Source organism: Emydura macquarii, unplaced genomic scaffold, assembly GCF_026122565.2.
Source record: "Emydura macquarii macquarii isolate MOO-44397 ecotype Brisbane River unplaced genomic scaffold, CSIRO-AGI_Emac_v2 contig_561, whole genome shotgun sequence".
NCBI lineage: Eukaryota > Metazoa > Chordata > Testudines > Chelidae > Emydura > Emydura macquarii.
This window is the reverse complement of record NW_027130698.1, coordinates 505563-649741: the sequence shown is the minus strand read 5'-3', so window position 1 is coordinate 649741 and position 144179 is coordinate 505563. Positions and strand designations below refer to the sequence as shown.

The window sequence follows — 144179 nt, the reverse complement described above, 5'->3', positions numbered from 1 at the left end:
TTTGTATTTAATCTTGGAATGGAAGCCAGAATTATGGATATAGCGACGAATTGAACATGTTGACCAAAGAGACAAATTCTGGTGGTTTTCTGAGGATGCTCAGGTAGGCATCCTGCACATTTGTTTACTAGAAGCAGATATATATCTTGACAGTGTGGATGAAGAAATTGCAGTATGACCCCCTTAAAAAACAACAACAAACTATTACTGACTTTCTTTAATTCCCAAATTAAATGGAATCTCTTTGATCATTTTGGGACCATGAGACCGTTTCTATAATCCCTTTTTTGTTTGTTTCATTTAGTTTCTGGAAGATTACTGTTACAGCACTCACTAGTAGGAACACCAAACTTTATCACACTGCAGTATTCAAGCGCTCAACAAGGTATCTGCAGTATTTTGTATTCTAAGATGGGCTAAGATGCTGAACTGTGTCCCATGGGACTTAGGCTCCAAAGTCACTTACACACTTTTGAAAATTTTACCCCTTGTGATTAAAGCACAAAATAGTGTTTGAAGACTTGGGTTCTACTCCAGGTTCTGCAACACACTTCTTGACACACCTCAGAGAAGTCTCTTTGTGCTTTAGTTTCTTCACCTGTAAAATGAGGATAATATTCACCTACTTCACAGGGCTGTTGTATGTAAATTCATTAACATTTACAAAGCACAGTGAGAGCTTTGGAAGAGAAGCAGTATAATGACAACTTACTGTTAATTGAAGAGAGATCTTAAGCCCCATTTTTTGTCCCCAAAGATATTCCTATTTTTATGGAAAATGGGCAGTGATGCAGTCATACCAAATTTTTATCCCCCAAACAAATGGGGACAATCTGTTTCAGCTTATTATCATGAGAAGAAACCCTTGGGAGAGGTATGGGGGATGGAGGTGAAGGAAAAACAAATCAATTCATTCTTCTAAATAGGTTTTTCAAACAGGAATCCTTAAGACACATGGTTAAAGATCTACCATCTTTTTCTTCTGAGGAAAGAAAATAGTTTTTGTATGGAGTGTACAATTTTATTGTGATTATCCCACCTGTCGTCTCTAAGGGATCTCTCCCTTAGATTATCCTGCTTGACTAATATGCTGAGTAGAAAACTGGAAATGATGTAAAAATAAAAAAGAATTTTCTGGCAGCTTTGGTCCCGTGAATTAGAGCCAGAAGATTTTATTTTTAATTTTACTTTAAAAAAAAAAAAAAAAAAGGAAAAATCTAGTTAGGAACCTGGAAATGAAGGCTCAATAAAGATCTTTAACGTTGCACTCTTTCCATCTTCTTGTTAAAGGGACTCTACAGTTGCCAGTGACATCTCTGTTGGAGTTTGAAAGCTTGGTATGTTTATTTTGATGCCATCTTATTTATTTTGATATCCGATTAAATATTTGAAAACTTTTTAACCAGGGATGACCAGCTGGGTATGTGGCCAGAGGTCAAAACTTGCCGTTGAAGGACCTGCGAAAAGGGTGACAAACCTGAAGACTGAAAGCTAACATGCAACAGAAGAACTTTCAAGTGTTAATGTGTTGTTTAGGAAAAAACACCAAGATATATGCTATTCAGAAACCTATCCTCACAAATCTCACCGTGCCTGTGATCTGAAAACAACTCACATTCTAAAGTAAGAAAACCTTCATTAAAGATGCACAGAAACAAAAGCAACCAAAACCCTTCTGCTATATTTGAAATACAAAGAGGAGAATCCCCAGAAAAACAAAAGGGCCCTCTACTAAATAACCAGATGAGAGTCCTGCAGGAACTGCTCTGCATCAAAGGCGGAAGGATTCTACTGCACTGCACATTTTATGTATTAGTGACCCTTAGAAGCTGATTTCTGATGTGGTTGCCTACCACTAAGTAGGAGAAAGTTCAATGGAAAGAGTATTGATGATTAAAGAATGATTAAAAGATGTATCTTTGTTTTTCAGTGGAACTTCTTGATCATATCTCTACTCTGGAAGTCTCTGAAAATGCAGCAATGTTCTAAATAGGGATTACAGAACCAAGAAAATAAAAATAAATCAATTTATTTATTGACCAGGAATAGTCTTACTTATGTGAGGAAGTTATCCTCTCTCCCCCATCTAATGGCACATGATTATGTGAACTCACGTGATTATGTGAACTATGGCTGCATAGACAACTAAGAAATTAAAATCAACAGTGTTATACTTTCAGGGAGAACAAATATTTAGCACTGAGATTCAATTTATGAAGTGCCTCTATAAATGGAAATATTTTGCCTTAGCCCATACTTGACTCATTTTTTGCAGTTATTTATGTGTCTCAAAGTATACTTTTGAAGTAAATTAAATACATTAAAAAGAAGAAAAATAAATTTTAAGGAAAATTTATTAAAGTGGAGTACTTTAAAATTGTATTGTTATTCATCCAGTTCTATTTAATATCCTTCTGTGTCACTGGCTACTTAAAGCTTCTCATAAAATGATATTATTCAGCTGAAAGACATAGGCACTCTTGCAAATCAGGCCCCAAATAAGAGCATTAAAAGCGTTAATATATCTTCATTGAACAAAAATTGTGTACATGCTCAGTAAACTGATTTTCTACATAAAATACATCAGCCAATTTCAAATCCTTCTCTCCCACTCACTATGAAAAACATCCAAAAATTAGTTATGAATTTAAGGGTTTGTTTTAAAGAAACCAAACCATGCCCTCCCCCCAGAAAAACACAAAAAAAACCCAACAAAAACAAAAAATAAAAACAAAAACAAAAACAATTCCAGCCATGCTTGAAGCAAAACAAAATAACTGAAACTTTATGAACTTTTCGTTTTGTAAAACACGTTGTAAAGATTTAAAAAATGATGCTTTCTTCCAACGTTTGTGGGGGAAAAAAACTCCCAGAATGAGCATTTGTATTCCAGATTACATCCTGGACTAAACTTGTATGGATAAATTATAAACTCCTGAAAAGTGTATTATGGAAATGCTGACAGATTTAACTACAATAGCAACAGTGGCACATACTATAATATTTCCCTTATTGAAAATTAATGCAGTCTCTGATTTTAAATGTAAGTGAAACATATTACTTTTAGATTATATTCTGCAAGCCAACAGTCAGAATTTAATATGATGTGTATAGATTGCCCTTATTTTTTTTTTAAACTCTTATCCACTGCTTGCAGCCTATGTGCAATCAAACTAAGAACATTTGATACATACTAACTATAAATTATTTGCTTGGAGATCTCTCAGGCATGAAGAAAAAGCCTCTTAAAATAAATGTAAAATATTATATGCTTGATGGTGTACAACCAAAGGTTTAATCTCACCACTATAGGGGCAGTTGCTGTGATTTTGCAATAACCCTGCAGACAATAATCAAGACAGCTCCTGTTGTTCTTTCAGTAAAATCATGGTAAACACAGCATGGATATATTGTAATTTGATATCTGTACGATCAACTGTTGTATCTCACTGTAACTCATAATGTAAGATTTCATTCACCATTAAATGTACATGTTTCTCAGATGCCATATGAAACTGCTATTCACTAGGTATGGTTTCTGCTAACTATAGATTACCATATTAAAACAGGAGCAAAGAAAAAAATGCCCAGAGATAAATGTTTTAAAGGACAATACTTTTTTCCTAAACATTATGTATTAAGTCTTATCAAATAGTTCACTATGAAAATATTGAAGTGTTATATTTTCATAAAATTTTCATAAAATTACTTAAAATATGCACTTTCCTGTAGTAGTAGTGACAACAACAAACAAACAAACAAACAAAAAACACCCAGGAATAACTTCCAGATTGATGACACCTTTTAATCTAGTGAGGCAGATTCAGTATTCTTTACACATGATTATTTGGGCAAAAAATGGCGAGGGGAAAGAGGGTTTAAAAAGAAGTATACACATGAAGGTTCAAACATATTTGTGAGTTAGAGCAGTGATAACACAGAAAAGAAAATATGTATTTTAAGGAGGGCACACTGCAATAAGTCAGAGCTATCTCAATCTATTCACCCAAAATATACTAATAGAATTTGACTAAAATTGTTATAAATACTTGTAATTCCATTATACTTTACTAAAACATAAGTAGGTTACTTCATCAGTATTTTAAGCATGTAATCAAACATTTTTCACTTACCAGTGCTGGATTTTTTCTTGGCAGCTAGTGACCACCTGTCATTAAAACAGATAACTGCTCATGAAAAAACAAGGCTAAGCACACAGCTGCAATGTCAATGCATCAGAAACTAGAACAGTAGCTTTACAGATTTGGTAGCGTCTCTATACACATTTTTATTTGTCAATGCAAACGCATGTGAATGTTAGTTCTTAAGCAGCACACTTTATCACAACACTAATGCAGACTGATAACCGGAGAACAAATTACAGCTTTCCAATTCATATTTTGGTACAATACCTGCTCCATAACTATTAGGTGACACATGACACAAGATTACTAGTATTTTGTACAATCTACAGATCTATTTTCAATGTTACATGTTTTGTAGGATAAGAAACCAATATAAATTATAACAAGATGCCAATGTAACATCCATGGTTGTTCAGTTAAAAGAAAAACCATTCCTGAAAATGTTTTACTTTATCAGTACATCTATAAATGTTTTCACCTACAGTTTTATTCTGAAACAGTACAAATTAATTTTTCAGTGCTTAAATGCAAAAAATTTACCTCCTTTATATCTTTTTTAAAAAGAAAATAGTTATGATCTGAATAGCCCACTTAATTTCTTCAAAATATAGGCTTTCCAAAGAGACTGAAGATTAACCAATTCATAATATTTTTAAGACAGTGTGCTTTAAAATATTAAGTTTGGGAGGGGGACTATTTAATATACACTATAAATAAGACACTATTAAATATAGTACACACAATCAGGAAGATGTTGGTCTACTGTTCCACAACTGCATGGACATTTTGTTTAAATACATACAGAATTCTCAATAATAGATACTAAAAAGTGTAACAAAGACAATTTCACTCAATTACTTGAAATGTAAAGAAGCTATAAGGCAAATACATCTAGACATCTCAATATAACATTTTTCAGATATTTTTGAAAATATCTGTTTCTCACATGGCCACAAGAATGCCAAGGAACAGGAGGACTCTTTTGAGAGCTAAAAACTATTCAAATGAGTAAGGACTGATCCTTCAGTCCTACATTTGTGGCCTCACTACCATCATAATAATTCTACACGTTCAGACAAATTCACCCATCCAGTTGGTGCTTTCGCCAAAGTTAAATGTCCTTTGCCATAGAAGATGTGTAATTTTAAATCCCATATTTAATTCCTATAAAATAAGTTTACAATGTATTTGCTAATTTTTTTAAAATGCTAGGCACAAAGAGAAAGATTTCTAAAAGATGTACATTCAGAAATACAGATACACATACTATTAATGCATCATACACAAATCTATTTTAGAATAAAGGCTTCCCTTGTATCAGTCACATACAGTAGCAACATTTCATCACAGTAGTAATACCCAATACATTACTGCTTTTACAAGTAGAAGAGTCAAAGAATATTATATCAACATATTTCACTGTTTCAGATTTGATAGATTGCAAAGTACACAAAATAATTAAGTGCACAAAAATGTTTACAAAATCCTTTAAGAAAGTTCCAGCATAATTGCCCCATTAAAGATGAAGCTACCAAAAAAAAAAAAAAAAAAAAAAAAAAAAAAAGGACAGGAAGCTTTCCATTCCCAATACATGACTTTCCATGCATGAAGTGAGCTAAAAGCACAAAAAGAAAAGCCCTGCAAATCATAAGAGCAGCATGTTCATTAACCTCTACATGATAATCCTTTCATAGCTGCATATTAACTAGTTACATATTCATAATCATTTTACATTATTTAGAGGACCTTCTATGAAAATTTCCAGGCTATATCCATTAGCTACAATGTTAAAGGTTACAGAAGATAGTCTACTTAATGTTTCCAGGAAGCTTTTTTAATTAGTAAATATGTAAATTGGGCACATATGCTTTTTATATTTAAAAAATGGGCGATCAGTAAAACAGCACATGGACAAATGCTGTTTCCATCACCCTTTAAACCCTTAAAAAAATCAATGACACCAATCAATTTTAATTTCTTTCTTCTTTAATATAATCTCTCATGAAGGCATACTGAAGAATGGAACCAATAACAAACCTTTCAGTGGCCAGGATGAAGTGAGGGATCTCACAGAAGCACTACAATGCACCATCTTAAATATGTTTTTATTTTTCTTAGGGCTGAAGCACCTACTATACTGAGAGAGTATTTTAAAAAAATACAGTGAGAGATCAATTACACATTACCTACATGTCCTTTGCTGGGACACCCAAATTGTTTTGATAACAGTTAGTAATACATCAACAAAGAAACAAGTAGATAAAAATTAGGTCTTTTAATTCCATGATGTGCTCTATGGTGCTATGCAGTGACTGCCAGCTTAAATAAAAATAAGCAACATATGGGCAGGTGAGTTAAAGTTCATTTTGTTTGGACAACTAACACTACCAATACTGCTTTACTTTTAAGAAACTGTAGCATAAGTGACGCCAATAAATCCTGACTTATTTCCCCTCCAGGCATAACAATAATATGCATTTGCAAATTTATGAGGTTATCAATGGTTTATTTGCATACTAAAATATTTAAAGTGTAGAGGGTTATTAAGCTACACTTGCAGCAAACTTAACATTACCTAATCAAGTGTTCAGTTATTAAAACAGGATCTACTTGTGGAAAATACATTTTAGTTTAAATGAAAAGAGAACAGACAAGTATCTTGTTTCCTCCCTCACCCCCAACAATAATTTGTTGAAATTTAATATTTCTCCAGATCCTGATTCAATAACTGCATATTTGATTTCAGAAGTGCTTGATGCTTTTCAGTTGGATCACAAAGTGTGCCTCCTGCTTGAAGAGCTTCTGCACTTTCATTTATTTCACTTAGTGCTATTTATTTTCTGGGTAGCCACAAGGGGGCATCATAGTGCGGGTCTCCACCATAAACAGCAGACAATAAAACAGAGCACAGCTTTTAAGTGATTCTGATTTTGCGTATCTTCAAGCTGTCCTCCCCTAAATTTCAATTCCTTCTTGATTAAGAACCAAACTTTAAAAATGGGAAAATAAGTGTTGGATCTGATTTTTATTATTTAAAGCTATTTAAATGGAAAGTTTACATTATTGCTTTTCACGCATCTATTTTAAAGTTAAACCTTTTCCTAAATTTGACAGCCGTTACGCCTGAGTTCTACATCACAGTTAAAAGATGAACTAAGTGGTGGATATTGTACAAAAGAGCGACAGTGGCTATTGTAATTAAAGTAGCATATTTTCTTTTGTCTCCTAAATGTAGCTAATCTTACCAATATATATTTATACAATACTCTTTATTTTTAATATGTATTAAGTGCTAACACAAGAGTGGCTAAAAAATAATGGGTTAGATTTTTAGACTCATGATTCACTTTCTAAGCATCCTGCAGTTCTAATGTTAGCACAATGCAGCTTGCAGGCTGCTGAAACAAGACAATACAAAGGCTGCCTATGCTCCACAGCAGAAGATGGCTGTTGCTGTCATAAGGTGAAAATTCCCTTCTGCAGCAGCCACATTGAGCCCATTTCCCACACTGTCCAGCCGGCCAATCATTACACACAACTTCTCTCTTCTCAAGCATCTTCTATTTGAGGAGATCAAAGTCCTTTGGGTACTTTAAGACTCACAACACCCTTTTTGAAGAGATATTGTCCTTATTTTAATGGGCTGTTGAGTGACTTAACTGAAATTACACGTCAGTCAGTGGCAGAGCCAAGAGTAGATCTCATGAATCAGAGTCATGAGATATAATCACTAAACACAACACTCCCTCACAATCTGTTTCTTGGGAATTCAGATGGGGTGGAATGGTGGATAGGACAGGACAGCAAATCGCAAAAAATTCTGTTCCTGTAACACGGGAGCAGGTTATTACTTGTGCACGTATGTCTGTGTCGCACCAGTGCCCCATTCCTGTATGTGCTTCCCTTGTTCACCTCATCCTCAATTCCTTATGTGCAAGTGTCTTTCTCTCTTCCACTTCATCAGTATGTGTCCTTTACCTGTTACTTCTACACACACGTCTCCTAAACACTTCCCCAACACCCAAGAGCTCTTAAAGATAAAATACAACTCATAGGAACTATTAAAATAGAGTCCTGAGTACTATTTTATTAAGATGGGATGGGGCAACTCTGCTATTTCACCCCACTCAGGATTTTTTGTTATTGTTTTCTGCAGTGGTCCTTCTCTCTAATATATAGTTCTAGTGCTTACCCTAGTGTTCCCTCACAGCAGCAGAATGAAGTTAGTATGCTGATTCTTCTCTATTTTCTACAGGTTCTGAACAGCAGCAGGGCACACTGACAAGCCTCTGATTGGTTTTCCTTACGCTGAAGCTTGGGAAATGCAATGAGCAGGCACTAGAGATGGGAATGGAGTCATCTGCTTGCAGACTTAAGGTGACATCACTGCACCTGATACACTCAATTCACACTTTTATGGCTATTCTCTAAATTATAAATGCTGGAAATTAATTTTTTTAGATAAAAGTTTCATTTCTGCAAAAGGTGATATCTAGGAAAAAATCCTATTTATTACAGACAAGTGGATGAGTGGATTTTTCAAGCCCTGTACATGTACATTTGAATGTGCGAATACTCAACCATGTACACACAATTCATGTACTGTGCAAGCACATTGCTACCTAAGGGTCTAACTGGCAAAGCATCTAACCAAATATTTGATATGTGCCTATACATTGTGTATTTGCATGCAAAAGGCAGATACATCAGAATTAGACTGGCACTACAGAGTAGATATATGTTTTAAATTTGGCCCTCTGAGATTAAGCATGACACATGACTAGGAGCCAAGAAATCTAATCCTGTCTCTGACATTGCATACTTCTATTTGGCTTTGGGTAAATCATCTCTCGGTCTAAATTTCTTCATCTGTAAAATGGGGATAAGTACTACTAACTCACCTACCTCACAGGAGTGTTATGCTAATTAATTAGTTAATGCCTGAGAAGCACTTTGAAGATGTAAAGCACTGTATAAGTGCTAAGTAGCGTTATTTACCACTTGAAAAGTAATCTGAATATGATCAGATATGTAAGTAATTTGTGCACATGCTGTAATAAAATAATTTGTGACAGTTTAATCTTGAATTATTCTCACTTTAAACATTTTCCTTCAATTACATTATTTAAGGAAAATTGAGAGTACAGAACACTCTTTATGAAGGTGAAGGGAAGTAATGAAGTGTTAGCTAAAGTAATAGTCTAATAAACCTAAAACCAATGGTTTACCTTTAGGAAACTGGCCTTGTCTTTGGAATTTTGCAAAGAACTCAGTCTTGACCTTGGTTCTGTGGTTCAGCCCCTCCCATAAACAGATTACTATAAACAAACTGTATAATGTTCTTCACAATGCAGCTCAATGTTTACTAAGCTCTAGCAAAAAATCAAACTCATTTTTACTACTGACCTAATTAGAATGACTCCAAATTTTCAGTTTAATTGTTAATTTTAATTTTAATTAATTTTAATTAATTTTGTGTATGTGAATATTCACTTCAATGGGACTACACATTGAGTGAGTTAAATTATCCATATGCATGACTGTTTCTCGGATGGAGACCCATTGTGCCAGGTAGCCTGTATGTGATATTCTTTGCCACAACACATAGCAAAAAGACAGATGGTGAAACTGAATTTACTGAAGAAGTTGTAACTAATTCATAATATTACTTTACATTATAATGAAATTACTAGATGGTCAAATATTTAAGCTTTTTCTTGGTAAAATCAGCATGCAACAAACCACATGCAATATAAACATGTAAATTTCTATTTCAATTTTTCCTTAAGGAAAAAACAATTTTCTAGTCTAAAACATAGCAAGCACTGATGGAGACAGATATAATTAAGAATTGCAAAATGATTTCCCCTTAAGTCCCCTGTTTTTAATCATGTTTATCTTTTCAAAAATAATTCCATTTTTGACATTTCCAAAAAAATAAATGGCACAAAATGAAAATTATTAAAGCTCCTCAGTCAGTTGGTACATTTTTTGATCTAATGGAAAGCCAAAAAGCATTGTTGAAATTTAATGATCATTTCTTAAATCAAGTTATTGATAAATATTATCTTTCAACAAATATAGTCTCAGTCCAAATATGATTTTTCTTGGCTGAGTGGTGAGATGGGATGTGGTTTAGGAGGGGAGGGATAATTGGACGAAATTATTTTGACAAGCATAAAAAAATAATCTAATAATTCTTAGTTATGTCCACAGCAAAACCAGTGAAAAATTAAAGCTTTACATGTTAACTGTCCTGAAACGGTACAGGTTTTGTTACGTCTGAGAAAATGAATTAAAAATTATTAATTAATGGGGGATGAATCATTTCAGTACCTTCTAAATAAATCTGTAGCAGAACCCAAAGAAGTCTTCCTCCTTCATGACTCTATCTAGAGAGGAGAAATCACACACTTTCTGCTTAGTCTGAAAGGTACGAGAGGCTTCCATTGTTAGGCTTGTGCTGGGCCAAATAATGAGAGTGAAAATGTAAGTTGATTTCTAAAAACTTCAAAACAAGAGTAAAAAGGGAAAAATCTTGAATCTCACAATTCTATTCTCACTCTGTGAGGGTGTACAGGTTTCTGCTAGCACATCCATTTTCAAGATTGGAGCTTTAAATTAAGACAAATGAATGGATGATGACATGAAGGACAATGAAGGATGATGATACATGGTAGAGGGGTTATGGAAGGCAAGAGGAACAAGAGAAGAAGGACTACAGAATTAAGATTATGCAGTTGCTGAGGAAGATGACATCCATGCTTCTCATGAGGGGTAAAGGTTTTATTTGTTTCACTTTTATGCTGAAGGGAAGTTTAGGATTTACATTCCTCATAAAAGAAATAAATGTGTAAACAGATGTGCTGTTGCAGTTCATCCAGCCTTGCAGAAACTGCAGGAGGACCAACTAGATCAAAAGCCAAGCTACCATGCACTCAGCACAAACTGCACCTAATCCCCATAATCTTGTATTTTTCCTTCTTTTCTCACATCTAAGACATCCTGCACAAACTCTGTTGTATTGGGAGATCTATTGGGAGAGGTGGAGCACTCCTTATTGGCTATCTAAGATAGTCTTTAAAGGGAGTACAACTAGTGCTTTATGGAAACCTGTTGAGCTGGCTAGACACTGCTGTTTGATGGCAACCTACTCCTGCTCAGCTGCCTGGAAGAGGGGTTGCTGGTTTCCTATGAGAGCAGAAACCAGCTACGCTACCAACAGAATGGGAAAGTGCTCCTTGGGGGAGGCCTAGTGGTGCTCCAGGGAGGAAAGGGGCCCAAAAGGTTGTCTAGGTGAGTGGCTGGTGTTCTGTGAGGAAAGGAGGGGCTGCGTGCACTGGTATGTGGGTTGGATAGCTTTTAAGAAACGAACAAATGCTAGAGACTACCCTAACTACTAACAGAGAAAGGGGTGGTATAATCTCTTTCCACATGTGGCATAACATTCAGGAAGTACTGAGTGTACACATACCAAATCTGGTGAGCCTGAGTCACTCTATGCTATGAGTAGTCATCCAGATTTTCAGGGAGAGGGATGACACTATAGATACTGAGTCAATGAGGTCTTCAAAATCACACAAGAAATTCCACATAACCTGAACAAATGTAACCTCTTCTACACATTAAAATAACACTTGCTCTATTAGTAAAAAGGTGTGAAAGATACTGTAACAGCAGGGAAAAAAACACTGAAATTACTCAAAGATCAGAAGTTACTGTAGTGGGCTGTGAAATTGGTAAAATTTTGATGCAGGTCTCTGGTTACTGCATCTGTTGACATAATCTGAATGACTACAATATAGTGACATTTTTAGTTTTGTGAAAGCAATCACTTGTTACTTTGCCTATATATTACAATGCACCATTTCACTATTATAGACTGAATACTTAAAGACCCCATCCACTCAAAAGTTAAATTGTTCACAAAACAGTTTAATTAGCACAATTATACAATTTAACATGTGTTGAATTCAGCTGTTGTCACAAGTCTCTTATAGCATCCATGCTAGCCCTCTGCAAACCCATTCAGATTTAAAATGATGGGACAAGTAGCATTCCCTTCTAAAAGACAACTGTGGCTGAAATATGTGAGATTCCTTGCCCCATAATATTTTTTTTTAACAAAATATAGTAAATGTTCACTTTCTGTAATAAGAGTGATTATAATTTAACCTTTTTAAGATTTTCTAGAAACAGGGCTAATATTGGATGCTATAAAATCAGCAGACATTTAATTCATATTAACAATGGGAAAAAGTTCCTTTGGGATGTTGGCAAATCTCAGGACACGATCACTGACCAAAACAAGGTAAGACAGGTGCCAGTTAATACTGGAATATTAAAAAGACTTTACACCTGACAGTTTCAGCCTTTCAGGCAACTACTGAATGTGCCCTTTTCTTTATGAACACCACTGGAGAAAGCACGGGTAGAATCATTAAATACAGAAAAGCATTTGACAGGGTGGACTAAACAGAGATTCTGAAGTGATATCTGGGCAGATATTTTTTAAAAAGGAACTCAATCACATGATGCTTCGGAAGCTAAGCTAACTATAAGAGGCATTACCCAGAAAGATATCCTGCGAAGCAGATGCTAACATCATTGGCTTCTCCCTACTGAGCTTTTTCCTGATATAAGCACCGCTGGACACAGGGCTGAAAGAGGCCAACATACTTCAAGGTTCTGCACTCGAATCCACACTGAATCAATTAAATCACTATGAAGATAATGAGCATCTATATTTTAAGAGAATCAGTCACCCATCAGAAATCATCAATATTATAAATATTCCAATTATGTACCATTGTAATGGGGCAACAAGGAGACCGACTTCCCCTCCCCCCTTCAATGAAGCAAAATGATGTATTTTTCATGTATTTTACAGTGGTAGAAACTACTATTATTTTTGCATACGGCTATATTTTCTTTGTCACATATATTTGTTATAATAAATATATATTTATTTGTGTGATTACTTCTTAGTATGAAAGTAGATAAACTGCAGACATTTGCCATCAAGACATATAAAATCTACATGTCCCAAACAAGAAGGAAGCTTGCCCTCAAGAGCAGGAGGAAATTGTTGATGGAAGTCTTCATTTTAAAAAAAATATTTCTAGAACTCATGGCTGTAAAGAAACTTCCAAACATGAAATATGTATTAAAAATGCAGTGTCATTTTTTTGAGTCTGCAGGCAGCTAGTGCTTCTGCTGTTGCAGTATCAGAGTGAAATGCATCAGATTCTGATCAATTACACTGCTATTCTTCAGAATTGAGGGAACTGCTCTGAAACCATCAAAAAATCTTATTAATTTCATACTGCGGATGCTACTTGAAAAAGACTTGAACAACAGAAGAGAGTTATTTATAGAGGTAGAGAAGAAAACAAAAGCAGAGTCTGCCGCTAAGAAGCATGGGACACAAGCTATGTACACCACTTTCAATTGTTTTCTTCAACTATTGAAAAACTGTACATTCAAACAGGACCTTAAGCATAACACTTGGAGTTAAAGATAACATCACCCTACATCAAATAAATTCATAAAATGGTAATCTGTAGGGACATGTAACCATCCACTGATCAGTGAGTTACAATAACAGGTGTGCTAAAACCTCATGATACTTAGATGCCATGGTGAGTTGCAAGAGAGTCACTTTCCCTTCCTACTCTTCCTAACCCAGAAAGAAAAAACAAACGTGAATAAATGAAACATGAAAATATTAAAAACATATTCCCTATTAAAACCACTACACAGACAGACCTCAATGGTTTCTTAGTCTACCCAAGATTGTGTTTGCACTCAACAAGTCCCTCATGGGTTTAATTGGCTCTGTAAATATCTCCCATTTTTGTAACAAATATCTTGTTCATTTCTTTAATACTTGGCATGGAGAATATACAACAAAACAGTCCACTGAAAATTAACTGTCTGCAGAACTGTGACAAACAGTACAGAATACTCATCTACCTCTTATCTGTTAGTAACCCAAGATTCATTAGTCACAGGGAATCACATTTTATATATAAACTATTAAATTTAAATCCAGGCTCTAGAACATGAAGTTCTGCCTCTTTAAATATCTGTATTGTACTTCCTACACTTACAAGCAGTGGGTTTAATATAATAATTCCACCTACAGGTACTGTACTTTCAAACAATCAGTGATACATATGCTATATTATTTTACAAAAGCGTTCAAAACTTTAAGCAGACACGGTGCTTTCAGTGATAGTCTTTATCATGAAAATTACTAGATATTCTTCTATAATTTATCCCCAAGATACACATTCTAAGACATGTTTTTCCACAAAGTGCCTTTAGTAGAAGTCCTGAAAATTGCTTTTAATGGTTGGCCTGATTATCACTACCATCTAACGATGAAAATCGTCCAACAGGCAAATGGCTATTCTAACCAAGAATTAAAATCATTCTACAACAGAGTTCCTAAACTGGAAGGTTGCAGCCGCAAACAAGTGTCAGCTGCTCATGAAGATCCTGCTCTTTCTACACTGATAAATAGAATGAAGGGCCTGGGTAAATGAAAGAGGAGGACTCCTGTTACTGAGAAGATTGAGAACTATTCACTACACTTTAAAAACCCAAACTCATGCCTAAATCAGTAAAAGCATGCAACATATATCCACTTTAGCAGAACAGCATGCATGCTAAAAATCAATCATGATTCAAACAAAAATATTTCTAGGTCTGCAGGTAATTAACAGTATATCTCATTATTTCCAAGCCTAGAGGGGAAAAAAAACCACAATATGGTTTAAATTTCAGTTTAGTGGGACTAAAGTTAAATTATTTCTTTTTATTCAACCAAGGTTCAGTCCTACAAGGGGCATATTATAACCTGGATAAACAGTGGTGTGTATGTATGTGTGCACATTTGTGTGTAAATCCAAGCATATCAGAATGTGAGTCAGAGCTGGGTGAAAAATGAAAATATATCAATTAAATAATTGTTTAAAATGTGAAATTTTCAAGTTATTTGACAAATATTATTTCATCACTTCTAATGAGAATAAATACATAAAATGTCTAAGGGAATTAGAACACAAATTATGAAAGATATTTATATGATGAATATGATTACTAGATTAGCAAAAGCACTGTGCAAAATTTTATAGCCGTAATATCTAATTTCAAGCTTGCTTTCAAGTGAAGTTTGCTCAGAACTATGAATATCTGCAAAGGAGGCCATTGGTATAAATGAAATGGTCTCCTCAACATTAAAATGTAGTATTTTCATAACCAAAAACAATGTTGTAACGCAATTATATGCAGCTTTCAACACTCTGTTCCATAGAGGAAAAGTCCATTATATCTTTATCCTGACACTCCATTGTAACTAAGGAATTTTGCTCCTCCAGATAATTTCATTTTGAAGCTAAAGCATTCAAAATTTTTTTTGCCAATCTGCAGAAATTATGTAAAGTTTCCTTATGATAAATACAATTCTGGTACAGCAGCCTAACTGAGGCTTAATTAATGGCCTCTTGGGTCTCTTTTCTACTGGAGCAGATCCGTTTGAGAACAATCCAACTTGCTTACTGAAGGGCCTTGCCATGAACTGGGAATAATTCTACATATTCCTGATAGACATGTACTTACACTCTATGACCAATTGACACTAAAGCAACACAGAAGCATAATTCTCCATCACATTCAACCACCCAGGAAAGTAACTGGAGTGTGGAGAAGGGGATCAGTTTACTTTGATCTGCTCCATGTATAAGAAAATTGATAGGTTGGTAAGTAATTATGTAGGCCTTTTTCTCCAAAGCCAGACATCTTGTTTATACACAATATTCCAGAAGATGCTCGTGATCTGTATCATATATGCATTACTTAGGCTCCTTATGCTCAGTTAAAGTGATGTTGGTAGAAGCACCGTACTATACAGGAATTGCTAAGAGTTCTTTTATAGCTAGGGAGCTACTTTTAGGTTGCATTCAAAAATTAACCTTATGAGACCAAGTAGACAACTGAAGAAGTATACAGATTATTGGCATGACATACTCATGCTGATGGTGCACTAAATATGGCCCTGATCATGCAATGAGCTCCCTGAAGGAAGACACCTGTACCTACACAGAGCTAACTGCAGGACAGAGGCCTATCAGCTCAAAATCGCATCAACCACCTAGTAAATTGATATGACTAACCTATCTTCAGAAGGAGAGATCTCTAGTTTTGCACTAAGCCCATATACAGCATGGAATAAGAGCAGATGTTCAATATTCTAAGGCAGGAAACTTTTTAAAAAAGATATTTGATGGTTTGGCTGTTTTATACACAACTGAAAAGTAATCAATCTTTAAAAGAAGGTTCATGACTGATTAGTCACTAAAGCCCTACCTATGCTAGTTGGTTCACATGGACAGACCCTATGACCCACATGAAGCTCCACTGACTCCAACAGGGCTCTGTGTGGACCAACTTGCAGACCTAAGAGCGTAATCACCTTTCCTCTTAAAAAAAGATAAAGCATCTGAGATCGGAGAGAATAAGAATTTGAAAAATTGGTACTATATGTACAATTATACCCTGACATAAAACCTTAAAGATGTTTGTTACATATTAAGACAAGTATTTGCACACAGATTGCAATGACCCCTATGGTGCATCAGTAAACATATGGCTATCTTCCAACCTTTCTTTAAAGGTATTCTTTTGATTTAAAAGGAAGGAAATCCGAAAATGCCATTCGAGTCACATGACTGCAACACAGAGCCAGCCACAGGCCGGGACACTAAGCCTTCCGGCTGACAGTTCATCCTGAACTTTCTCTACTGGGTTTCAATCCTTTCAGCAGAGATAGGCCAGTGACGTTGGTTGACTCCGACTCCGCTCCACCAGCTGCTCCATGGTCCATTTTTAAGCAGGCCCGCCTTAAAGCCTCTACCCTCGGGGTACAAGCGCTGTGGGGGTCACCCTCCTTACCCCAAACCCTGGCGTGGCTGGGGGCTCGAGGACGTCAGTGGCACTACTGGGAGAGCGCGGGGCGCGCACATGCTCCAGCCTGGGGCTGGGCTCTGGCCTGAGGGGCGAGTCCAGGCGGGCGGCTCAGCCCGGCCAGGCGGGCTCCGCGCGGTGCCAGGCCCGAGCAGGCAGAGGCGCTCCCCGCCCACTTTCTCTTTCGGGCGGGGGAAGCGAAAACAACCGTTAGCACGGCTGCCTGCCCCGCCCGCGGCCTGGGCCTCCGCCGGGCCGCGCACAGCGGGGCCCCTGCCCCGCGTCCCCCCCAGCCGAGCCCGGCGCTCCGGGCACCCCTCGCTGCGGAGCGGCCCCGACCCCGGCCCCCGGCACTGCTGCTCGGCCTTTACCTTTCCCTGCTCCTCCCGGAGGCGGCCGACCTGCGCGGCGCTGAGCGGCGGGGCTGTGCCGGGGGCCTGCATGGCCCGGGCGGGGGATGGCGCTTGAGCTGCTCTCCTCAGCAGGGCGAATGAGTCCTATAGAAATGTTTGTGCAGCGTGAAGCGCCGGCTCCGGAGCCGCATCCACGCGGGGGCCGCCGCCGCCTGGGCCCGGGGAGCCGCTGCCGGGGGAAGCATCTCACACTCGCATTCTGGGCCGCGCCGCCGCCGCCTGCGCCCGGGACCAGCTGCGCCCAGGGGCCGAGGAACAAGCACGAGCAGCCAGAAGAACCCAGCTACCGCGCTCCCTCCCGGTCCCGTCCCGCCTCGCCTCGCCTCTGCCCGCTGCACTCTGGGTAGCCTAGTCAGCCACAGCGCCCGCGGGCGGCGGGAGGCACAGCGGCGAGCGAAGAGGCGGAGGCGGTGCTCTCCACCCTCCTCCTGCGCATCGCCGGGGGCACCAAACACGAATCCCAGCTGCCAAAGCACACAGCCCTTGGGTCCCATCGCCATGTGATCACACAACATCCAGTCCGGCAGTCCTAGCTGCCAAAGTACACAGCCACTGGATCCCATCTCCATGCCATCACACAGCCCCTGGATCCCAGCTGCCAAAGCACACAACCTCTGGGTCCCATAGCTATGGGATCACACAGCTGCTGGATCCCAATACCCAAAATACACAGCCACTGGAATCCATAGCCATCAGATCACAAAGCATAGAGCCACCTGAATCAAACTTACAAAGCCATTCCATACACTCCCAAAGTGCAGAGCCACTGGATCCAAACTCCCATAACTCTCAGATCACAAATTCCACATCCACTTGCTCCCATAGCCATCAGATCCCACGGCACAGACCAACAGGATTCAATACTCATCAGATTCAAAATGCCTCACTGGATTCCAGGCCTCCTACTTTAGAACCATCAGACCCTTCATCCTCCAACAGGCATCAGATCCAAAGTCTCAGACCCCAAAGCACAGAGTCACTATATCCTACACCGGCTGCATCCCAAATTAAAGGTCCATCAGATACCAGAACACAGACTCAATAGAGCTCATTACAGACTTATGAAATTCTAAATCACAAACCCACTTGATCCCAAGAACTCCAAAATCACAAGAGACCAAATAATGAGGATATTGGATTCCAGGCCTACTGGATTCTACATCAGAAACTTGCTGTGTGGAGGTAGACAAATGGGGGCTTGCATTAATAAAGGAAACACCAAGTTGGGAACAGCAGTTAGTTTATCTCACTTTGTTAAAAATGAACAATTTTAGTCACAGTACAAAACTACTCACTGAAGAGAGATTCAACAGTTATTACTTTATTATTTTTTAGCCTACCTGCCACCCCCACCTAAAAAAAAAAAAGTTGTCTACAGCATTATACTGGAGTCATAATAGATGATCTAGATAATGGATAAACTAGAATCTAGTTTTATTAGGTTTCAGATCCACAATATTCCATATTACAGGTTGGGAAAACCCCTCATACTACATCATAGATTAATTAGATCCCAGATCATAGACTCACTAGATAAGAGTTAATAAGAACATAAGAATGGCCATACTGGGTCAGACCAATGGTCCAAATAGCCCAGTATCCTGTCTTCCAAGAGTGGGCAATGCCAGATGCTTCAGATGGAATGAATAGAACTGGTAATTATCAAGTGATCCATCCCATTGGTCATTCTCAGCCTCTGGCAAACACCAATCCCTGCCTATGCTGGCTAGTAGCCATTGATGGACCGATCCTCCATGAACTTATCTAGTTCTTTTTTGAACTGTGTTATAATCTTGGTCTTCATAACATCCTCTGACAAGGAGTTCCACAGGTTGACTATGTTGTATGAAGAAATACTTTCTTTTTTTCATTATAAACCTGTTGCCTATTAATTTCATTTGGTGACCTGTAGTTTTTGTGTTATGAGGAGTAAATAGCACTTCCTTATTTACTTTCTCCATACCAATCATGATTTTATAGACCTCTTTCATATATCCCCTTAGTCGTCTCTTTTCCAAGCTGAAAAGCCCCAATCTTATTACTCTCTCCTCATATAGAAGCTTTTCTATATCCCTAATCATTTCTATTGGCCTTTTCTGTATCTTTTCCAATTCCAAAATATCTTTTTTGAGATGGGCTGACCTCCTAAATTGCAAATGAAATCAGATATTTAGACTTCTAAAAGGGTTGAGTTCAAAATATTGAAGGCCACTGGAAATTTAGGCTGGAACCTACATATATTTTGACAGCTATAGATGTGGAGAGATTTGAATGACCATGAGGCTTACATACACATTCTTCAGAAAGCAGCTTACTAGCTAGTCCTTTCTAATTTTAAATACTTTATGTAAATCTTGTATCATTTCTAAATGCTCATACTAAATAGCTTCCTTTTAACCTGCTTAGTATCTCTTTTGAACATTATTAGAAATACTCCAATTAAGTAATCAACTTTCTCATCAGGGGCTCACTGATACACAAAAACTATGGATCTGGACAATTTATAAAAATCTTAGATAGATTCCTTTTTATTTCACAACTTAATCTTAAAGCAAACCAGAGCGTTAAAACATTTTTAATATTTAACATTCTAATATTTCATCAGCCATAATAGAGAATAAAAGCAGCATGAAGTTAGCAGAGGAGCCACAGAATGGGAAATGTATGTCACCAAACACCATTTTACATCTGTTAAATACAGGGAAAAAGCATGCAAACAGCTCCATGTGTGCCAATTATGCAGACTTTATACTAGTAGGTGTGCCATTAATCCATTGTTTAGAGTCCTCAAAAAGCATTGCATTGAATAGTTTTGGCAACTTGGCCAATTAAAAGGGCTTGTCATTTATCAGAGTTGTAACTACATAGATTCTACTGTACTAACTGAAATGTGGGATAGTTTGCTGGACCCTTTTGCATTTTGCACTTCATATGCCAAGGAAAAATGTTTTAATAGTGACAAACAGATGGTATACATCATTTGCCAAAGAGGAACAAGAAACATGTCTCTGGGCCAAACTCTGTGTGGATTTATAAGCTGTGCAAAACTACTGTCATCAGTGAGACTGTATAGGGTATAATATAGACACTATAATTGCAGAATCTCTGTTAGTTATGACTCCGGTCAAGTCTTTTGGGGGTTGCCTTCACTGCATTGTTAGCTTAAACTATAACTCAAGTGTTGCTCCTAACCCAACTCCCATCCACACCAAAATTTCTAGCTCGGGTTAAGTGGTGCTTTAGACTCGAACTAGAGCTGGTCCATTTGTGGGGTAGGTTGAAGTTTGAGTGCTGCTGATGCTCAAGCTACTAATGCAATGGGAATGTAGCAAGTTACATAAATTCATCAACTGCTAAGCCAATCACTTTGTGCTACTAATCCATTCATTGTGTAACTGGTGCTGTTCCACATCAAATTAAAATTAATATCTCCGAACATCGTGCTGCAAGATCCCAAACATGACAGCTCATGTGCTCACATTGGCTTCTATCAAATTAAGCAAGAGATTTCTACATGCCTCTCTTCATACAGTTAGGCCCCAATCTCATAAAGATTTATGTATATGATCTATTTTACATGCTATGAGTAGTCCCGGTAGTACTCATTGGATAAAGTTACTATAGAATATAGAAGTCAGAATAATTCTGTTCCTTAGGTACAGCTCTGAATTCTGCAAAAGTGCCTTCTGTTTCATCTTTCTATAAACGTTATCGCTGCCACATATTCCTTTCATATCCAGGTAGACGATATTGTCGATGTTGCTGACTGCAGTATGTAGATTCTAACACTGCACTGATTTCAAGTGGAATGAAGAACCAGCACCTAAAGGGTTATAGCTGCTTCACGATTGAGACTGGTCATCAGACTCCAACCCAGCATCTTAATTGTATTCTGGTGTTAGCTCTCCTAATGAGGCCTCTTTTTGACCCCTTAAGGAGATTCTCTTGGTGATTTACTGCTTTAAAAAATTCCTTCTAGTTGCTGTTATGTGTTAGAAGGGTCAATGAACTGGTAAACTTTGTAAAAATAACTCTGCATTCTCTTTGCTAACAAATACAGGATTTCTTCCCAACCCTCTAAGTTTCATTTTGAAAAATTATTATTCTTTCTTCTTTCTGCCCTTCTTCTGAGAATCTTATGGGGCCGGACTGGCACAACTTGGATGTGAGGATCTTAAAGGGTGACCAACAAGTTTGTTAATTCTAAAAAAATGATCTACTTTGAGAGTGGCCATATAGTGAATGTTCATACTCTTAGGATTCCAGGTATGTGCTTTCTCTATTCTAGTTCCACCAGGACTACTTATATGCATGAAGTTACCCATGCTTGAGTTTTTGCAGGATTGGGGCCCAGGTTTGTATCTTCTTCAACCTTTTCTTATTGCAACTGTCAATATTTTTGCCTTGTTTGTGGGATGACATAGAACAGTGGGACTGTTGGGCAAGCTTCCATTATCCAAGAGTCTCTAGACTATAAATGATCAAGTCAAGTGGTCATCATATAGAAGAGGAAAAGGGGACTGAAGCATCAGCACATAATACTGTCACTGGCATGTTCAGTGCTGCCCTTTAAAGCCCCTTATGCTTCTTCTGTCCAGTTTTCTCTCACTAGAGGAAGATATGAGGCTTCAGAGGCAACACCAACATGCTGATACTTCTTCAACTTTAGTTAAACACTGTAATTACTATTAAAGTGCTCAGTTATAGACAGTGACGAAATATTTGCTCAGTGTCACCTTATCTATCTGTCCCGTGTTTATCCCCATGATATCGGAACACCATCAAAATGATCAATCCTCAGATTCAGTGCTTCAGTATGAACAATTACTAAAGTAAATCAGGTTTTATTTGTTTCTATCCAGGAGATGGGCCTGATTCTAACTTACATTACAGCTCCTTTTCATAGCTCTGGCAATGTAAAGGGGCCTTAAAGTGGATGTAAGTGTAATTTGAGGCTCATTTTGACCACGAGAGTGGTGAAAAGAAGCTTGAATGTGACTGAGAATCAGGCTCTCAGTCAGGCTATGGAAGAAAACACAGAAATTAAACACACTTTTTTGACCAGCTATTTAAACAAAATTGGATAGACTATATGCTTTTCTAGGTAAAGGAACCCCTAAGATTTCTATTTTCTTTTCCAACAAGCATCTATAGAGGAATATTTGAAAGTTAAGCTAGCCCATTTAATGTGTATTTCATTTTAATCTTATTATATGTTTGCTAATAATATTAATAAATTAATATAATTTATTTTTGTGGCACCTGTATGTGATAATGCTCTAGGCACCTCGCAAAAAACATAGTTGCCTGTATCTTAGCTCTTACACTATGTATGCTGTCCTAGTTGGTTTAGTACATGAGATTTGGATGGTTTATTTGTATTCTTTATAGGTTCTTCTGCCACTTTTGATTTGTGTCACCTGGAAATTCCAGATTTTCTGCATGTAGTCACACCCAAGAGGAAAGCCTGATTCAAAAAAGATTAGTTTCACTTTGCTCTTTTCCTTATCTTTTCTCTGTAAAGGAGGAGAGCTTTCTGATCATGTCAGTAGATTAGCAAAGATAACCCAGATAGTGGAATACCTTAAGGGCCTGAATTTCCTCTCACTTTTAACAGCTTTAATGCTGGTATAACTTCTTTGACTTCAGTGATGATTTATGCCTCTATAAGTGAGAGGAGAATCAGATCACAAGACTTTTACTAGGGATAATACTATGTTTGTACTGCTTTTTAGCACCTGACATATATGGTGCCAAATTCATCACTATAGTATGTTTCCATTAAAGTCAAGGAAGTTACATCAGGGAAGAATTTGGCCCACATTGTTACAGTATTCATTTCCTGACGTAATTATAAGGATGCCTGTTAATGGTGAAATTATACAGACACATGGCACTAGATTTTTAAGAGTCCTCTAAAACTTCTCTTGCAATTTTGCAAATGAACTTTTTAACATTAGCACACACAAACTACTTGCGTGCATGCAGCCTGCATAGACATCTAACCATCTAATTTAATCTAAACACAAAGGCAGTTTCCATGTACAGATCAAAGTACTGGTGTGTGTAAAACTTGTGTGAAAAACCGCATTTTGAATTTAACAAGCCAAGCTGAGGCCCCTTAGGAGTTTGAGCCAGTAGGTATATGGGATCATGTAGTTAGGGTGTCACGTTTAGTAATCTCTGTTGCTTCAATGAAGCTAAAATGTTTAGCTCTCTGATGATAGACTTATAACCAGAAGGGCTCTGAGTTGACAGTGGAATTGTTGGATTCTCTGTTACTTGACAAATGTTTATGCTAATTATTGACTAAATGTAGGTTGTGCATTGTGTTATTTTTGCTGTATATTTGCAGTATTTTATATTGGAGACAGGCTAAAATTGTTAGGCTTGTACAAAGTTCTCCCCTTTGTTTTCCATTTTAAATGCTCCTTCACTTAATGGCCTTTAAGGAAGTGTGCCCGCTAATTTGTATTTCACGTGCTCGTGTTTCAAAATTATAAAAGTGACATTTGTTTTGTATAAGGAGTACCATTCTCTTCATATGTTACAATGATCCAGTCCTCTGAATCTCCTTCATTTACCATAGCCTTAAAACGTACAATGCCTCTCACTCGAGAGGAGCTGACATTTCCCTCGGTGTTTAATTCACCAAGGTTGGTGGGGTTTTTTAGCACTTTCATATTAATTTAAAAAACTCTGCCTATCCTTTTACTTCAAAATTTTCACTCACTTCAGACAACTAAGTGAACCTATTGTATACACATTTGTCTATTCACTTTACTAATACATTCATCTGAAAACTGCATGTTTTTCCTGCTAAAATTATACATATTTCCCTTCCATCTACCACTTCTTTTAGTTCATTCACCTTTTTTGTTTCTTGCCATCTATTCCGCTCTAGCTTACTGTACTCTTTTGCCCAAGGCATTGTCTATTTACCGACTCCCTACCAGTTTTGTTTAATTCCTCTCAGTCAAATTCCAAACACATTAATCTTTATTAAAAGCAAAAACTGTGGTAAGGCAGTGAAACAAACTGAGGGAGGCCAGAAACTGTGTCCTTAATTTGTGCTACTGCGAAAACAAAGACAACATTAGGGTTCAATCCTGCAAACCCTTACTCAGACAAATAATCCCGTTTATGTGAAGAGTCCTATTGATTGACATCAATGGAATGATTAAGGACTTCATGCAAGTACATATTGCAAGATTGGGCTCTAGGTAAAAAGAACATTTCTTGGAGAACATCTCTGATACAGGAGCATTGGCGCAAGATGCCCCTTAAATCACCTGTTCAAATCTGCTCAGGAAAAATAATGACAAATCATCTGAGTTCTAATCAGTGGCCTATGTGAACGAGTGGTCTCAGTATAATTCTTGGTGATGAAGACTCCCTCTCACATAAACCAGCATCACAGTTGGCACTTAGAATGAATGTCTCCAGTCCTAGTAATGTAAATCCTGAAACTTTCACTAATAGTAAATTCACCTAACCTTTCTAAAAAGAAAAATCAAATCCACAAACAGAATATCATAACTTTATGTTTCGTGGCTGTGGTGGATTTGTGTTAAACCTTATCATTATTTAAATATAAAATTGAATTTTATAAAAGCAAACATTTATAATTCAGCAAAGAGAACTGAGATGACTCAAGGCATTTTGCTAGGCTTTCATCAGACCCAAGAGATTAGAATGGCTCCAAAGATGCCATTTTGATTCTATGGGCAAACATTAAAAAAAAATAGATTTTTATATAATAAACCAGGTCTGCTTAGACTATCTCCATTCAGAAGGTATAAGAAGATATTTTTACATATTTTAACCTGTTAAGTATTATTGATCTAGTTGACTATTAGTTTTGGAGATATTCTAATCATTCTTATCAATCTGCTTTGGGGACTGAATCAATTTACAGAATAGATCTTTAAAATGTAAACACAGACCTATTTATTGGCTTAGACTGCAAAAAATGTACTGCCTGCATGTGCTGTTAAGTAGGCCACTTTTATTTTTACAGTAGTATGAAGGCCTAGTCCATATTGCCACAGCTATGATCAGCAAAGGTGCTTGAACAGGAGTCCACGCGGCATAAAACCTGCCTGCAGATCCTTAACCATGAGGAATCCTAAACTTTGGAACTGACATACCTATCCCTTGATCCAAAATAGCCTGAAATTGTTGACTATCAGGACACGCCCATCTATTGAACCAAGTTTGGAGTAAGGGAAAGACACAAATAAGAGACCATTTTTTGTGTTTAAGGAGATACTGATTAATATTGTTTAGTGCTTATTTATTAGTTAATAATGCTATTATTGTGGTTGGTTTTTTTCTGCATTCAGGGTGAGAAGCAGATGCTGCTTTTTTTAAAAAAATTTGATTATATTTTGAATTTTTGGTAAAAACAAGTTGAGGCGATATATATATATATACACATATGAATCAAAATAAATAAATATGGTAGAGTGAGGACTTGGACTTGACCGTCTTCAGTATTAAATATCTGACCATTTTAAGTCATAGGAGAACACACAAGAAAATATAAGGCCTCAGTCCAGCTATGCTTAACTTTAAAACCCACTGAAATCATGCTTTGCTGATGAGGGCATAATAAAGGTAAGCTTCTACGGCCAAAACCTGGACTGAATTCAGCAAATGCAGATTTCTTAAAAAGGAACAATGTGTGTATGTAGAAAGCACATTTCCTGACACATATCCCTGATAACTTGCATTCATGTTCTGAAACTCAGTCAAAAGCATGAATGTTTGTTCCCGTGGGATTTTAAAACTTATTTATTTATTTATTAAAGTTCCGAGAGTGTACTTTACTTTACAAAACAGAAATATGGTCTCTGCCTGAAAGAGTTTACAGTCTAATTTTAGACAAGACATGATGATTAGGGGGCAAACACATGGGGAGGTGATCAGGTGAGGAAGGCGAGAGCTGCAGTAATAAGCTCACACCATTAGTGTAAATCTGTGCACTTTGTGGTTAAAAGTTAACTTTTAACTCAGTTAAAAGTTTTAAATATAGAAGTTTACTTTTATATAGCTATAATAATAATTATGAACAGAACAAGAATCCTAATAGGCAATGCTCTACAAATCACAGTGAAATCTACAGTGAAATCCTGGCCCCACGGAAGCCAATGAAAGTTTTGCTGTTGACATCAGTGAGGCCAAGATTTCATAGTAAGCCTCTCCATTCCACCTGTGTGCCTCAGAAAGACAGTAGACAGGATTATTCATTCCTTGGACCCTGTATTAAGGTGACCAGATGTCCCGATTTTATAGGGACAGTCCCGATATCTGGGACTTTGTCTTATATAGACACCTATTACTCCCCACTCCTGTCCCAATTTTTCACTTGTTATCTGGTCACCCTACCCTGTATTGACATTTACAGCTTTGCAACATAAGTGTAAACATCTAACAACCAGAATTGTCCACTAACCCTGGCCAGGTGTAAATGACTACTCAGCATGCAAGGCAGTCAGACCCCTGTTTTACCAAGGGTCTGTGTGCCCTCTCCAATGTTTTTCCCCTACTTAGTATCTAAGGAGCTCATTTACCCATGCTGAAATCTGAAAGCAGAGCAAGGGATGGTGCTACAAAGAATATCTCATCCCCTTCTTCACTGTCCCCAGAATCTGTGGCACTCTCTCCAGGCAGAACCCAAACAGAAGGGCATCATGTGGAAATGTTGCCACGGAGGTGGCACTATCCTTCCATGCAGAAAATAGAGAACTGTCCGTTTGCAGAGAGAGCTGTCTGCCAACAGACCAGTGGGTGTCAATGTAGACTATTGTGCTTAGAACTCTCACTGACTCTCTTCCTCTCCAGAAAGAATTAATTCTGTGTACTCCTGCCTCACAATAATGCAAAGAAAGGTGTTTGAAAACTGTAGGGCAGTGGCTCTTAGTATTGATTTTCAGATTTGAAACAGCAAAGAGCAGGTTTTGAGGAAGTCAGGGTCTGATTATTATTTCTGGATAAACTACCAGTGAAATAAATCATGGAACGATGGATGATATTCAGCAGTCTTTTATAGGAGCACTGACTTTCTTTTGCAACCTGCTATGGTGACTCAGCACTGTGCTGAGTATTGTATAGCATTGTGTGAGCACTTTAATTCCTTCTTTCATAACAAAATTCAGAAAATTTGAACTTGTTTGTTCCTCTGTTACTTTTGAGTTGCTTCCAGGAAAACTGGAATAATGCAATAGTGAACAGGGCCCCTGTTTATTGATGCACTAGATATTGATAGAGAAATAGATAAGATTACACTGAGTTAATGTTTCTGAAATATGGTGGATCTTGTACTCTCTCTAAATGTGCAGAATTCCCACAGACATCAATTTGCATATATAGCAAAATGTCTGAAAGCAGGATAATGGAGTCAAGATCCATCATGCAAATCTGAGCACAGGGTGTTTCTCTAAACCGCAGAAATTGAACAACTTACTGCAAAGTGATAGTATCTAAGGATAAACACCCCTCTCCCACTCTTCTCACCCCACCCCGGTACAATCTCCATCCCTAATGACCATCTGAAGCTGTAGTTGAAGATGGAGTAAGGCATTAGTGAATAAACCGTCCAGTATTCGGGTATTATGTACTCTGTCAAAAAAAATTTACAGAAAGATTATTCCAGCAGAGTTAAATATTGGTAGTGCTGGGCAGATCATCATTTTCAAATACATGGCTGAGTCAGACTCCATAGTCCATCCAACATCGCAGTCCCCAAAGATTATATTAGAAACCCACTGCCTACCAAGAAGGAAGATATTAAATCTCAGAAAGGTGCCTAATGGAGCCTGTTTTAACTAAGGCCCTGATCCATTGAGCTCTGAGTGGGGGCAAACCCCTGTGCCCCACACACACAGAGCAGCCCCACTGACTTCCCGTATTGAGCTAAGTGCAGGATCTTGACTTAAATTACCTTGTTTTCATTACCACCTCCACATTATTTTGATATACAGAGATTTTATGTAAACGTATTTGTTGTGTTAATATTCTGCTGAAATCCTGTGATCAACTCAAATCCAGTATATGTATGTTTGCCACTGTAACTGAGCCTGCTCTGAAGAATATAACCAGAATGTGAGAGTGTAGCTCACCCACATCAGAACTGTGTGGATTTTATAGAGTAGTACAGGAGCTCTTAATTTTCAATAGAGTTACAATGGACCTAGCCTCTGCTAATAAACTTGAATTAGTTGGCAGTGACCCACATTATTTCTAGTAGAACCCTATAGCAAACTTGGATTAAATTTGTTTTTCTCAAAGGATTACTATGTATGTAGGGTCTGATTTGTTCACTGTTAGTAAAGGTCAGATTTAAAAAAATATTAGGCATACAACTGTACCTGCAAAACCTGAATGCAGTTGTGTGCTTAATTTGCCATATTCTGAATTTTATGAATTTTAAAATGCAGCCAGAAGTATTAAGTTCCTCTTGGAATGAGCAGTATGCCATATGAAAAAGAAGTATGGGTCAGTTTTCAAAGGGCACTCAACCTCTTCAGTCTCTGTTTGTGGGCACAAATAATAGAATTTATTATTAATTGCCTGATTATATTGTACACCTGCAGATCAAGCAAACGTCTAAATCTGATCATTTGTTTCCTCAACTAACTGTAGGTGCATAATAACGTCAAACACAAAATTTGATGCTGTATTTATATGCTTAGTATGCTTCAGGTACATTGAAATTCGGGCTAGTTTTTAATAAGGTAGCTCTTCTTTCAAAAGTATTTTCCTTTCCAAGAGTAAGATCATGACTGGTCCTCATGCAGGGCAGGAAAGAGCATTTGGAAAGGCTCTTGCCACTTGCACATTGTACATTCGAGCCTGTCATAGTCCCTGTGCTCATGGGATCACAGGGACTGCATCCTCTACTGCCCCCTAGAGTGCATGGACAATGACCTTGGATAGGTTATCTGTGGGGACTGAACCTGGAGATCTCTGGATCAAAAAAGTTCAGACCATCATCTGAGCTAGAAGACCAGGTCAATTTGCTTGTAGGAAGAAGAAGACTCATAAAGCTGAGGTCCATCTGTCCCCTTCTAGCAGCGAGTCTCACTGTGTTAGCATGCACTCACACTTCTCCTGGCTGGGGAAGCTTGTCCCAAGTGTCAACAGTCCACAGCAGTTCAAACCCCGTACAGGCCACCAGCTGCAGTGACATCTGTGACATGTCATCTGTAGGAACTGAATCTGAGACCTCTGGGTCTAAAAGCATAAGCCTCTACTGTTTGAGCTAAAGAACCAGTGCAATTAGGCTGGCGGTAGTAGTGCACTCATGGTCTCACCACTAGAGAGGGACAGATAACCACACTGTGGTAAGATGCATTACACACACATCACCCCAAAAGGGTAAGGGGATGAAGCAGTGCCATGGATCTACTTCCTCTTTGACTGACTCATTGAGGAGGCCCTGTATACAGGTGGCCATTGAAGTGGCCCTGTACACTCCCTTGAAGGGGAGGAGGAGTAGTGGGTGCACTCACCCTGTATCCCAGAAAGCATTCCACCAGTAATTCCTCCACCTCGAGAAGTGTAGTTTCACACACCCCCTACACAAGTCTGTGCACAAGTGGCACGACTGAGCCAAGAATGAAAAAAATGCTATAGGTTCTTTGACACACAAAACAATCTTTGCTGTCAATGGAATTGCAAACACTGCAAAAGGTTCTTTGGCATTAAAATTATACTTATGATTTATGGAAAACAAATTTATAAATTAGATAATTATCACTGAAAATATACTTATATATGAAAGTGCAAATAGAGGTTATAAATACTCTGTCATTACGTATATGAATTAAATTATAGAAACTCTTATGACTGCAATTTAAATCATCTTTCAAAACAGACAAAGGACACACCATTAGCATCTATGACCCCTTCAATGTGTGTTTGGTTTTTTTGTTTGTTTTTTATAGAGCAGATAAACTTAAAGTAAAATGGCTGTTGCCATCCCATAATTATCAAAGTAGAAGGCTATAGTGGCCTATTTAGTCAATGGAAAGCCACCCACAATATCAATACATAATGAAAACCAAAACAGATTCAATCAAATTCAGTTTAAAGTTAAGCATATGCTTAAGTCTTTAGAGGATCAGGGCCAATCTAAATTTGTACATGCAAATACCCAGTTTGTGCATATGATTCTGATAATCACTTGCACAGTTTAGACATGCAATTCTATGTTCATTTTTGCATTCCCATATTTGAAAGTCAGGGCCTATCTACCTTTCTATCCTATTATATGCCCATCACCATTATATCTATGCATTGCTTTTATGTTCAGATATCAGGAATGCCAATTCTAATACTATGGGACAAGATCCTTTGTCTTTTAGCATAGCTCATTTTCTTTGAAATGACTTGTCCTAGATTTTCAGATTAAAAATAACAAGTATATAATTCATAAATACCACATAAATTTTATATTAAAATTTTAAAAACCATACCTACAGTATTTTAGTACCTGACTTGTATATTTATGTGACTATTGTTAGAAGTGACTAATTGGGTTTGATTAGCTTCATCATTAATATTCTGTCCATAATTTAACATGCTTCAATAAAATACCCTAAAGCAGTATAATGATTAGATTTCAGGAATATGTGTTTTGCAATTAAGTTGCTCTTGATTTTGATATGCAGATTAAGAAATGGTGGTCTCATTTAAAAAAAAACTGCCCTTATTAACTCAGCAGTATACTCTGAAGATTAGGTAAGAAATCCAAGATTTTTTCTTTGTATATGCTAGTTAAAATGTATTTCAATCAAGCATATGTGGGCAAATCAGATTTGATTAGTTTAAGTTCACAGTCATTCTATCTAAATGAATAATATGTCACCTAACATTGCAAAAATTTGATTAATAGTTTATCAGTTAATTAAAAATGGGGTTTAATTTTTCTTTTTTTAGGAAAATGCAAGGTAGATATTCCTTGTGTTCATCATAAATGCAAATTATTTCAGCTTGTATCCATTGTTCCTTGTTCACTTCTTAGCCAACTGGCAAGAAAATAAAGCTTTTAGAATGATCTCTTTTAGAAAGAAGTAGTAAAACTTTGTTTGCTTACACATATGGCTGCCAGTTGTCTAACTTTATGTGGGAGTGCTGAGGATTTTTATTTTCTTCATGCATCCCACAAAGCCTCCATTCCTCCCACACCTTCTGTATGTGGACTTCTTTGAAAAGGCCCCTAACCATTAGATTATTCCATTTCACACCTCTACACAGAAAACAACCTTGTGTTAACCAGAACACACTATAGCAGTAAAATCTAGAAAGTAATCTATGGATTGCCCGCTAGGGAATTAATGAGATATATAGAAGACTTGTTGCCATTTGAATAGATTAAACAAAACACAGGACAGGAGAGGATCTGCAGTCATGGCCAATCCTCTTTCTGCTGAGCACAATAGCCTTGTATGGTATTTGTAACCCCCATTCTTTTAACTCAGGATTTAGCTAAGGTCTGAAGCATTCCACTGGAAAGATTTAACTCCCTTTCTCTCTCTCATATTTGATAGGCAATGCAGGTTGCAAAACCTATAGTTAAGACTGCCAGACACTTTCCATTATGAGATTTCCTATTTTCAATTTCTTATAACTTTGCCAACTTTAACCATTTAGTCTGAAATTTTCCATGGTGGGAGTCTGCTCAGGTTGATTTCTTTTTTTTAATTTCAGTAAAACCAGTTCAGTTGTTTCTCAGGGGGAAAGAGGTTGTTTTACCCATGTTACTTTTTTAAAAACTTTTTGTTGAGAAGCTCTAGAAGCTGCATGCTTTGGAGCAGGAACTTGAAATTTGGCAGAGGGGGTCAGCCTGGTGTTAAGGATGTGTCTTTGTTGTCCGCAGGAAAAATCTGCCCAAATTTCACGAAGATACAAGTCTCTGAAAATCTCAATTTGTACATGTTCAATAGAGACTTGTTAGACTTTAGTAGATAAATACTTTGAAAATTCCATTTGTACTGAACACACAGAGGTTGAGATGGACTTTCCCTGTAATTGCTCCTCCTGGCAGCCACTGGCCATTGTGGCAGGTACCAGAACGGACAGCAGGGAGACTGTCTCTCCTGTGCTCTCAATGCTTCTCACTGCTGATGCCTAGGTATCAAGGAGAAGGAGGAGGACACAGCCTGACTAGCATGTAGAGGGGTGAGGAACTGAGCCTGGGGGCCGGTGAGTGGAGAGACTGACTCACCTCTAGGTATGGTCCATTCAATAGAAGTCTGAAGCTCATTAGCAAGGTGATAGGGTGGAGATTTCTACTGCCACAGCTCATGCTGTTCTATAGCTATTCAGAGGACTTCAATTTCCTTTGTCCAGATAATATCACTGAGCTCTTGTTCATTATAATGGTTTTTAAAAAATAATAAAAAATGCACAATGATCTATTCCTAATGTAACACATAGAGTCTGCTATTAGTATATGCTCATGATAGTTCCTCCTCTCCACTTCTCCCATTCTCTGTTGCCGCAGACATCATCACCATTCACCCTGGTGCTCAAGCCTGTAATGTGGGCTCCTTATTCTCAAATGCATATCCAGGTTGTGTCCATATTTCTGAGAACTGTCATAGAACTGTCTACACTGCAGTGAGACACCCGTGGCTGACTCGGGCTTGCGGGGCTCAGGCTAAGGGGCTGTTTAATTGCTGTGTAGACATTCAGCCACCCCCCACTTCGCAGGGTCCAACCGTGGGTCCCAGACCCCGCCTGAATATCTACTCCACAATTAAACAGCCCCTTTTCCCCTGTCCCAGGAGCCTGAGGCAGCTGACTTAGGCCAACTGCGGATTTTTAATGGCAGTATAGACATATGTATTTTTTCTCTGTCCACAAATTCAAAACTCTCATCCAGTCCCTCCTCATTTACCATTTTGTCAGTTCTCACGCAAATTTCTTCATACTTTCTTCTATGTTGTCTCTTGTGCGTGGATCACCCTCCCTGAACTGATCCAGAAGGCCACTACCCTATCTGTACCTTCAAAACTTTCCTCAAAAAGATCCACTGTTGCCACGATGTCTGCAAGAAATCAGTTGGTTAATGATGGCTTGTGGGGCAGAGAGGGATAGCTGGCACTTTAACCTATTTATCATAATCATTTAAAAATTGCAAATGCATATATGTCTGTAAATATATGTATTTAGTTGTACCCCTTTTTCCTCACCCTTTAAATGTCACTTTTTTTATGGCCTTATTTTTCAGAAGTGCTAAGCACGCATGACTCCAGCCAAAGTAATTGGGAGCTGGGCGGGAACTCAGTCTCTCTGAAAATCAGGCTGTTAGATTGTAAATTCTTTGCATGTGATTGTACAACACCTAGCACCAGCTCAATTTTGACATCAGCCTCTGGGCATTACAACAATATAGATATTAACAGTAATAATAGCAAAGCTATAAATATATTTTGCCAAATTACATTCTTGGTTGATTTCAATGGGGTTGTGGGCATATAACCAAGAGCAGAATTTGTCCCATAAAATTTTATTTCTGTGCTAGTCTACCATATTTTAACTAAGAATCTAGGGGTGGGGTTGGGAGCGGAGGAAAGAGGGAAATAGACCCTATTTGAATATGAAAAGTGCTGCACATGACGTATCTTGATTTTTGCATAATACTACTACTTGCAAGAAATACAGAAATAACATGTAAATATTAAGGAAAAACTGCAAAAGTTGGACATGCAAAGACACAGAGAATCCTGAAATACCATGTTTTCCTGACATCAGTGGTTCCTTTTGGCTTTTTGGACCATCCTATGGTTGGCTGATTGGAGAGCTGAAAAGAGAAATAAAAGTATTATATAATTATTCATTGGATAAGAATAAAAAATAGTTAGTAATTAAACATAAAACATCCAAGCACATAGTAGAAATATACAATTGTAATTACATGCTCAAAGATTATATGATAGAGAGAGCTATGGGTAACTCTCAATAATGGATCCATCAAGAAATACTATTGGCTTCAACTGAAGCTGTGACTATTCAGACTTCTAAACATCAGATACTAATGACTAACACCTAGCTAGTTGTATCTCTAAGATAGAAACTAATTGCTCATGGATAATAACGTAGCATGCTTGCCTCCAACATTAATACATAGCTATATTAATATATCATTGCATAGTAACATGGTATGCCTAAGATCTATATCAAATGATTTTGTCAGTGGCCCATTAAACAAATAGTATATTAAACCAGAAGAGCAGCGTATCATGTTTGCTCCATACAACAGTAGGTTTTGAACTTAACTAGATGCTCCAATTAATAGAACTATACACTGGCTGCAGATTAGCAACAAACTTGTTTTATTTAGCTGGTTTCTACACAGAATCAGACATGATGATTGTTGCTATCCCAAGATTTTTAAGGGAGCCTGTTAATATAAAATATTAATTCTATGAAAAGCCATACAAAAGCACTCCAATCTTTCACCTCAAGCAGGCATGTTCTATTAATATTACTGTGAGAGCTGGTCCATATTTTTTCCTCAGAATTTTTCCTCCACAAAACATAGTCTTACAACTAATAATAATAATAGAATGCAAAATCTTTGCAGAAGACTTCATTTTGTTTGGAATGTTGTGGTTTTTCTTTGAAGAAACAACTCTTTTCTGGGAAATTTTTTACTTTTCAGTTAAAACATTCAATTTTTGGTTAAAAGGTTTGGTTTATGATCTTTGAGAACCAAAAAATTTTCAAAAACTTATAATATATTGCCTCCAATAACGAGATATTCAAATAGTTGGAATGGAGGTCTTCTGACTGATCATGAAATTATGTTTGCTTTCCTAGAAATAGACCTTTCCTTCCAGCATGGTCTATGTAAAACTAATTTCATGACAAAATCAGTTACAGTACTGACATGGAAACAAGAATTGATAGAGAAACATCACAGGACATCACACTGATAATGGAAACAACTCCAAAATGGACTTACCTTACATAAAGGTGTCTCATCTACATAATCACTTTTATTATTTTGGTAGCACTTAAGGGCCCCAGCTGAGACGTTAGTGATTTTATCAAATGTAGGTTTCAAAGTTCTTGCTAAAGTTGATCAACATATTGTGACCCAGGGATCTCTTGGTGCCAACTGGCAGAGGACACAAGAGGTACATAGAGTTTTACAGAGATCCCTTGGGTCAGATATCTGTATAATAATTCATTAAAGGATAGCATGCGAGATCTCTACGAAGAGCCATTAGCCCCTGGTCATCATAATCACTGATAATATTTAAGGATTTATGAGTCTATACTGAAAACATGTTCTTAAGGCAGGTAACCAGAAAGTGACATATCTCAGACAGGTTCCTTTCAAGAAGGAGATAACTAATGCCTGATAACTAATGCCAGATAACCCTCTGCCTGGTCATGTGTGTTTTGGGCACTGTATGTCTCACAATGGATGCCTGTTTGTGTATTGAGCCAAATGCTAATCAAGAGATTGTGAAATCTTCAAGAGAAAAAATTTACAGGAAGAAATAAACAACAGAAGGAGATCCTGTTTATGAGTAAAGACAACAGATTGTTGGAGTATATCTGGGGGTGCAGAAGCACATCCTGGGTCTTTTACTGAGGAGGCAAGCTGACAGCGTGACTTGCCTCATAAATGGAAGATCACAGCCAACCCTGGCTGTATAACATTGGAGAGGAATTCTTTATACATGAAAATATCTTGTTACTGAAGTCTAGGCTCTAGAACACATGTTATGATTTTATTTTACATGTAACCATTTGTTTCCAATACTTCTATTTGGTATCACTTGAATCTCTATTCTTTGTTAAATAAACTTTTACCTTTTTTCCCTATAAATGTATCGAAGGGCTTGTCTACACTTAGTGAAGACACTACCTATGCCAATCGAAAAATTTCTCTCATCAGCATAGGTACTCCACCTCCCCAAGAGGAGGTAGCTATGTCGATGGGAAAAGACATAGCACTGTCTACACCAGCAGTTTGATTGGTATAACTGCGTCACTGAGGGGTGTGGATTTTCCCCACTCCTCAGCGAAGTAGTTATACTGACATATGTTTGTAGCGTAGACTAGTGCTAAATTCTGTGTCTTAAGTGGAGTGGTGTTCTAATATGGTAAGCTGGAGTGTACTGCTTCTTTGGGAGCAGTGAATCCCTGAATACTGCAAGTGTCCAGGGGAACAGGTTTGAAACTGTTGGAGTGAGATGGTAGTGAGGTGCCTCACAACCCTGGGATACCCCTGGGAAGCCTCACACAAATCTCCATCATGTATGACCATTAATTGTGTCTTGACAATGGCCGAAACTCAGTTAGCCCCTGTAGCATGGTTAGGGGCTTATTTGTCCTGGTTTTTAAAACTCTGCTTTGGGCTTCTATTTATCTGTGCATGTTGATCTTGCATCACCTATGTCATACCTGAGAGGTTCAATAAGTCAAAATAGGTATGCAACTGTTGTCCAACTACTGGAAATGTTGGAAATGCCATGAAGTGGCACAAGCTCTATTTTGGTAAGACCATAAGAAATTAGCTAAGCATTTATAAACAGATGATCTTTTTTGTGACAAACTCAAGGCTGGACTTATTGTTTGGAGAATCTTTTTGCTAAACGGCACATTGCTGATTTGATAGGATGCACACCATTTGTCTTCATACAAGTGTCAAATTAATGAGATTCAGACTGTGGGCCATTGTCACTGACAGACCAAGACAGTTGAACATTTCATGCAATTTCTGAATAGTACATTCAGGTGGATGTAGAGGTCATCACACAGATCTCTACTCACTTTTAGTATGGACAAGACTATTATGTAATTTGGTACAAACTGAAGCTATGGTCTGAAGGCCTGATTCTGGTTCCAGTTACACTAATTAAGAGTAGAATTTGGCCTAGACACTGCCCCATCTGTGACCTTCTTTGCCATGGAATGATTGAGCCCAGAGCCATGCAAAACAAACTCTTCCCTGAAGTACAAGATTCCAGATAGCTTTACTGCTACCATGGGAATAACTGGGAATAAAATAAACAAAAAACAATTCCATTTAATATATGCAGCCGTTGCTGTAACCAGCAAAGATACCCAGCTCACCGCCCTCCTTTTCTTCCTGAAAATGTATCTGGTGTATAGTTTTTCATAGATGTTTAATGCTTAAGTGCTGGACTGTTTATCTGCGAAGCAGGATCTATACAGCATGGCTGGCAATAGTATAAGCTTCATGAAGTGGAGGAGCAATTACCTAGGTGAGACAGTAGTTTATTTTCTGTGCCCATTCAGTCCTTGGCCTCAGCACTGTGTCTGTCAACAAACACTAACTCAAGTTACAATGTAAACACTTGTCCATTGAGAACTGGATTAAAACCACAAAACTTATTTCCTAGAGACGATCAAACAGCCACTGTATGGTAACAATATCCAGTCACTATTGACCAGGGTTAGATGTGAACTAGTGTCAAGGTCAAAGGTGTCACATGACAATGGTAAAGAATCATAGAAAGGGCCACTTTCTTCTAACATTACAACAAAGGCTCTTGTTTAATAAGGAAAGCAGTGTTACCCAAGTACTCTGTTTCATTGTAGAGTTCGCTAGAAATGTTCTGAATGTGCCTGATTTCCTGCTACAAAAGGCTGTATTTCTCATTATCAATCTCCTAGGACATCTAGTCCCCTCAACTTTAAACCAAATGTGAAAGAAACCCCTTTCCATATTATAAAGGAAAACACAGAGCCGCTCTTCAGATGAATGGAAAGAAACAATAAATAACTGATAAAAAGCATTAAATGCTTCTCTGTGTGTTAACCCACCAACAAAGCACAGAGCCCAAGTGATTCTAAAACACTCATCAGAGTACAGTCCAGCAGAAGTATACTCTCCCTCATGGGGAGACTAAGCCATGGTAACCATCACTCAAATAAGAGAACATCAATACCAAGCTGTCCATACTTCATATCCTATGTATAAGATCAAAAGCCCTTTTTTTCTTTAACAAATCCATGTAAATAAAAAAAATGTGAGATTCATAGACACTGCTACTCCACGATCAAGGAGATGCGAAGTTGAAGTTATAATAACTAAAAAGGAATTCAAAGATAAACTACTATGTAATTTGGTACAAACTGCTGCTGCGGTCAGGAGGCCAGATTCTTGTCCCAGTTACACTAATTAAGAGCAGAATTTGACCCTGAACCTGCATACTGCATACTTCAGACCTTATGAAGCCTGTTATGGAAGAGGCTTTTCCTGCTGGGTTTTGGTCTAAATCCCCATTTCTAAGTTTCCATAATGACTAAACAGTGTATTGCCGCAGGTTTGTTGTCCTCCTCTTGGCAACTCACAGCTGTCTAAGAGATGAATTAATGTGCTTCTGTTTTCCTTAACCTTGTATCATTCCTGATGTTGAACTCTCCTTATGCTTCCATACCATCTGTGTAAATCTGTATGCCTAATGCATAAACCCGCTGATGACAACTTCCACCACACTGTCCGTTGCTTTGGTTACTTTACCTTTCACTGGTTTTACTTCACTTCTGCTGAAACCGTCATGTATGCCTTCATTGCCTTCATCTTCTCTTGCCGAGATTATTGTCATTTCCCCATAGATGACGTACCCAAATCCCAGCTCTCCTCACTCCAGCATGTACAAGCTGCTGCTGTTCAACTTCTCACATATACTAAAAAGTACTGTATGTACAAGTCACTTCCATCCACATGCACGTTCACTGCTTCCCAATTCATTGATGTAAAGATTCTGCAAAAAATTGTCTTTCTTGCTTTCAAAACTATTCACGAACTTGCTCCAAACTACATCACAGACCTGGGCCTGGTTCTCCACTTCATGTAATCATTTCATTTGTGCACAGTGGGTGTAAAATGCTGTTATTGTGATTTAATGGTGTTTCACAAACTTTTAAATTGACTTTGCACCAGCATAAATTACTAGACTAGCTGCAAGGTAATAAAAAATAAGCCCAGGTCTTTCTCCTTCATTCATGTCTGCCAATATACTTTAAAAAAATAGAAATTTTTGATATATTTGCATAAATTCAGGCAAAAACATCAGAAGCCCATACTTAATTATTTCAGCAAAATCCCAATGTAGGGAGCTAATTGCATTTCTGGGATGGCTAGATACTATATACTATACTATATAGTATATAAATACTATCAGATAATAAGCATCCGATGAATGCAATTCCATGCATTTAGAGATTCACAGAAATATCATGAACAAAATAATAAATAAGTGAATTTGCATATCAGTATTACTTTGCTTTGTGGTGACAAGTTCTAAAGCTAGGGTGGGGAGAGGGAGTGAAAGTCAAGCCATTTACATCTCTGTACTGATGTGTTTAGAAGAATTAGTAATGACATCTTTATGCTTTTACACCAAAAAATAACGATCCAAAAACATATTTCCAGTCTTTATACAAAAATGTTAATTCTCTGACCTCAGGCAAAAAACCTCTAAGTTTTCTAAGTAACCCTGAGAAGATCTGATAGCAAATTTTAAATCTGAACGGTAATAAGTGAGAATTCTGAGAAATGTGCATATTTAAAAAACAGAGAAAGGAAGAAATGTTTGCTTGGAAGTTTAACTTGTGATAGAGTCCGGGATACCTGGATTTCTATAATCTAAATTCTGAGAGAAATTAAGGAAACAGAAGATGACTTTGAAACACTTTAGTGCAAAGACTTGATTTGTTAACATGCACAAATCATTCTAATTTCATATGAAATCCCCCAGCATGCAGCACTGAGCCTAGTACCAGAAAAAAACAGCAGATTGTCCAAGTTTCCCTACAGACCTATAGAAAAGCAGGGGGGAAACAGTAAGACTTGTCAAGTCTGCTCACTGACTCCATCTCTTTTAAAATCTCATCTGAAAAGACATATCTTTTCTCCCTTGCCTCTGCCTATAAATATCTCTCTGGTCTCTATTGTTAGCCTTAAGAATTAATATCTTAATTTCTTTCTCATACAATAGTCCAAATTCAACCTTGTGTAAGTGGTGTATACCACGGATGTTGATAGAGTTGCATTTGTTTAGACACATCTGAATTTGGTGCAATATCTTTATATCACAGTTTTCTGTAATAATAGTCCACCACCTTGCACTTGTATAACACCCTCCATTTGAGGACCACAGGGTCAAAAAAGAGCTTTAAAAACACTAATGACTTTAGCCTCAAGAGTTTAGATTCAGTGAACCCCTCAGGGGAAATTTTGAAAAGTGGTTTCTGATTTTGGGTGCTCAGTTTATGAGTGCCCACTTGAGACACCTACCGTCTGATTTTCAGAGGTGCTGAGACCCCACCACTCCAAGTTAAGTTAATGGAAACTGTGGGTGACCAACACCTCAGAAAAATCAGGACACAGCTGTCTAATGCTGGGCCTTAAAACTGAAGCACTGAGAATTACAGACCACTCTTACAAATTTGAGCCTCAGGGTATGTCTACACGGCAGAGTGAAGTCGACTTACTTAAAGTCGACTTTTACCCACCGATTTTTAGAAGTCACTGGAGCGTGTACACACCACGGTCTTTGCGCTGGGCTCGTGCGCCCACACTCACCATGCTTGTGGCGACATTCAAAGCAGTGTACTGTGGGTTGCTATCCAATAGTGCAACTATTGGTGGTGAATACTCGCTTGAGACAAGCTCTTATGGTGAAGAAGAGAGGTCGCCATCGCTCTGTGGAAGCCGGCAACCCCCGACTGTTACCGCTTCGTTGGGAATCAGTTCGGAATCGGTAAATCTACAGTGGGCGCCGCTGTGATTCAAGTGTGCAGGGCCATCAATAGACTTCTGCTACGAAGGCTAGTGACCTTGGGAAATGTGCAGGACATAGTGGACGGGTTTGCTGCGATGGGGTTCCCAAACTGCGGGGGGGGCATTGATGGGATGCACATCCCTATCTTAGTGCCTGCCCACCTAGCAACCGAGTACATAAACTGCAAGGGGTACTTTTCCATGATCCTGCAGGGCCTTGTGGATTACAGGGGTCATTTAACCAACATCTGTGTGGGGTGGTCTGGGAAGGTGCATGACGCGCACGTATTTCGGAATTTGGAGCTGTTCTCTAACATGCAGGAGGGCACTTTCTTCCCTGACCAAAAAATTCTCATCGGGGGTGTGGAGATGCCAGTAGTGATCCTGGGGGATCCTGCTTACCCCTTGTTGCCTTGGCTAATGAAGCCGTACACCGGGCACCTTGACAGCGACAAGGAATGTTTTAATAACAGGTTAAGCACTTGCAGAATGGCTGTTGAATGTGTGTTTGGGTGTTTAAAGGCCAGATGGAGGAGTCTGCTCACTAGGCTGGACATGAGTGAAAAGAACCTCCCGTCAGTGATATCTGCATGCTGTGTTCTTCATAATGTGAAACGAAGGGGGAAGGTTCCCCCAGGCTTGGGCTGTGGAGGCAGAAAGACTGGCCGCCAGTTATGAGCAGCCAGATGCCAGCAATACGCTGAAAGCTAACTGCGGAGCACTTTGCATTAGGGAAGCATTGAAAACCAGGTTCTGCAATGAGATGCAGGACTGATTTCTCTTCCTGTCTGTTATTTGCCTTTGCTCAACATCCCCCCCACTATCAATATTGGTACCCTCCAAATCCCTCCCAAACAAGATATGATTTAATAAAGAAACATGTTGAAATGATGCAAACTTTTATTTATGAACATTCAAGTCATGTGGGGGGGTGGAGTGTTCATTCACAGTCTCAAGGGGTAGTGTGATTTCTTGCAGGCCAGCTGTCAGTGGGACTGCTGCTGCTTTCTGCTCACCTCCACTGGGGTGGAGTGCATCACGTACTGCAGCCTGGCCATTCTCTTCTCAGAACTCTTGGGGGTGGAGGAGAGCCAGGGCAGCAAAGCTCCGCCTGCCATAGGTGGAGGAGCGTTATTGGAGGAGCTGCAGCATGACTCTGTCCAGCCTCTGCTCCTCCTGAAGCTCCACAAGCCACCAGAGCATGTCTGCCTGGTCACGCATGATTCACAGCATCTCCTGCGTGGTACTGTGATCATGCTCCTGCATTTCTCTGTGACTTTCCCTGTCCATGTCCATATTCTGGGACAAGGTCAGCCGCCACGCTCGGAGCTCTGTCTTTGCGGCCGCGGAGGCGTTCATGAGCTCACCAAACATGTCGTCTCTTGATTTTTTTTCCTCTTTCTAATCTGCAATAGTCTTTCCGCAGCATTTCTAGAGGGTTGGGCCAAGGCCGTGGTGTCTACAGAATGAAAAGAAATGCACAAGGTTGCCATTGTTAGCGGACGCAGGAAAATGAAACAATTGCAACAATGTATAAAATTCTCCCCTTGCAATGCACAAGACAAACCCAGATCCTCATTCCATTCCTAACATCCCAGAAGGGTTGGCTCGCTGTGCCGTTACAGAGATGGTAAGCCAGGGGCACTTTACTGTTCTAGAGAGGATTAATGATCTTTAAAAAACTCATTTCAAATGCCCTGTATTAGAGGGGTGCCAGGGCAACATGGTTTAATTTGGATGAACGTTTTGTCAGGAGGTGGCCACAGGGGATCTGAGGACAGCACGGGGGTAAATAGTCTCTTCTGACACCAAATCAAAATAATTCAAGTGACTTGTTAGGACACTACAATGGGGAATACAGAGGTACAGGGTAGCTGCTGTACAGCTCGGGTATTTTAAACATGCGCCGTCTTCCCTAGGTGACCATGAGCAATATCAGTCTCCTGAGGGTAATGCACGAGGAAAGGGAAGATTTGCTGCACGCAGTAGGGTACCAGCCTGGCCCTTATGCCGCTATGCTGTGTTCCACCATGATGCCAGCTCCCTTGAGTGCAGTGTGGCACGGCAAATTATCCTACCGGGAAGGAAGGAACAAGGCTGCCCTCCCCCAAAGCCTTGTGCAAAGGATAACAGATTATCTACATGAAAGTTTCCTTGAGATATCAACTGATGATTCTCAGAACATATCTCTGCACATAAATAATCTGTTCTGGGGGTAACCACCGTGGTGGGGTCGCTGCCGAGAATTGCATGCAGCTCCTTGTAGAAGCGACATGTTTTTGGTGAGGAGCCAGAACGGCTGTTAGCTTCCCTGGCTTTCTGATATGACTGCCGCAGCTGCTTGATCTTCACGCGGCACTGCTAAGCGTCCCTGTTGTGTCCCTTCTCCAGCATGCCCTGGGATATCTTCCCGTAAATGTCCAAATTCCTTTTGCTGGCTCTGAGCTGAGCCAGAATGGACTCCTCGCTCCACAGACCGATGAGATCTAAGACCTCTGGTCGACTCCATGCTGGAGCGTGTTTGGGCCTTGCAGTAGCCGTGAGGAGTCCAGCGACAAAGTTCCCTTCATTCTGGCTGCACAGGAAATAAAAATTCAAATTTTCCCGGGGCATGAGGGGAGGGGCCATTTCCAGGTAGCGTGAGCACGTATCAGCAGAGCACAAATGTCCAAAGCGGTCACAATGGGGCATTGTGGGATACCTCCCGGAGGCCATTAACGTTGAATTACGTTACATTCTGTCTACAGTGACGCAAAATTGACCCAATAAAATTGATTTGGTGCTACGCCACTTGTAGAGGTGGTTTTATTACGTCAACTTTTGCTGCGGTTTAAGTCGACGGAACTGCCATAACAGTGTAGATGCAGGCTTTCGGAGATCGTTGTAAGTGACGTTACGTTGACCTCCATCGCCAGTGTAGACCACCAGGCCTAAGTGAGTTGCTAAAGTAACACAAGAAGATTGTGAGAATCAGAACTCAGATCTTTTGACTCCCACTTCTGTGTCTCAATTTGAAATCTTTTCTCTCTACCCTACTACATAACCTTTGGCTAATCTAAACCACCAGATTTGTGTTTGGAGTAACCCCAACTTCCTTATGGCAGTGACTGACACATCTGAGGACAGGAAGACATTGGCAGCAGAACTCCAGAGAAAGCTATGAGGCCAAGTGACACAAGGAGTATTGGAAAGTTTCCCAGAGAAGACAACCTTCTTATCCCCTCTGTACTTGCCTTAGTCCCTTAGAACTCAGAACATTTACGGAGCTAAAGAGTTGTGCCCCTTACCTACGCCCTAGGGAACCTCTCACATCTCCCTCTAGCTACTTGAAACCATAGAAATTCTGAGCAGAAATGTTATTTTTCTGAGTATCTTTAGCCCTGCTGTGGGTTCTTCTGCCAGAGGACATGCCTGGCCCTCGGCAATCTACAATACCTTTAAATTGCAGCATTCACCCACAAACAACAAATTACCAAGTAGAAAACTCTAATGGCAACTAGTAAGTTTTAAAAGGAGAGAAAAATATTGCTCCTTCTAGACTTAAAAACAAAAATACAAGAATAAAAAAGGAACAAAATAAAGTAAATAGCCAATTTTCTGCAATGAATAAAACATAAATATAATTGAGAGAAGCAAGTCAGCAGTTGGCCAGAATATAAATAACAGAAACTACCACAAATTGACCAGGTCATAAAAAAGTTATAGATAAACTAAAGAAGAGCAGTACACTAGAAAAAGATGCTTTCAAATCAAGTTCGTAGAAGCTTCTTTCCAATGTTCCGTAATTCAGAGCTTAGAATCTATTTTTCCCATAGTAAGAACATATACAAAAATGACAAAGAGGGAAAAATATATAAAAAGCCAAGAAATAATGACTTTTTAATCTTCAATGATATCTACTCAAAGGGTAACTATCTGTGAGGATTGCAAAGTTTAACCTATCATTTTCATAGTGACAACAGAATTTATAGATTAAAGATTTATAGATTTTAAACATTTGGAACTGAACCATCTGGCTCTGAGATAGCCAGCCCCAGTCTTAGTGCTTCAATAGCTAGATCTTTTCTAACTGAACAAAAGCCAAACCTCAAGTCATCAGCAGCATCTGGCTCCGATAAAGCCTTTATCCAACATACAGAATTCAGAAATACACTGCTAAATTAGCAGGATGTGTCTGAGAAGTAGAGCCACATAAATGAATAGATGGAACCTAGATGTGTTTCCTTTGGGAAAGCCCGAACAAGGTACTGAATCTGTCTTTCTCTCTCTAGATCATGAAGTGACTGATTAAAACTGGATACATGTAAATTAATTTTTTTAAAATCTGTTCAAATAATGTTAAAAGGTCCAGTCCTGACTGGCACTGTGAAGGGAGACACTGACAATCATGTGCTACTGGCAAGGAAAAGATTTCCAGAAGTGACCGGAAGTACATGTGGTGAGATGTACTTTGCTGCTGCTCTAAATGGGAGCAGTATATGCCCCCATGTAGCATGGGGAGGGCTGACTGTTACAGGTTTATTACAGGTGAGGTTCTGTGGCCTGCAATGTGCAAGAGGTCAGACTAGATGATCATGATGGATCCTTCTGGCCTTAAAGTCTATGAGTCTATGAGACTGTAGTGTGCCATTGAGCAGTCTGGAAATGGTTTATTACCCAGCAGAATACACCCATGCCTTCCCTTCCAGCAGTAAGGAGAGATCCTGCCCCGCTGCTCAATATCTTTGTTGGCCACTGCCCGGGATCTATGGCACCTTCAGACCCAATATGGCAGCAATGGAAATGCTGTGACTCATACATACTTCTGTTTGTGCCAGACAGAAGACGTTTACAGTTTCATGAAATTGCTGAAGTGACATGCACACTCACATTAGTATGTTAGTGTGAATTGTAAGATTTCATGCACAGATTGTGTGAATTACAAGTTTAATTTGCTCACACAATTACCATGACTGGATGTGCAAATTAGGGCACTATCACATGTAAAAGGTCATAAACTGGGTACACAATAACTGCATGTACAATCACTGTAATTATGCCTGTAAATTGGGCATAGAATTGCCTATAACTCTGAAAATCTGTTCCTTGCTGCATTGTGTTTAAGGTTTTATATGCACAGCAAGATTTTCTGTTCTGAGGACTATGATATAACGTGGGGTAGGTAAGCAAATGAACTAGAGCAGTAGCAAATGCAATATATAATTGAGAACACTGAGGGAATTTCAGGACAGCTCAGAAGTAGGAGAAAATGAAGATGGAATCATTACATTTTACGAGTGTGTGAGAGCAGGTGACTTTCCTACCCTGCTTTGAACAAAAGTATACACACACATCATATGAACTCCATATGTATACTCTTCCTGGATCTAAACTTATCCCTTTCCAGAGACATTGGTCTACTGCATGAAAACATCACATTGTTCTTCGTGGTTGGATGTCTCTGCTCAAGTGGGCCAGGACTATATTGGCCAGGTTATAGTGTAGATATATGGACAGAACTATGTGACAGCCTTCATGACAATTGTCTGTCCTATGCCTGCAGCTCTAGCCATCGTTTTCATAAGCACCTAATTCGCATGCAGTATTTTGCTTTTTAATAAAGAAAGGCATTAGCTCTTCAACCCTGTAGACTTAAAGTTCTTCAGAAAAATCAAAAAGATAAAAGCCAAATATTAAGGGGAGAAAAACAGAAAAATATAGGCCTGAAACAACTAATAAAGTTTGCATCAACCAAGCCATAAGTTGGTAGAGACTTGCTGGGTTTTAGTAATAACAGAAGTAGCAAGAGTTTCCTTATAATATGCTCTTAAGGAAAACTCCAGAGTTCAGTGCATCTGAACAGCATGCTTTAGGTTCAGTGTACTGAAGTTTTTTGTGCCATTTATGGACCATTTCTGCATGTAAAGCAGGAAATTAGTGCACTAAAAATGACTTATGCACCAAATTAGTCTGTTTTCATACTCACAAAATCCCAAAGCAGATGTATTTAACTTTGACCCAAGCATTCACCTCAGGGGTGAATTACCTAGAGAAGCTGGAGTCAGATGGAAAAGTACTCACCACTCTAGGAAGTATATTTTGTATATTCACCAATAATTTTTTTCTTCAAAAATACAGGTCCCACATGCCTTGTGTGAGGATCCTACATGGCCATAGCAATCACTGGAGCATTGAATCCCCACAGTGCTGCTCCACCTCAGTACCTGATCCTTTTTATTCTTTCTAGCACCAAGATGTATCTTAGTCTGTATCTGCTTTTATCAGACCTCAAGCTTCTGAGTTTTACCAACCAAGATTTAAGGGAAGGCCCTATCCTCACAATTGCAAGGTAGAATGTGGGGGAAACAGAGTGGTAGAGACCACATTGAAGATCCATGCCTGCATGGGCACAATAATTCAGGGGGGTTCTGGTGTCAACACGCTCCATATAACATGTGCTCCCTTTGGGGCCTGTTGTCAAAAGGGTTAAGGCCTGGCCAACCACTCAAGTTGGTAACTAGACCCCTTGGTGTCATGCAGCACCTCTGAGCATGTTAGCCAGTCCCCCAGCCTAGCAAAAAGAACAAATGATCTTCCCTTGTAGGATTTCTGAACCTCCAGGTGGCATACAGAGTTCAGTTATTCTGGAGGAAGAGCTTCCAGGTGAGCCACTGTCAGGATCCTGGCTGAAGGTACATAGGACTGGTGGCAGGAGTTTGGAGCCATGAACTGAAGCCAGGGGACAGAGTCAGTATCATGCCCCAAGCATCAGTGTGAGGTTCCTGCCGGAGTCAGAGTCAGGAATCAGGCTGAGGGTTAAACACCAGGTATCAGGAGCCATGTTGAGTTCCAACTGTCAATCAGGAGTCAAAATCCAAGACAGAGGCAAGGTCAATATCAAGAGCTGAGAAGCAGGGCGATTATAGGAGCTAACCAAGGACCTGCGTCATTTCCTGACCAGTTACCAGTATGCCCCAGGAGCTTATAAGGATCAAGAAGCCAATAAGAAATGGCTTAGAACATTATCTGTCAGATCACTTGAGGCAGAACTTCCTATGGCATGCAACCTCAGTGGCTTGTGGGTCGCAGGAAGCAGTCAGGTTACACCTGCTGTGCGGTAACAGTGTGGGGATGCTGGTTACCGTACCTTGCAGGTTGGGTTCAAGTTCTGCTGAACCTTACAACCACTAAAAAAGGGTTGAATTGTGTTGAAGTCCTTACTCCAGGCTTGGGGAACTCTTCACATCCACTTGTTGTACAGTTAGTGTGGGAAAGAAATAGAATCCTCCTTGTTTGGGCTGGAGACATTGCTCAGCCTCAATATGGAATCACTTCTTAACTTTCTGAATTAGTATGCAGCTCTTCTCAGCTTTTTTGTTTACAAAAGTTGGACTCACGGGGCCTGATTCTCCTTTTCACTAAGGCCTCTTTACACTGCTCTGGCAGTGTAATCAATTATATTTACATCCACTTTAAGGCCCATTTACACCTCCAATGCAAATGAAAGGGCACCTTAGTCGAAATGAGTATCAAACATTTTTTGTATAGTAAAATATAAACCCTGTAACTACTGGATACTGCTACTATCACTCTGTGTCAGATCCAGACAAATGGGATTCTTGTAAAAAACAACAATGTGCTCTTATGTTTGCTTTATTTTCCCCCAAATTAATCTTTTTTTTTATGTTTAAGACTATTTTAGCCCTCTTACAGTCCAAGTCATCAATTTTAATAGCTTAGTCCTAACTGCTGGTAAATTGTATATAGACTGAAGAACATCCCTCTACAGGCGTAATAAGGACAAACTAACCATAATACAGAGGTAATTAGCTGAGGGACATGTACATCCACATCCAGCTTCCAATCCAATTCTCAGCACAGAAGCCCATAGAGGTGAGGATATAGAGTCAAAGCACCCAGTCCACATGCTATATGGTTAAGTACAGGGATCATTAGTACCAACTAAAACAGGAACAAATGATGTAAGGGGAAGAAGAGGGGAAAGTATTCTGTATGCTACCGTTCCACATTCTTAGCCCTGCAAAGGTGACAGAGGTAGGTAAGCTGAAGAGAAGAAAGAAATCACTGAGAAGAACACTAGTATAAGTGTAGCAAGGTTCTCTGAAAGTTATCAGTCAGCTGAGAAGTGTCACTGGCAGAATCCAGCCTGCATGCATCAGAGTCACACTGCTATCCCCAACAAAGAAAGAAAGACTATAGGGAAGGGGGACAAATATCTGTTCTTTATACAGAAGAAATTCTAAGTTAAGGATGTTCTCTTGGAAACTTTCATTATGATATAATGAGGTGATGCATATAGCCATAGACGAGATCCACAAACACAGACTAGTTCCCTTAGGGCAGGTCTACTCTTAAAACGCTGCATTGGCACAGCTGTACCGCTACAGTGTTTAAGTGAAGATGCTCCTACGCCAATGGGAGAGCTTCTCCCATCAGTGTAGTTAATCCACCTCCCTAAGTAGCAACAGGTATGTCACCGGGAGAAGCTCTCCTGTCAACGTAGCGCTGTCTACACAGGGGGTTAGGTCAGTATAACTATGCTGCTCGGGGTGTGGATTTTTTACACCCCAAGTGATGTAGTTATACCAATATGGATCTGTAGTGTAGACCTGGCCATCGGTCAGGTCCTTATACCGTTACGCTAACAAGACAACTGAAGTAACGGAAGAAGAAGAAGAAGAAGAAACATTTTGGAGAATAAACTTAATTTTGTTAATCCAAGAATTTTCCAAACCCTTTAAAATTAGATCCAATATAGCAAAGTAAAACCTCTAGACATAACAGAGAGAAAGGTGTTCTAGTTCTGTAAATGGAACTCACAGGCAGAGCTCATGCCTCACTGGGAGGTTGCCATGCCATCATAAATCTTTACTGTTTGAATTAATTGAAACATGTAGAGAGAGCTGGACAAGAAACACCAGGAAGAGAGCACAGGAATTCCAATTCCTAACTACTAACCTTTAATGCAAATTGACCATACAGTGCAAACAGACCAGGCCAAAGTCTGCTCTCAGTTATACCAAAGAGGGTTTCATAAGTGAATATGGCCCACAGTATCTTCATTTCTAAAAGCTCAGTTTTTCTTTTACTTATTCACATAGGGAAGCAATGAAAGATAGGGAATATTACTGAACAGTCTGATTTTTAAAAGAATATAATAAAATGTGAATTATATACAATAGCATTTGCTTAAGTTTTAACAGGTCAGTGAGCAGATACCCACATGCCTTTGTATCAGAAATGGGCCAAAACAGAAGCTTCAACCTGAGCCCCTTTATTGGGTCATTTGGAACTGGATCCCTGGATCTTAGACAGAATCCAACACTGAACAGGCCTAACTGTCCAGTTTCAGTTTAGAAGTGGCCAAAATCTCAAGGGAACAGCTTGCAAAAAATTCAGCATCAGCAAATCGAAACCTCAAGTTCTATCTCTGGTTCTTCCTCAAAACCAAACCCTGAACCTAATTTGGAGCCAAATATAATTTCCTCAGCCCAGCTGCACTTAGTATGATTGAAAAGTACAAAGTGTGCAGAGAAAATTAACACGTCTCTTACCTCTCTGAGAGAATGTTCAGTTACTGATCTCTGAAAAGAGATTCCCATTCCTGCCGCACAATGGATCATGTGCCCTCAGCATGAACTGGGGTAAACATTTTTTAATATGCAGCGAAATCCATTCTCCCCCATTGTCATGATCCAAGTAATAAAATTCACAGAGCTAAGTGAGAGACTGTTGTTAATTATTTTATACGGTCATTCTCAGTTCATTCTCTCTTCTGCTACATTGAGGTCGGTAAGTGCTGAAGCTTGTTCAACACTTCACCAGCAAAATCATGCGCATGCAGAGAGGAGAAGGACAGACCAAGAGGTGGATTTCTTCAGGCCATGTAAAGCAGGAGATGTTTGCCAATTGATACTAAACCTAGAAGAGCTCAGACAGCTCAGATTGAGGAGAACGAGGTATCGTAGCACAGCAGCAAGTACTGAGGCTAATTCCAGACCAAAGGGGACGTAGGATAAGAGGAAATGTATGAGTAAGCTCTTGAAGTAATGAAACGAAAGTCATGTTGATTGGCCTCATTTACAGCAGTTCAAAAGCAGATTGTCACCTCTGCAGTAGTGAAGGATCAACCGACAATCATTTCTACTACAGAGAAAGAGGAGTTACCTTAAACAGGTTGAGAGATAAAATCTTCTTAGGCCCTCTGGTGACAGCATGGCCTAGCAGTCTGAGCACACGACTAGAAGGCATTTAGACCCAGCTCTGTGACTGACTGCCCATGTGGCCCTGGGCGAGTCATTTAGCAGAGCTTAGAACACGGATGCCAAAGGCATGGGTCCCTCACAATGCTTAATAATAACAGTAACAGTCATCCCCCCCTTCCGCCCCCATTCCAGGCCCTAGATCTCTCGGAATCCCCCTTGGCCCTTGGTGGCCCCATTCCCTCTTTCTGGGTCTCTCAGGGAGTCTGGTGCAGTGGAAAGGGCTAAAGAGTGAGGGAGTGGAAAGAATCATAGAAGATGAGGGTTGGAAGGGACCTCAGGAGGTTATCTAGTCCAACCCCTGTTCAAAGCAGGACCAACCCCAATTAAACCATCCCAGCCAGCCAGAACCATGACAGCCTCTATCTTTATAACAACATCTCTTTCTTTACCCTATCAGGCTGTAACTGTCTCGCCATGTTAAGTGCAGCTTGTTGTGACTCCTGCTTATAAAGGGGTCCAGGAGAGGTTAGGGGAGGAACAGCGCAAGCCGCAAGAATGCAACTGTTCCCCAGCTAAAGGGCTGGGGTGCTCCAGGAGGAGAAGAATGCAGAAGGAACCACATATGACATACGATGTCTCATGAAGGTGCTCAGATTGGGTGGTGAGGGTGACCGTAGGCATTTTTTTGCCAGCCAGGGTGGGAAATGTTTTTGATGTCCCCCTACCCGCCCTCAAAAGAGGTGATGTAAAACCAAACCAACAAACGGCTGAGCAGCACACAGCAGTATGGCACCCGCTGGACACTGGCCCCCAGGGTGACCGCCCTGCTCTCCTGCCCCTATAGAACCGGCCCTGGTGAGGCACCTGATGTAAGAATCTGAACAGAACAGAACAGGACAGGCCTTTGTTTCCCTGGCAGCGGGTAGGCACTGTGGGCATTCGCCTATAAAGCCACCCTTTAAATCCAGCCCAGCTTCCCTGAGGTCTAGTTACGTACAATGCTGCACTGTAGTCATAGCTTAGATACTAAGAAATGAACATGGTCAATTGACTATTTAATGGGAGCAGGACTGGGCCCATAACTTTCAAATATTCTCAAAGCCACAAGCTTCACTGAGTCTTAGCTCCCACTTCAAGTAACAGACATATCCTGCAGCTGGTTCATCTTCTCCCAAGCACAGCGTACTTGCAGTCTTCAGAGAGCAGCTAACACAAAACTTTTAATGCTGCCCTCCCATGCAAGGCTGATGTTCACTTCAGCAGACTCACATGACCAAGACCATATGATCACTGTTCTCCTACTCCAGTTTGACTAAGAAAGACCATTCTAAATGACAGCAGCTCATAAAACCAAAATATCAAATAAAACCTAGTGCATCACCCTTATTCTAGATCGTATTTTTAGAATGTAGGACAATTGTCTCCCAGATACTGTGTAATATACTAATCCAGAAGCAAGACAGAGGGAAATAATACCAATAGGTCAAATTAGGTGACCAGACAGCAAGTGTGAAAGGTTGGGATGGGAAGCAGAGGGTAATAGGCACTTATATAAGACAAAGCCCTGAATATCAGGACTGTCCCTATAAAATCGGGACATCTGGTCACCCTAAGTCAAATTGATCACTACTGTAACTCTACTGAAGCCGCTGAATTTGCCCTATTATGTTTACATATGAATTATACTGGAACACATTATTTGAATGTCATTATTTTGAACTATTTGGAAAACATTTGATACTTTTGAGTTTGAACATAGCCATCAAACCATAGGTTGCACAGAAACATTCATAGCGAATACCAGATAGTACTCAGTTCTGTTAAATCTTTTGTCTCTTCCAGGCTGATGTATCATGTTGTGACTAATTTTGCTAGTCACACTGCATTATGTCCTGAGCTGTAATCAAAGTAGCATGCTTGATAAAATCACATATGATACCATGCAGCACAATACGTAAGATTTGAAATTATGGAGAGGAAAATGGCAATTTCACCTAAATACTGACTTAATTAAGAATGCAACAACAATTCACTCTTTGTAAACAATTGTTCCTCAGGAATGCAGTATTGTAGCAGAATTCCTGCACCTGAAAAAAAAATTAGGTTTATTTCTTTAAGGTTTAAATTTTAACATTAAAAAATAGAATTTTTAAATTAATGCTTAAAATGTAGTTAGAAAATCCTAATCTACAAATTATAACACAATCTGTTTATATAGCCATGCGTATATGAATTAGTGATTTCCTGGGTAGATCCCAATCAGTAAGCAAAATGAAGGCTACAGCTGTGCAATACTTGGTGATTTTATTTAGCTGGGTTTCATATACACATTGTTATGTTCTCGTTATATGGGTTCACTTCTTCTCACAAACCACAAAACTCAAAACAAACTCCAGCTAAAATGACCTAGGTTTGCCTGTGCTCATGTCAAAACCATCCTGGCCCAAAAGGAGTCAATCACCTCACAGGTGGTACTCAAAGTTTTGCAGGATTGAACCCATAAATGGTAAATTCTTTAGGGTATAAATCTGTCATTTTTATTTGTCTGAAAAAGCATCATACACATATATGGTGCCATATAGGTCATACATAATAAGAATATTCATTACAGGAATGATGTCTTTCTCCAAGATGTGATATTTGCATAAGTATATACATGTCCACTAGATGGCAGTAGAATCTTTGAAATATCCTAGCTAGGTGATCAATACCTACATGCATTTTTAAATAAATGGAAGTACAACTGTTTGGCCTCAAATTGTAACATTCAACATTGTAAGGCGAAAGTAGATTTATTCTGAAACAAGCACAGTGAAGCTAAACATGTTCAGACCATTCTTTCACCCACTTCTTATAATGAACAAAGAACAAACCTAAATAATTCCATGGGCTGGTTATAAATCTTTATCAATTAATCAGAGCATTTCATTCCCATTTTCCCAAACACTACCCTCTTGATAATGGTCATCCAATCCAGCACATACACACATGCTCCCTATTTCCCCAATGTAGGTTTAGAAACCAGGCACGTGGGATTGATACTCCATGCAGATAGTTTTAAAAAACTGAAATAAAAATAATTAAAAAGCAACAGTAAAGCAGTGGTTTTTGAATTCCACTGCTCCCGTAGAGGTGTTTTGCTAGTTCATTGCATATAAAATAATAAGCAAATTACCCAGAGATAAAGTTCTCCTCTGCTTCACTGTATGGTGCTAGAGATTGGCCCAAACCAAAGCCCAGCACCTCCCAACTATGGAAGAGTTTCGATATTGGTCTAGAGCTGGATCTCAGCTTTGTGACTCAGAGCCATCTCTAAAGAGTGTGAGGACCTTGGAATAGTATGGTTCATTCAATAATACCCTTACCGTTTATATTCACACTGAAGGGAAAAGTCCAGAGGTTGCCTGTGTGTAATGAATCACTCTCAGTGGGATTTTATATTGAAGTAGGATATTCTGTCTTTAGAAACTGTCTCTGGAAGGGATTATAGAACACAATGAAAGCATCTCTACAAGGTAGCTTAGTTCAGCCTGACTCCCTTGGTTTAGACCTGATAGGAGAGAGACCAGAAGAAAGCAGAACCATTACAACCTCTATCTGTATAACAACATCTCTTTCTATACCCTATCAGGCTCTAACAGCCTCACCATATTAAGTGCAGCTTGTTGTGACTCCTGCTTATAATGGCTGGAGACTAGACATACTTGAAGTGTTGTTTTCTTTATAAAAGGAGAAACTTTTTTCTTAAATATTTTTACTTCCTTTTTATTTACTGTCTGGACAAAACTGCATAAGTCCCATCCAAAAACAGAGGAAATGCAATAAATCGCTTCTAGGCAAGTAACATTCCTGGAGCATCATGGCACAAAAGTTCCTTCCTTCCCCGGACTTTGGAAATTCAAGCCACTTATTAAAGTGCCTAAATCTGGACTCAAGAGCCTAGCTTTAGAAGCCCACTTTTGAAAGACTGAATGAGACTTGGGCCCTCTGATTTCATAATCAAAAGCTGGGTGAGGCTGGACAGGCCTTGACTTGCAATGAATGGGACATGACTGCTGCTGCCATCACAATGGACTGGCCAGGCACAAGGTTACATGAGGCTCTAGGCAAGTCAGCCAATGGCTAAATGTAACCACAAGGCATAATCATTGACCCGCTTTCAGATATGATACCATAAAAATTCAACCTAAGGTAAATACATCTTGGGGGATTAAGGGGTTTTTCCACCCTAAGGTTGAAAATATTAACAGAGAAGCTCTATCTACACTGCAATTTTTTCCTGACAGCTCATTCACTAATAGAGGCTGCTACACATCTCCTCAATTAAGCAGTCAAGACATAATGAATAATAAATGAGTAGAGGAAGAACTCAGTGGTGCAACTAGAACCCAAATCCCCTGGTTACCTTGCCTCTGCCAGTGGAGTTAGTGGAGCCGTTCTGCAAGCTCAAGATAGCAGAAAATACTCTAGCTTTATAGTGGCTTTTAGTACTCACACTCCATCTGGGCAAGCGAAACATCTTTTTTATGGTCAGGGTTTTCTAGACATCACCATGTGGACTTTCACTTGCTCTACCCTCCCAGCCACTGCACAGCCCAAAGGGGCTGATGATTAAAGGACCCCCTTTGGTAAGAATTGAGACACATTCATATATAAATCCAAACCCCATTCTTGGCTGCTTCTCTTCCCGCTCATCACAACCAGCAGTCAGTGCCTCGCCATCTCTGTAGCTGAGGGAACCATCATTGGGATGGCTGGTAGAAAAGCTCTGAAAACAGATCCCTGAAATGGACAGGGATCCCAGCAAGGACAGTCAGCAAGAATAAGGTAAATGTGGCAAGTTTAATAACTTCCTCCTGCGCTCCAGTTCACCCTTTGTACTGTAACAATCTGCTTCATTTTAACACCAAAATATGGGAGAGGAAATAAAAAGGAAAGAGACTCAAGTTAATGCACTTGTAAAGGGCTGTGTCATCTCACATGCCTGTATCCAGCATGTCATCACATGCACCATGTGAACCTGACTGGGTCCTTTGCACACTACTATTCTACTAATTAATTTCCAGCTAGATCTGTGCAAAACAAACTGTGCCTTTTGCTAGAGAGATTGTCAGAAAGCAGCTAGCAGAAAGAAAGCGGGTCTGTTTAACTTTCATTTTTTATTGAGTAGCAAAAAACCAGATAGACTACTGCCTACTGTACTTGCCACCTAAGGGCAAAGAGCAAGATAACTACCCAGTTTACATATTAACCTCATTAATGAAGCTATGCTCTGATACAGCCTATCAGTAAATGTCAGGAAGAACAAACCATGTATATCAAGCAAGATCATCAATTTTTTGTTTACAAGAAATTATGGGTCTCACCCATTTTGGGTGTTTTCTCATTATTTACACCTGGGCAAAGTGGGTGTAATGGTAGAATTTTACACCCACTTTGGATACATTTTACACTTGCTAAAAAGACTCCACTATGTGCAGGACAATGGAGATCTAGGCCCAGTGACTACATATTTTTAAATAGTGTTATCAAATAGTTCAGTGTCTGTATGGATGGAGGGACAATATGCAAATCCAGAATAATGGCTTCCAGTAGCCTATAGAAGTAGCTAAACCCAGCACTGTTTAGTCAACTAACTGTTTGATGATAAATGCAAATGTACTTAAAGTAAAACTTCACCTTGGGGGGGAAGTTCATGACAATGGAACTCACTTTTTGCTATGTGAAACCATCATCAACTCTTGCATTGCAATCCACAGTTTACAATTAGTGTCCTTAGGAGATACAGGGACTAATTTTCTGTCTTTTTAAATAGATAAAACTCTGTTGAAGCCAATGGAACTGCATCACTACAAGATAATTTGTCTGCAGTGAATGAGACGATCACATAAATGAATATAAAGAACCCTGTGTTTTATCCCCTTCTCATATAATAACAGAAGATCTCTGAACATACGTGTTATGTGTCTTTAATGGCTTATCCCACTTGCCATGCTAGAAGCTGCATTCTGCACTAGCTGAAGTCCCAGGTGGGAAGAGTACTACATGACTTCCTCACAGCCTGGGGCGTGCAGTGAAGCAGGACACAGCAATTACATGCACAGAACAGAGGCTGGCACTAAGTAGTAAAAAGATTCAAATGAGCAGTCCAACCCCAGGAGGTGTCTACCAATTGGGAGCCCGCTTTTCAAAATTGGGGGCTAAAGTTTGGTACCTACATTTGTAGTTTCATAATTAAGTGCTAAATTCAGGTATCTAAACATGGTGCCTCAATTAAGAATTTTGGTGACTATGATGTTGATGCCTGAATTTAGGCATCCAAATTTGAAAGTTGAATCTGGGTAATTTAGAAACAGGAAAGTTTCGAATTTTTGCAAATAATTCTTCTCTCCTGTGTGAACTCTGCGTGCCACAGGTAGTACAAGGACCATGTGATGTGATAGGTTCTCATTTTTTGCTTCAGTAGACTCATTTTTTATTGAATAGCAGAGTAAATATTTAAGTAAAACTAGTGTAAACTGTTGGCAGGTATGTCATGCTAAGTAGCAGTCATTTACTTTTAAATAATTAAAAGTCAATATAGAAGCACAGCATTCTTGTTTCAGTGCAGAATACAGTACTGCAGCTCTGTCTACTCTATATGCTCTTTCTGAGCCTGATTTACTAGAAAAACATTCAACCCAGCTTACTTTACAAAAATTATCCTGCTTTATTGAATGGTTTGAAGTATTTTGGCTGAACAGACCCATTATTTCCGTGCAATGCTAAATTTACGCTACTTGATAAAACAGGCCCTGATTTCCTTTGCATTATGCATAATGGAAGTGTCAGGATGGCTTTGATGGTGTTTAATTAAATATTTGGCAGTGCTTAATTAATTAAATATTTAAACATTAAATACTAAATATGATGTGATATCTGCTTGGTGGACATTATGTCTCAATAGCCATTAGTCATTTAATAGAACTCAAATTGGCCCTAGTAGGCTCCCCCCAGCTAAGTGAGGTTTTAAGTATAGGCACTTTTGGATCCTCATTAATAAGTAACTGAGACTGGATGCAGACTATGTCGCCACACAGATATCCCTGTTAACTGAAATGTTAATGTCTCTAGCTGAGACATGGCTTTCCAGTCCCGACAGCAGAGGATGTACTGAGAATGAACTAATGAGATGAGTTGCTTTTAAAGTGAGTTAGACCACAGTAAACTTTCCCCGCCTCCGCATTGTTAAAAATAGTAATACAAATGCTAGTCCACATGGCACATTTGTGACACTCTTGGATAACCCAGCCCCAGCAGGACCTGGTGGACACCAGATGCACAATGGAAACAATCTGAGTGATACACAAGGAAAAGGGTCCTTGTTACAAGCTCTTCAGTGCCACCTGCTGGCCTCTATTTGAAAGAGCCAGGGTTGGAAGACTCGTGCCCTTCACATAAAATGCAATAGTGGAAGCTTGTGAGCAGAGAACAAAGAAGTAAAGATGTGTAGATACCTATGGTCTCCCAGCACATACAAATAAAACATCTTTCCTATTTTTAGGTTAGCTTCAGGGAATTTTACACCAATTTACACCAATTACACCCACTGCCAGAGCCATATAAAGTGGCTATTGTGTAAATGAGAATCAGGCTCTTTATTTCCACCTGCCATGTTCTCCATAACTATTCATTAACCATAACCATTTAATTCATCAAAGCACTGAAGCATGGGCCTAGCTTTAAGCGTAGGAGTAGCCCCATAGAAGTCAACAGGACTGCTTATGTACGTGAAGTTAGGCATGTGCTCAAGCGCTTTGTGGAATCAAGGCATATAAAAAGAGGCAGGCTCAGGCTTTCAAACTCTTATGATGTTTCCCTGCTAGAAATATTATTTTACTGGCTTTTGTGGTCTTGCATTTACTATTTCATTATTGTCTATTCCCAAGACAACTGCCTGTGGTGAGGATTTAATATTTTTCATCCTAGTGATATTTGTGGTAACAGTTATCAGTTTTGCCATTAAATCTACATATTGGGCATTCATACCAAATTAGGTATTCTCTGTTTCCTTCTTCATTGCAATTTCATCAGCACTGCTTGTGTGGCAATAATTTCATGAACAACTTGCCTGGCATGAGGGAATCCAGGCTCTATACCACCTCCTTCTTCTGAACCCAGTATAAAGAACGTGTTGTGCCAAGTGTGTAGCCCTTGCACACTGTGCTCCAGCAGTCCCAGGCCGGCATAATGGACTTTAGGGGGATCCACTATAAACTAGTGTAATTTAGAACAGCCTTGAGAGAGTTCTAAGTTACACTGCACCCCAAACCTAGTCCCAGCAACACCAGGAATTGGGGGAGGGGAGAGCACAGAGGTGGCTTAAAGTCACATTTGCCCCCATACTCTTCAGCAGCTTTCTAAGGTGTATTCCTTTAGGGCAAAGTTTGATCTTGTGCAGCCTTATGACCATCCTTTGAACTGGAGCAAATTAAACTGTTTGGGAGGGAGCCATATATACCAAGAAATTAGCTCCTGGAGTTAGGTATAAGGCGCTCCTCCTGTGTTCTAAATTTGGGACCAAATCCATGTTGTTGTCTTCCAGTAATGAAGCCTCTCTGGTCTCTTCTTTGTTGCCAGCATTTAGCATGTGTTAATTTCTACATCTTAAAAGGAAATTGATTTGTAGGATCCACAGTTATCTCTGGGTTCTCCCTCCTTGGAATTAGTGCAATTAACACTTTAGCGTGCTTTCATCAAACTACTCTTTTCTAAAATTTCAGCAGAGACTCAACTTAATCAGGGAATAAGTTCTTGCCTAAACGTTGTAAAGAATTTGGCTCCCTAGACTTCCAGCCCTGGGCTTCTCCCAGATTTTGCTTTCATTCTCCACCCAACACATGTGCTCCTCTAATCCAATTACATCTTTCTCTCCTAGAACTGGCAGTTTTCGTTTGTTCTAAATACTGTTGTGTCTGATGCTGGGATTTGCACATTGTGAAGTACATAAATTTGTATAGAAATCAGATTCAGAGTCTTTTATTACAAAGATCTCCTTGATGGAGTTATTTGTGAAAGAAAGGGTATCTCCTCCTTCTTCTCCTGCTGTAGAACTCACAAACCTCAGATTCAATTTTCTTCCTTCAGCCCCTGTCAGTTTTTCCTGGATCCTAACAATCTCAGTTTTGATTTTTACTGATCCAAGCTTGGGCTGCAGATTCTCTGCCCTGCTCTGCTCCTAAGATTCTCTCTTGGAAACCTCTTCCATACCAGTTTTAATATCATTCGCTGTTTTCTGCACAGAAATCATTTGGCCAGTAAGGAGAATAGAATTCTAGAATATTTTTATTTGTGGCTTCAGAGTTTCCAACACTTGCCATCCTGCCATATGTCTGGGCCTCGAACAGGCTTGGAGGGTCTGATTCTAGATCAGAGCTATCTGGTGAATCAGTCTTTTTAACCTTGTTTTTCCTCCATGCCTGCTTCCTGGGGTTCTCAGAAATTGCTATATTAATACTTTGAAGGAGGCGGTGGGGGTTAAATCAATCCTAGTGGTGGAATTCTGCTGAGAAAGAGCAACCCTCTGCCATCTTGGTCCATGTGACCACCAGTTGCATCTTTTGTACATTTCATAAGAACATAAGAACTGTCATACTGGGTCTGACCAATGGTCCATCTAAACCAGTATCTTGTCTTCTGACACTGGCCAATGCCAGGAGCTTCAGAGGGAATGAACAGAACAGGTAATCATCAAGTGATCCATCCCCTGTCACCCATTCCCAGCTTCTGGCAAACAGAGGTAAGGGACATTTCAGAACAATTTTGCATCCCAACCCCTCCTGGCTAATAGCCATTGATGGGCCTATCTTCCATTAACTTATCTATTTCTTTTTTTAACCCTGTTATAGTCTTGGCCTTCACAACATCCTCTGGCAAAGAGTTCCACAGGTTGACTGCATTGTATGAAGAAATACTTCCTTTTGTTTGTTTTAAACCTGCTGCCTATTAATTTCATTTGGTGACTCCTTTTTCTTGTTATGAGAAGGAGTAAATAACACTTCCTTATTTACTTTCTCCACACCAATCATGATTTTATTATCTTCTATCATAGCCCCCCTTAGTCGTCTCATTTTCAAGATGATCAGTCCCAGTCTTATTAATCTCTCCTCATATGGAAGCTGTTCCATACCCATAATCTTTTTATTGCCTTTTTCTGTACCTTTTCCTATTCCAATATATTTTTTTTGAGATAGGGCAACCAGATCTGCATGCAGTATTCAAGATGTGGGAATACCATGGATTTATAAAGAGGCAATATGATATTTTTCTGTCTTATCTATCCATTCCCTAATGATCCCAATTCTGTTAGCTTTTTTGACTGCCGCTGCACACTGAGTGGATGTTTTCAGAGAACTATCCACAATGACTCCATGATCTCTTTCTTGAGTGGTAACAACTAATTTAGACCCCATCATTTTATATGTAGAGTGGGGATTATGTTTTCCAATGTGCATTACTTTGCATTTATCAACACTGAATTTCATCTGCCATTTTGTTGCCCAGTCACCCACTTTTGTGAGATCCCTTTGTAATTCTTTACAGTCTGCTTTGGACTTAACTCTCTTGAGTAGTTTTGTATCATCTGCAAATTTTGCCACCCCACTGTTTACACCTTTTTCCAGATCATTTATGAATATATTGAATAGTACTGGTTCCAGTACAGACCTTGGGGGGACACCACTATTTACCTCTTTCCATTCTGAAAACTGATCATTTATTCCTGCCCATTGTTTCCTATCTTTTGACCAGTTACTGATCCAGGAGAGGACCCTTCCCTTTTCTCTCATGACAGCTTACTTTGCTTAAGAGCCTTTGGTGAGGGACATTGTCAAAGGCTTTCTGAAAATCTAAGTACACTATATCCACTTGATCAACCTTTTTCACATCCTTGTTAGCCCTCTCAAAGAATTCTAGTAGATTGGTGAGGCATGATTTCCCTTTACAAAAGCCATGTTGACTCTTCCCCAAAAAATTGTGTTCATCTATCTGTCTGATAATTCTGTTCTTTTGTCTAGTTTCAACCAATTTCCTGGTACTGAAGTTAGGCTTACCAGCCTGTAATTGCTGGGATCACTTCTGAAGCCTTTTTAAAAAATTGGCATCACATTAGTTATCATCAAGTCGTCTGGCACAAAAGCTGATTTAAATGATAGGTTGCATAGCACAGTTAGTAGTTCTGCAATTTCACATTTGAGTTCCTTCAGAACCCTTCGGGTGGATACCATCTGGTCCTATCATAGAATCATAGAAGATTAGGGTAGGAAGGGACCTCAGGAGGTCATCTAGTCCAACCTCCTGCTCAAAGCAGGACCAACCCCAACTAAATCATCCCAGCCAGGGCTTTGTCTGGTGACTTATTACTGTTTAATTTTTCAATTTGTTCCAAAACCACTCCTAATGCTACTTCAATCTCAGACAGTTCTTCAGATTTGTCATCTGAAAGAATGGCTTAGGTTTGGGAATCTCCTCACATCCTCAGTTGTGAAGACAAATGCAAAGAATTCATTTAGTTTCTCCGCAAGGGTCTTCCCAATTTCAATAAATTGTAACAGTGCCTGGACCCATTGGTTAGGCACTTTAAAATAATCTAAAGAAAACAAACCATCAAACATTAAGCAGCACATACACTTACTGAATTACTAGTTAGGTGCCAAGTGCAGATTTACTTTTCAATTTTAATGCAACTTGTTTTGCAATGTCAAGTTTTCAAGAGACAGTCTAAAGAATACAAAACAAATATCAGGGTCACACTTACTAATATTTCAGACAACTAGCTCCTTCTTCCCACATTATTTGCACAGCCCAAAGCAGGATGATGGGTCTGAATTGCTCACAATCTAGCCTGCTCCCCTGGATTACTGCTATCCCAGTTCTTTTTTCTAGTAGTTTTGTATGTTTGTTGCTTGCTGTTAAAAGACTTCATTTTTTGACAAATTTATAAATATGTATTGGACCTGAAGGATGAGAGTAAAACAACTACTGTTTCTTTTTTAAAAGAAAATTAGACATGACAAACTTAGTTATTCATGCAAACCATCAGCCTCTTATCTCTGATTATTCAGGATCCAAATGGTGAATATGAGTGAATGAGTGCATTCATCAAAGTAAACTGTCAGAGGCAGGAACACAGTTTTTAACCTGCCCTTACCTATTTTCTTTTGTACTTATATTTCATGATCTTCAACAGGCAGATCAGTTGCCTAATAGCAAAAGCACCTATGTCTCTACAACTGTATTTTAAGGCTATTAATTAACCTTGAGAAATTGGTGGAGAAAATCTGCGCCTAGCTATCTATTGCTTTAAAGCATCACTTCATCAAGCTATTTTAAGCTCACAGTCCAGCACATATGGTATTTCAAGAACAGAAGCTGAAGGCACAGTACATATGTATTCCTTCACACATGTATTCCTTCATGCAGAGAGCATTAAGAGAGTTTAAGTATTTTGGTAAGCTTCTATATGTGTGCATATATATGTAGATGTGGGAGAAATAAGCAGAAATAAACTTCACACAGAAAAATAAATGATACAGATTTATTTTCATCTCTGCACCAACCTGCCCCATAGCAACAGTGAAAGCTTGAGATATGTAAACTTGAGAAAACAAGAAATATTTTATCAAATCATCTGAATTTATGGAAAATGCCAAAGTTTACTCTTATTTTTTAATAACAAAAATCCATTCCAGCTGGTAGCAAGACTTATATTCAGCTCCGGATGACAACCTGTTCCAGCTTTTGGCATTAATGCAACTCTCCTTTCAACAGCAGGAGGCAGATACAGGCCATGAGATATGGCAGAGGGCATTTTGGCAGTGGCTTGTCACCCTGAGAAGTAGGAAGCAGACCTTGGTTAGATGATCATGCAGGCAGCATGCAGACATAGGAGAATGGATACAGCTAATGCAGGTTTTAATAACTATAGAATTCCCTATGCTGACTGGTTCTAGATCAGGAATTTAAGTATAGAGTGGTGAGATCATATCGTCTTGCAGACCTGGGATGACCAGCAGTGGCTCCAGAACTTCCATATGAAAGACACCTTCAGGGAGCTGTGTGAGGAGCTTGCTTCGACCCCTCAGCACCACTACATGCAGATGAGAGGCTGTAATGATGCAGAAGCAGGTTGCTATGGCTGTCTGGAAGCTGGGTATCCCAGCTTGCTCAGCTGCTAATCAATTCGGAGTTGGCAAGTCAACTTTGGTGCTGTGGGGATGGAGGTTTTTGAGGTAATCACTGCAGTATTTTAGCCATAAATGGTGAAAATCGCTAAGATACACAAAATATTAGCTGGCTTTAAGAGAAGAGGGTTCACAAATTGTGCTGGGGCCATTGTTGGCACACATATGCCCATTGCTTACTCCCCTCCAAGGTGCCCATTTCACAGAAAGGTTATTATCTCGTTTGTTATGCAGGGCTTGATTGACCACAAAAGAAGGTTCATGAACACAAATGTGAGATGCACCAGCAGTGAATGACACTGGGGCGGTCAGAGGATCAGGTTTCTAACCTTTCTGGACAAAAAGGGACTTTATTCCCTCCCAATAAAATGGATATCAACAGGGGTCTGTGCCCACTGGGGACTCAGCTAATCCTCTCCTGCCCGGCTCCTGGAGCTCTATCCTGATTTCAGAGCACTGGGCAGAAGGTTTAATTTCACACTGAGTAGTTGCAGTATGGTGGTAGAATGTGTATTTATCTGACTGAAGGCAAGATGGTGTTGCCTACAAATTGCTTGGATGCAAGTGTGTATAATGCCATTCATGTTACTGGTGCCTGCTATGAACTACACAACATCTGTGAGCATAAAGGAGAGAACTTGAAACAAGAAAGGGTCAATGCTGATTTATGGGCCCAGTACAGACAACCAGGGAGAGCACCTTTGATCACTGGAGCTGGGTTCAGGAGATTGAGGGAAGAAAAGGATTACTTTTTGAATGCCCACATCCTTGCTTTACATGGGAACATGCATGGGGAAATATGGTGATGTGGGATAGTGTCATTCACCCATACTGCACATGTTTACATTTCTTTTCTCTACTTGTAATCTATCTTGGATTCTGTGTCCAGGGGGAAAGGAGAGGAAGGGAGGCCTGGAAATGGCCTTGGTTCCATCTCAACTGAAGCAAAGGCCATCTCACAGCACGTAATATGCTCCATGGCAATAATGACATTTGTCATAAACCAGCAAACTCCTCCCAAAGATGGTGGTGGTGACTTAACCAGATGCAGCTGTGATGGTGCTTCCTTCCTGCTCTGTTCCCAAGCCCCTTCCCCAACAGATCCATGGACTCCAGGCCACTGTTGTCCTTTAGTCCCCTTGCACATGGGGTCTCCAGTGGTTTCTCCAGACCCTCTGCCACCAGGATCCCTTCTGGCTCCTCCAGTCCTCCCGGCCCCTTTCCAAAATTAGCTCATTCAATCTCCAAAGCTCATCCAGTATGATAGTGGGCTCCATACTCAGGGCAATGCTGAGTGGACAAACTCCTTGTAGTAGGGTCAGGTTGATGGGGACTTTCTTTACTTGCTGTTTATGTTTTCTTCTTGCAGTATGAAGTCTTCAGGTTTTTTATTCTCTTGCTGCACTGAACTGCCATCCACATAATCCCTTCCTCTGCCAGCTTCTTGGTCCTGTTATCGTACAGGTGATGATTTCGGGGTATGTCCCCCCAAATTGTGGACCTTACTGACGTCACTCTAGATGTCTCTCAGAACCTTGGTGTGAGCTCTGGCCAGCAAGAAGCATGCTGGGATGAGAATCTCTCACATCACATCTCTGTTCAGGTACTGTTTGAGTGCTGTGCAGAAAAGGAGCAGGCACATGCAATGTGGGATGTAAGCACCAATTAGCTACGTATAAACTAGTAGGTGACTTCCAATGCAGATTAAGGGAGTAGGTAGAAAGGCAGGAAAGTGCAGTTCCTTGGGAACTGTGGAAAGGCACTGATGGCCTATCAACACCCAAGTTTTTTAACCTGGGTTAGAGCCTTCATCCACACTGCTACGTAGGCAGTTTAGAATCCAAGTTAAAACAAAAAATTCAGGCTCTAACCTATATCCCCAGCCAAGTAAGCTAGCCTGAGTTCAAAGCACATATAAACCCAGGTAAAAGGTTTGTATGTGTGGACAGTACAGGAGGGTTAAAGCTAAAACACAAGTAAGAGCCTGGGTTAACTCTGCAGTGAAGACACAGCCTGTATGAGGGAGATGCTCTTATTTCAATCTTTGTTCTGGGGTGCAGATGAAAAGGGTGACCCCCTGCCTCACTCTTCCCTTCAGATGTTTTGGAAATACATGCTAGTGACCAGACCTTGTCTTAGCAGGGGTCAAATTGCCACTGTCCTGCATTTGGAGAGGCCCCAAGCACTAGGAACCCTGCTGTGAGCTCCTGCCCACACAGGAATCCACGGATCCAAATCCAGAGGGATACAGGGACCATCCTACTATTAAAATGAGAATGACCCAGTCCATTTTGAATAACAGCATTTGGAAAGAGAGGTCTTGGTCTGAGCCCAACAGGAGGGGAAAGCAGAAGGCAGAATATAGCTAGATAGTGTCTGCCACAGTTTCAGGGTAACTGCACCTGTATCCCCCCCTCCTCTCCCCTCCCCACTGTGGTCCACTCCAGGCGTGCCTAGTCAGGTATCCTACCATCTCCTGTTTCTGGGCATGGACCCTAGTCCCACTCCCTTCTGACCCAGGGTTTTAAGGCTGCACAGCTCCTTGCCTTACATTGTGATATCTCCAGCACCTGTGTTGCTTTCTCTGAGGGCTATGCACAATGTTTTGCCCACAGTTACAAGTTACCACACAGCTTGTTCTAAGAAAACACATTTATTTAAAATATACAGAGAAAACATTTTTTTTAAAATGTTCCTGTACTCAGGCAAAAAGTTTACCAGCTGTCACTCATCAGTCTCATTAGGCTATAGCAGGCCAAAATCTTCCCAACCTTCTGCAAACCCTTGGATAGAAGGTCTGTCTATTTGCTGGATCAAAAAGATCTATTTGCTGTATCAATATACACACAGCCTTTTTATACTCAAACCCCTTTCTTTGTTTCCTACTCTGTCTTGAACCAGTATATGCAAACCACTCCAGAGGGGTGGCACCTCTCTAGAGTTGTTTAGTCTCAGTGACTCACCTTAATCATTCCCCACTGGTTTTAGTTCCTGTAGGATCTGTAGTAACCCTCCACCATAAAGAAGTCCAAGTCCTAGTGGAGTCAGATTGACTATGCAGCATGTGGGTAGAGTGTAGTGTTTCTGTCTGTGCCCTACTTTTTCTGTGGAGAGTTCTGAAGAGAATTCCGTCTCCAAGATCCTGCACCAGAATTACAGAAAGAGAAAAGAGAGGTTTTCTATCCTTGTGCATTAACCTTGTGTCATGAACATTTTATATTTTGACTCCTTTATAAAAATCACTCAATCATTCTGCCCCTGAAAGACCATTAACCTCTCCCTAAGCACCCTGAAGTTACACATGTGAGTCAATGAAAATGGATGGCCTGGTCTCCATTTCATTTCTTATTTGTGTCCTATCCATTTTTAACTGAACTGGAGGCTAGCACAGTCATCGCACACTCTGGCTGGTTTCATCAATGTCCACGTTAAAGGAGACTCAGCTCAGGATAGAATTATTTCAAGCACGCGTGTTTTAAATAACTGACAAGGCAAAAATAACAGTTAGGCAAAAAGTCAATGTACCATAATGCTTAACTGGCAATAAAATAACTGATTTGCCCTGCTGTTTCTGCCTGAATTGTAACAGCTTGCAACAAAAACCAGGCTAGAGTACAGGTTCAGAATAAGAGGCCTATACCACCCTGGCTGTGAGTGTGTAGTCCCCATTCATGTTTTTAATACCTTTCTCTTTATCTCAGGGTGCACATACACACTGGGAAGGGCTGATTACTGTTTAATGTGACACACTTGGATCATCTGTGCAAAATTTGCAAGTTAATTAATTGGTTACAAATCTTTTTTTTAAAAGAACATTAATGTTGTATTGAAAAGTACTTCCTGCTTGGGTAATGTCAAGAGGCTGTCAACGCCTTCCTGCCTCCCACTGTCTCATGCCTCGCGGGCATCGCTTTCACCATTGATTCAGCTCATTTTGGTGGAAATGGAAGAGTAGAATTTTAAATCTTCAGTGGCACTCACAGTAAGCCACTGTTCCTGCTGTGCTGTTGAAGACATGCAACGCATGAGGAGTGTAATTGGCCAGGCGCTTTCAGGGTGGAGTGGAGGAAAAGGAGGGCTGTTTGCAATAGAGAAACCTCACTGTAATACACTATGACACTTTGGCATTGGAAAACATCCACACCATTATACTGTCCATGATTTACACACTGGCTGAAGCAGTTTGACAGTCGGATTATTTAATGTTACCCTCCTCCCCCATTGCTACAAAGTTATGATTTGAAACACTGCATATGCATTCAGTTTTCTTTCTATTCAAATCCTCTTTCTGCCCTTCTTATCTGACATTTCCAAGATGCCCACTGACCTCCATGCTAATTTATGATCACTATTAGATAAGGATAAAGTGACTTCTGAACTGTTCGTTTGTGTGTACTGTACTTGATTGGTATATTCCACATTTTTTGACTGGACTGAGAACATTTGAAATTGAATCAGATCCTGGTAGACAACTTTCAAAGCACCAATGAGTGTTTAGCATTGCACTTTAAACATGGAAAGGCACTACAACATTCTATACACCTGTTAAAAAAGCAGACTTAAAACACACATCAGTCTCTTTCACCACAGACATATGCTACACGTCTTATTAGCTATTATGATTAGCCTTAATAGTATTACAGTGAATTTAAGGATATTGTTGATACAGTAATTCTTTACATAGTGCATTTGATCCAAAGATCTCATAGCACTTTACAGACATCAACTAATTAACGCACAAAACCCCTGTAAAATAAGTTTGTGGTGAAAAGGAGTTCCATTTTGAGCTAGGCCCCTGACTCTTTGGATAGCTTTTGAAAAGCCACTTTCGTGACTCAGTTTACCCATTAGTTTACTCATCAGTTTACCCATCAGTCACTAAGAATTAAAATGAGTTTTAAAAAGCTATCTAGAGTCAGAAGTATAGTTCAAAATAGAACTTAGAAATCCCAGTCCTCATACACCTGCTCTAACTATCAGAAAATGCTACTTTTTTACGATGCAGTAATAATGAACAGCACTTTCATACAAAAATGGATTACTATTGGTTTCTCATATATAAAGCCATTCATCTTCTAAGGCCCTCGGGAATTTGAGTAGTAGACACATACCAAGACAGAGAGACAGATAGCAAACACAAAGACATAGTGAGCAGAGTCGTATATAGAAATGTCAAGAGAGAGAGAGGCTAAATGGAGAAGTAACTCCTTACCTGATACATCTTTTGAATGATAAGGAATTTGTGTATGCACCAGTACAAGTTATAGATCAGTTTTTAAAATACCTTAAGAACACAGGGTGAGATTTTCAAAAGTACCTAACCAAGTTCAATTGATTTTGAAAATCCCAACAATACACAAGTGTCCAATTTTCGTTATTTGCATAATTACCTGATTTGCATGTGCAATGGCAGCAATTTTATTTGTAAATTAGGCACACAATTGCACAAGGATTTTGGACACACAGTTGCATGCTTAAATTATTTGAACATCTGGCCCTATAATCTTTTGCAATGATTGAAAGGAAGAGCAATATTCTTTATGCCCCATGTCTAGTAAGTACTCTGGTACCCTCATGATGGGTACAATATAAGGGTCTGATTAGGTGATAATAGGAAATCAGTAATGAAATTAATTATGTTGGGTCCCACATCTTACTGTATTCATACTCCTTGTACAAGTGTTCTGCAGTGATTGCTGTATGAAGGTTGTGTGAGGCTCACTGCTGGACAGAATACAAAGCACCATGTGAACTTTTCTCGGGTTATACAGAAATTGGCAAGAGGCAGAAACTGGTTATTCCTTTCATTCTGAACAGATCATTCACTCCACCATCCTATTTAGTCACTGGTTCTTTTCCCAGAGTGACAGATGATATAAGTGGCATCAGTCAGGCAATCACTGCACAGACCTGGACACAATTACAGTTTCCATGTCATTAGAAAATACCAATAAAAAGTGACCAGAGGTTTTTCACAGTGTAGCTGGAAATACTGACTGCATGTGTATGGAGAGATTAGGTGTTTCCACAGAAAATAAATAAATAAATAAAAAGAAAAGGGCAGTTGGAACACATGGCCAAAAAACTTTCAGAGTTTCAATCCACACAAAAAAACTTACATAGCAAAAAAGGCAATCTTCAGCAGTGATGCCAAACACGCAGATTAATGACAATGCTTCTGTGAAAATGGCCTTGCTGAGTCAGAACACGTTCTTATGAGATGCCAGATATTGTAAGTAAGCAAAAATGTTGAGCTGTCTGTTTGCTTTAAACAATTATGTCAGCTCTGCAAGTAAAATACATTCCCTCAATTGACCTCTCCACAACAGCCAGGTGGAACAGCCTTTCACTGTCTCTTAGTTTAACACAGATACCCTGGGGCAGCTGGAGATTTCCAGTAGAGAAGGAAGGAAGAGTGCAGTAGTGTAAGGTATGGATCCAGCAGGGCTGCTGCTGGATTATTGCAGCAGAGAGGAAAGCCTACAAGGCATATTATTATTATTTTGTATTACACTGGCACCCAAGGCTTCAAGAAAGATCAGGGCCCATTTGTGTTAGCTCCTGTACATGACACCCAGTAAGAAACAGCCTCTTCCCAGAACAGCTTACAACAGATAGGCCAGATTTTCAGATGTGCTCAGCATTTAGCAGCTCCCATTGTTCCCAATAGAAGTTCCTGGGTGCTCAGCACTTTAGAAAAATCTGGCCTCTTGATAAAGACCCTGATTACAGTAGGAAAATTCACACTGGTGTCACCACCTCAATACAGTTACACAGGTTGAAGTTACACTCACGTAGACAAGGTCTTTGGTGCCTAAATGAGAGCTGAGCTCTTTTGAAAAACCTAGCCCTAAATAGCCAAGACAAAAGTTGGGCAAAAGAAGGTCATTATTATGCACAACTTCACAGACAGGGTTCTGATGCAGAAAGAGATTAAGTGACATACCCAGGGTCTAACAGGAAGTTTGTAGCCGAGCTAGGAATTGAACCAACATTCCCAGTGTCCCAGCCCAGTACATTAAGCACAAAACCAATCTTCTTCTCAATAGAAGAAAATTAAAAGGTAGGAGAAATAATCTCAGACACTGAAACAGACTATCAACATTTGTAAGAGCAAAATGGTCAGCTTGACTCACTAAGCTGCTGATTAAAGAAATGTCTGCGCCAGAACAGCGGATTTATATTGTAGGTATCCAAGGCAAACACCCAACCACTTTCTAAGGACTCTCCGATGGATTTACCCAGAACAGCCCAGGGACAATCTTAACATAAGGATGTTTATACTAAGCCTAAACTATTTTTACAATGGCATGACAGATATGCAGGAATAAATGTTTACATGGGGGTTGTACCAGTATCCTATAGTGGTGTAATTATACTGGTCAAATTTGACTGGCAAATTTCCCTGGGCAGACAAACCCTAAGAGCTTCTAAAGTATCATTTACCTTGAGTTAACTGAACCAATCATTTGCAGTTTACCTTAGAGGCTGATCCCTGATCCCTAGGCTAAACCATAACATTTTTAGCCTGGGACTAATGTTTGGGGAGTGTTCAAAGAAGCCTTTAGAAACCTGGTAACTACTCTGAATGAACTGGTAAAACTGGAGGGAAAACTTTAGTGAAGACATATTACATTGTCATTATCTTTACAACCATTTAAACAATATGGCGGCATGGTGCAGATGATCCTGGGTGCAAAATGATTAGAATGCCAGAAGCTTCATGCCACATAGGACTGATTCTGAAACAAAGCAAGTAATGGAGAAAGGTTTCTTTGCTTCCGCTACAGCATCTGCAAAGTTCCGATCAGGAGGAACAGTTTATGACCAACCTAGGGAGTCGAGGCTGTTTGTATCTGCTGACAGAAATAAGTATTTCTCATTGTGAGTTTTCAAATTTCTCTGCAGATCTCAGGCTAAGCTGTCTATATCATGGTAGCAGAGCCATGTCAGGATGGGTGATGAAACTATATCATAAAATATATTTTCCTCATTTATTTGACAGGGAAAGTTTAGACCTTGCAGCATGCTAGTAACCATTCTTGTGGCAGGGTGCTCTGCTCACCGCTGGGATAGCACTTCCTCCTGGTTGCTCTCAGGAATAGCTTATGAGGCTGATGTCCCTTCCCACAGTTGCATGCCATCCTCCACCTCTCTCTGGGTCTGCAGCCCCTCTCTCGCTCCAAGAGCTGCTGTGGCCTCTTTGTGACTCAGCCCTCCAGTCAGGTCAGTCTATGCATTTCCCCCTTCTGAGGTTCCAAAGCCTTCTTAAACACCCCTGGGCAGTCTTCCTGTTCACTGCCTCATAGTGCCACTCCTGCAGTGGCTGGCAGGGGAACCCAGGCACATCCTCTACACCAGATTCTGACTCAGGGACCGTCTAGCAGCAGTCAAGGTCTGTTCCCTTCTAGAGCTTACTGCCTTTTCCTGAGACCTGTCTTACCTTCCTGGCTTCCCCGTCTCTGGGTTTGCCAGCACAAATGCACCTCCCTTTTCCCAAAGAGTGATTGCAGACTTTCCCAGCTGCTGCTTCTGTTTCCATTTTTCCCTCTCTTTTATAGAAACCCTGCCTATCTCCCGCAGGTTGGCTTTTCTCTAATTAGCTGCCACTAGCCTAAACCTCCCATTTGCAGCCTAATTAGCTGACTGGGCCCACCTGGTCCAACTTAGCTTTTGCAGGGCCAGTGTGGGCCCAGGACTACATCACAGCCCTGTAGTGTATTTTGCAAAAGCATTGAGGTCTTAGTAACACAGGACCTCACTACACTGTTCTGCTAATCATAATAGAATGAGCTTCTCATGCTGCAACTGTACATAAAGCCAGTAGTCATTTAAGTTCAACTCAGAAAAGGAAAATGCACATGCATAGATACACAGGGATTACTTAGAACATTTCCAGTGCTATGTTCAGGTGAAGCGAGAACACCAAGAAAATGACATAACAAATCCAGAAAGTTTGATAATCCTTTAACTTCTGGTACTTCAACCTCCAAACTATCATCAGGTGAGAGGGAAATACAGTTTGCCATTGCCAATTTTGGCAAGTAATATAGTTTAGCATCAAAAAATCATTCAGAATTATCATAGTTCAGGAAATAGATCAATTTCCCTCAAAAATAATTTGGCAATTCACTGGATAGAAAATTGCTATTTGTGCTCCAACACTGAAAAATTCCATTTTTAATTATTGAAATGTCTACTATGTGCATTCATAATATTCTTCATATTATCTCTCCTTCTCATTTCAAACATACCATTAGCTTTTTCATCTGACGCAATGCATTGAGCAGACATAGGTCACTCTTGTTGCTCAGGGTCAGTCATTTTTACCTTCTGAACTAACTTCTGTGTTTGGCAGAGGATGAAGGTTTGTGTATATCCCAGGACAAGTTGTTACTGAAATCAATAGCTTTTGGTGACAAGAAATTCTGACTCTAAGCCTTGTTCTAATGTGCCCATCAACCAGGTTATAATGTAATAATTAAAAGATAATTCTTATGTCCATACCTAGTACATATAGATCAATAATGTGATTTAATATAGCTAAATGTAAATTTATACATCTACGAACAAAGAAAGTAGGCCTACTTAAAGGATGGGGGACTATCCTGGGAAGCAATGACTCTGAAAAAGATTTGGGAGTCATGGTGGATAATCAGCAGAACATGAGCTCCCAATGTGACACTATGGCCAAAAACACTAATGCTATCCTGGGATGCATAAACAGGGGAATCTCACGGAGTAGACGGGTTATTTTGCCTCTATATTTGACCCTGGTGCTACTACTGCTGGAATTGTGTCCAGTTCTGGTGCTCACAATTCAAGGATGTTGATATTTTGGATGAGGTTAAGAGAAGAGCCATGAGAATGATTACAGGATTAGAAAACATGCCTTATAGTGATAGACTAAAAAGAGCTCAATCTATTTCACTTAACAAAGAGAAGGTTAAGGGGTGACTTGATTACAGTCTATAAGTATCTACATGGGCATTGAATATTTAATAATGGGCTCTTTAATCTAGCAAGAAAAGGCACAACATGATCCAAAGGCTAGAAGTTGAAGCTAGACAAATTTAGATTGCTAAGGTGTAAATTTTTATCAGTGAGGGTAATTAACCATTGGAACAATGGACCAAGAGTCATAGTGGATTCACCATCATTGACAATTTTTAAATGAAGACTGTATGTTTTTCTAAAAGATATGCTCAAGGAATTATTTTTGGGAAGTTCTACTGCCTGTGTTACACAGAAGCTCAGTTAGATGATCACAATGGTCCCTTCTAGAACTGGACTCTGAATCTGTAATTTATTGTGAAAACAAAGCAATTTGAGGACCCATTTCTGCAAACAGAGTCACTAAACTGGACCTATTGAGAAGATTGGTTTTGTGCTTAATGTACTGGGCTGGGACCCTGGGAATGTTGGTTCAATTCTTAGCTCGGCTACAAACTTCCACTGAAGCCAATAGTATGTGACATTGGTACCAGGGGACCATCCTGGTGAATATGTTTGCAGATTCAAAAACATAGACAATAATGGAAGAGTGCTTTTACTCATAGATTGGTAAAAGCAAAGGCATCCTTATGCAGTGAATAGTCATCCTGTAGAATTCATCAGCTCAGAGCATTGACTCACTTCATAAAGGATAACAAACAACTCTCCAAGAGCAACAATTTGAGATGTCTGGCTCAAGCTTGTCCCAGGTAGAAACTGCTGAGAAGTAAAGAACTCCAAATAAACACATTGGTTGAGAGCTACACTGGTTACATACCAAGGATTATCAGTGCATTTTTAAATTAGCTGCTTTAGAGTAATCTGTTGACACTTTATACAGATTGTCTCCGGAAGCTTAGTGTCTCCTTTTTCAGCTCCTACTGGAATTTAGAACCTTTACTGAACTGAATCAAGAGCTTTAATCGGTGGTTTATAGTTTCATGCAAGGTGCATCAACACTGATGCAAATTGGGTGCATAATTCTCCATCGGCGCCGCTCCATCAGTACAGCTGCCACTCTGGTCTGCAACGCAGACAAGGCCCACCTCACCCTCCAGGGGCAGGAGGGGGCACTTGGGCTGTCCCAGTGTGCATGTCTGGGAGAGAAAGGACACATTGGGTTGGCCTGCAGAGCACAGTGGGCACAGAGGACATGTGGGCTGACCACCTGTGTGAGTGTGTGGGGGAGTCATATGGCTCAGCCCAGTGTTCATGTGGGTAAGGGTCTATCAAGGTCAGCTGTAAGTGTGTGTGTGTGAGTGTGAGGAGGGTGGAATATGAGTACATGGAAAAGTGACAGATTCCTGTCTCCCAAATACAAATCGCCAGTAACAGAAAGGCATAGCCTGCTTTATGGCTTTAAATGCATAGAATAGAATTTCCCACTCCTGCAAGAAAAGACCTTATTTGTTACTTTGGCCCAATACAAAATAAAGCTAATACCTCAATCTTGCAGACACTGGAGACACATGGAGACATTCTGAAAACAAGGACGAGTTACAACCCAACATTGATCTAACTAGCTGAAAACACTTCATTACTTTATATTGTTTTATATCGTCACATTATAATTCACAAGAACAAGCATCAAGCTAAGGCCAAGAACCCTTCTTCTCTTGAGCAGAGCTTTCCTGGCTTTCATTTGGTAATACAGAACTTTCCAAACCATTCTTTTCAAGCCCAGACCTTCCTCTCCTTTATTTCTGATCTCTGTCCACGTACAAAACTAGTGCTACTCTCCGCTACTCTAGTGCTACTCAGGATCTCTACTGCATTGACATCCATTCCATTCCATTAAAGACTCCCTCTGGCTCCTGCTCTGACAATGTTCCACGGGGACTGAATAAAAGAATATTTAAATCAAATAAAACAATACCCCCCAATGAAGCTTTTTCAATATAAATCACAATTTAAGCAGCCCCCACAGGTGAGCACATGGGAAACCAGCATTTGAAGCCTCCAGCCTGTCCACATTTCCCTTTGAAGCATGCCTGCGGCTGCTCACTTGCAATTACAACATTTTTCAATTTCTCTTTTTTCATTTAAAAAGATTGAGAGGAATTTAAAAAATCCAAAACCCTCATCAATCAGATTTATCAAATACAATTCAAGAGGTAAAGTGAGATGCAGCTACACACTATGAGACTATACAGACAGCTGCAGCTGTGAAAGGAACTGCTGTAATTCACAACTGAGGGCTCGATCTTACAATTAAGTCAATGGGTCTGCTCATATGCTTAAACTTAAGCACAAGCTTACGTGCTTTGCTGGATTAGGACCAGAGTACTCGCACCTCACAGGATCAAACCCTAATTGCACAGCTCTTGACCAGTTGATTTGGGGGTGAGTATGTGCTGTATTTGTTATTTGTGTGGGCATATGTTTCTCACACTTCTTCAGAAGAACCTGACATTATTATTAATTATTATTATTATTATTATTTGGGTTATTGTAACACATCTGTTAACTCTGTGTGAGGCTAGAATCTGACAGATTTTCTGCCCTTCTCCTTGGATAAATTGGGAACTAAAGAGCTAATGATAGAAAATGTTAGATTGAAAGACTGAACTTATTTTTCCAAGGTTGGGGAGAGGGAATCCAGACAGAAAAAAAAATATTGACATTTGTGGAAAAAACAGATGTGTTGTGTTGCTAAGCAGGTGACATCATTCTTCCGAGATAACAGTCACATGTCATTCAAGTTGTAGAAAAGCTCGGAGGAGAGAAAAGGACATAGGGTGAAATTCTGGCCCCATTGAAGTCAATGGCAAAACTCCCATTGATTTCAATAGGATCAGGATTTCACCCACTATGTCAATTTTCTCCCATAGAGAAAATTTCAACAACAGTATGGCAAAAACTGTGCAATACCATCTAAATACGTAAGCTATTACACTATTACCCTCCTCCTAATCCCACTCTCACTGCAGGAACAATTTACCAAAAAATTGCTTATTTCTAAAGATATAATTCTGTAATTACTATGAGGGTTCAATACATTAACAGCATCCAAACACAACTCTGTCTTTTTTTATACGAATGATTGCACATTCCTAGTTTAGGTTTCTTCTTACGGTCCCTCACACATGAAAATGCTAATAAAAGGCAAACGGGTGTCTGTGGCAGCTATTGTTATAGTGTAATTTAATTCACAGAAAGCCAGTGTTAAAAAGTGATGTGTTTAAGCTAGGTTGCATTAAGAGCTGCTAAATGAAATATTTCAAGTGTCCAACAAGAAGTCTTATTGATCCTGCTAAACCCAGGTTCTACACTGTATGTTCTTGAGAACTGTCTATTAGCACCTCAAGTATTTATATATATGCAGTGTTGTTGCAGGTGTATCAATCCCAGGATATTAGAGAGACAAGGCGGGTGACATAATATCTTTTATTGGACCTACATCTGGTAGTGAGATACACAAGCTTTCAGGTTTCCACTGAGTTCTTTTTCAGGTCTGGGAAACTTACTCAGAGATGCTAATGGGCCCCTGTACCTTGAATGGGCAATTACAACATGTGCTAACTACTTATGCTAAGCAAACTGCTTCAACTTGTGTTTAGCTGTGAGGCTTGGAGTACCTATCCCAGACCTGTCCTGAAGAAAAGCTCTATGTGGCTCAAAAGCTTGTCTCTCACCCACAGAGATTGGTCCAATAAAAAATATTACCTCACCCACCTTGTCTCTGTTTACATATACACAGATATAGAGCCCGCTTATAACAAGATGTAGGCAATTTTCCTCTTTTGGTCAATTTAAAGCAGATCCAGTACTCATGAAAGATGCTAGACTGACAGTTCAGAAGACCGAAGTCCTCCACTTCCCCACAGAATAAGTACAGGACAGGTCGCAGCAGTGTAAAGTTCTTCACGTTGCCCCCTGCCAAGACACATCTGCTGTAACCCGCGAGGGACCACTTTTACGGTTGGGGAGCACCCTACCTATTCACTCCTTACTGCTCAGACCTCCAACAAGACTGCCATTGTGATGTGGACACTTCTCCACACGAAACTGAACTGTGTTGACTGCACTGTCAAAAGGTAAAGATTTCCAGTCATTACTCACCAGACCTAAATCTGAAACAGCAAGCTAGAGACAGAGATTTTTTTAGGCTATTTATCAGTCCCCTGAGCCATCCACCACTCTTGATCTGCTGCTTTTAGTATGAACAACCTCTGCAAAGACAAAATGTATTGGAAATAAACAATACATCATCTTCATTTTCCCCTCTCTGCAAATTTTGGAGAAAATTCAATTTTATTTAAATTCAAAATTATTATTATTTTTCATGCTATAGCTACCACAGGGAGATCTTATAGAATGTATTGAGGTAATAATATATTTAAATAGTCAATTTGCAGAAAATTTAACCATAACAGTGGATTAATGTTCAATCTATTAATATTCAAAATATTAACTTACTTAAAATCCGGTTTTTGGACCCTTCATGGTATATTCTCTTCATGATGCATGAACAGAATATACTCTTTACTATTGATATTTCAGACATTATCTTATTTGTTTTTCCTTTCATTATAAGCAAAAATGATGTTTGGCCATTCAGCCTTTTCCAGGACAAATGTCATAATTCGTGCTTGCAGAGACAATGAAAAATTAAAGGAAATGATGTTAGATGCCAATATTAAATGTCAAAAATGATTTTAAGTGATTATTAATATGCTGGTGTGTATGCATTTTATTCAGAAAATCCCTTTTAAGCATATTCATCTGGGAATATTCAAATTTATTATGTAGAACAACGTGGCATTAACATGCTAGCTCCTATTTAATGCTTTGGTTTGTAGCAACAAAGATACCAATGGGAAATCATTAAACCAATATGTGATTTTTGCAGTATAATAGGTCTATGTTTGGAACCATTTGAAAAAACTCACTGAGCTCAAACTGACAGAAAAATTGCAATGATCAGGCAAAGTACAGCAACATTATAAGTGTTAACAGATTTCAGAAAGTGATTTTATGTTAATTCTAATGTTAATATTGTCCAGAGCAGTTGAAAGGAATGCAAGTCTGCAAGACGAGATAGATATTGTAGTCAATAAGAAAGCGAAGGGCACACAAAAGACTGGCTTTTTGGTGTGGGTGGGTGTTTTATTAATTATATTTCCTTTAGAAATGTAACAATGACATGTCAGTAATGTACACAGAACGTATTTAATTGATGTTAATGATTTCACTATTTCATTGTTTTTGCTGGTGGAATCCCTCCATGCCCATTCCAGCCAAAACTGAGCTAGACAGGCCCTGAGAATCCTTGCCTTTTAACCCTCTTCTCTATTAGGGCCTTATCAGGCTCCCAGTTAAGTCAATGAGAGTTTTGCCATTGAGCCTTTTATGCCCATACCATCTCCATACTCCCCTCTTTCGCCCAAGTCCTCCCACAGCTACATCCTCAACTTGCTTTCTGAATCTGTTAAAATCACTCACTAAACCATTTAGCAGAGTTCACTAAGAATTGATGAGTTTGCCTTTTCTCCCTCTTCTCCAACCCCAAAGGGCTAAGCATGCAGCTCAGCAACGCCTGTTAACTTGGAAAGGGAAATAAAGGCAATACTCAAATCTGCCTTCTAGTTTAGAGTGAAAAATACTACTAAGGCAAGCCTGGACTTTATTGTCTGTAATACATATAATAGACAGATGGGTACAAACACACACACATACAGCTGAGCACCAAAATGTGTATGTCCCAACATCCAACATATTTTATGTATCAATCCAGGATGAGCAGAGCTCAATACATTTAACGGGCCAGCTCACCCTGTGACAAAACCAAAATCAGATGTGCAAATATGAAGGCTGGATTGAGGCCCCTTTGAAAATATGTTCCTCAGAGTGCTTGTCCCTATACACCTTTCCAGTCTCTCAGCTCCATTCACAGAATGCCAGGCAGTCATACACGTTACTCTGAGTAGTAATATGTACTGTATGCACAATCCTTTTATATTATCAGGCATGGATCCACTCAAACACCTCAAACCCAAGTAAACTAGCTTTATGAAAATGATCTGTAAGGATGTTACGAGACAAAATCCACTTCACAACATGAGGACTGGACACAGAGCTGCAGCACAGCTTTATACAGGCTGCCGCAGCAGACACTACACCAGTTGCATGAACTCTCAGGATGTTGTGTGACCCTAAACAGCCCTGTGGCTGCATGCTGTTTGACTATTAGCATGGTCCTAGAGTGCATACAGCTTGTGGCACTCATAAGATAATAATGTGTTTTAGCTGCTGTACAAACTAAGTGGCTTCTTTCTGTCTTTTAACAAATCGATGTTTCACACTTTCCTCGTGTAATATGAAAGATAGGATAGCAAATGATGTGTAGAAAATAAACCTGCTTCCTATCTTGTCTTCCTGTTATAAAGAACTCGGGGATAATCCAATAGGATCCTTTCAGTGCATGAACATTATGCCATTTCCCTATAGAACAGAAGTGACCCAGCCAGTGAAACGTTCAATAAATTGTTCTATTGTCACCGGTGAGGGAAAAATATGTTTAAATATAGCAAAATGAATGTTGAGACATCTCAGGGGCATTTTGTTATGTTAATAACTGTTTCCAACTGTCTTCTTTATGTTAAAGTGTTGACTCATTTTCAGTTTGGGTGAGACAAGACAATTTTCCTTTACCTCACAAGCCTTTTGCACTCACCCAAACTACTCATGTGAAGACTCTAATATAAAAAGACATAGTCTGGAGCACTTACTAATCTACAGTTTGAAGCACAGAATACTAATAAAACAACTCAGGATAAACCAACCATTCCTCATTCTGCAAGATTTGAGCCAAAATTAATACATTTTTATCTGACTGATTGTGCCAGTCTTTGGAGAAAACCACACTTCACAAATTGTGATTTAGAACAGAAGTTTTTACTTTTTCCTCCACTTTGCTAAAAACTATGCTCTGGTACGTGTGTAAAGGTGGACATCTTCCACAGGCCCAGAAGCATTAAACATCGGAACCATAGAAAATGCATGATCATTTTGCAGAGCTGGTTGAGAGGACAAAGCAACTTGCTTGCTTTGAGTAGCCTCAAAAGGATGTCTCACACCTGGGCCTTACTGGAAACTCAAAAATATGACTTTGTCAGTTGATAAGTACTTGGAAGGTTCATGTTATATGAAAGAACTATTCCTTATTGCATTCATCACCCCGTGTGATTATAGGAGTACACAAACCTTGGGTGGAGGAAGACCAGTTTGCAGCAACTATAACCTCTAAATCTTTGTAAAATATCCAATTAAAAAAACCAGCAGAGGAGTATGAGTGTTATTAAAATACTGTACTGTATTAGTCTTTTTGTCTTTCTTTTTTCTGTTTGATGATGTAACTTTAGGACTCAGGTGAGAAATACTTGTATATACTGTTCATTCTAGTTATGTGGACAGTATGTGTTAAGTGGAAGCAGACCACAAGCGACAGCTGTTGCTGCTTCTCAATTTTATAAACACATGGAAGAAAGAAAAGTACTTCCTGCATAGTTTTACTGGTCCTATACTGTCATTGTAATGGATGCTTAACTTCCAGCCAAGCCCTGTATTTTTTAGTTCATTCACCTCCTCCCATACATGTTAGAAAGAGTTTCTAGCCTGGATTCAGAGTCCAACTGATTTGCTCTAGAAGGGGTTGCAAAAATTTAAACTTGTGCATGAAACCTCTTTATTCCTGCTAATATGTTGCAGTTGCAGATTCTCAGTTTCAATTTTTCAGCTTTCATTTCCTTGCATGACCCTGGGGAGTCAGCTGCCTGATGAATGTTCTTGCTTATGCAAGAAACTAATTGTTTGGGGGAGAGAAGAAGGGTAGAGAAATGCATGTGATATCTAGCAAGGGGTACATGGTCTTTGCTTTCAGGACCGGGAGCGGAATTCCTGTGGCTGGATTTTTAACTAAGTGATGGTGCCACGTTCCTGCAATACTTTCCTTTTTTAGGATGAATAAAACATTTGATGTTGATTAGAGGCTTCTTTATAGATTGGTAAAACTAAGACTCTAGGCTGCAAGCATCATTTACTTCATACCAAGATGTGGTGTCATTTCAGCATCAAGGTTGTTTTCCTAAACTCACTTTGTACAAATACCGATACCATTTTATTACACTATTATAGTTCAAGCAAGAACTCAATTTTGGCCCAATATTCAGGTTTTTTTAAAAATGTGATAGGATATCCTAAGTTTTATACATTTGGAAAACATGAGGACTAGGAGTATACACATAAGATCTGATTTTAAGATTCATATATCTACCACCATCCTGTGACTATGCCAAACCTATTCTTTTTCTGCACAATTTTAATAGTAGCCAGTATCAAACACTAGTGTCAGGCCTCACAGCACAGGACTTCTGCAACCTTTCTACCTAAAAATGCTTTTTAACTCAGGCCTGGTCTACACTAGAGAGTTTTGTTGACAAAAGTCAACTTTTGTCGACAAAACAGTCCTGGTGTACACACTACAATGACCCTTTTGTCAGCAAAATTGCCCTGTTTTCTCAACAAAATAAAACCATCTTGCCGAGAGGCGTAGAGCTTTTTTCGCCCAACTTCTGTCGCAAAAGTGTCATTATAGACACTGCTGTATGCACTCTGCTGCTCTGCAGCTACCGGCCTCTTCCTCCAAAAAGTTGCAGGAAGTTTTAAAATTGTTATTCCACTTCCTGCTTGGTTGGTGTGGAGAGCTCTCATCTCATCTTCCCAACTGACCATGGAAGCTCCTGCTTGGAGCACACCGAAGCTGCTGGAACTGATCAGCATTTGGGGAGAGTCTGTTGTGCAGTCCCAGCTCTGCTCTAGCAGAAGGAACTTTGATACCTATGGCCAGATTTCTCGTGCTTTGGCAGAAGCATGAGCGGGACATGCTGCAGTGCCAAGCTAAAAATCAAGGAGCTGCGGCAGAGCTACCAGAAGGCCAGGGAGGCAAATCGTCGCTCTGGTGTGGGGTGTCATGACCCTTCCTCGGTCCCAGGCTCCGAAGAAAGCCACTGCACCTCTGCTGAGGGGAATTAGCAGCCGGTTTAGGCGCCCACAGTCCCCAGCCTTCCCACCGGCGGGGCTCTTAGAGCAGTCTATCGGCCCAGTCCTTAGGCAGGACGGGCGGTTAAAGCAGTTTATTGCCTCCGACCCTCAGATAGGATGAGGCAGGGAAGTAGTCTATTGCCTCCGGCTCTCTGGCAGGGAAGTACGGTGCCCTCTGGCCAGTAACATAGAGACCGGCAATTACTACCTGGGTGGTGAGGGAGGGGGACACAGGCCCACCCAACTCCACTGCGTCCCAGCCCAGGGCCCTATCAGTGACAAAGGCGTTTGCCACTGAGTCAGCGGGGCTCCTGCCGCAACATGCTGACCGGGGTTTCGCCCCTGACTCAGCCACTTGCTATGGCTGTCCCTGGGCCACTTCCTTCCACCCACTCCCAGGGTACCTGTAGCCACGTATCTCCTCCTGGGTTGCTGGGGGAGGTGGTGAGAGTGCGTCTGGCGAGTCCCTCACCATCGACCAGTGGCAACGCCTGAGGGTCGTCTGCGGATGGTAGCTCCTCCAGGTCACAGGGCCCCAGAGGTTCCTCCGGTCTGCTAGGGTCCGTCCACGCTGGTGGGTCCTCCACGCCAGGCAGCTCCTCCAGGTCAGGGCCGACCTCAGGGGATTTCTCCCATCCAGCGGACGGGGTTGGCTTCTCCCTGCTACTAGAGTCCGGCAGCCCTACCCAGTCACTAGGGTCCAGCGGCCCTTTCCACTCCTCCGGGCTGGGCGGCCCTACCCAGCCACTTCGGTCAGGCAGCCCCCTCCAGTCACTCGGGCCTGGCAGGTCCAGCAAACTGAGCTGCTCGGGCTGTCTTTTATACCTCCTGCCCTGGGCCTGGCTCCACCCCTCTGCATCCGGGTGGCTGGGCATGCAGGGCCTGGTTATGTCCAGCAACTGTACACTATACAAGATCACTAACCCAGGAACATACCCCTGCAACAAACCCCGTTGCCAGCTCTGCCCACACATCGACTCTAGTGACACCATCACAGGTCCTAACCACATCAGACACATCATAAGAAGCTCATTCACCTGCACATCTACTAACGTTATACATGTCATGTGTCAGCAATGCCCCTTTGCCATGTACATTGGCCAAACCAGACTGTCACTACGCAAAAGAATAAATGGACACAAATTAGACATAAAAAATGGTAACATCCATAAACCAATTGGAGAGCACTTCAACCTCCCACGACACTCTGTAGCTGATTTGAAAGTTGCTATACTTCTACAAAAACTCTCGTTGTTTTTACAGCTCCAACTGTGGACTTGCTGACTCCAAATTGATTAGCGACCTACCTATAGCAGTCTGGAGTTGCCAGCGTCCATATGGAGATTGCCATGTGCTTCTTCACCGAGAGGGCAGCTCTCATTCTGGTGTCCTTGCGCCACAGGGCAGGAGCCAGCTCTGCACAGAATTCCATGAAGGTGGCTTCGCGCAATCGAAAGTTCTGTAGCCACTGTTCATCATCCCAAACCCGCATAACGCGATAACAGAGCTTGTCGCACGCACCAGAAGCAGCGGTTCACTATGTGCAGATGTTCTGTGAATGACAGCAGTAATGCAGTGCTGTTTGTCTGCATGTTACTCAGCAGGTCAGGCTCCTCTGATTCCTGTTCCGATTTGGAGCTCATGAGGTACTGTGTGACCAGCCATGATGTGTTTAGAATGCTGAAAGCAACAGTGGAGAGCAGCATGGGATCCATCTTTTCAAATTCAGATTGCAGGCATGCAGGAAACTCTGGGGAGCTCTTGGAAAAATGGTGCAATTTGCAGCAACGCAATGACTGATGGTACAGAAATGCAATGCACCATGGGGCATTGAGCCAGCACACATGTTGCTCCGCACTTCTCTCCCCCATCCCATGATGCCTAGTGGCAGAAGGTGCCCACGATGCACTGCTCTCATTGTTGATACTACAGCAACAAGTGTGGACATGTTTTGGCGACAAAATGAGTGCTGTGTGGATGGGCGCAATCGCTGTAATTATAACACTTTTTTATCACCGACGTAACTATCGTTGACAAAACTTTTTAGTGTAGACAAGGCCTCAGTGAGCAGATATTTGTGAACTGAAATTTCTAAGGAAGATTAAAAGAAATAGTTCCACCTAGCAAGTGTGCATTGAAAAGAGAAATGATAGGGTCACATTCTACTGCTCTGATGCTATGCGCAATCCCAGTAACTTCACTAGACTGGCACAAGGCACAAGTCAGGCCAGAATTAGGCTCTTCACACATTCACCCTCCAAAATAGGGCAGCTGAAAGCGGTGAACACTTCTTCCACCAGACTGTGCAATATCTATTCTGGCATGCATTCTCCGGGCCTTGCAGAAGTTTCAGATACTAAAACATCTCACTTTAAAAGTTTGCCCATAAAGTGAAACTGATGATTTCAAAATCAGGTGTACATCAGTATACACTGTGGGACTTTAAAGACAAGCATAAGAAAATTCTCTTTAGGGGTGTCCATTTAAATAACAAAACCATTGAATTATCTTATTGCAGCCGTTACTAAAGCTCCAAGGTATTACAAATGTAAAGAAATTCCTTTCCTATATTTTCAAAGCATAAATGCAGCTAGGACTAGCATATAAAGCACATAATGGAGACTTTTTAAGTAGATCTGAAATGCAAAATAAATAGCTATGCGTACATTTAAAAAAGAAGTCCTAGAATGACATGAGGAAAAAGGCTTCAGTATACACTTATGCAGGATATCAATGTTTATCAACACCCTAGAGAAAGCATCTGAATTTTGTAGAACAGCATGTTATAGAAAGCAAAGAAATAACTCCTTTAAGCATATGCAGCATCTGGGCACATGAGAACTAGAAGCACTTTCCCTTCTCTTATGTTTCAAGCTTGCTTGTATAAGTTTGTTCAAACATGGGCTTATGGCTCATAAGAATTGAGGGTTATAATTACAATCTGCAATACTTCGCTTTTTTGGTTTTGGTGCCTGTTATTTCATATACAGCATAATTTGGAGGGTGAAGTTTACTGTTTTGTGTTTGACAAAGCTATTTGAGAATGAAATGGATATTTCAAGAGACGGAAAGGAGACATTTGAAGATTGACAGCACCCACACGAATGTTTAATTTAAAACGTGAGGAGCAATTATGTGCAATGTGAAGCAAATATTTAATTCAGACTGCTGGAATTGCTGATGAATTCCAGATAGTATGACAGAATGATCTAGTCACCAAAGTTATACTATGCAAGAATCTAAAAAGACTTACGGTTAAAAGTATGTTTTTATGGACACTTTACATAGTACAAAAATTCAACAACTTTTAGAAAACTTGAGTGAAAGAATGCATTGAAATGGACAGTTAAAGGTCTAAGTCTGCTCCTCTCTGCCACATATCCATCACTCACACCCCATCCAGCCTACACATCCCTTCCAGACAATGTTGCACTCTGAAATCTTAAAAACAAAAGAAAAAACCCCACTTCCATTTTCTATCCAAAGATCAATTTCTAGTAATCTGCTATTATTTTAACTTGCTACTTATAGAGCTTCCCATTCCAAGACAACATAGCATAGCTCATTACCATTCAGTAGTCCACTGACTCCCATCTTCTACCCCTTCTCTATACATAATCCTTGCCCGAGTATATAGCGAGAAAATGAATTAAAAACATTCCTAAAATATTAAAATTCTGCTTCATCTAATGAAAACTACTGTGTATTAGTGTGGCCTAGGCTGTAGTGGCAGATAATTAGAGGGGATTGGGGAGGGTTATGTACTCTGAACATAGGTCTCTGTTCCTCAGAAATAAGGCGGCTTAAACTATTCTCAGTTACCATCACTTATGGTTAGAACATAAGTAAGATCTGTATGTAAGTCAGGCTTCATTTTGGCCAAAGACAACTGCTCACAGAAATTTAGTTCTATGAGGTACACCTTACTTACTTCTATCCAAATATCTTTCCCACAGGGTATGGAACACTTGCATTCAGTCTCAAACATTACGATGTTAACCAGAAAGGTCTTTTTTCTAATTGAAAGGGAAAATTAGTGCCTGTCACAGTTGCTGTGTTTGCTACGGTCTTCAATTTTTCACAATTCGAGTGGGCAGACTATTAAGGTTCTAACTCGGAAGTGTAATACCCCATTATAAAACCCCCAATTGGCTGCTTATATGTGGTGCTCATCATAGATGCTGAAGCTTTTATAGAAAGCATTAGAAATAACGACAGGAAGGTTTGCATTGAAAATTAATTACAAGCTATGTCTAGACTACCCTTTAATGAAACAATCCTGAAGTACTTTTGCTCAGGTTTTAGATGAGTTTGAGAATATTTAAGAGTAGTACTAAGCCATGCGTTTTCTCCACTCATGAGCATTTCTAACATTCCTTTCAACAGGGTCCATGCCCCACTGTCAGTCATATCTGCTGCCAGTAGTAAGAACTTCAAGTTGGTAGCTGTCAACTTGTTCCACTGACATTTACACTTGTTCCATTAACGTCCAATTTAAACCTTTCAGAGGAGGATCTTTCAAGAAACTGAACAGCATCACTAGGATTAAATGAACTGTTAACCATTAGCAGCATTATCTAACACTTGATCAAGTCTATGTTTTTTTCAATGTATTAGGGCTTTAGATTATCAGATTTCTCTCTCACACACACACACACACACACACACACATACACACACACACACACACACACACACCTCCCCCTCCCAAACATTATCAGCAGGCTTTATAGTTTCAACACCAGGAATTTAATGAAAACACAAAACCATCCATATTCCATCCCTCATCTTCATTCTGCTTCTGCTTAGTTTATAGGAAACTAGCATGAGTAATGCTGAAAGCCTCCCAGAATTTTCAGCATTGCATTTGCAATAGAAACTGCTCACTGACATTTGGAAAAACAAGGGCCATGACAAACTGAAAAGCTATTTTACATCTCCTCCTCTCTGCAGTATGTGGAGGTGGAATACCAGAAGTTTCCAGAATACTCAAAGTTTCCAGAAATAGTCGTATTTTTTTCCAAATATTTTGAATACCATACAATATGAGCAGTCCCGGTTTTCAACTGTATTTTAACAACTTCATTCTCTGGATGGTCATATTTTCTGCATCAAAGAAGAGACTCTTAGTTCACAGGGAAACAGGTGGTGGTAACAGAAGATATCCTTAACACTCTTAACTCCCTCCCCCACCTCATGTTTTCAGCTTTGAAATAACTACATTTGCACACAGAGAATACAACAAATACACATAAAACAAGCTGTCTTGGACAGCATTTTTATTTAAAAATTGATATACAGAGACATAGCAGCATTTTTGTAAAAGGTTTTTAAAAAGTCAAGTTGCAAGCCAACAGCTTGAAAAGAGGCTCTAAAATGTAGTCTTCCACAGCAGTCTCAAGCCCATTTGCCCCCCACGAGGTGGAATGACCCCAGGATATCCAGACAGACAGACACACACAGTTGCAGTTTTTCAAGCCTTTTTTCTGAACAGTTGGTCACATCAAGTATCACCGTCCTTAGCAGCATTTGGAGCACTCTAAAGCGTTCTTTTAAGTGGCTGGTGTACTTGATCCATTTATTTAAAATATCAATAGTCAATAAAAACTTTCCATATAGAAGATTCTTCTGTCTCAAAAAAATTGCAAGTTTCCTTTTTAGAATCCATAAAAGCTTATAAACTTCACTGGCAGCATTTCCATAATGGGGCAGGATTCAGAACCAGCAAAAACAGGCACTTTAGCAAAATTGTCTCTGATGTGGACAGTTTGCAGTCATATCAGTGTCAGCCCAGTCGACTGTTTCTTACTACTTTGTGGTGGTGTGAGGACACCACTGGGTAAAGGAGAAGTCCTATTTTGCTCAGACAACATGGCCTGTTTTGCTTGAGCTTTGTCCTGAATAAGTAAAAGAAGATAAAGTTTAGGTTAGCGTGTTACAAAACCGACTTTGATATTCCAGATACACAGATTAATAGAAGATGCAGAAGACTTGAGGTATTACTGAAATGGTATTTAAATGCCCATTATATTTCCAAAGCTATCATTTACCGATTTAAACTTCTCTAGTTTGCTTTCACCAATCCATTACCCCATTTTAAAATTCCTACTCCATACCAAGACTGCCTATGAACAACCAACTGATAGCAGAATAAGTCAGAGTAAAGAAGCAGTGCTAATTCTTCAATTTAGGTAATTTTCCAGTGTGCTTAAAGTAATACCAATCTGAGTCCAGAGTGCAATTTGGCAGGTTCCTATATAGATCTACCAAACAACTTTACTGCCGTGAGATGCATGTATTATATTGCTAGTCAGACTCTGCAAATCATGATAGATCAATGTTAGCAGCATTTTGAATTCTCTTCATATCATCAGTATTAGATAGAGACCTTACAAGTGTATAAGAAAGCAGAATTTCATTTGCTATCAAGCTTTAGAGATGCTTTTATAATCCACTACATATTAATTAAAATCATTTTAATATAAAAGAATTAGTGAATAAAAAGTTAGTTACAGTTTATGATACATGGAGTGGAATTGCATCAAACAAATATATCCTGACCCTTAAAACATTATTGCTTGATTAATTCAACTAGTCAATTGCTAGCAATACCCTGCGACCATAAGATATCGATCTTACTGGTCTATAGTGAGAATTTAGTCACTGGCTGAGGAAAAAAGCATTTAAAAAAAAAAAAAAAATCAAGCGCAGCCATCCGAATTGAGCAAGTTTTTCTTTTCTAAAATTAGACTATTCTATCTTTTCAAATATGAGGAAGCTGCAGGACCACGAAAAAAAATGAAAAAATAAGCCCAGTATGCAACATCTGAAGCATCCCAAAGTGGATACCAAGTTAGGGGAAAGCAAGCCAGAGGGATTTTGTTTTCTTTCTTTGTCAAATGTATGCAAGATGATAAGTATATTTCTGACACAATACATACAAATAATCATCACATGCTCAATGCTTATGGCATCACCAAGAACACGCAATTTGAAGAGTGGCCCTTTTGCGCTAGGCACTGAACACAAGATGACATAAATTTAATCATAAATTGCACGTTTCTTTGGGCAGAGGCTGTGGTCATTTTAAATACTACTCCTTAAATATATACTATGTTTCATTTCTGAGAGGCATTTAGTTCATGAATTTGCTCTATCAGGTTGCAAATTAATATAAACTTAGCAATTCTTAAACTTTCCAAGAGGATATGTAATCTCTAAAGGCAAAAAACTATCCAGTGAAGATAAAAACACATACCAGCAAATCCAAGCTGTTTATGTGTGTTTGTATATTGTGCAAATCTTCAGCAGCTATGCCTCTGAAGTGTTTGAGTTTGGAGCTTCCTGCTTCCCTTATAGCAATAGCAAATGGAACCATCCATTTTACACACTCTTCTATGTCATACCATTCATAACCTGGAAGGTAAAGATAGTTGTATGAGCCTTAGGTTAACCTACTTGTCAGACAAACATTTGCAACTAGAAAATGCTAATTACCCGAAACCTTCTGCATCAATTCAGATGAGGAGAAGTGGTACAAAGCAGAAGCGGCAAGTACTCCATATGTGTATTTCAAGCAGCCAATATCGAGCACACAGAGATCCAAAAGCTACACAGGGAGAAGACAGACTCCTAACATGTGACAATCTCATATTACAAATGACAATTCTTAGCATAAGATGTACAGTATTTGGTGATGAAGTCAACCTTACCTCTGCTATTTGTACAAAGATTTGCTGGGGATATTGTGGCAGCAACACCTCATAAAGCTCATTTAGATATGCAACTTGCATGTAAATATTTAGCCATGATACAACTGTCAGTGGATTTAAATTCCAATTAAGAGTCTAGAAAAGATGCATATAAATTTGAAAAAAATGTTATCTCTATTTAAGTTAACATGCAACATTAGAATATGCAGATTATTCTTTACATCATTACCTAATGTTGGGGGAGACTGCATTGCCACTTATAGCAGCAGTGCAAAGAAAGTAGCGCTCTTTTTCCTAGTAAAACTGAACTTTCCCATGTAAAAACCAGATCAAGCCACCTTATCTGTAGCATTTGAGAAATATGTAATTACTGCATCTTATAGGGCACTAGTTTTAACTATAGGAAAATGTTACTCTACCAGCATATTACAACACAAATTGTAGCTCTCTGCTGTAGTCTGATCACATCATGATCCTTACTGAAGTGTAAATGACACAATTTCATAATTTTACCTTCATAATGATCAATTCCATGCTGAGGATTTCATCTTCTGCACAAGCTCCATCTGTAACATAAGCAAACTGGTGCAACTTTGGTGGATAGATTTCCTAAAAGATAAAATATATAATTCAAGTAGAACGTAGATATTGCACATGTAAAAAATCTGAACATTTCAAGTTGTGTAAAACTCAAATCTCAAGGCAGCCCAAGTGTTTATGGACTCTCCTGAGTCATGGCAGTGATAAAAATGGCTTCCCAAACAGCACATTTCTTGCTCAGCGATTTCGTTTTCCCTTTTTGATTAATCAGTACAAATGCTAAGCAGAGTTTGACTGCAAGGGATACAATACATGTTCTTATAGCTCATAACAAGATCTTCAGGTCAGTTATTCTACCACCTCACAAATCCAACTCTGTATACTCCTACTACATTCCTGGAGACAATGGCCATAACATTTGCATATTCCTACAAATGTTTTATTCAAAGCTGAATAATGTGCCACCACATTTACTAGAGTGTGGGGTAGGGGTGGTCTATTTTTGCATCACATTAGAACAGAATTAGCCCTTTAAAAGAAATACCATTATTAGGAACAACATGGCAAATGACCTTTTCTTATTTCCCAAAAGTATGATTATGAACCTGGTGCACAATGTAGATGTGATGTGAGGATGTACCTCCAGAGGTTGAGAGATAGGTCTGGTCTAAATTTGACCTGCTAAGAAAGGCAGCGGAGGGTAAGAAATAGACATTAGCACCAATTGAGTCTTTAGCTCAGCAGTTTAAATGCTCTTCTAACACAGCTGTTTTTCAGACAGGTTGCCTTCCCCAACTCTTCCACCCACTTGACAGGTGAAAGCTTTACCCTGATCACATTTAAAAAAAAAAAAAAAAAAAATTGATGAGGCCTTATGATTTAGAAGCAAAGCAAGGATTTGTGCCAGAGAATACCTTAAGGAATCAAATACATTCCAGTGATTTCTATTTCTCTTCACCTTTAAGAGTTAAAAATCAAGAGAAAGTCACTTATTTTAATAGTTGAGTTTTTCAAACAATTAAGGAATAACTCCTGAGTTGTCATTTAGTTCCAATGTCAGTTATGCTATTTATTAAAAGTGGTGTCTGGACACAGAGGCCAACATCAAAACTCAAAAGTTACCTCAGGTATCTAACTTTACCTCAGTCTTTGTATTTCCTATGAGTACAAAGAAACGGCATATTCAGGGATAACCTTATATAGAGTAATATAGGCTAGAGGGGAAGTGTAGCAAGAGTTGAGCCTTCTTTCTCCCTCTCTTTCCAAAAAAGTTCTTTTCCCTGCAATTACTTCCATTAAGCAAAGATGTGTCCGGCACACAACAGAAACAAGCATTTCCCAGCTGCTCATGTTTAGCCATAAGCTAAAGAATTTTACCTCAAGCTTTGCAGCTATGAATAAAGACGAAATGCCAATAAGCTGCAATAGTGTTTTCACAACATTTTGTTGTGTTGCCATAAACCGATCAAAGAAATCCTGTGCCAAGTAAAAGGTCTCTCTATGAAGCTTATAGACCTCACAAACCTGCAAGAGATAAACAATACATATTCATAGGGAAAGTACGGAGTACATACAAGTACTTTTAGTACCAAACCAACTCATGTACCTACAATGGGGGTTTTGTCTTAAGCAGTGTATAACATTAAACAATGCAAGCCTAGGGATATATTTCATACACTAGCCTTTAATATAAAAAGCTGAAATCAAATATGGGGTATAGGAAGAGTAGGAGTTTAGTGGTCTCATTTTTGTGCTCATATCACAAAAGGAATTTGTCAGTAGCACGCTTTGGTTTTCCAAAATCAAATGCAACAGCAGACGGAGTAAAGATTCAAGTCCTTTTGTGGGGGGAAAAGACAAACCAAAAAAACTTGGGAAAGCATGCATGTCACAAGAACAGAGCATCAGGTCTTCATTTTCACAAATAAGTAGCCTCCCCTCAGTCTAATACCGGAAAGAATTATCACAAGGTGGTTGTGACAGACAGAACACTTGTCAGTCTTCTAAGCCAGTAAATGGCCAACAGGAAGATACTGTGCAACAGGATTGTTTAAAAAAAACATTTTCATTCAAAGATTACTATGCTAGAAACAGTTGTGTATATATAGAAACAGTAGCATATGGTGAGACTATTAGAATTAGGAAACATTATCAGGGTTCCCACCTTCTCTACCCATACCATCACTTCCCCTCCACCATTACTTCATCTTCATTTGCTTTGCTTTAGTCTAGAATGCAAAATGCTGCAATACATTAAGTGTTTTAAGATCAAGGCAGAAGTAGGCTTCACATTCACTGAGTACAAGTTTGATAAACTATTCTTGTATTACATATGAAATTATCAGCTTGCACACTTGAAACTTGAGCCATTAGCACCAAATAAGTAGTACTTAATTTTACCAAAGTAAAATTTCTTAGATGTCAGACTGAGTGAACAAGTTCCATTAATATTCTGGTGCTTTATGCATTATGTAAAGTTCATGAAAATGCAGATCATACTACATATTTAGGAAAAATCCATGTTATTCAGGACATCTCTATACTCACCTACAGCATGCTTAAAGTGTTAGCAAGAACAGCAAAACTCACCTCCATTAGCCAGTCTAGAAGAATTGTTCGCATTTTAGGTTGCAAGAGAGGGTGCTTTTGCATATAATGTTTATCCCTCACATATGTCTGTTCTTTGTTTAACATGTTTTTCCATACATCATCTCTATTTGCCCAGCTATGGAAAAAAATAAATATGTTAAGTATCAACTGTTAAGTGGTGAATGGGGCAGACAAAAAAAGGGGGAAATGAAATACAATTACCCCAGAATTGGTAGCGGTGAAGTTCTAGCTGGACAAAGTCTTAGGTGTACAAAATGAGAGAAGCCAGTATTAACTGGCTCATCTTTATCTGGTGTGGGGATCAGCATGTGGGGACTTTTCTGGATATCATTATTCCAAGGCTATTAAAGGAAAGAAAAAAGTATTGCACTATAACTGGTTTTATAGTAATGCACACAGACTAAAGACGCAGTATGTCAGACATGTGATCACTCCTGTAGATAACTAAAATTCAAACACATGTAGAGGTGTATTTTCACACTAAGCAAGCCTTTCGATTGCTGGTCTTAAACAAGTCATTTACCTTTCATGTTTTGGGATGGAATGGTCACAGGTGTCTCATGGAAAGACAAGTGTTCTAGTTAGAGAGAGTTTTGTCGCTAGGATGTGTTTTTTCTCACCAAGATAATTTTGCATGAAAGTAGGATTTTTGTCTGGGAGTCCCACCTGCTTATCCCACTGAAGTTCGAATCCCTCTGTTTATGTCGCCACAATCAAGGATTAGGACTTCAAGTGAGGAATAAGTAAATGTCAAAGATCCTGCTTTTATGCAAAGTCGTTAGTAATGAACACAGCAGAGGAGGAATGCTGGTTTTATTTAGTCTTTCAAGATTCAGAGGTTATTGACTACTCATTTTGTGAAGTTGGTTAAGCAGAAAGCAAACTCTTTGCTATCACTTGCGATATATTAAAATGATTCTTTGTATACATTTTATTTGCCCTAAGATGTTCCCTCTTAGAAAAGAGCGAACGAACTCATAACAGGTAGTTCATTCATATACAGAATAGAGACTAAAAAATCTGTGAATGTTAGACGCCTGACATTCCAGCTGTTATAACGTGTTATTATGCATTTGGAACAGGACACAGACCTAAATTCTACTTTCTTTTAAAGAATGCTTATCTTTATACTGTTTTGCTTTTTCTTAAAAATCTTATCACTCCAGTTCATAAAGAAAGGCAGAACCCATTTTGCTTAGCACAATGTTCTGAAAGTTCATAAAGAAAAAAAATCCTATCACCATGAGTAAGCACATTTATTTTTAATTTTAATTAAAACTTGCATTTGAGCCTAGCATTGGAGGCAACCTTCTTACTGAAAAAGGGATGTAATTTGTAACAGTGGAAGGGTCAAAAGTTTCAGCAAATTCTCAACCTGCTTTAAATAGAAGATACTTGTTTTATAAGTTAAAAAAAAGAAAAGAAAAACCCCTTATGAATCAGTTTCTAAATCTGAGCTTTTACTCTACCTTTGCTACAACTGACACCACTTTCCACCACTAGGTTCAGAATGCTCATTTCAGTTTATTCATAGTGAAATTTTTTTTTTAAAAAGCTAGGCAGTTTTCCTCTTTAAAGAGAGGTCTCAAAGTTGTGCATGCAAATCTATCACAGCCATGTGTACAGCTGTGTCCATAATCCAAATGCTGCTTGTGTTACTATTCAACCGGGGGAGGAGGGGGGGAACAGATGTATCATTCAAAGTAAAATGACAGCAGATTCCCTATGAACTTAAAGTTTGAAGCGTCACGTCAGCACTTAATTTTTGTCCTTCCTCTAGTTTAGATATTTTAGTCACACCTTGTCCTCCAATTACATGGCAGGCACAACTGACAGTCCTTTGAGAGCAGTTAATCAAACAGACTGTGGGTTGGATAAGAACTGCAAGGAAGAAGAATTATTATATACTATCTGTATAGTGTGGCACATGCTTGGAACCTCAAAAAGACTAGATTGTGAGGGCAGGAACCTTAACAGACAACACGTAGACAAAATGGGGGCAATGGGGAATGCAAACAAAGGCGGATGAAATTTATCAATACAGTGAAGTACAGCATTTAGGTGTTTTTAAATAAAAAGATAAACCTCAATTGGATTGGGATGAGAGGATGTGCTAGAGTTTAAGAGCAAAATGATGTTTAAGAGTGAAATGATAGGTGAGATTGGGTGTGGTCAGAGCAGCAAGCAAGGTAGACTATCTTTAGAGGCAGCATTTTAGATAGACTGAAGAAGCAAGATGGCTATCTAGCAAGCTAGTGAGGAGGAAGAGATTACGGTCATTGAAGTGAGGGATTATTATTGCTTGGACAAGGGTTTTGGCAGGGGAGATGGAGATGGCTACCGACACTGGAGATACTACAAAGAGTAGAAAGATTTCATGACAGCACCAATTTCATATGAGGAAATGTATCAGAAAAGTTGTATTGTATCAACTGAGAGGATTGTGAAGTTGTCATTAGTGAAAGAGGGGGAAAAACTATTTTGATTTTTGCCAAGCTTAGTTTAAGTTTGCATAAAACTAGTCCCCAAATCCAGGGGCCACAATCAGCTCCTCTGCAGGGATCCCCCTTGTACTGAGGATGGCAGGTGCAGCTGAAAATCTTGGCAATGTAGCAGAGGACATCCTATGGTTCCTGGGCTCCTCCAGAGGCACAGTGCAATGCTGGAGCAAGAGCTGAAGCGGAATGTGAGCCAAGACCAGAATTCAGCAAGAAATGGAAGCCAAAGAATTTAGTGTGGAAGAGCTGTGGTTTTTTATGTGAGGTGTATGGAGTTCTCTGGCAAGAAAGCTCAGATACTGCAATGATGGCTGTGGTAAAAACCCCATATTTTATTTATATCTATATCAACAGGAAGGAAGAGATGCAGAATTCAAGAAAGTTAATGGCATGGCAGTCATAGGACCCAAAAAAAAAAAAAAAAAAAAAAAGGAAAGACAGAAGCAGAATGAAGAAATCTATCCATGAATGAACAAGCAGCTCTAAATAAAACTAGACCATGGCTGTATGCAAGGGATTGTCTCAGAATTACTGAAGGAAAGAGGGAGAAAGGAAGACGCATGGAAGCTGAAGTTACCAAACACGACGGTGGGATCAGCAGAGGATAAGGAGGGATATAAATTGAGCCTCTACCCCAACTCCCCCAAAACCCCAGCATCTGCTGACAAGAAGTGCCTGAAGTTAAGGGTTTGGAATAATGCTGTTCTCCACAATTTGCCTACAGAAAGTGACAGGTAATGCAATTCAAGTTAGTTTCATTCACTGAAGGCACTAGATTCAAGTATCATGGTACAGGAAAGATACACAAAGCAGTTCTACCAGCCAGCATCAAAAAGGGAACAGAAGTGTTAAAGAAGTCAGACAAGAGAAGGAATCATTGCGATTAATGTTTCAATTTCCAACCATAAATTTGGTAGTCCACATAATTTACATCAAAGATTATGTTGACTACTAAACTCACTATCCAGGTCTCCCTTTAGTGTATTATGTGGAAAAAATAACCCCAGTTTAAAGGATTCTTGTTTCACAAGACATCCTGTTAACGTATCAGTACCAGTTAGGTATGAGCAAAATTAGATTGAGAATTGCTAAAAGAACTAAAACAGTGCCTGTTATCTTACTTCAAAACCAAATACAGAATTTCTGCAGTACTCTGCTCCCACCAGCCTGATTCAAACAACCGTTTTATCACATAAAGGGTAACTACATCCTAATTAAAAGCTTGGGCCTTATGTTCAACGGAAACAAGCTAATGAATTGGGTATTAATATGCCATAAGTGGGATGTGACTGTGCTACTTTATACATGAAGCAAAATGGAGCTACAACCAGTATACAATTTATTATAAAGAAAAAAAAAGGCTATAGAGTGTATGCTGCACAGGATTTATGGCTACTTGCACATTAAAATTTGCTATGCTATTGTTGCGCACCATCTTGCTTTCTCACTAGAAATCATACAAGCTTGCTGTACTGCTGCTGGAACTACACACACCGACCATCTCATTAGCGGCCTATGGCAATTTATATCCTAGAATAGCTTGTGTCACACCACAGACTGCAGAGCTGCCGCTGTGCAACCAAATGTTAGCTTCATGGATTTGTCAAAGGATAACTATCTGTTATAACAAAGTATCCACAGAATCTTCTCAATATACAGACTGATACTCAGGTACCCCTTTTATTTATGAAATACAGAGATGCAGGACCTTATCCTCATCAGTGTCAAGTGGGTTTACAGGAAATTAAGACTTTAATTTATATGTCAGGAATTGGTGCTTTAACTGTATTTCAATATACCAATCATTCATGGAGTAATTGTCCCAGCATCTATTAAAAAAAAATCTAATATTCATGTTTAGAAAAGACTAATTCCATTTCTAGTTCTGAGATAAGAAGAATTACAATAAGAGCATTTTATTCTAAACATTTCAACTTTCTTTCTACTGCCATTTTGGGGAGGGGGATAAATATCTGGGTTTATGTTATTAGAGTTTATTAGTAGGTAGCTACTGTATAATACTCACAAAAAACCCTCAGACTGAGGGATGCTTATTATGGAGGTGGAACTGTAGTGAAAGAGAGACAGCTCCCACTTGTCAAAAGTGATAAATTAGTTTAATATACTGTTTAAAAGGAAGACAGACGGGAAGGAGAAATTCCCTCATTAAATGCTCACCATTTGAGCCCTGCTTAATATGTTGAGTGATAACTAGTATATGCAGTTGTAACAAGCAGAGGCCATTCCAAACAATGATGTCCATCTGTTATGGTAGCACTTTAGTCTTCAAACTTCCAGCTGCCACTTCTGGTTAGATGTACTGCATTATACATAACCTTATTACTGAATGAATAGGTGCTGTATTCCCCAGTCATGACTTTTGCAGCTTAAATATCACCCTACATGTGCATTAATTAGCTCAAGTCCTAAGAAGGAGTGTGTATGTATATTCTATTTCTTCATGCCTCAGCCAAATTTAACGTGCACATACGTCTAAAGGTGTACAGTGAGTAGAACCTAACTTAACACAGTACATCTCATACTATGTATGAAAGTGTGGGGCAGTAACCGATAGCGAAGTGGAACAAAGGAAGAATGGAAGTAGAATAGAAGAATGAAATTCAGAATGACTCCTATTTCAAAATCAAAACTAAGTTCTTCTAATATTGTCATGGGGAGATTTAGAAACCTGGCACTGCCGGCTAGAGGACATTGTTTCTCCTCCCCATCTCCACCCGTCCTAGGCCAATTAAGGTTGTCTATCTCAACTACCCCTAGTGCCTTTATAAGGACTGCTGTGCCTTACCCTAAAGAAACTTTGGGTTCAGCACTGCCCCTGAATTGTACATCCACTGGCATATAACATTGTAAATTTCCAAATCCCAACTTTAATCCTTTTGATTTTTGGCACTCAGACAACATTGAGTGTCACAGCAACAACAAATCATGGATGGGCTGGAGGAGGAATACAGATGTCCTCTTTTCCACACTCATATTTAAAGTAGGAAGACGGTTGTAACAGGGTCCAAACTGTCAATTATATTGAAGTGGATGGGACTTGTGTCCTGGGCTTCAGTCATGAGGTGTGCAGCACACAGGCAGACCCCCTGCTTTGCACAACTCTGTAATGAAATCAATGGGGCTCTTTGCAGTGATCCACCCATGAAAGATCAAGGCCTTTTAGTACATAAATCCTAGCAAACCCAGAACATTTGGTCAAACTAGAGTAATGCCACATGACTTCAGACAGACCTCATCTGTTCTATTACATCTTTAAAGATCCCATGCCACCTTGTATAAATTGAGGGGGTTTCTCATTTCTCTTAGTGTCTTTGGCCAAAAGTCTCCCCTCCCCCATTACCATGCAGCATGCTAGTGGTGCTTTGTGCATAGAGTTGCTGAAATCCTCTAAGCTCCAAGCAAACTATATAAATAAAAAATATTATAGTAGTATCAGTAACTATGGTATCAACAGCCAAATCAATTACCTGGTTTTCATATTGCTTTTTCTTGTTCATTTCCATTTTAGCAATTTCTTCATCTGGATCCTGTAAGAACTAAAATGAGGAAAGAGAAAAGAGAGCCACATACTAACAAGAAAACAGACTCCAGGCCAAACTCTGCTCTGAGTCACACCGGTGTAAATCCAGTTACTCTGGGCAGATTACACCCATGTGACAGAGCACAGCACTTGACCCAGTTACCATACAGTCAAAATGCCAAATGGACATTCACAATCCAACAAGGACACAAGAGACTATGGGCCAAACATTTCAGCAGAGGGAGGCCAGATTTACACAGGAATGAGAGAGCAGGATTTAGCCCTAGAGGATCAAAGTGAGCCATTTTGTACTTACAGTCGCCACATCAGCTTTCCTCTTTCGGGTTCGCATGGCAAGGTCAGCAGCACCCTCACCCTTGAGGGGAACCGTCTCATCCATGTAATCACTGCCAAGAAACAGAGATACAAGGGCACAGACCCCTCAACAAGGGAGTCTCCTCTGGGATCTGCCTAATGGAGACCTTGGCCTACCCCTCCCTTTCCACCCTCACATGCCTTGAAAGGGGTGGAGAGACTCACCTCTCCCTGCGCATGGTGCCTGGATGGGACGGGGCGAGACTGGATCCGACCCTAGAAGGAGGGAAAGGCAGAGGTTAGGGGGGGTAACTCCCCATAAAGGCGGTGGCGGCAGCTGCAGCTCCCCAGCCCCCACAAAGGGCCCCGAACGCGCGGGCGGCGGGGACTGGGGGAGGGGGAAAGCTCATCGCCGGGGAGCGGAGCGGACTCCCCCGGGCTTTAGGGGTGCCGGGGTCGGATGCAGGGTGCATCAGGGGGAATCGGCTACGGCCGGGAGCTCGCCGCCTCCCCAGCCGGGCACCTCCAGGAAACGGCCATGGGGGAGCCCCGGGCATGGGCACCCCATCCTCACCCCTCACAGCCTTACCCCGGGGCGCACCAGCCCGGCGCGGGGAGCTGCCCGTGCCCGGCGGCTGCAGCGCGGACTGGGCGCTGGGCAGGGCAGGCGGGGAGACGAGGGGGGAGCGAGGCGCGGGCGGGCTCCACTGGGCGCCTCCTGCCTCACAGCGCGGCCGCTCCCGTCCCTGCGCAGAGAGCGGCGCCGGCCGAGCGGGACATTTAAATTAGAGGGCGCGGGGCCTCCTCCCTGGCCGGCCCGCACACGTGGCCCCGCGCGGGGCACCGCGGGGAGCCGGCCGGGGCTGGGGCTGCGCGGGGAAGCGGTAGGGTGCAGAGGGGCTGGGGCCGGGGCCGAGGCCGAGGCATGAGGAGAGGTCCCGGGGCCAGGGCGGCGCGGCCACCCGGCGACTCGAGGCGGGCAGCCGGCTCGGGCGGGGCCTGCGGCTGCAGGGGAGGAGCTGGCGGCCCAGACGCGGAAGCAGGAGGAAGCAGCGTGGCTTCCCCTGGATGTAAACAAGGCGCCGGGGCCGGGACAGGCCGAGGGGGTCGCACCGCGGAGAAGGCGCCGGCCCTCGGGGCTTCCCCGAGCCGCCCAGGTAACGGGGAGCGGTCAGGACCGGAGGCCGGACGTCCCGACTTCTGGGGCGGGGGGGAAGCTGGCTCGGGCAGCGGGCCCGGTTGAGGTTTGTAGCGCCTGCCTGTGTAGGCTGTGCCTGCCCTGGGTCAGTGCAAGCAGACTTTCCACTTTAGGAAGCTCCTGATCTTTAAATCTCATCTCTTCCTTTCCCATGTATTGCCGCAGTCACGCTGGGCTGCAGCTTACAGTACTTGTGTGTTTAGAGCTTCCCCCCGTAAGACTGACTGGCACACCCTATCTCTGTATCTATAGGTCATGAAGTTTTTGAAGCTCTTTGGACGATTAAAGTCAGTTGTCATCGGGATGGTGCATGTGGGGGCATTACCAGGTAAAAAATAAAATGTTTTTATGCTGACTGCAGCCCAGATAAACGTGAGTCTGAGCTAAGAAATACCTCACTGACACATGATTGCCATTTTGATTACTGTAATTTGTTAGAAGTGGAGCTATCACATTAACATTCTTCCACATTGTCCACCTCGCTGCCCCTTGCCTACCTTCAGATGTCCATAATCTTCATACCATAATCTAGTAAGGTAGAAATGCACTCTGCACCCTATGATTACAACACAGCGGGTGCTGTTATGTGTAACCAGATCCAGTCTTTGCACAGAGTGTGCTTCCTTGACTTTACTTAAATTGCACAAATTTGTTGGCTGGATTTGCTCTGCTGTCCACAGCATTAGAATAGGTGACATTTTATGAATACAGCCATGCATGGATACAGAATTTGTGTTTGCATCCGATCCGCAATCGTGAGCTGCGGATATCTACAGTTTTGCAGGGCTTTACTTATGAGATCCCCATGGCTCTGGGCAGCTGCAACATCCTAAGGCCGTGGGAAGGGAGCCAGAAGAACTACAGTCTGTGTTATTTTTTTAAAAGGGAATATTAGAAGTTAATCTTGTTGTAGAGCTCATCATTCCCCGAGAGGGAAGGCACTGGAGAATGGCTGGTGAGGAACTGAGAAATTGTGGGAAGGAGTGGGAGACAAAAGATAAGGGTTTCTTGTCAAGATCTAGTGATAGGGACCTGACTGGAAGCACAATAGCTGAGATGAGCATGTAGAGTTTCTCACTGGGACATTGTCCCTTTACTTCCCAATGGAGCATCTTTTATATTAGCCTCTGGATAGTGCAGCTAGTCAGGGTCAGGCAAATTCTTCAGGCCCTGCCCAGAGTGATCTTATGGCCATGGCAGACAAATTGAAGGTGAGCAGTAAGGTCAGTATGTTGTTTTTTTTTTTTAGAGTGGCTTCTGAGTTTGGTCGCTCGATTTGTGACACCTACAGCTTGATTTTCAGAGGTGCTGAATGCCTCTTCTGTTGGAGTTGGGAGTGCTGAGCATCTCTGGGGGGAAAAAAAGCCTAAAGTTAGGTACCAAAATATCAGAGGCACTTGAAAGTTTTTGAACTCAATCTTACCTTTGGGGACAACAGATAGAAAAACTGCAGATTTCACTGCTCTTCGTCTGTTACTCAGCAATGCATTATTTTGCAAAGTTTACTATTGTAGGTGTATGTCTGTGTCTTGGATACAGGCCTATGTGCTCTCCTGGGAACCTTTCTTTTAGCACTAATGCAGTCCTTACACTTTCTCCTGTGCATCATTCCTGTTTGTGTGCCTTTGGGAAAATTGGCGTGCAAGACTTAACCTCCACTTCTCATGAATCATTGGAGGATCCCTACCAACTATTCCTTCCTGTCAATTTCTTTGGTGGTCTTTGTATTAATTTTCCATCACCTGTGCACGCAAGTTGACTGTGACATTGCTACAGATTGAAATACATTCACTGTCACTGGTGAAGAATGAGTTGTGATCCCAACTACAAGCAGGAATGGCAAGCTAGGCTGGTCTGGTTCAGTGTGAGGTTATGTTTGATATTCCTGAAGTATGAGAGCTTTTAAACCAGTTTGAGGAACTCAGTGGTCAAAGCATGTCAATCAAGTTCTGCTAGAGACAAGATACCATTAAAGTATGAGGCATGCAACAGTCTCTTACCCACATTATTTACTCTGCCCACTTTGTGCCTACTTTGGCATGTCTGTCAATGCTTGAAATAATCTTAATTTAACTTTGACTACTTTGTTTTGATTTCTGATTGTATCATGGCATATAACAACATTATTGTTATTTGCAGGGACAGCACAGAGCAGTTTGCCATTGAGCCAGATCACCGATAAAGCCTGTCATGAGGCTGAGATTTACAAGGATGCTGGAGTTGTAAGTTTCATTTTTCATTCTTCTATTTCAATTTTTGCATAAAAATATTATGATGTCAGAGTACAACTAATCTTGCTTCTGTGGAGCTAATATTTTAAAGACCACATTTATATTAGAGTTCTTGCCAAAACCTGGATCCAGACTCACACTGATCGTAAAAGGTGTTTGAAATTCAATCCTAGACTCACATTTTGCAGATGGCCTCAGTCTATAATAGTCTAACTCTAAACTAAAACCATAGATCTCAGTATTCCGGAGTTTTGGAAGAATCTGAATCAGCACTTCGCAGCTCAGGCCAGTCACTTAAGGATATCTGCAGTCAACTCCTAGAAGAATCAGACCACTTAAGGAAGTTAGTCATCTCTTTGGCACAGGACTGTATTTTTGTTTTGTGTTTGTACAGTGCCTAGCACAATGGGTTCTTGGTCTATAACGAGGGCTCTTAGGCACTATGGTAAAACTAATAATAATTTATAATATGATGAAGAAAAGCAGGCTATTGCCAAAAAATCTTATCAGCTTTGTTTTTTGGTAAAATTAGTCAACTAGTCTGACAAAGTGGCATATTTTTTTGCCCTATTTATTATTTTATTAATATATTTAATGTGCTCTGTTTTGTGCAATCACTGAAGAATGGAGTATGCCAGGCAGCAGATCAAGCACCTCCACTTCCCCTATAAGCAGAATCAGTCTCCTTTGATTGTGCTGGCCCCCTTGCAGCATATATTATGCAGACTCCAAAAAGCACTTGTGTCCATTTCTGCCTTGTGCTACCCTTCCATGCTATTCCCCTGGCAGTGACTGCTCTTCTACTTTCCATATCCAGAATAAAAGATCTGAAAGGCCAATCTCAGCCAAAGGCAACAGAACGCAGGTACTAGTGACTGAATTTCTATGGACCTCAGGTGTTTTAGTAATTTTCATAGTTCAGCAGATTTTTAACAGGGTGAATGACCTTTTAAAAGGTCAGGGTATGTTTTAAACATTTCATTGCACGCTGGATCCATGTGTTGCTGCACTTTTTGCTTTGACCTGACTGCAGTGAAAGTATAAATTTCTGGCATGGCAGTGATGCAGGGTCTCAGTGACTGGGCTTTAAACAGGACTTAAATGGATAAATAGTCACTCCTGTGAGCCACTTGTTATTTTCTGCATAACTTTTTGAATATGGTTATTTTTTATTAATCTTTTTGTATGGCATCATAAATTCACATGGTACTTTACAATCAGAGTAAGGTTGAATCTAAGAGCTTAATCTAAGTTACAGAAGGCCAGAAATGAGGCACAGAACAACATTTAATATAAAGAAGAGTGTGCAGAGAGTACTGGATGGATGAAGTAAAAGGAGTCATGGTAAAAGTGGCGGAGGACAGCAAGAGTGCATGAAAGTGGAAGAATGAGATGAAAGGGAGCATTAAGAAGAAATCTGTGAGGAGTATGCATGAGGTTATGTATGACCTTGAAGGCAAAGACAAAAGTAGAATTTTAGATGTTAAAAACTTAGCCCCAGACCTTGCTAACTCAAGGCAGGCCTCTGTACCTATGCAGAGGGCCATTGGCTTCACAGAGCTTACCCATGCAGAGCAGTTTTCTGGACTGATGCTTCATATTGTAAGATAGTTGGGACAGAATCTGTGGTTCTTTTGTCTTCTACACAGCATGGATGCTCAACCTTTGTCTTTCTGAGGCCTCCGCCAGCATGCTATAAAAACCTCCATGGCCTACCCTGTGCCACAACAACTGTTTTTCTGCATATCTAGTAGATTAAAAGCTGTTTTAAATTAATAGTTATACACTTAAACACACATATATTGTAAAAAAGAAAAGGATAATATAGGTACAAAAATAAAAACCTGAATATTATTTGTTTTACTTAGTCAATGGAAGCCTGGTGGGGCTTGGGCTTTGGTTTCAGCCCCAGGTGGCGGGGCTCAGGCATTGGTTCTTTAGTTTCTGCACTGGGCCCCAGTGAGTCTAAGCCTGCCCTGTTGAGCGGACCCCCTGAAACCTGCTTGCACGCCCTGGCGCCCCCCCCCCCCGGAGGGTATGAACCGTCCGGTTGAGAGCCGCCATTCTGCAGCACAGAGCAATCTTGACAATTTACTGAAAATACAACAGGAAATAAGTGACAGAATTAAGTTGACTGGAGTGTGATGTGGTTAGAGTGGCAGGAGAGGAAGAGGACTAGCAGTGTGTAGGGCTTTTAGTAGCGCGGCCGGGGTAGGGAAACCAGAAAATTACTTTTGTACTCACTCCCTCAACCAAAATGTTATCTGTAGTTCTCTTAAAGCTGCTGTCACACATTCCATTATTTGACTATACTATTGGAGGGCAAATGAATGTTTAGCAGGGGGAATTTCCTTTCCCTTATGTAAAGAGTTATACATTGAAGCCTTTAGGGGTAAAACTGAAACAGCATCAAAACATATTTAAAAAATTCTGATGAAGAAAATGTAAACACTTAAATAGAACTCCCTTAATTGGCCTCAGTTTTAGGACACTTTCATCAATTTCAGACAAGTCGCTAGTATTATTATGAGTTTGTTAAATATTATTTTAGTTTTTGTCTTTCTCTGTGGGATCCTTAATTTCACTTCTTCAATTTAATGTTATAAATCCTGGACTGACTGGGCTGCCATATTTTGCAGTATCAAAATTGCTAAACTCTTCAGTTGCAAGCTTTAAACCTGACTCTGTGGATAGATGAAAGGTAAATGCAGTAATTTCTCTGCATATTAAATTTTATATTCACTCAGTTAAATTAAAAGGACAAACATTCCATGTAGCATTCATAAGTTCAGTAATAGTTACATCAAATCTTTCTTTCATTCAAATTAAACACTCGGGCTTTATAGTTCAAACACCTTACTGTACTGTGACTGCAACACCAAATGCATAAGAATTCTGAAAAGCAATGAAAATCACGCATCTTTTCTTTCGATAATGCATGAGGGTCAGAAATAGCTGTAAATATCAAGGAGGTTGTTCTAAAGTTTTGCTGAGAACTCCTGATAATGCTTTCCTTCTGCTACCCTATCACTTGCACCATTTTCTCTAGCACTTCAAAAGGTATACTGGTTTCATTATACTTCAAAGATATACTGGTTCTCATGATACTTCCTGATTTCTGGATATTGAGAGAGCTCTCAATTTCTCCAAACTCAGCTTCTTCTGGGGAGGCAAGGAATCTATTGTCTTTGTCTCCCATGGCTACTTGGGGTGAATAGTTAGACTACCTCTTCACTTGTCTTGAAGGGTCCTGATGGTTCCCCTCTCCCACCACAAGATGGGTGTTCTTTAGTGCCCCAGCACTGGGAATGTTACTCAAATCTACCCAATTTCTGTCTGGCAGCTACTTGTTAATAATTACTTGTTTACCATAGGCAAGAGTGCCCTGTGTACCTAAGTCAGTCAGTAATTTAGTATCCATGGGATAGAATCAGAAGTCCTGAACAATAGCTATGGGTCTTCATAAAAGGCCTTACCCCAGCCCTTTGATCTCCTACATCATTTGCATATAACTTATTTCCTCCATGCTAAGAACCTTCATAATACTGTAATGTTTCTCTGGCTAGGTGAATTGGACAAAACTACTTTTGAGCTAGTTGACAGATCTTGAAGCAGCACCGTCTATCATAGGCATTCCTAATGTGCCCATTATCGTGGTAGGAAAGTGACCAGATCAACTGGCAGGCTTTACCACTGAAGTGACTCTTCCTCTTTTGGAAGAAGCACTTACACTTAGCAACAATTCCAGGCCCCATCAACCCTACTGCAGAAGTTGGATTTTAAGATTCATACTTCGGTCACCCATAAGGAAACACAGGATGTTACCCCATCACTTATGGATCCTATCCACAATAGACCTTTTAGCAAGTATTTTCCACCAGTGCTGCCACCACTGGCAGCTGTACTGGATAAGACTCCAGTGAAGTCCTGGATCTTTAGAAAAAGGTTTCTTGCACAGTACATTAGCAGTTTTTTAACATAATAAATATGAAAGATTTACAATGTTGGAGCACAATAATCAAGACAAGTGAGTGCTCAGATAGGAGGCCATTTGTGCTGAAAAAAATCAAACACTATGTACTTCTATTGCCAAATAATCAGGTTGCCTAGACAAAATTTTATAAGTGACAGATTCCGAGACTATAACATCCCTGCAATTTTTTTGCAATGTTCTGCTTTCATTTTAAGAAAATGTTTATATAAAAAATACACAATGTTCACAATGTATATCACTGCATTTCTGTTAACTCAGCCTGGCAGACAGCTGTCTGCAGCCAAACAACAAAGATGCAAGTTTTCCTCCTTCACATCATTCACTTTAATTAACAGTTACTTTCATCATCTAGTTGAGACTATTTAAATACTAAAATGAAATACAGGCAATTTAAAAATAAAGCTAAATATTCAGCTAGCATGAGGGTGCTGTTAAAGAAACATAGAAGATGATGTCATGCTTTTTGCCCATATAGTTTTTTAAACAAGTCTTTCTTGTCACACAGGCTCTTTTGTAAAGAATTTGGGATTCTCCCTACCTCCTTTGTTCTTGGAAAGTTTTTCAACTATAATGCCTACTTTGTATTAGTTTTTTGGCAATGAAAAACCATATTTAACTGGTGTTACAAGCTGCTGTAGAGATATGGCAAGGAATGATGGTTGGAGTCTTAGTGGAACCTGCACTTTAGCATGGAGAAAAGGCTTTGTAAATATCCTTGCAGAGGCCAGTTTCTTAAATCCCATCCACACTACAGTGTGGTGGAATCTTGCATAATTATTATCTAATATATCTTAATTTAGTAACAAAGTAGAACACAAAAGACTCCTTACTTACCTTAGATAAGAAATCCTTTTGTTCAAGTAGAGCTTTTGAAGGAAAGCTGGTCCTGTGTTTAGGGTAGATTATTCCTAGAAACAGAAAGTAAATCTTGTGCCACCTGATTTCCTGTTTATAGGGTGGCGACTGCTGCAGAGTTAGAGGCATTGAGTTGTCCAAAATACACCTGAATGCTGGAAAGGAGATATAAAATGACCATTCCTAAGTGAAAGTTAGTTTTCTTCTAGACTGTTGTTTATGTAACTAGATCAGCATTAAGAGAAATGGTAGACTCCCTTATATAGTCAGAAAGTTGGGGTTTTTTTGTTTTGTTTGTTTGTTTTAAAGAACAAATAGCCAGTCACTAATTGTAACAAAAGGAAAGCTTTTTGTTTTAATTTTATTCTGCACACATAATACATTTTAGACACAAATATACATCACTTAAAATAAAAAGAATTACAGGAAATATATATGAGAAGAAAAGCTAATGTCTGACTAAATAAGACCTAAATCATCCTAATATTCAACTAAAAAAGAAATGCCAGAGAAGTAATTACAAGAGTTTTATCTGTTCCTATCCAAATAAGTTCTGTTTTGGAATACATCATACAGTAACTGTTGCCATAGATTTCTGTACTATAAGCTTAAGTTCCAAGAACTTTAATTCAGCATAACTGTTTTCTCTCCACCATTTTAATTAGCTGTCTGATAGTAATGAAATCTGTTTTATATAGATATGAATTCAGTAAAAACAAAAATCTGTGGTAAGTGTTATATCCTTGATACATTAACTCAAAGCTTTCTTATTTTTGTATCTGTAATCCAGCTCACTATATTGCAGAACATATGTCTTCTCTTTTTTAATTAAACAAAACATAATGTGCAAAAGAACACGGTCCTATCTGATGGTACCCAAAGAATAACATGTTATTAAAGTAATACCCAGAGCCTATGGCATTGCCCAGGGCTTAAGGGCACTCTGGCAGAGTAACAGATATGCTGAAGGGTCTGGGTATAGGTGGGTTAAGGGGAAAGGGCTTACTTTTTGTAGATAATAGCATATACACTTTTGACTGGAAGCATTTTGGTTCCTGTTGGAGGCTGTTCTCTGCTTGGTGATGGATCAGAGTTCAGTAAAAGGTTGCATTTCAGTACAAGAGGCTTTTGTTTCATGCACAAAATCCTTTCTGTCATGGCCAGACTTTATTTTTTTTAAATAAACTGACCAGTAGAGCTGGTCAGAAGTTCTCCAGTGGAACATTTTTCTGTCAAAGAACGCCAGTTTATCAAAATTGAAACGTTTTGCAGAGACTTGGTCAAAGTTGCAGTGGAAATCTTCCTGGTTTCCTACCAGTTCAACTCACCTGGGGAACTGCCTGGGTGCCCAGGCTTCCAACCCTCTAGCTTTTCAGCAGCTAAGAGTCTGCAAGTACTGAGAGCCCCAGCTCCTAAACTCCCAGGCTCCTTGGCCCTTCCACAGCTTGCCTGGCAGAGTACCGTGGAATGGGGCTCCCATGGCTTCAAACTTCCCACTTACAAGGCTCCTGGCTCAGTCAGGTGGACTCAGCCAGGGTCCCAGAGTTTTCAGGATCTACAGCTCTGGGACAACTCACTAGGATTCCAGTCTGTTTTGCAGAGAGTTTTGGAATTTGAATAAAACCAAATCAAAACAAATTCAAATTTTGAAATATCTTAAATCCTCTGCAAAATGGAGTTGCACAGCTCTACCAATCAGAAATTTTTGGATCAGGAAGAAATTCTGTCTTTTAACATATTAAGTGTGTGTATGTTTATGTAGATGGGTGAAAAGGTGAGAGGGGGATTTACTTTTCTTTTGGCATCAGCAGGGTTCAGAAGGCTTTTTTAATAAGTAGACTAGAGAAGAATATTTGATTAAATTGGGATTTCTGGAACAATTATTTGCTAGAGATTTTCATTAAATGTTTTTAATTGTTTAATTCTGAGAGTTCCATATTGTGATTGATGATTAATCTATCGCCTTTATCCCAGGATATGAGCATAGCACAGGATGAGAAGTGAAGGTATTAAACTGTTAAGTTGTGCAATTGAATTGGACATGATTAAGAACAGATTTGAGGTTTCTTTATCAGTACCTGTGCTTCTTCTCATGAGAAATTAGGTGGTTGGCGGATCCTTGGCTTGCAAAGCTCCCAGGGAAGTGACATCAGATGGTGAATGGCTCCATTAATTTGTTTGACAATTAGGACTAGGTCTGATGCTGAGTAACCATTTGTTAGCCAACTAATAAAAGTGTGACCTGTTGCCTTTAAGGAGATGTCTCCTATTTACCTAGGTATTTAACTGTCAGGCACTTGGGGATATCAGCAGTATCCTATTATGTTATTCTCCATCATATTTATTTTAGTATGGTCATGTATTTGGTCTTTTCACACTGTTTCAAGGGACTGTTTAAATGCTCAAATTTGTTGTCCTGTTCCTTCGTGTTAGGTGTCTATTTTTGACATCAGCTGGTTAGTCTTTAACTCGGCCATCACATGCTGGCTGCACTTTTATGGTATCTTATCTTTTGTTTACAGAAATAGTTTCTGCATTAAAAATACTGTTAAAATAAAAAAATCAATATATATATATATATATATATATATATATGTAATGTTTCCTTAAAATATTTGTCTTTCTTCCTGGTTCTACATTCTTAAATCAACATTAGCCCACCATATTTGATTATTTCACCTGTTACGGTCTCTGTGGTAAAATTTTCTTTGTTGAAATGCTGTCTCTGGTGCCTTCCAAACACGTTTATTTCAGTTAGGACACCCTTGATATGCCAAGTCCTATAACAACCTCACTGTCCCTTTTATGGAGTTCTAAAGAAAATAGAATTTATGGGTTTTTTTTTTCTCAAATTATTCCCTTCTGTATTTTTAGAATTAAGTGAAAGTAAGTTAGGAAGTTCTATCTTTTTTAAAGAATCCTTATGTGAATGCAAAACATTATATTTGAATTCATCTTTCAAGGATGTATTTTTAAGGTGGTTATCAGTTCTCAACATAATTATATCTGATTTTTAGCTATTGAAAATTTTTTAATGTATATCATACTGATGATTAAAAAAACTTGTATAATGTACAAAGATTAATAAATCACACAAGTTGAATCAGCGGAATAGTTTTACAGCCACTCCATTGTTTCCCAACTATGTGTTTCTATGATTGAGACATATAGTAGACTATAAATGGCAACATCTTCTGGTAAGTAATTTGAATCCAAAATATGAGCAGTGTTGAAGCTTAATACCACAGTGACAGGTATCTTAGAAATACTATAAATAGATATTTAATTCCTTCTCTTCTTCCTCAAATTTTAATTTGAAAACATTTTCACTGATATAGAAAAAAAACCAAAAACAAACCAAAAAACCCTTTATTCAAAATAAGTTTTGTCTCCTGATATTAATTGAATTGAAAATTTCCTTGATTTATCTAAAAATGCAGTTGTCCAAACTTATTCAATATACCCCATTTCGTTTTAATAATTGAGGTTTGACTCTACACGGTATATATTTTTAATGAGATTTATGATTTAACTTGATCCTCTATAGTTCGCATTGAAACACAGATTCAAAGGAAATCTAATTGACAAAATGTATAATTGAAATCACATTTATTTCACTTTGTGATTACAAATATGATGTTGATTAAAGCATTTTTGCAAGTGGGTATTTGCATTAACAGTTTATTGTAAGTAATTCCTTCTTTGAAGATAAACCTTTAAAACATAGTGTTTCTTTTTGATACAAGTCTTTATCATAGTAAAATAGCTATGATTTTTTTGAAATGGCTCCTTAGTTTAATCAGATTTCCCTATAATAATCTCCACAGGATGGCTTGATAATGGAAAATATGCACGACCTTCCTTATACCATTTATGTTGGGCCAGAAATAACTGCAGGAATGGCAGTCATTAGTGCTGCAGTGAAACAGACCTGCCCACATCTCCCATTGGGTATCCAGATTCTGTGTTCTGCAAATCAACAGGCTCTAGCTGTTGCTCTTGCTGCAGGTAATAGAAATGACTCATAATTTGGTACTAGTACGTGATGTGATGTTTTTTCTCTGAAACTTGTGTGCTAACACCCTGAAGAAGGAGACAGGAAGGACGTAGATCCTTCACTACTCACCCTCTCCTGAAAAGGCAAGAAGTCAATTGTATGAACGATGCCTACTTGATTTTAAGAGATGATCCCTATTCATTGCTCCAGTGAGAGGCAAATAAAGATTAATCTAACCCACAGTGGTTAAACATCTGATTTCAGTTATTCCTTGGGATACTCTTGTTATCTGCTGTAACTAACTTTCATTTCATTTTCATAAATGAATGTTTTTTGTGTGGTAATTAACAATAAGGTATAGTCTTAACCAAAATATTAAGCAATTTAAAGTGTGCTTAGAAAAGTTAAATATAAATTCAGCATCCCTTGCTGCATAAAACCTATAAGAAACAATAAGGCTCACAGAGGTTGTTCTAACTCCTCCTCCCTACTGAAATTTTGGTTAAAATAGTTTGTTCCACACATTTTTTCCTTGGTTTAAAGCTGATGGCTGGATTAACACTGAAAGCTTGCATTTCCTGTATTACCTTTAAGTAGTGACAAACAAATCTCAGGTTATATCTGCATGCTGTTTTCTGGCTTGCAAGTACATTTTTCATAGTCTATTTTATCTTTTTGCATTGCTGTATTGCCTTTTTCTTCCATGCTTCACAAGCACACTGTTGCAGACAAGATCTCAGGTTTTTTTGAACCACAGGAGTCTTTTAACCATGGAGTCATGCAAAGTGGACAGCAGATGCATCATCTTATGTATATTAAGACATGAGTAATGTAATTGTTGTTTTTACCAGTTTTTGTTTCTAATGCTTTTGTAATATTTTAGAAACTTTCCCCTAATGATTTTGTCCTTCTTGTTGGGAAAACACTGTTCTTTTCCCCTGTATTTTGAATGGAGCTGATCTGAATACCATTGTTCTAATTTTAATACAAATGATAGTAACTTTGAGTAGTAAGCTTCTTGTCAGATCAGAATTTGGGTGATTGAGCTTCTCTGATTTTTTTTTTCTTCTTTTTTTTTTTTTTTAAGCTCAGCTCTGGAAATAATATCTACTGCTGCCAAGCCAGCTGGGCAGCAAGTACCATGCCATGTCAATGAATTGTGTGCATTCAAAAATAAGCGCACATGTTTTCTTTGATGCAGTTAAAATCACAGGAATCACACATGTAAATGACCTGGTCTGACTTGTAGATTGCATGTGCATTTACTCAGTCTGCCGATGCAATAACAGTATATTCATACATTTTTGCATGTATAGTTCTAAAAACCTGGCACTTCTTTTTGGAGACCCACACAATTAGATGTTTGTTTATTTTAACTTCTTGTATTAAAAACACCACTTAATACAAAACGTAGATTTCTTGCCTATTAGAGTGACAGCTTTAATTTGGTTGAATGTCTCTCTTAAAATCTTGACAGTTTCTTTTTTAATGGGAGTTTTTATTAATAGAAGTATTTTGAATTGTGATTTCTCTTTGACGTTTTAAAAAGTGAAACTGGCATTTTTGCTGGTTGATAAACTGGCAGGCTAAATCCATTTTCATTGCTGCACTAAAACCTGTGGGAAAACCTATGGCTGTAATAAAAATTAACTCTAACAAATTGAGTTTTCTTTTAATTTTTAGGTACAGTATCCATATAGGGACACTTGATGTGCTTAGGTGCTTGTATTATCATCAGCACAATTGTATTTCTAAAAAACCTGAATCAAATGCTTTAACTGGGGGTCATTTAGGGACATGTAGTACCAGAAGAGAAATATACTGAGGGAACAATGTATTTCTCTGACTTCTTGGACATTGCTAATGAGGGAGAGAATTCCTGAAAGGACTGTTAGAAATTTGCACTATTCTGCTGCTGTTCTGCACTACTTGCTCTGTAACTGGGGGACTGGAGCTCTGAAGGACCTGTGTTTAATGCATTTCATTCAACTACTGTGAAAATGATTGTCTCAAGCTCAATGAACAGGAAAGCAAGAAGAAAGAGGGAATCACTGTAATCTGAAGAGCCACTTTCAACAACTCTTCATTAAAGTGAATGCTGCTTTGTAGAACTTTGGTAAGTATTTCTGTAGTGATGCAATAGTGACTTTATTGTGTAATGCTGCAGTTTTAATAGTCAGTAGAGGTGACTGTTAGTAAATAGAGCACTGCATATTTTAGTTTTTGTTACAAAAATACTTAATAAAGATGTGGTACTTGAAAAAGCAGATGCAGCAGTAGCAATATCTCCTGTTATTATGGAGTCATTTCATTCCTTTTGGGGAATCTGTCTGTCTGCTCTGTCTACTTTGAATAGAATTGTGCTGGAAAACAGCAGTTGGTTTCTGGGTGCATATAGTGGCAGTGTAGCACACAGAAAAAAAAAAGTAAGTAATTTTTTGAGAAAGTGAAAGGAAATCAGAAGCACCACCAGTTGGTCACTGATATAAATATTTTTGTAGACAACCCTAGGCAAGAAATGAAAGAGAGATGAAATTCTCAATTTCCCCCAGTATTTTAACTCGATGGAATTACCAAATGAATCTGACAATGGTAATCATATGGTTTAATAAAAGTTTAAAGCAAGCGCCCTGTTTTTTTTATTGTGTAAGCATAATGGTCACATAAGGGAACAGGGACTAAAGAAAAAAAGCCTATCAAAATATGTCCACTTGGTGGAACTTGTTTTCTTTACAAACCTACTTATTTATTAATTCTACAGTTCTGTAAAAGAGAGATCAAGGTGCATGGACTTTGATTATTTTCAAGCAGCCTCAAGAAAATGCAGTGCAGTCTGCTGATTATGCAGAAAACAATAGTAAGAAAGGTAAACAAGTGTGGACATATAAGAGGTCTCTGGACAAATAACTATGTAGTAGCAAGAGAAAGCACTGTGTACTTCTATTCAGAGCGGATAGTGCCACCTCTGGCTAAGATTCATATTTGCAAGACCCTGTTCTCAGTTGCTTATAATTTTCCCAAACTTTTAACACTTCAGGCTGAAATTTTCTCTGCTGGGCACCTGCTCAGGCAGAATTGTTTTGGAAAGTTTCAGCAAAAATGATTTGAACTGTTTCCAAGAATGAGATTAGAGAAATACGTTTTTGCCATATTAACAAATTGCTTTTAAGAGAGTCTTTTTAGAACATTCTAGCATCTATGCTTTTGTGCAGGGACTAACTTGTTAGAAGGAGTCACCATTATGTCAGGAATGATTTCCACCAGTTTAGGGGAGTGACTTTGTTCAAAACATCATCAGTAAACGTATACTGTTTAAATGGTTCCGCTCCAGCCCTGAAATGTATTATTACTGGCATAACTGAGGAGTGATTTTGAGATTGCCATGTCATGGCAGCATCATCATCTTCAGAAGTTAGGCATCTACCTTTATATCTGGGGTCGAGAATGTACACAAGAAAATGAGGTGGACTTAGTGCTTGATCCATTTGCTTATTTATTGCCTGCAGTTTAACTTTATGGTGAGTTATTTCTTTTTTCAGTGCCTCTTGAAGTGCCTTCCAAATTTCAACAGCATCAGCAATTTCTCTGAAGTTTGTTTAAGGCTATGGATATAGGCTTCAGTATACTGAGTATATCCTCTACATTCCTCTTTAATCCAATGTTAGATAGTTTGGATGAAATACTTCCATTTTATCACACTTTTCTTCACAAAGTTTTATGAGAATAGGCCAGTTCTTAATAAATTGTTTTGAACAATCAACCACAGAATTCTATCCAACATCTTGAGGGAGAATTAGTTTGGATCCTCCTGCTGTCTTCAGTGAAGCTGAAGGAAAATGGTTGTTATGGACGTATTTTGCGACTTCAACAACATTTTCTTTTATTCCTGGAGAAGACATCTTAAGTTTTTGGCTAAAAGATGCATTAAATGGGCACTGCAGCCATATGTTATTAAGGAGCATCCTTCCATTTCTTCTTCTAAATATCTTCTCATCTTTGCCATGTTTGCAGCATTGTCTGTGACAAAACTGCACATATGACAGTTGAATTTTTGTTCACAATTTATTACAGCTTTCACTGCAACTTTTTAAAATATTCTGTGGTCTGGGCATTTCCCGATGTATCTATTGTTTCTGAAAGATATGCAACCCCATCTTCACTTGTCACACAGGCACATATTACTGGATCATTGTGTACATTGCTCCACCCATTAAGGCTTTAACGTCAAATTTCCCCTCAGTATTTCTTGCACACTGTTCAAATTCCTTCTCATACAGTGTATGTAGCAACCTTCCACCAATGTCTGCTTTACCAGGTGGAGTGTAGTTTGGTTGTAAGGACTCAGCCATGCCAATGAAGTGTTTATTGTTAACAATGCAAAAAGGAGAATTTGTGGCATAAATGAACCGAGCAATTTTTCATCTGTGGTGTCTTGTTGGGATTTGCTGGTCCTTACTACAAACCCATCCATAGTGGTGGTTTTACTGGATGATTGAAATCTTTTGCTTGCTACTGATACTTTTTTGTTTGAAATACATTTAGTTGCAGCACTGTTGCTAAAAGTACCAACAGATGACTCTGAAGTTGTTGCAGATAGACAGTCACAGTCAAAGTCTCTTATGCTTAAATGGGATCCTGAAACGAAATTCAAAAATGATTTTGAATAGTTGTTCTTTTCAGTTCTTCTGACTCTATTATTCACTTAATCATTAACCTTTTTTTCAACAAGGATGCGGATCCGATTCCAAATTACCAAAAAAGCTAAGGCTGACTGCACTTAGCGTGCACTTAATTTTGCAGTAAGCCCCATAGAACTCACTGGCACTTCTGTTTTTTGAGAAAACAAGTGTAGGATGGGGTTCCCTGGGGAAAGCTGAGTTATGCCGAAGTAAAATAGGGAATAGACTTATGGCATCACCATTATGGTCTGTGGCCATGAAGTTCCAAAATAAGGGGCATGTATTATGTAATATAAAATAAGAAAATGACACCCAGTGGCAACTGGCAACTCTACTTTTCTCTTACTACAACTTTCTGTACTATATACTTTGGTGATAGATTCTAAACCTAGTTAACTAATTAAACAACCCATAAGGATTAGCTAATCTAAACTTTTTTTTCTAGCAGTATCCAACATATCAAACAGCTTGGGAATTGACTTGTTAAATCACACTTATACTAAAAGGCATAGAGAAAGTCTTGAAGAATGATGCATTGCAAAGTGAATTATTTACGTTACTAACCATTTGATCCACATTGTTCTTCAGACAGATCCACATCTTCATCCACATCATTTTCTCCCAATAAGCAGTTTTCATTATGATGTTTAATTCTTGCAACTAGGCCCTGCATCTCCTTCTTGCACTGCTTACACTTGACATGTTCTCCTTTTTTACCCAGGGAAGAAATCTCTTCAAAATATTCCCAGATAGGGTCTCTCTTATGCCCAGAAGCCATGACAGTTTTTCTGTGGCAAAAGTGTGGAGGAATATAGAAAGCTGTGTGTGTACTTTTTTCTTTCCAGTCCACTTCACTGTTCCTTTCTACTCTGCCTCCGTCCTTTGTGTCTCTGTCTGTCTTTAAGATAGTGTCTTAACTAACTCCTCTGCCTTGCTTGGCCCAGCTCTACCATCACATAAGCACAGAACAACAACAATCCTATCCAACCTGTCTCTTTCTTTGCACATGTGACTTTAATCTGATGAAAAAACAGAAACGGAAACAGAAACTGAAAGCCCAGAACTTTCAAGAAGCAAGAGCTGGTAGTTAAGATGGACAGATTAGAGCCATTAATTCACTTACAGTCTCATAAAAATGTAGGTTTAGCATGTTTGTGATGAGATTTAAATTGTAACTTATTTTTTAAATGAGAGAGAAATTTAATATTTTACTGATGATTTTTAACAAAGATAAAAAAATCCGATTCTGATTTTAAAAAATCATTGATTTTTATCCACTCTGCCAGAGGGTGACGGGACATGGGGCTGAAAGGATGGAGTAGGATTTTCCTCGCATTTGCTGCTCTGGGGGCGCTCTGGCACTGAGCACCAAAACAAAGCAAGTAAACTGTCTTTCCTGTGCTCTCAGTGCTGGTACCCAGACAGTGGGGAGAAGGACAAGCAGCCTGACTTTGCATGCAGATTGAGGAATTGGCAGGGCTTGCAGGAGTTTAAAAGATGGGGAGAAGCAGAGTACGGTTGACTGCTACATCTGAACCTAGCCTCCCTGCACCTGACAGTGTGGATGTTGCATGGTTAAGTCTTGAGGAACAGTCTTGTTCCACCCAAGACCTGTTGGGAAGCAGAAAACTCCCCACCTGAGCCTCATACCTGGCCAAGTGGAAGCATTTCACCTGCTGAGTATCTGAGCAGAATCTTTCCCCAGCTAAGTCATCTGTTCAATCCATTTTGGAATTTCTGCTCCACTTAAAACCACAAGGTGTGGTGCTATCATCAATGAAGGTACACCTGGCAGCTATATCCACCTTTCATCTTCCTAGTCTGGGCAGATCTGTCTTCTCACATGAGATGACAGCCAGATTCCTCAGGGGCCTGGAGAGGCTCTTGCCAGTGCAAGACCCGATTCCACTGTGGGATCTCAACATGGTCCTGTCAAGGCTCACTGGGCTCCCCTTTGAGCCCTTGGCGTCTTGCTGTCTTCTACACCTATCATGGAAAGTCACCTACTTCAGCAAGCTGGGTCTCAGAGATCAAGGCCCTGATTCCAGAACCCTCTTACATGGTGTGCTACAAGGATACAGTCCAGCTGTGCCCTCACCCAGCCTTCTTGCCAAAGGTGAAATCAGCCTGGTTGACATGAAACGGTATTTTCTTGCTAGTCTTCTTCCCAAAGCCCCACAACTCAAGTGAGGAAAGGCATCTTCATGTGTTAGATTTCAGACGAGCTCTGACTTTCTACATTGGCAGGAATAAGCCTTTCCACAGGTCCACGTAGCTTTTCATTGAGATACCAGATGTCCTTTCATCCATTTGGCAATCATCCTAGAGGATTTCATCTTGGGTCACTGCCTGCATCTGAGCCTGCTATGAGCAGGTGAAAGTTACTCCTCCAGCTTTACTGACGGCTCATTCTACAAGAGCTCAAGCGTCGGCGGTAGCTTTCCTAGATCAGGTCCTGATACAGGACATCTGTAGAGTTGCGACGTGATCATCAGTCCATACCTTCGCATCCCACTGTGCCATTACTCATCAGGCCCGGGACAATGGGGGCTTTGACAGAGTGGTATTACAATTGGTTCATCCATGAATTCCTGGTCCGCCTCCAGAGGCATGGCTTGTGAGTCACCTGACATGGAATGGACACGAGCAAGCACTCAAACAGAAATAACAGTTACTGACTTTTCGTAACTGTTGTTCTTTGAGATGTGTTGCTCATGTCCATTCCATGACTCTTCTTCCCCTCTTTTGGCGTTTTGGCAAGAAGGAACTGAGATGCGGGGAGGAGGTCGATGGCACCCCTTATACCAGCACATGTGTGTGACTTCACAGGGCGCTAGAGCCGGCCCTACAGATACCACTGAGGGAAAAATCTCCAGCACCAGTGCATGTGGTGCGCACACACCTAACATGGAATAGACATGAGCAACACAATTCAAGGAACAACAGCTACAAAAGGTCAGTAACCATTCTTTTTAATATCCTCATCAGAACATCATGTCATCTTCATTCTATTCTGTTTATTAAACTAAAATGCCCTTTATGGAGAAGCAAAGGACTTCTGTGTCTGAATTTGTTTGCTAGAGTTAGTTCTCAATTGGTTCATTATTGACAGGGGGACATGTGTTCTTACCATGTTTCCTGTTAATCTGGAGTTAACCAGCTCTCAGGAACATTTATGAAGGAGACAAAGATACAAATATTGCCTCTTTCTGATCAGCAAACAATCACTGGATATCTTTTTGTATGTGCTCAAGAACGTTCAGAATACATTCACCACATCTAGATTGGCTCTTTTGCATGCTGTCAGCCTTTTGTAGATGGGCAATGTGCTTGGACAAGTGCATGCACCTGTACAAATATCTACTAGATTCCATGAGCCAGTGCTGCCATTTTGTTGTTCTGTTCCTCAGATCGGGTTCATAACTAGAGTTTTCTTTGCAAATTTACAAAAAAACATTTTTTTTAATGGAGCAGTAGCCATATCAGAGAGGAGGGGACAGGCTCTTACTGTTAGCTGGAGGGATGATTCAAGAGTATAGACAGCCATCTGAATTCACAGCACAGCTGCTATCTTATTTTTTTTTATTGTGCTGGTAAAATATACTTCTCCATCCTAAAATTACCAAGATTTTGGCTTTTGTGAAAGAGATGCTAAGTCAGTATGCTGAGAACACCAAACTTCATGTCTCCTTTTAAAAAAACTGAGTCATCACCATTACCAGATGCTAGTGTTTAGAAGAAATAGATATGTGGATGAAAAACAGTTGACTCATGATTAATCGAAGGACAATGGATTTAATGCTGAAAGGACGAAGGAGGCACTTGGAGAAGCTACTGGAATATTGACCTTGTCCTCTGCTGAAAGCATCTGCTACTGGTCATCAAGGCAGTACATATTTTGTGTTATTTTGGACTCTTTACTGTTTGAGAGAGACAGTTTGCAAAAGGGATGGTCTTCTTTCATCCTCATCTAGCCAGGAAACTGCCCTTTCCCATCTGATGATCATGGTGCCATTGAAGTCTGTGCAGTCATCACCTCAGAGATAGACAACTGCAACTCACTCAAATTGGGCTGAAATTCACACAAATGTCAATTTGCCCAACATGCAACTGGTAGTTTTATTAAGCAGACCAACCATTGACTGATACCCAGCCATGTCCAGATACAATTTCAAGGCCTAGTCCTAATCTACATGGCCTTTAATAGGCTAGGGCCTCACTATTCTCGAGACAGTCTTTCCCACTGTAACCCATCATGACTGCTTACTCCACAAGAATGATGCAATCGATAGAACCTGCGTGAGTCTCTGAGGGGATGGGAATAACATTCTCAGTGTCGGATACCTTCTGTGAAACTCCTTAACACATGAGACGAGATTGAGCTGGAACCTGGCAGTTTTTGGAAGACAAAACAATAAGCACTGTCATTTAGCTTCTTTGTGCCTCAGTTCATCATCTGTAAAATGGGGATGTGACAGGGTGCTCTACTCACTGCCTCCTGGCTGTTCTGGGTATTAGCTCAGTCAGGCTGATATCTCTTCCAGTGGTTACACTCCGTCAGTTTCTCCTCTGCAACTCCTCTCTCTCCTTCAGGAGCTACAGCTGTCCTTTTTCTGACTCAGGCCTCTGGCCAGGTCACTATTGTGGTTTCCGCTTCTGGGGGAGTGCATCAAGGTTCCTGCTTTCCAGCAGTCTTGTCCTTCACTGCCTCACCGCAGTGGCTGGCAGGGACTGGCTTAGGGACCCTCTACACAATAGCTAAGGTCCATTCCCTACACCTTGCTGCCTTTCCCTGAGCTGCTTCCATACCTCTTGGCCTTCCCACTCCTCTGGGTTGACCAGTCTCTTCAGCCCTTCCTCTCAGGGAGGGACTGTAGGCAACTTGTCTCTGCTGCCCCTCAAACTCTTCTCCCTGCTGCCTCTTGTGTTTTCATTTCCTGTCTTTTTGTAGAAGCCCTGCCTGTCTCTCACAGGTGAACATCTCTCTAATTAGCTGCCTCCAGCCTAAAGCTCTCCCACCCACCTTTGTAGCTTTATTAGCTGATTAGGCTAACCTGGTCCAACTCAGCTCTTTGTAGGGCTGATGTGGGGTGCACACCCCATCACAGGGGATAGTATTTTCCTACCTCACAAGGATGTTATGAGGATACATACACTAATGATTGGTAGGTTCTTAGATACTACAGTATTGGGAGCCATATAATTACCTTAGATAGATTCATCTTGTTCCTTTAATACCTATCATTACTTCTTCGTAGAATCAAACACGATAGTTGATGCAAGGCAGGTCTGAGTTTGGAATGCTGGGAGGGGAGAAAAGGGGAACGGGAGAAGTGAAATTCCCTGTCTTAAATAGTATCCCATAATGTGCAAAAGTTTGAGAACTGTCATTTTACTGGGTTAATTCAAAACTGAAACTCCTTTATAATTGGGCTTGATTCTGCACTCAAGCAAAACTCCCTTTTGATTTTAATAGTAGTTCAACCCCAGTAAGGAATGCAGGGCCAGGTCTCCAGTTTCAACCAATTAAATAAAAACTGCAGAAGGTTTTAGAACTTGATTTTAAAATTTGAAATCTGTACGTATAAAGCCAAAGATTGTATCTGATCTGCAATTAGGAGATATCCCATCATCCAGCTTGGGGACTTTTCCTTATTCTGGGCCTGGGGGATACAAAGTGTGTGGGGATGAGAGGCCTGTTTGTGGCAATTCAGTTTGTGTTGCTCTTGATGTATGCCCTGCACCCAGAGGCCACAGCGATGGGTTGCACGAAAAATCATTAACACGTGTTTTAACTAAGCTTGACCAACTTCTTATCAGAAGAGACTTGCTTTTTGTACCAGTGTCTGAGAACCTCTGAATACTGTATCAAAATAAACTCAGATGTAATTACAGGAGAAAGAAGGATTTTTTGCTTGTTCTAATTGAACAAGCAGCTAAAGGTGAAAAATACAGATGTACTTCTTTCCTCTGCCTCGAAGCTCTAAGACTATTACATCATGGCTCAAGGAACCGGTATGGGGTTTTGGATGGCAGTTTCAATGCAGCCTAAATTGGTAATGCCCCAGAGCATCTGATAGCTGTTCAGAGGTAATAAATTGCTGGCTTCAGTCAGCTTCTTGGGCATCCAAACCCACAAAACAGCACAGTTGGTGACAAAGAATGAGTTGGAAATGGGAACGAAACGATCCACTCTTACCAGAGCTGGTCCCTCCTGTCAGGTTGGAGCAGTGGGTGGGAAGTTTCCTCTGTCGCCAGTCTTAGCCACACTGTACCTATGCTATGGATAAATAGAGAACAATGCAATGTTCTCAATTCAACAATGCAACAGTCAATGCAGCATATTTTGCAGGCCTTAGAGTTCACATTAAATAAACCATTATATAATGTGTCTCAGTCTTAGTTACTGTTTGCTCACATACAAACACAGAAAGATTTTAGAAACTATTTATCTTTTTACAGTTCATCTTTATCTTCAGATTTCAATTTTTTTTTCTCTAGGTCTTGATTTTATCCGAGTTGAAGGGTTTGTTTTTTCTCATGTTGCTGATGAAGGTATTATAAATGCCTGTGCAGGTGACCTGCTAAGATACCGAAAACAAATCGGAGCAGAGCATGTTCAGATTTTTGCTGATATTAAAAAGAAACACAGGTAACTATGAGCACTGTTTACATATGTATTAATGTAAAAATGATCTGATGTTCATTTTACACACATTTTATTAATTGCTCAGAAAGTGAATGGTATTGGGAGAACTTTACTGCTCAAAAAGGGTCTTGCAATACTATTAAACTTGCACCTATAAACTGCAACTTTCCGTATCTGTGGAATTTGCAGTTGTTTAACTTCCAAAATTTGTAATCGTAAATGTCTTGTGTGTGACATAAGGTGATGCTTTATATCATTTAGATGTATCTCCTTGTTATATTTACAAATAAATCATGTTTCATGAGATTAAGCATCTAAAATGACTATTTCTAGTTATATGGGTGGCTACCAAGTGTGACACATCCAAAGCATAAGATTTTGCCACATTAAAAAATTCTTATACCCGTTCCTCCCTCTAATACGGGTTTCTTCAGTTTTAAATCAATGCTGTATGTGATATGGAGTATAGAATCATAGAATCATAGAATATTAGAGTTGGAAGGGACCTCAGGAGGTCATCTAGTCCAACCCCCTGCTCAAAGCAGGACTAACCTCTGCTATATCATCCCAACCAGGGCTTTGTCAAGCCGCAGCTTAAAAACCTCTAAGGATGGAGATTCCACCACCTCCCTAGGTAACCCATTCCAGTGCTTCACCACCCTCCTTTATGATTTCTTCATCCTTTATGAGTATGCTTTATGATTATCAGACAGAAGTAACCTATGACAGTTATGTGAATTCCAGCTGACATTTCATCAAAATTGTCACACAATCCTTTCAGTTATTAGATGTTACTTTGAAATTTAGTTCAGAAAAAGAGAGAGAACCAAAAAGCTGTGAATTGCACATATAAGTAGCCTGAATTCAAGAAAGTTTTGTGTGAAGTGTGTAGGAAAAGTCATGGAAATAGCGAGGTTTTGGACATATTAAATATCTGATTTTTAAAAAATAAACATTTTATTATAATAAATGAAACAATGCAACATTGTCAAAATAAGGTTCAGAGCATTTTTTTTTTCTAATTTCACTTTTGCATATTCTGAACATATGCATAGTGATATTTCTTCTCCTGAGAAGTCCCAGAATGTGGTACTTTGAGCACGTTCTCATCTTTATCTTTCTCATATGATACACTTACATTTAGAATATATACTGAGTTGTTCATAGGCTGATGCAATGTGGTGTTTGTTATATGCTTAGTTAATAGTGGAAAGGAGAATGTCATCTAACCAGTTTAAGGGAAACAGATGTATACAGGATTATTGAGCTAAAGAGCAGCAGTTAAAGGGCTGTGTTTTTTCGTTTTGTTAGGGAAAAATATGCCTGGCACCAAGAATTAGCAGTATCCAATTCTCTTACTTTCAATTCTTACAATTCTCTTGACAAACTGTTTCCCAGGTTATCCTCTTACTAGCTTTTGGGATTTCCATTTCCTTTCACTCTGTTTTTCCCCTCCATATTTTTACATATGCACAACCTCATCAAGGCCCTGACAGCACAATGACTTTCCTTCTGGCTGTGAAAAGCTGTTTGGTATTCTGTTTTTTAGCAGAGTCACACTACTGGGGAGGGTCATGGCAGAGTGAATATGTCAGAAGACGGCTGCCTGTCAGTATGGGTGAGGCAAGTGCCATTCCATTCCATTCCCAGACCTGGCTGGCCCAAAAAGAAAGACACTAGTCCTAGGACGACTGGTCTTTTGTGGTTAGTGCTCTGTGTTACCATACAGAGGGTATCAGGTTACTGTGTAGTATTGTCTCTCTTAACTGTCATATTTCCTCATTCTATAGTAGAAAAGATAAGGGAAAAGAATAAATGTAAATATTGACTTTTCAAAGGCTAAAACTCTCCAAGTTTTAAAGCTGTCTAAAGCTGGAGTTGCTGTAGATGTAGGTTTCAGAAAAAGAGACTAACTTACCTATCTTCTGAAAACTATGGCTTAAAATTTGAATGGCACATCTTTGGATGCATGAAGCAGTATGAAGATGATAGCTGCTCTCATTTTTTTCTCCAAAGACAGTTATCCAGGATATAGTGCTTGCTAATGACTGAAAGGTGGTAGTACTTTTGTTGGCGTTTATGAAATGAGGTGATGTTCTTTAGTCCAGTTTCTAGAGGATAAGGACCTGATTTTCAGACGAGCTGAGCATCCACAAGTCCACTTGAAGTCAGGAGAGTTCAGCATCTATGAAAAATTAGGCACTCGATACAAAAGCTGCCACCTCAGTTGGTACTCAAGGGTAACAGTCTAGCACATCTAGGAATCACTGTGTAGACAGGGTGAGACCCACAGAAGGAGACCAATGGATTATGGGTCCATGATGGCCAAACCTTTTTTCTTCCTCACATTAAGTTTTTAATTTCCACTGTAAAAAGGGCACTTACCCTCAATACTGATCTAACACTCAAACAGCCAATCTTCAGTTGTTCTGATAACAGGGAACTGAAATACAATCATGAGTTGTAAGAAAAACAGTCTAAACATTAAACAAGATGGGTAGGAAGTATATACACTGAAAGTAACAACAGGTCATCTTCCTGCTGTTTACAGTGCTCACGCTCTGACAGCAGATGTCAGTATATCAGAGACTGCTAAGGCTGCTGAGCTCTTCCTTGCTGATGGGATTGTATTGACTGGAACAGCTACTGGAATGCAGGCAGATCCTAAAGAATTGAAAGGTGAGAGCTGTCACACGAAGGTCGGGCAACAACCAGTGAATCATCTTTTGGATTAATACAGAGAGAAATCTATAAATTCTCTGTTCTAAAAACAGAGAAACATTTTCTTTCACTATGGAGACAACGAGAGTTCTGTGGCACTTTAAAGACTAACAAATTTAATTTAGAGACTAACATTATTAAATTTGTTAGTCTTTAAAGTGCCACAGGACTCTTGTTGTTTTTGCTGTATACAGACTAACACGGCTACCCTTCTGGAACTATTTCACTGTGGAGTTTGATTTGGTTTAGTACAAACCACAGCAATTTGGGGTTCTGGTTGGATGTACTGTAATATGTTTATAAAAACAATTTTTATGGCATAAAGGTTAAAATTATTGTAAGTATTGGGAAAATATTCTTGGTAAAATTAAATGTTACTCATATTGGAATCTTATAAGAAAAGAAGAACTCAATTTCTACGTGATTTTAATTTAAGAATGAAATTTTTAAAAATTTTAAAAAAAGGCTAATAACTAAGCTAACTAAAAATACTTAACTATTAACAGGGAAAGAATATTTTTAATTGGATTTCTCACTGTGAAACTGATATTCCAGCAGGAAGAGAGACATCTGCTGAGATTGGGACATTTCAATGCAGTAATACTAGGGGAAGTGTTGCCTTTAAGATTTGAAAAAGAATTCTCTTTCACTGATAAATGGAAAAGTATATGACACATAAATTATTTTTAAATGGGGTATTTGTTTATAAGGGAGAGTATCTTGATCCATGAATTCTGACGTGCGTAGCTATCACATATAATGCCTAATGTTACTATAGTGGCATATGTTGGAATTGTCTTCAACAAACTGGATTGCTCCTTTGTTACAATTCATTCTGTTATGGACTGATAGTCAGGTAGATGAATGGCTTGAATCTGAGAAATGCTGAGTCCCCCAACTCTTATTTGAAGTCATCTCCCATTGACATTGCTGATGTTCATCACCTCTCAGGACCAGGCTCTAAAAGTAATCATCATATGTTCAACCAAGACTGGAAACATTTTTAGCACCTTTTTAGCAAAAATCATGTTTGAAGAAACAGGAAGGCTGCTTTTAAGGGTTTCATTTTTGCTGCTTTAAACACGACTCTTTCTGTTCTAAAGAGAGCCAGTCATTTGTCCTTCCATATTGCAGTTCTAAGGAAGAAAAGACAGGTGAAAAACATACACAGGTTTCTATGGTAAATATATAAAATATGTATCAGTCCATATTCAGAATATTACAAGTTCAGTAGCATATTGTTACAAGGCATATTAAACTTGTCAAAAAAGTTTTTTTCATGTACATATACAAAATTAAAACAAAGCCCTTTCCAAAGACTATATGGTGATTGAATACATTTTAGCCCACCAGTAGGTAAACTGCAGTGAAAAGTTGGTCTTGTATAACGACCTCTTAAAGTAATAGATTTTCTCAGTCTTAAACAAAAACTGTTTCATGAAACAGAACCTTCTGAAAACAATGTGTTTGACAGTCTCTAAAGTTTGACAGACCTAACCTTTGCATCATCCACCCCCTTAAATTATTTTTTTGTTTCCCCCTCCCTCAATGGAAAAATCAAATCAGTCTTAAAAAGTCTTAAAAACCAAAGGGAAAAATTTTGGTTTCAGAGGGTGCACACCGCTTCCTTGACTTCAGTGGGTGCTCGTTCATGCATCAGAGAGCAGATTTTATCCTGTAGTTTTTTCAGTGGATACCAGCCAAGCCACACCATGGATTCTGGAATTTATGCATACGTTTCAGTTGTATTCCCTTTCTGGGTCCAAAGAACAGAGAGAGCAGAGAGATGGCACAAAGTACACCTGTTTGTGTGGTTTTCACTTTTTTGACATGAATACAACAAACCTAGTATCCTGGGTTTGCTTTAGTTGGGTCACACAGCCTAATTACTGAGATTACAATACTGTGACAGTTTGGCAATCCCTCATTTAGACGGGTTGATAGTTTTGAATTGTTAATTGGGGAGGAGCCTCTTGAAAAATCAGGAGTGTCTGGTAGGAAATGACAGATTACCCACATCAACGTTGGTAATCTCTCTAAAGGAATCAGATCGGCAGTACACAAAGTTGAGTGTTGGTGTAAGTGAAGTTTTGTATTTCACAAGTTTCTGTGTTGTTGGAAATACTGTGTTACAATGAAGACTTTAAGTGTAGACAAAATTGGACACCTTTCATCATGTTACAAAATGTATAATTTAAAACAGTTTATGCCAATTGAAGCTTTGATCTAATCAGCTGTCTCTTGAAAGCAGAACTGAAAAGGGAGATGAGATTTTGCCATATCCTTTTTCAGCTTTGTTATGCAACTATGCAGAAATGCTAGTGCCTCTGTCTCTGATGTATTGAATTGACTATGATTTGAGGTGGGAAAACAAAGAAACTGTGTAGGGGCTAGGATTTTGTTTTTAGTTTGTGTTGACACCTTAATTCAAGCCTCTCAATTTTGGTGATTCCTTGCCATTACCAACCTTGACCAAAAGCCCTTTTACATGATATCCTGGGGAATCTCTCACATATTAATCTCCTGTAAATCTTTTATAGATGGCAACAAATATGTTGCTTTTGCTCTGCTCATGAGTGTAGAAAAGCATGCTCCTCTGTGGCAACTACTAGTCCATTCCACACAGCTGATGGGCATTGCTTATACAGTCAGTGACTATTGGCCTCCCTGTTATCTAGCTACTTCAGTTCTACAAAGTACTTAAGCAGTACTGGGCCAAAGAAGTCAGGGACCCAAAGTCCCTTGTGCTTTTGCAGTCTGCTGCTGCCAGGCCATTAAGAAGCAGGCGTTAGAATGCTGAGCATTTTGTATTGCACTTAATTTCTTATCAGACTATATTTCCATGAGAATGTATTTATCTTTGCTCTAGGCAAAATTATATTATAAAAACTATTATGAAGGGAGACTGGTCCAAGTCTAAATAGCTTAAGATTTCCTTTTGGGGGATAGGTGCTTTCATCTTTAGATCTCCAGTCCATATTCAGCCCAGGTTGGAAGAAACTAAAAAGTTTTTACTATCTGATGACTGTTTGGAGAATTGTGGGAAAATGAGTTAGTGGTCACAGTCCAGTAATCAGTGGACAAGTGCCCATGTCACAAAAACCACCAGCATAGATCGTAATAATTTGCACCTTTGTTGGCATTGTTGCCCGGGGGGGCATGAAGACCAATCTACCCTTCTACACATAGGTGGTTCGCTTAGTCAGGGTAGAGGCACATTGCTGGTGCCCATGCTGTACATAGATAAAGAGAGGACTTCTGTCTCTAATCTGCAGCTTTTACAGGCAAACTATTGATGCATTGTTTAGTTTTACATTGTTTGCCTTTTTTTTTTTTTTTTTTTTTTTTTTTTTTTTAAAGCTATGAATTCTCTTTTGGCCTTTTATTTCATGTAACTTGTGCATATCATAGTTCAAATGCTTTCATTATGCTTTACAACTAAACACTATTTCATCTGATTTTTATTAGACATGTATGCAGATATACTGTCTCAAGAAAGAGCATAGTGCCCTCTAGTTATAGTTATTTGAAGCAGAGGAATGTCAACATATAATTATATAAACTTTGAGATCTCCTCACAAAGAATACATAGTCACAAAATTAACCTCTTTTCTCCCTATCTGAAAAAGTACAGTAACCTGAGAAGAGTCGGCTTCACAAGGTTTTGAGTTTAGGGACAATTAACAAACGTAATTGTTAGGGTTAAATTCTACTGTACAGAAACATCATACACCACTGATTCCCATAATGCTGTTGCCTAAATAAAAATTAAAAAGTTAGAATTTGGACAGTAATATAGTGCGAGTCTTATTAAACAATACCAAAATGTAAACCATTTGATATGGATCAACATTTTATCTTAGTGTGTGAAAGTATCTGTTTAAAATAGTTGGAGTAACTATACTACACTCAGTTTGGTAACCAAATTTAGTGCCAAATCAAGTACTCAAGGCAATAGGGATGATGTGTTCCCTATCCTGGCACTTTCTGGCTGATCCCACTTTCTGCATAGGAAGGGACAGATCTGTGCATGGAAGGTCCAGTACACACACACATTACAGAAAGATGGTTGTATCCTTTGTCCCCCTGAGCGACATAAGTTACACTGACATAAGTGTTCATGTGCACATCACTATGTCGGTGGGGCTTTCACCATCGACATAGAGCATATTACATCTGCACTGCTGCAGCACAGTACATATAGACATGGCCTTAGCCTTTCCTTCTTAGGGATTCTCTCAGGCCAATATGTCAGCGCTCCGTTTAGATGTTCTACTCTTCCTGCATAATCAGTTTACTTCTTGACATAATATAATTGTATAGTGCCTGCAGTGTGTCCTGTGCCCTTTTTGTAAAAACAATGTGGCCAGATTTTCTCCTGGGAGAGCAGTTGAGTACTGCAATGCAGATCTGTGAAAAGAATGTCATCTTAAAACTGCATTTGAGCCCAAGTAAAACTGATATGGTACTCTTAATAGATAGGGCTTTGTATAAAAACAATTCTGTTTTTGTTTTTGTCCAGTAATATAATGTTAGAAGAAACTGAAAACTAATGAATCTATTATTGTGAGCAGGGCAAGGCTTTGCTTAAAATTGTCTTCCACTGTAGGATGGTCTTATTCTTCTGTGTTTACATTATGTGACAGATGGTGCTTGTTTTAGATGGAAAGAATGCTAGCACATCTGACCTAGAGAAAGCTTCAGTAGCATTTGTATAGGTACTTCTTCTCTTGGTGAAGCAGAATGGCAGAAAATAATTACTTTCCTGTAGCATCATTAACAAGTAACACTTCTTATGAAACTTTTAAGTAAACAGCATTTTCTTGCAGAGTTTTATATTTTATATGTGTATCCTTTCCCTTAGCTCCCTGACTCTTCAATCACCTATGCCAGCTTGTTATCAAAAAGTAAAACAATTTTTATATGTCTGTGAAGGTCAGAAATAATGCTCTACACCATTTCCTTTGAGGAAACAAATAGAGTATCCAATTCTGCAAGGCTCTGAATCACTCTTGTGGGACCAATTAGAAGTTAATGGTGATGAAGAATTTCAGCACCTATTAGAATTGGGCCTTTATTTTTTCATAGCTAGATACTGATTTGTGCCTTTCAGAGACTCCTGGTAAGTGCCTGTCCTTTCTCCATAAAATAAACTGAGTATAATAATAAATCTGTGATCTGAACAAACAAACTACTTTCACTCGGCCTTGTATCAATTTCTGTTGTATCAAAAAAAAGCCTCAGAATGTTTATATCTCACAATGAACATTAATTTGGATAAATCTGAGGGAAATTCCCCCTTGTGCAGAGGGCCTGCACAAGGGCCGAAGAGGGACTTAGGTGTTGCATAAGCCTTGTCTTCTATCCAGAGGTGAATTTCACCATACGTTACCTGGTGAAGGCTCAACTTTTTAAGTGACATTTTATTTCTAGATAAAATATGTGCTGCTTTTATGTCTCACTGTCCTTTTAAAACAAAAACAGTTTTTACTAGCAGTGCCTTTGCCCTGCAAATAAGGTAGCTGAAGTTCTCAAAATAGTCCTTATGACCACTGTTTGCTTCTCTACTTCCCTTCCCCTAAATTACAAGATGAACTAGAGAGCCTGTACATTTTTCCTTTCATGGGGAATAAAACTGCTTTGCTGCCTCTTCACTGATAATCTTGTTCTAGTCATCAGTATAGTATAAATTCAGTAGAGAGACTTGGTAGAAATATACACCACTCCAGTGACCATTACTGTGATTTAAACTGATAACTAAAGAATTGCAATGAGCATGGAACTACTGAATAGTTCTGCCACTTTAATAATCTCATTCATCTCCCTCCCCTCCCACCCAAAAAAAAAAAAAAACAAAAAAACCCAACCATCTGACCTGACATAATAAATGCAAACAAGAATAGCATCCTATTCTTGTTGCTATTACACTTTAATTACCTTATGGAAAGATTTGTTTTTATTCATTTACTTGTGATGAGAGAGAAATTGATAACACAGTTAAGAATCCTTATTTGATACTTAAGTAATAGATCCTCTCCCCAAGACATTGGGTTGGGACTTGAGTGAGCTGGATTCTAATCTAGGTACTACTGCAATACAAATAATAATAAATAATAATGACTGCCTCTTTCTATGTGTTTGTGCAGCATATAGCAGAATGGGGCTCTGACCTCATTTGGATGCTAGGTGCTGTTGTAATAATAACAACAAGGAAATTCCAGATGCAGAAGAATCATTATAGTTTTGTTGTGTAAAAGAGTTCCCTCAAAAGTGCAAGTGAGGCCAGTGGTTTCACTGCCTAATAGTCGTCACCCCATATGGAGTGCGGGGGTCACAGAAGTGGCCATTAATTGTTTGTCTCAGGTTTGTCTCTTCCTCAGCCCTGAAACTGCCCTGTGATACGTTGCCAATGTTGGTCTCATCTGACCCCATCTCTCAGTTTCTTTTGCTTGAATGGTGCTATACAAAACAAATGCCATTTTATTAGTATGCAGTGTTGTTGTAGCCATGTTGGTCGCTCCGTATTAGAGAGAGAAGGTACACAGAGCTCTTCTTTTGTTAGCAGTTATTCCAAGATTACAAGTGGTTTCCACAGACAAGCCATGTAATTTTCAGAGAAACCAAGACCATGTGTTTCTGGCAGTATCATTTTTAAGCAAAGTATCAGTTGGAAATTGGATAAGTCATGGCTGGTTAATTTTGGGTATTTATAATTTTAAGGGTGGGAGGAGGGAGAATAATTCTAGAGCAGGCTTAACCCTAATGTTGGATTTACATACATGGCTTTCTTCACCTTAGAAGTTGAACGTGCTGTGAAGATTCCAGTGCTGATTGGGTCTGGAGTGACGCTGGAGAATGCAAGAAACTACTTGGATGCAAATGCTTTAATAATTGGTTCATATTTCAAGAAAGAAGGTTACTGGGCAAATAGTGTTGATCCTGATCGAGTAAAGAAATTTATGGATCATATGGGTAAACTGAGAGAATGAATTTGTTAGCAAACTAGTATTGTGTTTATATAGAATAAAATCTGGCCACAACACAACTTCTGTGGGGTTGCCAACACAACTAATATGATAAACAATGCACAAGTAACCTCCATTAGAATTCATGTGAGTTGCGTGGGAATGGAAATTGGTTAATACAATATTAAATGGGGGAAAAAAATCTTCTTGGCTAGCCAATAAATCAGGTGGCATTTTAAAGAAAACTGGTGTTTGCAATTTCATTTATAGAAGGCACATTTCTGCAGCTTTCTACTCCATGTACCAATACAAAACTGATTCTTAGAAGTTTTCAGGAATATATTCTTTACTACAGGTAAAGAATTTATGCAGTTTAAGAATCTGTGGTACATGAATGTTGATCATAATTAGTTGTTTTGTTTTTATGTGTGAAATTCAATAGCACACCCTAAGATTGCAGCCAACAGTAAACTGGGAAGTTATATGCCACAGTCTCTCCATCTGTAAAATGCGGATAATGATACCTACCTTATTCAGGTGTTGTTGGGTATAATGAATGAGTGTTTGAAAAGCAGTTTCATCCAATAAAAGGCACTATAGAAGTGCAAGATCTTTTTTTGCCATTTGAACTCTGATTTGTCAAAAAAATAAAATACAAATACTATGTGTAAGTAAAGTCCATTTATTCATGTTTGAATACTGGTGATATAGCAGAATTTTTGGAAGTCTTAATCCATCACTAATTTTGCACGCTCAGCAGCTGCCCCTCCCGGTTATTGTGCGGCACCCCATCTATTTATCTCCTTGCTGATCATCCTCTACTACAGCGGTTCTCAACCTTTTTTCCCCCAAGTACCTCTTCACCTGACTGTACCTGACCCAAGTACCACTCGGGGGAAACAAAGGAGGGGGGACTTCCGGCGGCGGTGCGGTTTCGCAATGGTGGCGGGGGGGTACTTTCGGCAGTGGCGGGGTTACATGGGGGGAACAATGCCCTCCGCTGAAACCCTGCCGCCGTTTGACCCTTTTCGGCAGCAGGGTTTCGCGGGGGTGGGTGGGAGGGACTTGCGGCGGCGGGGTTTCGTGGCGGCGGATTCGACGGTGCGGTACGGTTCGCGTACCACCCAGCCTTCTTCGAAGTACCACTGGTGGGAACCGCTGCTCTACTATGATGATCCATCATGAACTACTTCCATGAGAACTTTCTCATGGTTATTTCCAGCTCTGTGGCAGATGTTATCAAAGGACCTACATTTGTGCATGTTGATTTCCAAGAGCAGATAGTCCTCTTTTCTCCAATAATATTTCGAACATAAGCATTTGTCTTGTTTTCCATCCAGGAGATATACAAGAGTCTAAGTCAGTACCCCATTTCAAAGGCTTCAGTTTTCTTCTTGTCATCTGTGTTAATTCCCTAAGATTCATCACCATAAGTCACTATGAAAAAAAATTAATCTCTTCACTACTTGAACCTTTGTATGTTTCAAAAGGCCAGGGTTTTTTCCACACTGTTGTAGGGGAGGCCATGGCTGAACAAGCTATCTCTAGTCTTTTTCCAATTTCTTTAGAATAACCTCCTTGGTTGGATATGTGTGAGCCCAGATAATTAAATTAATCTACTGCCTCTACAGCTTGACCATTAACCATGGTGTCCACTTGCACCCTATTGTTATTGATAGTGTCAGCGTAAATGCATTTTCATTTTTGCTCCTTTCAGGAGTAGTCCATATTTCTCATTAACTGTTTTTAACAGACTCCAACATTTGTTGATTTGCATTGATGGTTGCAGGAAAAAGCATGGTACCCTCAGCATATCTGAGATCAGTAAGGGATGTCCACCAGTGGATATCCTCACTCCTTCTATTTTATCAACATCTTCATGGCTCGCCTCAGAATAAATTCTGCATACATGTTAAAAAGACTCGGGGACAGAATGCTCCCTTGTCTCACACCAGCCCAATGGAAAACCCGCTGCTGTTCACACCATGATCTGTTTTTGATGGTGGAGACTTGTGATGAATTCAATTAGATATTTTGGAATCCCCATGTCTGCCAGTATCCTCCAGAGATGGTCATGATGGATGATATCAAATGCTTTGGAGTAGTCCGAGAAACACCTAATTGGTGGATTATACTCCCTGTGTTTTCCAACATATGCTGGATATTTGTAATTTGATCATATGTGCCTTGTCCCTTTCTGAAATTAACTTCTTGTGGTTGTAGTTCTGCTTTTGTCATTTGCTTTGTGCAATCCTGTATTATACAGAGCAACACTTTACTCATGTGCTATATCAGGGAGATGGTACAAGTTATTGCAGTCTGTTATATTTCCTTTCTTTGGTAAGAGTAGAAAAATTCCCTTTGTCCAATCATCCAGCCAATTTCTAATCATTCATGCATTGTTGCAAATTTTCCACATGAGATCAATACCACCATCACCAATCACTTTTAGCAATTCTGCTGGCACATTATCTATCCCTGGTGCTTTCCCAGGCTTAATTTTCATAAAAGCACGCACCACTTCCTCTCATAGGATTGATGGCTCTGGCTCAGTATTCTCTTTTCTGTCATCCTGTATTGTAAGTGGCTCTGATGAGGCATAGAGGTTGGCACAGTAATCTCTCTGTGTTTGAAATCACCACCTTTAGTAAGAACACTCCCATAATGATCTTTCATTATGCTTGGTTGCAGGGAAAACTTCTTACTAAAGTGTCTGACCACTGTGAAACATACCTTTTGTTTTACTTCTCTTTTAATTCTCAAATTTTGCCCTGATGTATTTGCTCTTGTCTCATCTAGTCTGCATTTCAATCTGTCTGCTCAGTTCCTTGTATTCTGTCTTGCATTCTTCAGTCTCCATGATGCACTCACTCTGCATCATCTTTTTGGCAGCTCCGTCATCTTCTCCGTTAATGATGGTGTGGTCCAACAATGGCTTTTTGGAATGTGCGCTTTGTCAGCTTCAAGCATGATAGTTTTAATTTTATTCCAGAATTCATTCGGGTTGTTCTCGTCCACCTGTGACAATGACTCAAACCTGTTCCTTACAGAAGTCATGTAGTTTTCATTGATTAGGGACAAGTCCAGGTGCGGTGAACCTGCTAAATGTCTTATCTTTTTACATTTTAATGTTATGTTTGATGCTAATAGTCCACTCACAGAATTCACAGTGCCCAATGGACATCTATATTCAGTATCCCTGTATCATTACATTGTTAATGTGGTTCTTTGTCACACCATCAGGTGACCTCCATATATATATTAACATTTAGGATGTTGGGTGAAGATAGCGTTTAGTGTTTGTACTGACCAGATGATTACAGTAGCAGACTTAGACTAAACATCTTCCTCTCGTTTTGTAAACCCAGACCGTTGTTTCCCATTACTTTTTTATGAGAGCTTACAGCTCCAAATTCCATGTTCAGGTCTCCAATTACAAGGGAGATGTCTTCACTTGGTATTTTAATGAGTGTCTCCTAGAGGTATAAACTTGTATGATCAACATTTTAACTGACTTTACTTGAAGGCAAATTGTAATGATTGGATTATATCCATGCACACACTTTCTCCTTAAATAAAATAAATGCAACCCATTTTCTCTCACTTTCTCGGAAAGTGAGTGTACACCACAAACACATCCATGGTCATGAAAATGACCTCTTATTATTCCATCACAACTCAGATTCCCTATATTTTTATCTTCACATCTTTGGTGACAGTGGCAAAATTCCCTTCATACATACACCTCACAATGCATGTTCCTACTCTGATAATTTGTTTATGACGATTCAGGTCATTTTTTTCCTTGGTACAGACATCAGGTACTGTACTTCCCAAAGGATTTGGTACAGCACCGTCACAACTGCAACTGGTACTCTTAAAGGCCGAACCTCCTCCCCAGTATAATTTGATAAGCCTTCTGGCCTGGGAGATATCTCACCATCTAGTGCCACACATGGATCATGTTGCCTTTGTTCTGCCATGATCAGTCTCATGAGAGAAAATACAGAGGGTTGTTTTCCCATTGCCTTCCCTCTGGTTCATGGCTGCTGTTGCTTAAATCATGGTTTAATAACTCTTCTCCCTTTTGATGGCATTTCCTCCATTGGAGGTCCCACTACCCTCCCCAGGAGCTCATCTGTCTGAAGCCATTAGTATGTCTTGAGGATTCAGCAAGTTGTAGGTGGTACTATCTATTGCCCTTACAGCAGCAGGCTGACCAGAAAATGCTGTACCACAACCAAAAATTTAAAAATATTTGGAAAATGGATTCACTTACAGTTCTTAATGAAGAGTAAGTGTAAACATTTAAATACATTTTAAATAGAGCTTTTTGAACTTTTTTTTGAAATGTTGACAAAATATTTTATAAAAACATTTGAAATGAAGATTTAATGCTGTTTTCAGACCAGTTAACATAGCTCTGCACCTCTCAGGATTAATATTCGTGATGTTGCAGACTGCCAAGATCCTTCCTCATACACACAGGGGTAATTATGGTGGAAGCCTTTCCTGTAGTACTGAAGGGTAAACACAGATTTTCATTTTTCACATAGAATTCTTCTTCATCATAGAAAACAATATTGGATAGGTTCAATCATCTCTTAAATCTAATAAATTATCACATACAAAAAATTATTTTCCTTACCAAAAATAAAAAGGTCTGGAAGTCATTGTGTGCTTATGTAAAATCAGATAATGCAACGGTAGAAGTACTAAAGCAGGGGTGGGGAACATGTGGGTGTGCCCCACGCCCCCCACGGCACCCCGCTGCCGCCGCGAAACTGCGCCGTCGCCGAATTCCCCCCCGCCGCCGAATTCCCCCCCGCCGCCAGGGCCACCATCAGGCCCTTGACAGAAAAAAGGTTCCCCACCCCTGTACTAAAGGATAAAAATAAAATTTTCGTTACTTGGGTTCATAATAAGAAAATATTGTGTGATGTTTTAGTGAGACTGATGTGTACCCAGACATGTTCTACATGGATTCACTTCAGAGAGGTGTGTTTATATGAGCACCATATATGAAAGATCAAAAGAAAGTTTGCATAATATTATGTTTATAATGACCTATATTGTATTTTGCAGATTCATTGGATTGAGTTGGAAATGTACTTAGTTTGTGAACTATCATATGAAAAACAGTTAAATGTAAATTTAAAAATGGCAATTTCTTACTCTTTTTTGAGAGATTTTACTCTCATTTTTCTAATTTGGCTCTAAAGGTGTTAAAGCCAAAATCTGAAGTGCCATGAATGTATAAAAAGTGTGTGTTTTCATTCTTTGGGACTGTGAGTGAAATCTGTTCTCTGGGATCTCTCTTTCCCGTTGACATGTATGCATCGCTTCCGTTTATGCTAATGCTAATTATGTTGTGTATATCAAAGGATAAATGTAAACCCATTGTAAGCTGGTGGAGTCCCCACCCAGCTCCCAACAAAAGCAGCACATCCATTGTAGAGCCAAAACTGTCATCTCCCTGAGGTTTGGTTAAGGTAATTCCAAAAAACATAGTGTGAAACTCAACCTAAGCCTTCTCCGATGGTTCCCTCCCCTTGGATTTACCTGGCTGTCCCATGGTTCCACCAAAGGCTGTTGAGTTCCGTGACTTGCTATGGGTTGTAGAAAGCACAGGTGCTTCAGAATCATGTGTCTATGGTATTCCTTTACTCCTGGATGCACCCTTACATATGCATGAAGAGTTTCAAAGCTTTGGAAAGGTTGCATTACAAATTTCTGTGTGTCCAGTAACTTGCACTCCTTCCCCTGAGATTTGGTGGGACTTGCTGGTCTATTCTATCCACAACTACAGAGCATCTGCTGGGAAAGGTAGACAAAGTCCTAACGATAGGACTCTCTTTCCATACATCCCCAATCCCTAAGCAGAGTCTGGATGCACAGGCTGTGTGCAGAAGCACTGGGAATCATGGGGTTCTTCATATTAAATTATTTTTCATCAATTTATGCTCTGCATATTGTAACATATTAATCTCGTTGCTAGCCGGAATGTTCAGTTTGTTTATTCTTTAAGTCCTTAACCCTAAATTATGAGAGCCATATTCTATAGTACTTGTCCTATTTACAAAGGCACATGCTGTATAAAATTAAAAAGCAGTTTGTTTTAGAATTCAGTAAAAACACTGATTTCCATGTTTTAAAATTAATAATGATTTTTTTCCCACCTGTGTGTTTCTGGGGCGGTTTCAAGTAATTCACAACTTGCATATATTTCCATACCTGATTGCATAGTAGATGAAATTCTTCTTGCAGTGTCACACATTTTCTAATGGAATTATCACCAACTTTGAAATTCATTGTCAAGAAAATTATGTAACTAGAAAGAATAGCAGGTAAACAAAGAGCACCAGCTAATAATCAATCTAGTGTTGCTTTTAAAGCAGTCAATAGGAAAGTGCAACAAATACACTGATAATGACTGTGCAGTGATGATAGTTTTTAAAGACACTGATTACAGTTGCAAAAAGTCACATTAATTACTGTGAAGGTGAAAATCTAATGTGTTACTGTCGTGTTACTAGAAACAAAGAAAAATAAAATTACATGGCTTGATTTTCTATTCACTATACCAGTGTAAGTCAGGAGTAATTCCAATGACACCAGTGGAGTTGCAAAATAAAATTGGTTAAATGAGCGGAGAATCAAGCCCAATATATTTAATACCACTGGTTTGAACTAAGTGAGGAACACAACATGCCCTATCTCTGCAATAGCTATTCTTAGGAACCAAGGAATCTGCATGTTCTGGCAATGTCTATAAAGTCTAAAATGAAATAATATTAAATATACAGTAGCCTTCTAGTGAGTTTGTGCAAGACTTGGAATATGCATTGAATACCTCAGACATTGTACTGCCACTCAATTATTACTATAGCTTCACACCCCGAGGTATAGCTCTTAAAAGAGAACTATGGCCATAATTTGTCCCTAAATTATTATATACAAAATGTAACTGCAGGATTTAGGGACCCATGTCAAAGAAAATCTAATTTTAAAGTTTGTGAGGGTGAATGATCGTCAACTCTTTATCATTCTTTCTGCTGAAATTATTTGTCTAACAGCATTAAGCATCTGCTTGTCTGTTGCACACAGATGCTGTAAATAGAATATGACCTTTTTGTTTAGAAAATTCTTGAATATTTAATGTAAAATATTAAGTTATCAAGAAGGCTATGTCTTTTGGGAAGAATGCTCAGTTTTACACAACACAAGTTCTCAAAGTACTGCAGAGCATGAATAACTTTAGAGCAGAACAAAGCTGCCAGTGTTATGTGTAGAAACCCTAGAAGTAAATAACAGCTGTTCAAGAAGACTTATATTAAATGTGTACTAATTAATCTGAAGTGCATTATTTAAATATGTGAAGAGATTATCTTGTGTTAATTTACATTAAAACACTACAGCACTTGTTAGCTTCATTATAGTATCCTAAAGTACTACCTCAGCCTCCACTGTAACATTTTGTTGGGTGTTGATTGTTTTCGATTTGCCCTTTTAAAATGTCATTTGGCCTCTTTCTTGTTGTAGCTGTTCTTGTTCTCACATTTTGTTCTTGCATAGTTATTGCATTTTCTTCTGAGCATAGAATGGACACAAATAATGAGCCAAACTGTTTGAAGAAACTTCAGACAATGAGAGCACGTGGAAATATGGCTTCAACTATACACAGCCCCGTGGGCACCTGGATTTCACACACAAATCTCACATTTGTGAGCAGATAGTATGTGCACAAATGCCTGTTTGTGTAGCTAAGGACCCATTCATAGCAATTCAGTATCATCTGTAATTTAGGTGGCTATCTAGGAAAAATGGGGCCACGTAATGTAAATGGGGTTCAGAGAGTAGATGTGACACTACAAGCACAGCAATTGTGAAACTTAAGTGGTTAATAGTACTTACTTTATGTAGTTAAATTTCTTTCTCTAGTTAACTAATCCTCATTACAGCAGGAGGACTTGGGGTTTTTTCTCAGTTAGAAATGGGGAAATAGGTAGAGAAGTCAAATGACTTCCCTGAAACACCAGAAGACAGCTCACCCTTGTGAGAAAGCTGGAGGGGTAGCAGAAACCAAAATGGCTGCAGCAAAATGCTACATTCCATGGGTGATTGAGGTGAAGGGGGATATTCACACCACTCAGAGCTATTGTTTCAGGCTGCTTACAGACATAGGCAGGTGAGACAACATCTGTTTACACTTGGTTCACATTTTCAAGATTATCTCTGCAACCATAAGCACTAGAACCATTTTTAAAAAATGAAATCTGAGATTCTGAAGGACATTCTGTGGTAACAAGGAGTTAATTCTGTGGCAAATTTCCTGATCATAGAATTCCAGAGACCTGTTTTAGGAACAGATTTATCTGAAATATCTGAGCCTTTAGAAAGAAATCATTAAAGCATTTATTATACTTAAATTAACATAATTTTTAAAATAACTTCACAATCTCTTTCACCATTCCTTCCACTAAGCCCCTGCAATTATAGCCACACATTGCTCTTTGTTCACTGCGCTGGAGCCATCTGTGCTTTCTAAACTAGAAGTTCCTCAGGGAGGGAATGACTTTTAGCCTGTGTTTAACTTGTTGTAAAGAAAGGGGTCCTGTGATGGTGCTATATAAATGATAAAGAATAAGAAAAATAACTCCTTGGAAGCTTGGAGATCATAATAATTAGAAAGGCACCACATCCCTAAGAAAACTGACAAGAAAATAAAATCCCCAAACAACCCAATGTACCTAACAAACATAACCCTAAAGTTAGGCTACATAAAAAAGACCCCACAGTAAAAAAAAAAAAAAAAAAAATGCAGGCAAATCAGCAGCAGAGTGGGGCTACCCAGTTTATTGCTTTGAGTGCAACATGACTTATTACCTGCCTCATGGACAGGTGGCATGCGTGGGTGCAGTGCAAGCAACTCATGGCCCTCAGAGACAGTTTGAGCTATTGAGGCTAGAGGGGCTGAACTGGAGAAGCAATGGGAGACGGGTACATAGAGGAAACTTTTAGGAACATAGTAGAGCAGTCCCATCGCCTGTCCAACAGCTCCTGTGCTGTTAAGGAGGATGAAAGTCACAGGGCAGGAGAACATCAAGTTGGAGTGGAGGGAAACGATCCTGTAGTTGGGATCCAAGTTCCAGATGATATCATGATATCTGCTCGCACTGAGGATATTCCCCTGGGGCCAGAGACTCCAGTTATTAGGAAGAGACAGGCAATAGTCGTGGAGGATTCGATTATTAGAAATATAGATAGTTGGGTATGTGATGACTGGGAGAATTTCATGGTGAATTGCATTGGGATATGAAGGTTGTGAATCTCACGAGACATCTAGATAGCTTTATAGGTAGTGTTGGGGAGGAGGTGGTGGTTGTGGTACATGTAAATACAAATGACCTAGGGAAAGGTAAGAGAAGGGTCCTGGAGCCAGATTTAAGCCACTAGGTAAGAAATCCAGGATCTCCATGGTAGCATTCTCTGCAATGCTTCTGTGCATGCACAGGGCCAGGAAGACAGCACTAAATGAGTGGATGAGACGATGGTTAGGGAGGAGGGATTTGGGTTTATTAGGAACTGGGGAATCTTTTGGAAAAATAGTAACCTATATAAGAGGGATGGGCTCCAGCTAAACCAAAATGGAATCAGACTACTGGCATATAACACTAAAAAGGGTGTAGAGAATTTTTTTAAATTAAGGTCTGGGGGAAAGCTGACAGGTACAGAGTAGCACACGGTTTCAGCAGAGGCATCCCATAGGGATTAATTTAGTAAAGAGGAACTCTATATCCTTGTATAGAGGATAGGAAAGAAGTTGGTAAAGTACAAGTAGGAGCTAATGAGGAACAGTCAAATGTAAAAGAGTCCCATTTAAACATAACACATGAAGGCAAGCA

The 144179-nt window shown here is 39.6% G+C and overlaps 3 protein-coding genes and 2 long non-coding RNA genes across 7 annotated transcripts in view; 1 reads left to right on the top strand and 4 right to left on the bottom strand.

The window, feature by feature from the left end:
• Positions 1-17788, bottom strand: part of URI1 (URI1 prefoldin like chaperone) — a 50608-nt gene extending 32820 nt beyond the window's left edge. The window contains exons 1-2 of one of the 2 annotated variants that reach the window (XM_067540009.1): positions 17486-17788; positions 4134-4168 (exon numbers count right to left, since the gene is read on the bottom strand). In XM_067540009.1, the coding sequence (XP_067396110.1) occupies positions 4134-4168; positions 17486-17557 (107 nt within the window). In that variant the 5' untranslated portion in view covers positions 17558-17788. The remainder of the gene's footprint in view (positions 1-4133; positions 4169-17485) is intronic. The other variant, XM_067540007.1, reaches the window with a different exon arrangement.
• Positions 17789-64732: 46944 nt separating this feature from the next.
• LOC137147622 (uncharacterized) lies at positions 64733-73250 on the bottom strand. The gene is made up of 3 exons (XR_010918263.1): positions 73178-73250; positions 67698-67876; positions 64733-66351 (listed from the first exon to the last, which is right to left on the bottom strand). It is a non-coding gene; the product is annotated as an uncharacterized lncRNA (long non-coding RNA).
• Positions 73251-89015: 15765 nt separating this feature from the next.
• CCNE1 (cyclin E1) lies at positions 89016-101717 on the bottom strand. 2 transcript variants are annotated; one of them, XM_067540004.1, is made up of 12 exons: positions 101575-101717; positions 101211-101261; positions 100987-101077; positions 100618-100686; positions 94833-94972; positions 94611-94746; positions 93399-93545; positions 91995-92090; positions 91482-91616; positions 91267-91378; positions 91028-91185; positions 89016-89666 (listed from the first exon to the last, which is right to left on the bottom strand). In XM_067540004.1, the coding sequence occupies exons 2-12, from the start codon at positions 101222-101224 to the stop codon at positions 89544-89546; spliced, it is 1221 nt and encodes a 406-aa protein (XP_067396105.1). In that variant the 5' UTR covers positions 101225-101261; positions 101575-101717; the 3' UTR covers positions 89016-89543. The 2 variants fall into 2 exon arrangements, with proteins under 2 accessions (XP_067396105.1, XP_067396106.1); XM_067540005.1 differs by having other exon boundaries at positions 100618-100677.
• A 218-nt stretch (positions 101718-101935) lies between these two features.
• LOC137147695 (uncharacterized protein F13E9.13, mitochondrial-like) lies at positions 101936-134938 on the top strand. The gene is made up of 7 exons (XM_067540006.1): positions 101936-102142; positions 102436-102511; positions 104323-104405; positions 113091-113271; positions 124441-124591; positions 127140-127267; positions 134108-134938. The coding sequence occupies exons 2-7, from the start codon at positions 102439-102441 to the stop codon at positions 134296-134298; spliced, it is 807 nt and encodes a 268-aa protein (XP_067396107.1). The 5' UTR covers positions 101936-102142; positions 102436-102438; the 3' UTR covers positions 134299-134938.
• On the bottom strand, positions 122171-124204 carry LOC137147621 (uncharacterized). The gene is made up of 3 exons (XR_010918262.1): positions 124139-124204; positions 123147-123242; positions 122171-122328 (listed from the first exon to the last, which is right to left on the bottom strand). It is a non-coding gene; the product is annotated as an uncharacterized lncRNA (long non-coding RNA).
• Positions 134939-144179: the final 9241 nt, after the last annotated feature.

Bases quoted from the DNA above. Each gene is read 5' to 3' on its own strand.
- CCNE1 (XM_067540004.1), bottom strand. The intron at 93,546-94,610 runs GTGAGTTTTGCT...TATCTCTTGCAG, and splicing joins TTCTAGACTGGCTAATGGAG to GTTTGTGAGGTCTATAAGCT. The intron at 91,379-91,481 runs GTAAGGTTGACT...CTCCCTGTGTAG, and splicing joins TCTTTGTACAAATAGCAGAG to CTTTTGGATCTCTGTGTGCT.
- LOC137147695 (XM_067540006.1), top strand. From the start codon at position 102,439: ATGAAGTTTTTGAAGCTCTTTGGACGATTAAAGTCAGTTGTCATCGGG. The intron at 102,512-104,322 runs GTAAAAAATAAA...TGTTATTTGCAG, and splicing joins GCATGTGGGGGCATTACCAG to GGACAGCACAGAGCAGTTTG. The intron at 124,592-127,139 runs GTAACTATGAGC...TGCTGTTTACAG, and splicing joins GATATTAAAAAGAAACACAG to TGCTCACGCTCTGACAGCAG.